The sequence below is a fragment of the Paramacrobiotus metropolitanus genome, unplaced genomic scaffold (genome assembly GCF_019649055.1).
Source record: "Paramacrobiotus metropolitanus isolate TYO unplaced genomic scaffold, Prichtersi_v1.0 Parri_scaffold0000056, whole genome shotgun sequence".
NCBI lineage: Eukaryota > Metazoa > Tardigrada > Eutardigrada > Parachela > Macrobiotidae > Paramacrobiotus > Paramacrobiotus metropolitanus.
Window position 1 is genome coordinate 205,186 of NW_026570276.1, and position 140,694 is coordinate 345,879.

Here is a 140,694-nt window from a genome sequence, read left to right on the forward strand (position 1 = left end):
ACCGAATACCGCTTGGGCAAGCGAAGCAGCGCAGATTTAAAGAAACATGCGAATTTTCAGTTTTGACCAGTCTCGGGCGACTGCAAGCTGTAATGACCACCTTAGTGATGTTGACCTTTGCGATAGCTTTATGTAGGTTACATCCGGCCGATAATGTGTTAGAAAAAGTGCGAATGACCACTAATATTTGGTTCGGCGCCAATCGCCTTTGCAGCTGGATTATACCCGCCGCTTTCCCCATTCCCACCACTGCGGCTATACCAGGAAACGTGCAAGTCCGAATGGTGCACGCAGTGTAAAGGCGGCTCGGCGTGTTTAAAAAATAAAATGCAGCAAGTGCAATGTTAAATTGCACAAAGGCTTCTTGAAGTGCCGTATGAGAGAGTGATGAAAGTTTGCAAAGGAATATTGTCAGCATCGCTTGTTTTCTATATTGTTTTGTATGTGTAGTAGTGGTCAAAATGCAAGGAAACGCTTTTAGCAGTTTTAAATTTTACTGACCAGTGGTCAAATTGTTGACCACTTCTATACTCCTGTTTTAAAGTACTTTTTTTGAGCTATTTAATGAAACCTTTGTTTTAACTCTATCCCTATTAGACTAATTATTACAAAATTAGGCGTTTTTATGCTGTAGACCGTCCATGGGCATTGGCGTTGGCAAACGACATAGTCACCACCGCTGACCTATGGTCAGCACAAGCTCGCAAAAAATTCCCATTCTTAATTGAATTTTTTCATTGGGAAATCCCGATTTTCAATAGAAAACGCGCACTCCTTCGGGTACCGCCCGCTGGAGGGTTAAGACGTAAATATTCTGAAAGACTAGCTGTATTATACTCTTACGTAGCATCTTCCTGTCTATCGCAGATCATTAATATTAACATACACCGCAGCCTTAGCGTCTGCGATTTCACGAAAGACAAAACCGAAATTTGCATAGAAGCACGTTCCACACTTGATAAGAACCCAGCCGTAAGCAAGTCACCTGGTAATACCGCTGACGCGAAAGGAGGCCAATCTGATCTGCGTCAGTCTTCAACCGGTCGAGAATTTCTTTAATTTTATTTCTATGGTAATATTCACCTGTTGCGCCGTCAACGATCGGGGTGCAGCGGACGTTTACACGATGCCGAAAACGTCCAGGATCATCACCCTTGTGATCTTGTTATCAGTGCTCGCAGAGTCCGTCCGGTGTATTCCCTGTTCGTCTCGGGACGAACATGCCGCGAATATTCTTTCAGCTGTCGAAGGTATTTTATTAAACAGTTTTCACCTTTAATAGCAGCGAAGTTGTCCATTTATTTAAAAATTAGGAAATTTCAGAAAAACAAATGTACGAATCAGCTGATAATTATTACAGCTCTCATATCTTTAATACACCTATATATTTATATTTATACACGACGTTTGCGATGGAATGCCTTTCAGTGAATAAGAAATTCAAAACATAAAGTGAGCAAATTAATCAGAAATTTGGAAGGTTTATTCGGAGAATTCGAAACTGATTTAAAAAAATTGTTTGAAAACGAAACAGTATTACTGTATTTTTATAAATTTTCGTTAATTGGTTTTTTTAATTATAATGGTCTTATCTTGTCTAATGGCCTTATCTGACAGATTCTCCAGATGCGGCACATTCCCGATTCAAACGCCAAGCCGACATTATGTCGCTGCTCATGCTGTCCCTGCTGATGCCGCATCTGACCGGTGCCGCCGGTGGCGCCGCCTCTCCGCCGCCGTCCCCGGATGATGGTCCCACACCGCCGACCACACCGGCCACTGTTCCACCGCCTCCTGACGACGGCGGGTTTGATTTACAGCAAATGATGCAGATGATGCTCATTGCCCGCTTCATCAGCGGACTGGGTTGAAGCCGATCGAAGCCTTGTTTAACATGGAAATTTCCCAACAATCGTCAAGTACCGGAAGTATACGACTGGAACTACCCTTTTCGTGTTTCACTATTGTGATGAAAAATTGGAATGATTGTGTCATCTATATATGTGCATGAGACTGCGGGAAAGAATTTAGAGAAGTTATGCATTGTGAATTTGTGATCGGAAGTCGAATATTATTGCACAATGCGCTTACCGTATCTGCATTAATTTCAGTGCACATTGCACAGCGCAGCAATGCATTTTGTCAGATATCGAGCACAATTGCTAAAATTCTGTGAAAATTCAGCAAAGAAAAATAAATCATACTGGATGTACGATGTACGATTGTTAATTTATCTAATGTTATTTAATGTTAGCTACATTAGCCTACATACTGTATATTGATATATATAAGGCATCGCAATCAATGATCGGTGCGTAGATAATTCCACAGAAAAAAAATAGTAACCCGCTCCTTCCCGTACTTATTATTACAAGTTAGATTAAAATTCAGACCTTTTATCATAGATTCTTGATGTTAAAGTTATTGCTAGTTATGTTCAAATTACGGAGCCATAAAATTGTACACTGCGTCCGTACACGTGTTGAAACATTCACAAGATACGAGTACAGTACTTAAGTATCCATGCATAAAGAAGCTTGCGATTAATACAGGCATTTTAATGTTGAAGAATGCGGGTTTTGTTTCCGGTCATGTTTTACTTCTCAGGACCTGACAAGTTACAATGACCCATCGTCATATGGACTCATACCGTACACTTATGTACAATATGTCACTTCCGTACCGGTACATATTCCGACTGCACGAGTGTTGCGGATGCTGAAAATAATGTTAGTTAATTCGGTAATGCATAAAATAGGTTAAACTGCAGACAAATATTTGGTTGAAAAATCTCGTTTTAACATTTTAGGTTTGGAAAACCTGATCGTAGCCATGCACCACAAATACTTATAAAAATAAGTGATACATTTATTTATTGTATAGTTTAGTACAAAATTGTTCGTGTATACGAGATTTACAAGGCAGTATACGTTGAAACATACGTTTATCACTGGTAAAAAAATTGAATTCGCATTCGTAAAATACGTAATCAAACTCATAATTCTGAAGCATAGGTTCGAAGTTTTATGCCATTGATGCATTACGCATTGCAGCAATTATTTTGCATTTACGAATTTCAAGTTTCGATCACGGGTTTAAGATATTGCTTGAAGCCTTACAGTGCATTTATTCCTTTTGTTGATATAATTTTAAAGAATTCCTGATCCAACGAAGTCCGTATATCTATACATATACGTATATCTGTATATGTAGTCAACTGATATAACATCATGATCATTGCTTCTTTTTACTCACCTATGCTTTAAACTTTGTTAAAGTACATGTTGTACGTAGCTCGGATAAACGGTACGTGACTTCATGCGTATAATAGATCAAATTTTGAAAGTAGTTTCGTACAATTAGGTTAACAATGATTACATAATAATATTATAATAGACTATCTATTATTATTAATATTATTCCTTTTTAATATCGCATTTATGAGCTTAAGAATAAAATCATTACAATATCGACGATATTATACAGTAATATTGTATACCATCAGACATCAGCTATTAACATAATCAATTTTACAGTATTGCAGAAGTGATGGGCAAACAGTACAAATGCGTATCGTAGTACAAGTTTACAGCCAAAAATGTTGATATGTGCATCCCAGTATGTATCCATAATTTTTCTCTTCCATAATCCTTATTAAGATCGATCCAGTGTACCGGCATTATGATCATAATGCCGGTACACTGGGATCGATCGATCGACACCTGCAGTCTCGCAGTCTCGAGACTGCAGGTGTATAATGGTCTCGCAGATATGGTTATGAGATATCTATATACCATGGTATACCACATAACTGTATCTGCGAGACCATGCTACGTATCTTTAAATGGACCGGTTCCTGCATTTATCGCCAAACAAACTGCGGTTAGAAAAATTATCGAAACCCCGGCCGTGAGAAAGAAAAATAAAATTTTAAATTTAGCCACCATGACTAACCATAATATGAAGATAGCAGTACATATGACTGTACGTATATGAATCGGTACTTGAGATTTTCGCTCCGACCAGGGCATTTTCCGAGTGCGCTTGCCAAATCAGCTGTACTTGTTTATAGTTTTAAACTTGGCGGTCCGGACAACAGTTCAAGGTTAACGATACCGCGGTCGTTAAATTGAAATTCCGCATTCGGCGCAGAAAATTTTACCGTCCTCGACAAAACATCGCGCCTGAGCATTCCTGTACAATCTTAACTTCCTTAATTCTTAAAAATCGCCGGCTGTACACGTGCACTATCGCGAATGTCGTGTGACCTTGGCGCATTTGACAAGGATAAGAAACAGTTGCTTTTAGATTTCAGGTCACATGGATGCTGCTGCTGGCGTCAAAGCGCACCCTATGCCAATTAATGTTGTTCACTGTGAAAGATGTGATAATTGTCGTTCGTGGCCGGCACGAATATGCGGCTGTAATAACACCGCACTAAATTTAGCGGTTTTCCTCTGTATATGTATGTGGGCGCGCATCACGTGCGGCGTTGAACTCGCACGCAACTTGCCACTTGATTTATCGTTCAACAGAACAAATGTTGATGTGCGATTACCAATGCAACGGAGTCGGAAAGACTACGGCGTTTATTTACGGCAAAAAGAAAGCCCAGAGCTTAGAAATTATAATCAACACGAAAATAAAATCATAACAGTGCGGATGTCATGGCGATCCTGTTCGCCATCGTGTACGTGCGTTCCGTACTTCCGCATGGCAGGATTGATACGCTGGATTAATACGTCTTGAATCTCTACACGTCATTCCGCCCTCCAACCAATCAGCGCGCGCGGTCTTTGTTCTCCGCGCCGCCTGTTGTCAGTAGCTAGACAGGATGCGTCATGCCGCCTGTATAGCACGAGCGGGCGAATCATGTGCGCTCCACATGAGAGAGACAGAGAGAAACGAGAGAGAGCGAGGCCAACAAATCATAATAAACGCTGGCGTTCATCGGATATAGAAATCAGCTGTTTTCTTTCTTTGCTGCGATATAACCCGTATAAACCACGTACAGAAGTTTGTGCTGCGTGTATTAAACTGCCTTTCAATACGCTTTGGATCAGTATTCAAATTCTGCATGTGTGTATATTTTTGCTGCTACTGCTATATTTTGTACGTATAACCCAAGCCAAAGAAAATTTTCTGCCCTGGTCGAGGCTGTACAGTTTTTCCTCGGTGCCCTGCTCTACTCTTCTCCCACACTGGCATTATATTTATATTGATATATCTTTCTGGATGCTTGGACAGAATTTTTTTGCTTCGCCCCACACCGTTTAATTTCGCCCATTTATTTGCTTTTACATTTTAACGGGTAAGTGCAGCCATTACTTTCCATACAAGGCACGGCTCATACAACGCTGGTGTATTTTCCATGACGCTGTTATTAATTTTGTATGACGCATTATTTTATAAATTTTTGATAATGGAATATTGCTGGTTAATAGCAAAGTTCTTCATTTATTTTTTTAAATTTTCCAGCATCACGGTAACCGAAAAATGATTATTTTCTTGCTGGAATGCGAATATTGATGTTTAAAATAAACTGAATTAAATGATTGCTGTGTGGATTATTTATTTATGATGTTGATTTATTGCTTAATATTTTTGCAATCTTTGCAACGTAGATGTTATTACTGAGAAGACATTTGTAGGTAGCAAAAACTCGTGCGTTGTAAGTTGTGGTTTTTGTTCCTTGTAATTTTTGCAGCTGCAAGTTGCAGCTTTGCAAAGAAAGGCGAACGCTTTGATCATTGAACTAAGGCCGGGGGCGGAGCTTGCGTTTCAATGGCAAATGGCCGAATGGGCGATGCAACACAAAGCAGAATGGTGCTGTATGAATGCGCGCAGGTCTGCATATTGCGCAGTGCGCATTTTCCGCGGTTTAGCAGAAATTACCCAATATTTCAATGGAACCGTACTACCTACAACGGCTGATTATTTTCGACGAGTTAAGGTCATGTTGTTGTTTTGGTTGTAAACCGGGCCAGCGTCAACACTTCGCGTAGTGGCTGCGGTTTTGGTCATGTGCAGCACAGGATGTTTGTTGATAATAATATGGGGAAAATCACACTCTGCATGTCATTATTCTGATAAGACGCAGGTTACGTGAACGTCAGCTTAAAAACTGTACAGTGTACTGTACGATAAAGAGGAAACAAAGACGCGTGTGGTCGGCTGAGCGATGAGTCATTCATAGTGCTTTGAATTAAAATTCGGTTAACGCGCGCAATGACATTGTCATTGTGTGCGCTGTTCATGGAATGTTATCAGGCTGGTGATCTTCGCGGAAAACCCGTACAACGGGGGAAACACTGCGTTCGCGGTTGAATTCGCTCGTGACCAGGAATAGTGTTGACAGTGCATTCCTAATAGAATGATGTAATTGTCGTTTGAATAAAGAGTTTATTTTGTTGATAACCAAAACATGGCGTTATGTAAGCAGATGCGGTTCAGTTCGATTCACATCTATATTCAGTGGTCAACACAGTGTTAAGTTTATCAGGTCACGTGATCAGAAGTTAAATTTATTCTTAAATTGCGGTCCAACGAAAACATGCTTTTAAATAAGTTACAAGAATTTATTAAAGTTTTCGTTAGAATAAAACTAAATAAAACCCAAATTAAATAAAATCGATCTTTAATGAGACAAAAAACTGCTTCTAGAAAAAACAGGAAAAAAACGTCTAGTTCATGCCATGGTGATCGAGCAAAATGGATGAGCGCGTGCAGGTTCATCGAATGAGTCCAACTTCCATGTTTTGGTACAAAGTCCATTTTGATAAAGGGCAATTTATCGCAGATCGTGATGCATAACGGACATCGGGTTTATACCGCGTTGCCATAGCATACAGTACGTACACGCTTTCGAAACTTCAACGTTTGCAAACTCCATTTCGTAATTATTTATCAAATATATCTATACAAGAAAGAATAATGCTTCATTTTTTAACCGAAATAAATTATCAAGGGCTGGCGATAGAAAAATATAAAACTGAAAAATTATTGACGTATTTTTATAGCCTTTAATTCAGTCTAACTTTAATAAAGCTAAGAAAAATGGAAATGATTTAGTAAACAATTAATAACACGATCAATAAATAAATAAAATTCAGTATTTTGATAACTGCATAAAGATTACAATTAATTACGCTATTGATAATTCAGAATAAATTGTTTGGAAGGAATCTGGAGTGAAATTTGTTATTTATTACCCCACCGGAAGCGGATTTGCCGGTATACATGCAGTAATTAAAATTTATTTTCGCTCATCCTATGATTCAGCGAACCGGTTATTATCAGCTTGGTGCAATAATAATAATGGCACACGTGAATCATCTGTAATTTTCGCTGACAATTAATGGCCACTCTGGATGTGCTTTGTTCACGATGCGTCGATGAGCTCATCGATCGAGATGCTGCTAATGCTGGCACAGCTACAATACATTCAATACGCTGCAGCCTGTGCCAGCCTAATAACAAGGCACGCCATCGATCGGCCCGTATTGTTCGGTTTGGCCTGAGCTGCGGTGCCGATGTTGCGCTGGTTATCTGAACGCAGAGCAATAGCCGCAGCATTTTGAGCTGTATACACAGGATTCGTGCCGTATTATCCTGTTTTCCCGTCATTTACGCCGTGGCCTACATTACTGTGGGGTGTGGGAAGAGTTTTTCCCGTTTCAAAATAGGCCGTTTTTTCCGCTTGTTTTTATGCAGTTTTACTTGCTGGCGTTGACATTTCTTCCGTATATTTCATCATTTGATCAATAAACCAGGTAACTACGGTGACAACCCTGTTTGGCTGCGACAGTATATCAGACTGACTTACAGGAAATTCCGCGCGTGCTAGTAGGTTTCCAAGTCACAGTTCGATTTGTGCTCATCATGTTATTCATTTTAGAAGCTACATTTTGCTTGGAGACAAAAACGATGAGCCATCCGTGATTAGCAAAAAATTAATCTGATGAAATCGTGACAATAATTGCGTAGAGTAAAAAAGCGTTGAGCACACAATGAGCGCAGCACTCATCGGTTCCGCTGCATAAGCGCATTTCCCTGTACGGTGATGATCGAGTTGACTGACCGATTGCTTTTCTTGCAGAGCTTTGTTATTCAGCTGCATTCGCCCCATCTGCCGCCTTTCTTTGTTACACTGACCTTGCCTTGAGAATTGATATTATTGTCAACATCACACCGCCTCTTTTTCCCCCTGATTGCAAACACAATTTTAAATCGCATGATGGCCTCCATGTTGGGAAACGTGCTGGATTATCTGCGCACCAAGACGGCCGCGGATGGTGACGAGAAACGGCCGTTGAGCCCGCGCCCGCAGGAGGTGCCCATGACGACAGCTGACGCTGCGGCTGCGGATGAAGAAGACACCGAATGGGTGTACGATATTGAGGATCAGGATGACTGGCAGATTGTCCGGAAGATGGACGAGGAGATCCCCGAGCGGGAGGTGGATGAGGATGAGCTGGAGCTGCAGGATGAAGGTGAGGATTGTGCAGTAGCGAGGTGGAGGTTGGGGCGAACGGGGACACGCATGTGAAATGTGAATGCTGTGTGGGCAGGCACGTGGGCACGCGGTGGCTGTTCCGGTGACATCCGGTTTCTGTACTCGTGCCACGGGATTTTTACCATAGAAATAAATAGCTAACAAACCAGTTCAAATATTTATATTATGGATTTTTTGCCAATAATTTTGTTTAATGTTATTGCGCGTTAAATTGTCTACGAAAAAATTTGATCAAGGATTTTTTGTCAATAATTTTATTTTCCCAGGGATATTTATAATTTTATTGTGCGTTAAGTAGATAAATTGTGTGTTAAATTGCTAACGACAAGAACATTTGTTTTTGTAAATGAATTTAGTGTGTAATTTTTGCAAGGAGATTTATTGTTCATCAAATGACCAAGCATTGTATGAACTTACTCACAAGTCACAACCATGTTGCGGCTTACATATACTAGAAAATTGGTAACGCAGAATGTAAAATTAAGACACAGGCACAGAGAAAAAATAAATTGTATATTTTCTTACAAATATTTAAGTGTGTATCGTTTTTGATAAATTTTCAAAATTCTGTTGACTTTGCTTGAATTAATTAACCCTATCTAATTAATTTTTCTGTGGATTTCTGTTTATCTACTGAAAGTTTTAATATTAGAATAATTTACAAAAAGCAATATTTGAATAAATTATTTTTGTGGATTTTATTTTCCTCAGCTTAATTGCAATTTTGTACGGTGTTTTTCTTGCCGGAAACCAGATAGGTGCGGCCCGGTAATGGGTCTTTTTAAAGTTAAATCCATTATACCGTTGAACTTCAAGCGTTCTATTTTAATAATATTATCAGGATTTTTGATGGATGGCGCTGCTTGAATGGCACGATCACTTTGGGCCTGAGTGGCACATTGCCGCGGCAATATTTCCTGTTTGGCAAGCGCTTAATCACTCTTTTGACAATATCAAACATGTTTTTGGCTGCCGGTTCTAATTTTGAAAATTAATGCCCCTTCGGATTTACCTGTTAAGCCAGTTGATCAGAATAATACTTTTCATATTACGTAACCGACGCTGCATTGTATTTTGCATTTGTTGATTTCTATCTTCTTTTCATGTGGTAAATTCCCGCGCGTCAGCGGAAAAGACAGGAAAACTGGATAAATTAAAACTTTCATGTTTGTGCACCAGGAAATAATATTATGGTACAATTGCTGCATTCCGAAATAATTTAGAGAATAAAATATTTTAGAGCTTTCCAGCATTCCAGAAAATATCGTACAAATTTTCGAATTTACTAATTTTTTATTATGAATTCAAGATCAGCGCAAACGAATTAAAATCAGAGCAGCAGACTGTAATAAACAAAATTTTCCGGCAGTAAGTCCTGTTAATTAAAGAATTATTACGTTTGTCCAAACGAAGTGACTAACCGTACAACGCTTTATTTTCTAATAAAAATGATGTTATCAAAAAATTATAATTTTATAGTAATTGATACTAGAAACAGAGATTCACATTCACATGTACTTCCGGTCACTTATTCCGCGTTTTAATGACATAGTCAGCCGCAGGTCAATAATATGCAGTGAAAATACACAAAATGTGATTCCATATAGTGTGTACTCGTATTTCGTAATGATGTACTGGTTTTGCAATTTAATTGAAAAAATCTAGTTACATACTTAAAATTTAGAAAAATAATTTGAAATAAGTGGTACTAAATACAATATTTTAATCCCAATCATTTAAATTCTATTGCAACTTTGAAATGGTTGAGAAAACCGTAATTATTGTAGCCGGGTAAATGGGCAACTAACCGCGTGGTTGTGACCGGTGTGCTTTTCTTTGCCGTACAGTGGCCGGGATGGACAATCTGGAGAACTGGCCGGGTTGCCGGGTGTTGGCGGGCGGTAACGGGCGTGTGCCCAGCTGCCTGAAGAGCTGGTACCTGGCGCCCCGCCCTGCTTCACCCGCTCCGCCCCCTCCCCCCACACTAACCCCCTGGAGAACTTACTCATTGAGCATCCCTCCATGTCAGTGTATCTCTCTCCGATTGCAGCCACCCACACCCGCCACCAGACCCTCTACCGCTCCGCCCCGCCATTAATCATGGAGGAGACCCTGCAGCCGCCCGCCCCGGCGGCCGGCGGGGTAACCCGCACCCCCAGCCCCCCGCGGGCGACGGTGGACGAGGACGGGCTGGCGCCGGTGTACCAGCGCCCCCTGTCGCACAAGCGCAAACGCCGTCTGCGGGCGGCGGCGCGGGCCCAGGCCCTGCCGGCGGGGTCCGCCGCTCCGGAGCGCCGCGAACTGGCCGTGTTGAACCGGATGAATGAGGAGATGCTGAAACAGGGGCAGAATGAGGAGAAGGAGCGCCGGACGGTCAAGCTGCATCTGGGGAAGAACGCCCTGCAGCGCAGTAATCTGGTGGAGAACAGTCAGCCGCCTAAGAAGGTCGGTGGTGTACGTGAAGGAAATTACCGTTGTTTACATTAATGTCCCCCCTGCAATCAAGCGGATCAATTTACCTTCTCTGAAATTTATTGCGCTTTATAGCCATGACGTTGACGTCGATATTGGCATCATATTGCGTGGAATTGTGTACGTAACCGCCGCACCTGTGCTTCTTGGGGAAAAAATGACAGAAAAATGTGGAATGAATTTTCTTCATATTTTATCTCGTTTATCTCCTGATGCGCCCGCTTATCGCGTGACCTTTCTCCTCCTCATTGTGACCGGTTCTTTGGGTTTATTTTCTTCTGTGTGGACGTCGTTCTCGGGGAAAAAATGCTACAAAAATACCGCTGATCTCGCGTGTCGTCGAAAAAATGGAAATATGAAATCCGCGGACATATCGCTGTACTGGGATAATCACCGGATGCGCTGCGTCTTCATGATCTGATCGATCCTCGGCAAGGAAGAAAAATCTGGAAAAATTATAGCTTTATTTTCCGTTTTCCCTGTTTTTCCCTTGTTTTTCGCCTCTGATACTGATCGTTTTCATTTCCATTTAGAAAAAGATTAGAAATTTTGACAAATTTTATTTTTTAAAATATTATATACGAGTCGGTAGTGTTTGCGGGAATTTCGTCGGTATTTGTTTTCCTCTGTTTTTTTTTTAAACAAAAAATTTATTTAAATAACTGCCAGTTTTTATAATTGCGTCGTTTGCGTTGGTTACTGTGGGGATTTTATTTTTGGTGCTTTTATTTTCTTTCGGTGTACATGTATTGTGGTGACAAGTTTCCTACACTGGGTCTGTGGTTTTGTTGTGTAATATAGCGCGAAAATTGGTTAGCTCATTGATTTCAATTTTCAACCGTTATATAAGTTCCAAAGTGCCATTATACGTTGCTGTGTGCATGTGTGTATAATACGGTAAAAGTGTATAAAGAATCGTGTGGTTACACTCGACTGCAGCTTGTTTGATTTCTTGCTTCCATTCAGCGCGTTGGGACATTTTCTATATATTATTCTGTTAGCTTTGCTGTGGTGTGTGTACATTTGCGAAGCATTGCATCTGTCGGGTGTTTGATAATAATTCGCTGAGGAAAAACACTGCTGCAATAATTGCTACTTTGACAGACAGCCAACCGTCGAAAGAGCGCGATCGGAGTTGGCGTAACGCAACCTGTTGGCGAGAATAAGGAAAAAAAACCAGCTGGTTTTATTTTGAATTTCTATACGCGGGAATCTGAATGTGGGCATTGTGTTCCGCTTGCAAAATGAGAATAACTGGAAATTCTGGAATTAAATACGTCAACAAGAATGTCGTGTTTACCACGTGCAAATTGTCAGAAAAAAGTAGATTTATTAAAATCGAAAAGAGAAATTAAGTTTTCAATTATATTTTCAGTTGATAATTTTAAGACCGTTTGATCAGCACTGAAAACAAATTTTATTTAATTAAGAAAAGAAAGTTACCCGGTTTTAACAAATCACCGGTTAGAAAAATTCTTACTAATCAATCATTCACACCGTGCAAGAATTTTCACTACAAAATATCAAAATAATTAAATACATATTAAAGCAAGCAAAGTTAACCTATTAAAATAAGAAAACGAAATAAAAATCATTAAACAATTAATGCAATTAAATTTAATACTCTGAAGACTGAAGGTACTTAATAAAGTTTAATCGGTTCATCATTCATCACATACATACGCATATTGCGAAATCACCCTCTGTACATCAGCGAAACACAACGAATCGAATTAATAAATCAAATTAATTATTGAATTAAATCTGCTACATTTTTCAAAATTTCCGTAATTTCTTCGAGGCATTCGTATGATCGTATTAAAATGCATTTTATTTTATGCATTAAAATGCATTTTATTTAGGAACAACAACCATTATTTTACCATCCAAACAGATGCAACAGTACAAGTAAAATCGAATAAAACATCACACTTCATTAGTAACAACCTGGTAAAAAGAAAGGCGAAATTATTAGGATAAACAACCGAATTTCCGGCTGTCTTTCTAACCGAATCTCGCTGAGCTCAACAACATCCAACACCAGCCAATTTTCCGCCAATTCTCACACATAATCGGTCAAGGCCGGTTTCCGGTGCGAGTGCTTTTCCGCCTTAACCAGCGTCTCCCGCAGCTCGCGGATGTTGTCCATGAATTTCTTAACGCGGCCCTCATCCACGTCGTTGTACCACAGGCCGCCCTTCTTGAACTCCGATCCCACAATCATCCCGTGACAATTATTGGCGAAGGCGTGCAGGGTGTCGGCCGTGACACCCGAGCCCAGCAGCACCGGGATGTCCACTTTTTTCATCGTCACTGTCAATTTTGCAGATACAACATCAAATTACCGAATTTAATAGGACAAATTTCTTTGGCACAAAAATAACAATTGCATTTTATCTGCTGGAAAACTAAAACTAACCCATAAACAATTGTACGAATTATGAGATAAATAGCTCAAAATATTAAGCAACAGTTATTGCAGAATAAAAATTATAAAATCAATAATAAACAAATTAAATTTTTATTCATAGGCGTTTACTGCAAATTCATACCGTGTCATCACGTATTTAACTATTTCTTTATGCACTGCTGGACTGTAAAGCTTAAAAGCGTGTCAAGAAAGGAAAGAAACATGCAAACCCGTTATTTTCACGGAAATTCAAGTGTACTGTATAAAAAAATATTAAGCGGAAATATACGAGTGCGATAAAAGAAAAATCCGAAATCGGTAAGATTTTCGAAAATTAAGTACTATTTTAATTGCGTTTATTCCAAAGGATGCGCAAAGTGCAATATAAAATCCGCATTATAAATAAAATATTATTAACTATAAATTAAATAATTTTTACAATAGGTTTATTATGTAAACGATCCGCCAAGTGCACCATAAAATCCGTCGTTATTACGTAATGATGTCTTTCTAAGATTTACGTAAGTATCCAGAAAAACATCCCAAAAAGAAGCCGGAACGAAATTCTCGTTACGCGTTAGCGACAAAAGGATCGGAAATGAAAAACTGCTACAGCAACGCATGATGCAAGCCAAACTGGGAAGGGCGCATCAAGGGGCTCGCATCTTACCAGCTGCCTCCTAAAAATACAAACAGACCGTCAGCGCCGCGCCATTAACACTCTAACAGGCCGCGTCTGCGCCTTGCCAACATGCCAACGAATGTCAACAGCCAGCGCACCTGGGGATCTGCCGCTTTGCCCGTCCTTTCGCCGCTGATGATCACGCCGTCAGCGAGAAAAAACTCCGCCGCATGCGCCACATCCTGCACTTTCAGGTCGGCGGTGATGGCATGGGCGCTGCACAAGGGAAAAGATATTTGTTCAAAACGCATCTAGCTTTACATAAAGAAACCGCGCAGCACAACCATAGCTTAAAAAACAGCGGCAATACTTTACATAAATTTTAAAAATAGTTTTATTCCTTCTGTATTTTATCTATTTGTACAATTAAGATGAACAACGCGAAATTAGTTTTTTTATTTAACAGATTTTTTCAGATATTACGTACTAATAATTAAGAATTTTGGGCGAATAGAAAACCTTCACTAAGATTGAAAAATCGGAGAAAAAATTGGCAAAGTCAACAGCCGTATTACACCCAGTCATACGGTACTAAGTACGTTCCACTGTGACTACGCTGCACATTAATTTCGAACAACTGTTCTGTACACAATGTACTGCGCCATTTAAAGTGTGGTTTTCATAGTTTACTGATTAGCCAGTGTACTACGATAGCTCACACTTCCATAGCCTGCCAGAAACTGAAACGAAGTAATTTAGTTTTTACAATGAGAATTTCAGTGAAAATATGTAGCGCCCTTTCTTAAAATTTAATGTCATCACTCTGTCTGAGTAAAAAGAGAATTTCTTTAAAAAAACCTGTCCGTAAATTATCTCATATGTACAGTACTCGAGTAATCACTAAAATAGCACAAATTAAATTCGAAAAATACGACAAATAAAATGGAAACATGATAGGATGACAGGATAGTTAGAAGGAAAAATATTTTCAAAAAAAGATATATTCATGAAAAGTTGCCTCCGTAAATTATTTAAAAATCACTAAAATAACACAAATTCAATTCGAACGTTAATACGACAAATAACAGTACAATGACTTCTCTTAAAAAAATAAGTGAAAAATTCAAGTCTAAAAGTTTGGGGAATAATAATCATTTGAAATAAAATAACTAAAAATTGTACAAATTTTGAAGACATGGTGAAAACGTTCGGTAACTAAAATGTACTGGCGTACTTGTGGTGCTTTCTAATATCGGCGAAAATCTTGACGCTCTCCGCTCCGATGGTCTTGCGGAAGCGCAGCAGTTCCCCCGCACAGGCATCCACAATGCCCTGATCCCCCACGGAGCTGAAGACGAATCCCTCCGCTCGGATAAAATTCAAATCACACGCCTGCGCCACGGCCATCGCTTCCAAATTGGCCTCCGCCAGAATCTGCACACCCATCGGCATCTGCGGGAACTTGCGCCGCACCTCCGCACACACCCGCGTCATGCAGGCGGTCGTCTCCGGTGACAGCCGTTCCTGTTTCAGATAGGGGATATCGTTGGTGTTCTCGAAAATCAACCCATCCTGCAACGAAAGACAAAATTCTCAGAATAAAGACGAAAATGGCCAAATCATTCCGGCGCGATGCAAGATATCCATGTAGCCGATAACGGGTAAACTACACCAGATACCAGGATTTATAGTAGTGCAGCCGGGTTTTATTTGGTGCCTTCGCCAGACCTACCAAGCCGTGTTTCACATACTTCTCTGCGTCGCTGCACGCGTGCGCGATGATGTCGTCGAGGGATTTCGAGTGCAAAGGGGATCCGGGAAGAGCGTCAACATGGACAGCACCGATAATCACCGTATCATCGCGTCCAAACAGCTTCTCGAAGGCCTTCAAGGGGTCTTCGCTTCTGGGATTCGCAGACATTCTGGCTGCAGCAGCAACGAATCAGCAACAAGATTACAAGAAAACCGAAAGACGAAAAATAGGACCTACAAACTCGCAAGATGAACGAATATACAGTATACTCCCTGGTAATTTAAGTTTACTACTAATACACTTTTGTACTACGTAGATAAGTAACCATAAATGATAAGTAACAAAATTGTAAATTTTCTAGAAACTGACAAACTGTTGCAAACTCGGATAGACAAAGAGGAAAAGCCCGAAGTGCAGTTTTCCGTTCTGCGGAAAACGCAGTGGCAGTTTGTAACGCAGTGGCAGTTTCCGGTGAGCACATGGAAACAGCGAGATGCGCCATATATCGAAGCGGACACCTTTTCCAGTTTTTCTGATTTTTGAATTTATTTAAAGAGTAAGCTATGTTATTAATTTATGAACGCACGTATACTTATTTAATTTTATTTCATACGTAAAATTCAGTTCATAGGTCATATCACGGAAAAATGTGAAAAAAACCGGTTCTGAAGCGAGTATTGCGCAATTTGGTCGAGATTTCCCTAATAAAATGAGGACATTTTAAACATACTGTACCTAATCAGGCTAATCTAGAGCGGTTTAAAAAGTGATATTCCAATGAATACTCAAAACACGTTCAAAAATTCGTATCGTCTCTTTTTGCATTTTATTCAACAAGAAATATTTTGGACCAACCAGCGTAAAAGTGTAACACATGTTTTGTGAAAAAAAAATCATATCGTTAAACAAAGTAATTCCACAAAACCGTCAAAATATAAAAACACAAAAGGGCACCATTGTTCAAGAACACAGGATAAAATCCACATCGGCATAAATGATGCAGGAGGAATAAATGCCGTCCATTTAAGCAATGAGTCGCTCAAATAAAATCCGAGGTGGAAGGCTTTCGGTGCGATGGCGTCTCCTGTTTCGCCATGCTTTCCCTGAGCTTTTTCAGGGTTTCCATGAAGCTGCGGATGCGCTGCTCGTCCACGGAATTGTACCACTTCCCGCCCTCTTTAAAGTCCGATCCCACGATCATCCCGTGGCAGTGATTGGCGAAGGCGTGCAGATTGTCGCGCGTCACTCCGGATCCCAATAATACCGGCAAATGGCTCGTTTTCATGGCGTCTGCAAAATGCATTACACTGTCGGACAGAAAATAAATCCGTCTCGATCCGTTGTCAATTTCTCAGACGCCTTTTTTAAATTATTTCGCATTAGTTTTTTTTTGGAGAATATTCATTAATACTTCGAAAATTAACTTAATAATATTTGCCAATAATTTGTTCTGAAAATGAGAAAAAATGGACAACGGATCTGCATGTTACAAAATCTTTTACGAAAAATTCAAATACCGACCTCAATTTTTAAGATACATTTTTAAATGATTTATCATAAGTACTTTTTGGGAGAACACGTATTAATTTTTTCCAGATTAATCATTTATCATTTAATCTGCTGTTTTTAAAATGTCCATGCCGGGCAGCGAGGCACAGCCAAGGCAAACGATGTTGCAAAATTTCTTACCGGCTGCTTCCTATAAAAAGAAAACATGAATAAACTGACCGGAAATGAAGAACTGATATGACCTGCTATGACAGGGTCAGGATGCGAGTACCACACCTGTGGGTCGGCCGCCTGGCCGGTGCTTTTTCCCGTGATAATCACACCGTCAGCCGCGAAGAATTCCGCCGCGTGCGCCACATCGTGCACCGTCAAGTCAGCCGTGATGGCGTGCGAGCTGTGCAGAGAAATACCTTGACTTCATTTTCATGTTAGCAAAATCATATACGACGAGTAGATAGTACCAGGTACTCCTCAAAAACCACGAACAGATTGTGGAGGGGAAAAACAATAAACACTAAGGCAAAAACGCGAATTCATGCGATTGAAACACTTGCAGCACAAGTTTCAACAAGCCATTCGCCTGTTTCATAAACCACTGCACTACACACAACACATGGTAACTCGAAAATCCAGTAAATGGATCACATATACAAAATAAAACAGGTAACAGATTACGACTTCGGAATAACAAAAAAAAAAACTAAAATAGGATACTAATACACGTGTACATGCATATCTATCTATTTTCAAAAATTTATAAAGCAGATTAGGTTAACAGTACACTATTAGTCTATTACTACTTTCTTTAAAACCAAATTATAATCTACAAAAGTTTTCCACACTAAATTTAATTAAAAAACTGCAAGCGCGTCCTGCAAACATCAATGCAAAACAAAATGAAAATAATTATTTGGTTAATATCAGTAATCAGTGCAGCAAAACCGCGTGCTAAACTATCAAAGTACAAATAAATACTGCAGTACTTCAAAGGAAATTCGTCTACAATTTCTTCTTTCTGGGAGAAACAAAAATTATGATCGAATGAATATATTGAAACGAGTAACGGCGCTCCGTAAAGCTCGTAGAAATTAGTACAATCAGAATTACAAGTATCTGGACAAAACTGGTACCTGTGCTTTTCTTGATGTCAGCAAATATTTTGACTTTCTCCGCACCGATATTCTTCCGAAACCGCAGCAATTCACCCGCACACGCATCCATGAAGCCCTCATCCGCAATGGCACTGAAGACGAATCCTTCCGCGCGGATAAAATCCAGATCACAGGCGTGCGCCACAGCCATGGCTTCCAAATTTCCCCCCGCCAAGATCTGCACACCCAGCGGAATGCGGGGAAAACGCTGGCGTAACTCCGCACACACTCGCGTCATACTGGCTGTCGTCTCGGGCGTCAGTTTGTCTTTTTTCACGTAGGGAATATCGTGGGTGTTCTCGATAATCAGTCCGTCCTGGGGAAATAAACCAGCTACAAACGGAAAACCAGCAGACAACATCAGTACACTTTATGCAACGAAACACAACTAATTCCCTGTATGAACAAACAGGGTAGCGCATTGACGATACAGAGAACATAGCGGAAGGTGACCGTGTTTAGACCAGCATATCAACATTTGCAACACTTTCGTACCATTTCATGCTTTAGATATTTCTCTGCATCGTCGCAGGCATGATCGATGATTCTCGCCAAGGACTGAGAGTGCTTAGGAGTGCCGGGAAGAGCGGGAACATGAACGGCCCCAATTACTGCAGCGATGTCGCGGCCGAACAGTGTGCGAAAATCTCGCAGCGCTGCTGCGGAATAAGAGGACATTATCCAGCTCGTTAGTCGCATTTTCTATCAAGCAGAGCGCAAGTACAATTCATCCAGAGGTTTTATTAGCATGAGTGTAAATGTGTTATAGCAGAAAAATCAGACATAGGAATGACAGGACGATCAGAAACGCATAACAAAATGGCAGTACGAAGTTCGAACTCCGACGTTTCCGGTTTCGCTTTTGAGTTTTGCAAACACTTGCATTGTGGCGTACCGAGGCGAAGAATGGGATAAAGTAGACGCGTCCTGCAAACATCAATGCAAAACAAAATGAAAATAATTATTTGGTTAATATCAGTAATCAGTGCAGCAAAACCGCGTGCTAAACTATCAAAGTACAAATAAATACTGCAGTACTTCAAAGGAAATTCGTCTACAATTTCTTCTTTCTGGGAGAAACAAAAATTATGATCGAATGAATATATTGAAACGAGTAACGGCGCTCCGTAAAGCTCGTAGAAATTAGTACAATCAGAATTACAAGTATCTGGACAAAACTGGTACCTGTGCTTTTTCTTGATGTCAGCAAATATTTTGACTTTCTCCGCACCGATATTCTTCCGAAACCGCAGCAATTCACCCGCACACGCATCCATGAAGCCCTCATCCGCAATGGCACTGAAGACGAATCCTTCCGCGCGGATAAAATCCAGATCACAGGCGTGCGCCACAGCCATGGCTTCCAAATTTCCCCCCGCCAAGATCTGCACACCCAGCGGAATGCGGGGAAAACGCTGGCGTAACTCCGCACACACTCGCGTCATACTGGCTGTCGTCTCGGGCGTCAGTTTGTCTTTTCACGTAGGGAATATCGTGGGTGTTCTCGATAATCAGTCCGTCCTGGGGAAATAAACCAGCTACAAACGGAAAACCAGCAGACAACATCAGTACACTTTATGCAACGAAACACAACTAATTCCCTGTATGAACAAACAGGGTAGCGCATTGACGATACAGAGAACATAGCGGAAGGTGACCGTGTTTAGACCAGCATATCAACATTTGCAACACTTTCGTACCATTTCATGCTTTAGATATTTCTCTGCATCGTCGCAGGCATGATCGATGATTCTCGCCAAGGACTGAGAGTGCTTAGGAGTGCCGGGAAGAGCGGGAACATGAACGGCCCCAATTACTGCAGCGATGTCGCGGCCGAACAGTGTGCGAAAATCTCGCAGCGCTGCTGCGGAATAAGAGGACATTATCCAGCTCGTTAGTCGCATTTTCTATCAAGCAGAGCGCAAGTACAATTCATCCAGAGGTTTTATTAGCATGAGTGTAAATGTGTTATAGCAGAAAAATCAGACATAGGAATGACAGGACGATCAGAAACGCATAACAAAATGGCAGTACGAAGTTCGAACTCCGACGTTTCCGGTTTCGCTTTTGAGTTTTGCAAACACTTGCATTGTGGCGTACCGAGGCGAAGAATGGGATAAAGTAGACGTGACTGGCTGCCTTGTTACGTCACTGTACCGTACAGAAAGAACACCATACAGAAGTGAACGAGTAGGTAGTACTTACCAAAGAAACGTCAGTTCAAACTTCAAAGTTTAAACCTCATGTACATGTTGAATAATTTATTATGATTGCTCTATCTTTTTGAAGTTAGAATAAAAAAAGGATCACAAAATTTAGATATGAAAAAACTGGCAAAGTGCACTGATTTGCACCACGTCGATCACGATGATGAGGAATAAAATTACTGTACGTCTTAATCTTGCCGGAAAGCAGCGTCATAGTATGTACATTACTACATACACGAGTAAACTGTAAAAGTACGACATGTACGGTGCTAATAATTTTATAATAATAGTAAAATCAATTATACGATCAAGTAAGTGATAATTATTTCTACGTATCAGTTGGCTAGTACAATACCATGTACATCATTGCAAATCTGCATGTACTGATGTACATGTTATCACACTAGGGCTAGTGTGATACCATGTACAATACTAATATAGATACCACAATCGGCTAGTGACTAGCCGATTGTGGTATTAATTATTTTATTATTAATTATTCTGATTATATTAATTATTATATTAATTATTCTGATAAAGTATGCGAATTAAAGAAATTACTATTTATATAAACAGATTAAGTACGTTGTGCCTGTATTTTTTATTTGGCGGTACAGTATTAAGGTAGTTACAAAAACAATTGTAAGTACATTGTACATACGTACTGGTATACGGATTGCGGACTGTGCAGTCCGTATTAAATTTACTATTAATTTTATGTGGTTGACTACTTGACGTACAATTTCCATAACAGTACTGTGTATAGATATTATTTGCGTAGCCATTGACCAAGCCGGAAACGAACTTTGTATATAATAATGTAATTGTTGTACGAGTACTTTAACGTAAGTACTTTCCGAACAAAGCAAAGTAATTATATTCCGGTTCTTATAGTTACAAAATCAGAATTATTAGTATGTTTAATGGGCAGTAGCCACCACGATAACAATGAGTGCGAGCGCCGGTACACTACTTAATAGTTAAAATTTAAACATTAAAAAACACCAAAATCTCTATCTTCTCTTGGATTAAAAGGTAACGTGCTCAAGACAGCCGTGGCAGCCGTGGCATTATTAGTTAGTTACTAAATTATTGCTACACGAGTATTATGTTATTTTGCTTTTTAATTTCATGGTTTTTTGGCGGCAGTTATGCTTCCGGTCAAGTGCGCTCGTACAAAGGACGATACGTAGACACGTCTGTGTACGCACCGTCGAATCAGCGTACGGCACTGCCGCAGTGTTTTGGCTCGCAAGCAAATTATTCATTGAGCATTGGAAACTCTTGTTCGTCCGGGTTTTTGGCTGGGCTCGTTAGCCATTTATTATTTTAGCCATACCATATCGACGCGATGATGGCCCGCAGCGGCGAATAAATGCATCTCTTTTTTATTACTACCCCTGCCGCGCGTACTGCCTCACGTGTCGTCCTATAGTGTGCTTGAATATTGTGTGTTCAGTGTTGTAGTCAATGTAGTGTGTTTAGTATTCATCTATCTTTAGCTTGTCTCCAACACGGTGCGTCCTTTCTGTTTGCATTAATAATTCTCAAGGAACCTGTCTGAAATCACGCTGATCAAGTGATCGTTGATGTCCTTGGAATAAATCACAACGCTTAAACTATTTGGATAGAATAAGTCTGTGTCCCAGTTTTGGACGTCTTGTGCGTGTGCCTGGTGTATTGATGTGTCAGCATGGTCGGCTATTCAGTGAACGCGGCCACGGGAGTCCCGGCTGAGACGGCGCTGGGCTTCAGCAACGAGGCGTACCTGCAGGATGATGTGGTGGAGATGGTCGGTCTCCCGGTGGTCCCCCGCCGCAATTCAGCGCAGACCATCGTGCAGCCGCCACAGCTGCCCCCTGTCCCGCCGCGGCAGCGCTACTTCACCACGTCCACTTCGTCGTTCGGTGCGTGCGTTGCAGCATCAGCTGTATAATTTATTCTTGATGGTGTTTACGTAATTTAGGTCGTATTGGGCTTTTCCTTGGTTTGACTGATTTTGTCGCAGACTCGTGTTGCTTTAGGTCGCGCGAACAGTAATAATGTGACGCGGCAAAATTCTCGATAAAAATTATAAAAAAGTTTTTTTCTGAGCATTATGATGCCATTATCCGAATTTTTTAGTTATTGTATTTTTATTAAGTAAGTAATTTTTTATTAGCAGTTTTTATTCAGTTAATTTTACTGTTTGAACTGTTCGAATTTTTTTTTAGATTTAATAAATTTAATTCCTTTTAATTTTTTCAATGTTGAACTAACATTAAAATCAACGATATTTTGTAAAATCGCAGATCATGTTTGCTGTCAGGATATTCGGACTTCGCTTTCATTAAAAATCCTGTTAAATACATCCTGTTACATCTGCTCTTCCCAATTTTTAGTCTGCATTTAGCAAAGCATATTTCGCGTCTTCCTGAAATGTTTCTAAATATTTTTTGGTATAAATATTTTCATGTGAAATGCAAATACTGTATTTTCATGTGAATATTTTTCGGTAGAAATATTTTCATGTGAGCGTGTAACAAACGATCAACAGGTTGCTGGCTGAATTATCAAAGAAAGGGATTAGCATTAATCGGCAAAAATTTTTAATAAGAAAATGTGGTTCTTCCCTGAACGTTTGCTTTAACTTTCGACTGCTACTCCATACGCCGTTTGTTTATTGTAATAATGTTCATTTATTTAACACATTTTAAATTTTAGCGCCTTTGACATTTGGCGTTTTAATTTCAGACATTTTCTTGGATAATTTATGTTAAAATATTTTGTAGGGAGGTAAATGGCTGCAAAACACGGATGTAAGGCATCTACAGAAACCTTTCGTCAGCAATAATAATTAGCGGGGTTAATTGCATCACACCGGGAATGATTGTCCATTTTTCCAAGTGGTTTTCGGGGTGGTTAGCACTTGATGGTGTAGTAACAAAATCGTGCTTGTTAAATGCTTTAACGGGAAGTGGACGGCAAAACGTATACACCGCGTATCTGAATCAGCAGATTTCGTCAGCGCAAAGCATTACACGGCAGTTTGTTTGCGCCAAAACGCTGTTTTCTCCGCATATTGACAGAATATTGGTAATTTTTTATTGGATAATGATAATACAGTAAATTTGCAGGTAGTTTGTCCGTTTTTATCGGCTAACATCTTAATTGGTAATAAAAACTTGACTGGTTCGGCTGTCGTCGTGCGCTTGAACTGGTTTTGCGCCCGCGGCGACAAACCACCTTGTTTCTCCTTACGAGCCGCTGGTAATTAATAATTTCCAGTCCCTTTCCATGTGAAGGCCGATAGTTTCTCAGCAGGGAAAAGTTTTATACACTGTAGTCGATTAATTCTGGTTATTTTATTCTGAATTCAGGTGAATTATTTTTTGATTATTATTTATTCTAGTAATTATACTTGCAGAGTTGTGTGCGTGTTTTCGTGTTTTTTTATGGGGTTGACAGCGTTACTTCCGGCAACAGTTATTTTGTTTCACCTCTCTAATGAAAGAATTTTTGCTGATTAAAAATCCGCTGATCAGATAGTTTTGTGGCGCGTTACAACGGCGTATTGATTTGATCTCCAATCCTATTTTTCGAAATGCCGTATCGCCGAGGTATTGTAATCCATTCAGCAAACGAATTATTTCTTTCAAATAAAATGTTTGCATGTACTTATTTGGAAATTTATTTTGTGCAGTAATTCGAGAAACTGTGAAAATTAAAAATCTTAGTGATTGTCGGGTGTTAAGTTTATTAAAAGGATTTAAAAATTATTATATGATCATAAAATTATTATATGATTATTAAAAATTATTATCGATCTTACATAACGCATTGCCGGCATTTATGAGTGTGTAATATGCCGCCTTTTCTTTGTGATTTCAACCAGCTTCCTGTTTGAATGTTTTCCAGCTTTTTTAACTGATGCGATGCGAAGCTACGTAGCTAGCGGATGCATCATGCATGTAATTCCGATCTCCGCACATCACGTGGCGAAGCACGGGACTTGCTGTTTTTTACGTATGAGTCGGTATGACTAATTAATTTTTTATCATTTATTAAAATAAAATTCAGATTTTTATACAGAATTTATTTACGGATGGTTAGATGAATTTTTTGGTTTCTATTTTCGAAAAAGAGTACAATTTATAAATCATTTTTTTGACGATTAAAAATTGTAAAAGCAGACAGTACATGATGGGATGATTCGGTGAAACATTGTACTCGCAACGTTCTCCCTTCCGGCGTCGCTCACAAAAATTATCGAAATTTGCAGCGATATCCGCGTCATTATTTAAAATTAACGACCTGTCTCGCCTATAATTCCAATGTAGCAAAATTCCATTGTTATTATGACATTTTTTCTCCATCCCTTGACGCCTGACACCTGTTGATGCCTTGCAGAGAGTGACACACCCGGCGAGCCGGACTGGCCGGTCCCGGACGCCGGCCCGCCCCCGGGCCGCAGTCTCAGCCTATCCCTGGACAACGAGATGACCCTCGTCCACCGCGCCTCCCCCAAAATCTCCTCCGCCCTCGATCCCTTATTCATCCCCTTCTCCCCCACTCTGGAAGAGTCCCCGGGCGTCCAGAAACTCCCCCCGACCACCGGGACCACGTCCCGCAAGACCTCCACCATCTCCAACGCCCGCAAGAACAGCCTCATTAGCCAGATGTCGGGGACGCCGCTCCCCAGCAGCGGGCGGGATGCGGAGAGCGGCGGCGGGTATTCCAACGACGCCTTCCACAGTGATGATGATAAATCGATGAGTCTACGGGACGCCGGAAGTTACGACGCCTTTCACGTCCTCCCGGCGCACGTCGACCATGAACTGCCGCCGGTGGAGATTGTGGAGGATGTGTCGACGGCGGCGCGCATGCCCAATGATATTCCCATTATTGACGCGTTGGTGGTGGAGGTCCCGATTGGGAAGGAGAAGCTGAAGGGGTTGATCCTGCAGATATTTGTCCCGTTCATCCTGGCCGGGTTCGGGATGGTGGGCGCGGGGATCCTGCTGGATCAGGCCAATAGTTGGACGGTGTTCGTGGAGATTAGTGAGATTCTGATTATGGTGCCGGCGCTGCTGGGGTTGAAAGGGAATCTGGAGATGACGCTGGCGTCACGACTATCCACGCAGGTAATTACAAGGATAAATTACTGTAATAACGATTGAAAATGGGTTACAATGAAACTGGTTTGCATTGAATTTTAAAAATTATTGTCTCAATAAATTTTCTTATGTACCGTTTTTCTTATTTAGCGTTCTGCGTTCATATATTTTTCCAGTCATATCTGTTTTTCCTTTACGCCGCTTGAGTTGACTTTAATTTGAATTATATTACTTTAGAGCATCAATTTTACTGATAAGGAATTTTGGAAAATAATTATTTAATTGAATTTCCTTTCGGATTTTCGGCTTTTTGCTCGCTGCTGTCAGTCTGCGGTGAACAAATTCTCACAATTCTTTTTATTATATTTTCCCGCTGATTATGACGGTAGATTATATATGTCAATTGACACATCATTTTCTTGCGTTTCAAACCGTTTTAAATTTGAGATAAAGGATGGAATATGGATCGCATGAAATGTGATTGTTATTTGTGAATTGTAGGTGAATATTGGGGGCTTTGAGAGTCCTCGGCGGAAATGGCGGATTATCGGGTGCAATATGGCGCTCAACCAGGTCCTGTCGACCGGGGTGGGCTTTTTGGCGTCCATGTTGGCGGTGATTATGTACGCGATTAATCACGGCGGGGAGGTGAAGACGAGGAATGTTATCTTGATGGTGGGCACCGCGATGCTGTCCGCGTGCTCCACCAGTATCCTTCAAGGTGAGCCACAAGTTTTTCCTACAAGAAACCACAGAATTTCTGGCTATAAATATACTTCACCTTATAAAAATTTTATGTTGATATAAAATTTTTTTTCTGCATACGCAAATTTATTCCTTCGCACCGTGACATTTTTCTCTATATTAAAATTGTTATTTGCATAGGAAAATGTATTTTTACATGGAAAATTTAACATCTTGCATGCAACATTTTTTTGCCGCATGCATTTTTATGCTAACGAAAGTTCGGCAGGAATTATTAATAGCGCTTGGAAAAGAAATTTTTGGCTTGAGTTTAACGTGTACGCAGAATCGGGTAATCATAATTCATAACTAGTTTGGCGAGATTCCGAATTCCGATAACCGCGTTTATTGCAACGCCCATTATTCCTTGACCTGAAGAATGTTGGTTAATTTTCGGTGTGTGTTGTTTGTGTTTACAGATACGGTGATGATTAGTACTGTTTTATTTGCCAAGCGCTTTCGACTGAATCCCGACAACATCGCCACACCGGTGGCCGGCACCATTGGCGACGTGCTGACGCTGAGCATTTTGGCGGGATTTAGCTATCTCTTCTACAGTGCCTTTGGTACGTTTTTCTTTATACTTTTCTCGCTATTGGTGTAGAAATATCAGATTCAATTTAAACTAACTAATTCATTTTGTGTAATTTTATTGTTTCGTTAACTTTCAAACACGTTTAAATTGCTTTTGTTGATTTAGGTTAAATTTGGTGAACGAAAATATTTAAATAAATAACCTCGGATTAATGAATTTTTTAAATAATTTAAATGCTTTTTTAGTTTTCTTTAATTTTGGTTGATAAATATTAATCCGATTACGTTTCTCTTGTTGATCGAAGTTAAATTTCAAAATATAAGCAAATAACAAATAAATCAAACAAATAAATCATCAGTGGCAACTAGCAAGGTAAAATTAACGTTAGCTTTACTGGAATTTATTTACACGCAGAATGTAGCAGTAATGTTGTGAAATTAAGTAATAGCAATCGATTGCTTCAATCGCGTACGCCTCCCAAAAACTAAATGGCAACAATTCGGATATCTCCAATATCTGGAATGCATGGTATCAACAACGTATTTTTACTGCGTTTTGGAATATTGGTTATATAGGTTGAACCCACAGTTAGCGAGATGTAAGCGTCTAAAGTTAATAGCATACAAGTCTGGAGAAATCCGCCTGAAATTCGTGGAGGCCTTTGATTTCATAACATTGCAAGCAGTTTTGCCAGCCGCCCGGGGAGGCGTACGCGGTTGAGGCAATCGACTACCATTAATTGGCGGGGTTTTATTGTAGAAACGTCGTACTGGCTGGTGGGGCCGGTGGTGGCCATGTGCTGTCTGGTGTGCCTGGTGCCGTTGTGGGCGTGGCTGGCTGCTAAGGAGCCCACCACGCGGCACGTGCTGGTGCACGGGTGGGTGCCGGTGATTATGGCCATGATTATCAGCAGTTGTTCCGGTATTATTCTGGAGAAGGTGGTCAGCACCGGCACGTACTTCACCGGCTTGGCCGTCTTCCAGCCTCTTATCAACGGTAAATTAGTCGAGAAATTCAGAAAAAAGTCCTGAAAAACTAATCTAATTGTAAAAATATCAGAAAGTTGGATCATCTGTTCAGTGGTAATTTGTTTTTACATATAAACCATTTTTATTAAAATTATAAACTAGCGTTGGCAGATCGCCAAATTATTATATGTGAGTGATAATAAAAAAAATGTATGGTTTTCTTACGTAATTTTAGAGTTGGCTCCCTGTTACGATTTACCATACATATTACACATGAGGTTACGAATACAAATAAGCAGAAGTAAATAAAAATAAGTGAACAAAAATAAGCCCAGTAGTTTTAAAAATTGGTCAAATTTTTTAAGGATTCATATAGTAGAATAATTAATAACGCAAATTCTTATTAATCTATTAAAACGTTCAAAGCAGAATGTGTATTATTTTAGAATAAAAATTAAAATAGCGGTAATAATTAGTTGGTTAACTGCAGGCGTGGGAGGGAATTTAGTGTCGGTGCAGAGCAGCCGCATCGCCACGTACCTGCACCTGGCCTACAAGACACCGGGCCACGTCCCGCCCGGCTACCGCTACTGCGCCAGCCCCTGCAACACCTTCTGCTCGCGCTCCAACGTCAACGCCCGCACCGCCCGACTCCTGCTCATGTTTGTCGTTCCCGGGCATCTGGTCTTTCTCTTCGTCGTCACCTTCGCCAAGGACGCCTCCGCGGTCATCTCGCTGCGCTTCGCCGTCGTCTTCATCATTATGGCCCTCATCCAGGTGTCCATGCTGCTCTACCTCTCCGATGTCCTCACGCATTTCGCCTGGAAACGTGGATTAGGTACTTCGCTCAAATTTAATTGTGTGAAAATTATCAAAAAATTTGAATTTAAATTACTGCTACTTAAATTAAGATAATCAGTTATAAATAAACTAAAATAAATTGTAATTATTCATTGTTAAAATTTCATTTTGCTTAATTGTTCAAGAACTTCAGTTTCAGTGTGGATTTTAGATTTCAGTTCAGATTTTATTCATAATACTAATAACAGGTAAAATCATTAGTGTTTTTAATGCGTACTTGTTATTCATTTGGAAAATTCCTGGATTACACAATTTACACATAAACTTAATGGGAATCTTATTTTATTTTAATGCGGTTTCCCATGATTATTTTATATGGGGATTTTTCTTCGTCTAGTGAGCTCTCTTAAATGAGTTTATTTATTATTTTTAGCGACATTTTTTAAATCGGTAATTGATTTAGTGCATATACCTTCCATTTTGTTGCTTATTTATTACTTGAAGTGAGTTTAGATTATTAATTTTATTATTGATCTACTTGTCCGCCTTATGTATCACCATCCGCAGTATTATTGACGGTATGACTTGGTGCTTTTGCAGATCCGGATAACCAGACGATTCCGTATCTGACGGCGCTGGGCGATCTGACCGGCACCGGTCTGCTGGCCTTGGCCTACTTTTTACTGTACATTACGGGCAAGAGCGCCGAGGTTCATTGAGTTTGATGACTCTTTTTGTTTTCTTCCTTCCTTCCACCGTTTGATGGAACAAATTTTTTTCCCCATACTGTGCTTTCCGCCGGTGTGAGACCAGATGTTTTTTGGAAAGCATGCCAATTAATTTCACGGCGTGCGAAAGCGCGCAGCTGTGACAAGTACAGTCGATGTCGACTGATGTGTGTGTCGGTGTCCGTGTGTGTTTTAACAGTTTATTATTTTTTCATGTTTTTCCCCGGTGATGAGGATGTATTGCCAAGAAATAAAGCTCTTTTTTTGCGAGTCTGTATGCTTGAAATTGGCGTATTTATATTAACTGATATCTGGAAATATTTAAACAAATTTTTGAATTATTATGTATTCGGTGGCATCGTTCTAACTGGAACTTCAATCGCATTATATACATTGGCGAGCTTCGCTCAATCAAAACACTCAGACGAGGAATTTGCCCCCAATAACATGAGATGGGACTGTGTACAAAACACTCGTAATATTCCCACGCATTTTTTCCAGACTTGCAAATGGTAAACGGTGAAACACAAACAAGTTGAACGACTCTCGCCCGTACTTTGAAACATTTTCTTGCCGATCTGGGGCGATCTCCTCCTGCCGCTTTTCCTGGCATTGTTTAAACAGCGCGAGTTCGCACATTATTCTGCTTTTTTAATGCGGCAATCACATGAAAATTAATAGGACACTAAGCTCTACCAATTGGGCGACACATACCTGATAAAAAAGTGTGCCCTATAAATTGTGCGGCGATGCCAAGGGCCGTGGTATTATAGAACGCCTACGTGCGACCGTTTTCGCGTGTTAAGTACATGGCGCATGCGCATTTCCCCTTTTGGCGCACTGCGAAAATTCCTGTAGTTAGTGATATCAAAATGACACACTGCCAGTCTGCAGTCCCGGCGAGAATCACGAATTACTTATCTTATCATTCGACACGTGGTCTCATTTTCTTCCCGAGTGAATTTGTAGAAATTTTTAGCTGTTAATGTTTTATTTATTTTACTGTTTTATCATTTTAATCCCACCCAATCTGCGATAATGAGTAATTTTCTCGTCATTGCTGCCGTGGTTCTCCTGGCCTCCTGCGTGCAGGGGAATTTCGCCTGTTCGGCTCAGAAGAACGGGAAGCCTATCGTGGTTATGCTGGCTTTCTGCGTACAGAACAGCTTTGGCTGTTCGACTAAGACCAACGGACGCCCTGTGGACAGAAGTACGTTTGGTAGTTTCGCAGGTTTTGAAGAGCAACTATGTTCTCTAATCGTCCCGGCAAAAAATGTCGCGCATACAGCTTTCATTACACTCTGTACATGTGCATGACTGTGACGAACCACCGCAGAGCTAGGGTCGCCGGTTGCTAATCATCGATGGTGTGATAGGGTGCGGTGAAAACGCGTTGAAATTTTTCAGTAATTTTGAACTAGCTACAACGCTGATAAGTATTACTGTATTTTCAGAAGTTTAAGGTACATGGTGGGGGCGTGGCCAGCGTAGCCGGACCGCCGGTCGGCTTTGATCTCAAAGGGGCCGACAACTCGTGTGCGCGGCCCGGCCCCTGGGGCGTTCCTTAAACTTGTGAAAATACAGTAAAAGATTCACCGTCGATGCGGTGAGGATCTTGAAATTACACCGTGGTGTATTTCACCGCACTGTGCCCGAGCACCGCGGAGCGCACCAGTCGCGCTGTCTCTGTATACAGCTGGTATATTATGTCTGAAAAACTGTGAAGTGGAAGAAACAGAATTTTTGTAAAATAGTTGTGCAATCTGCAATCACGACGATCGTGTCTTCCCTTTTGATGCGTGTTCGAGCAAATATAGTGCAACAAAGCCCAAAATGCAGGCAATTTTACCGAAAAAATTTGATTTCCTGATTGATTGATTGATTTATTTTCGAGTAGCCAAGCCCGTAAACGGGCACTCTCACATATTCTTATCCGTTGAAGAACATCAAATATGCTAGGCTAGTCAAGTTCACCTAGGCTGCACATCTTCTACTAGAAAAACGCACGTTGGCATGCATTGGTAGACCTGAGCACGAGGTGGAGGTATAGATCCGCACAAGAAAAACCACATTGTGGGTTGACGGAAAAAGCACGTCTTATGAATTCTCACATGCTGCAAGGTTGTAGTGCTACTGCTCACGTCCCAGTTTCCTGGAAATTGCATTTAATTAATAAGTATCGTTTTGAAAGACGTTTTCAAAAAAGCGGAGAAGCTAAGTTTGCGGTGGGATATTCATTCAGGTATTAAGCATTTTCTAGTATTAAGCTTACGGACTTCTTAAATAAAACCCCGGTTTATCTCACTTACATAAGAAGGCTGCGGAAGAGCAGATGTTCAGGCTGTTAAGGGAAGTAAATGTACGCAGTACATGGTATCAAATTCGTGTAGATGCGCGAAAACTTTCACTTTCGCGCACTCCACAGTGGTCTGGGGTTGTTAACAGTGCGGTGCGGTGTATAGTGTACACTGGTGTAGCTTCGGTGCGGTTTTTTACAAGAAATCGCACCTAGCTTTTCGGACTAAAGCGAAAAACCCCACCAGACGGTGTGACGAAATCGAAAATCGCACCGCAATTTTTGACACCGCACCGATGTAGCGCACGACCGAAACGTAGCAGGAATACATTATAAATAGCTTACAATCCTTACATTAAAAGTTTCAGACCGTTTCCGGTACCGGTGCTTTATACGAAGTTTACGGTTATCGTATTTAGCTGTATTTTATTTCTTAGAGACAAGCAGCAAATTGGAGCAGTAGTAAATAGATGTTACGAAATGGATGGTACAAAAAACCAAGTTAGAGCAGTAGTAAAATGAATGTTACGAAATGGATGGTACAAAAAAAACCTTTAATCAGTAAAACCACGCAGGCAAATGGGCATTTGGCTGTTCTTACTTCTTAGAACCACCTAATTCTTGCCAGGCTAATATTTCAAGGCAAGTAAACCGGGACATAGCACAAAATTTGTTTGCATGCACCAAAATTTTTTGCTGTTTACGCTCAAAAACACTTTTTGGCACTGACTCCGGGAAACAATTTTTGAAAAACAATCTTACGGGTAACAGTCGCAAATTTCGAAAATCCTAGCAGGCAGTAATCGACCGAAGCGAAGCGAAGGTCCTCTATGTTCAAACAAACGGGACTTTTTGTCGGTCATGTCGGTCACGCATAATTCTATCCGTCGGTCACGCACGAACATATTAAAATTTAGCGCGAAGTATGGCCAAGTTCATAATAACGACAAATTACAGCAGCATCCGAGTTATTTTACACCCAAGCCTGTAGGGGCGCATGGTAACAATTCGTTTTTGGGGCCTCTTCTACCCTTTTGGTTCAAATAGTACCTAAACTACCGCAGTAAAATGTGCACTCCTTTTCACCTCGTTTTTATAGCCACCCCTTTTTCGCACCATGTTTTTTTATAGGCAACTTTTATTAGCATTTAATTAGATATATATTCAGTTGTTGGTTTTTATAGCCACCCGTTTTATTTTTTAGCTAAACGTATGTTAAGTTTTTCTGCATTTCGAGGCAATAATAGTGATATTCATGACCTTTTAGTAGGGGAATTATCATTTTAATAAAACCGTTCGGATTTTCGACACAGATTTCACTTCACTCGTCATCTGCATTTTTTTAGCTTTGCTCCCTCGGTCACTTACTTCCGCTTTGATGCGAATGTTGGCGATGTCGTTAACTGTGACAGTTTCTTCCATTTTTCCTCAGCGAGCGGGTGGTAGTAGGTTGTGACCACTGCATATTTGTCGCTTATCCGTAGGGCTTTTACTCTCACATCCACTGGTGGACGCTGTCAGTGGGACAGTGGGACACCTTTCGATTACATTTTGTTCAGTGCGGAAGAAGTGCTTTCTGCACCTGAGCGATCACGAGCGTCTACGGTCACTTTCGGCTCCGTATGTAACGCACACATTATACTCGTACTGATTATACTGTAGGTACAACACTGTATCTGATACAGTGTATCACATTACGAGTGTTATCGTGTTGATCAGAAACGCACTTAGCTGCAAAAGGGTGACTGTAAAAAAATAAGGTGCTTATAAAAAATTAAATAATTGTAAAAAGAATGCTCATAATGAACGGGGTGCGGAAAAGGGTGGCTATAGTGTCACCCTTTCTTAGTTTCTGGCATTTGAAGATGTGCATGCGGGAAAACTTTGACGAGTTTTGCGGTTTCAATAAACTCCTTATTTTAAGATGCTTTTAATTGTAAATTGTTCAGAACCGGTATAATTTGCGGATGGATGGCTGTGTCGGATGCCGACGGATGGCTGTGCCGGTTTAGGCTTGCTGGACGACAGTTTCAAAATTGTATGTTTTAGGAAACTTCAGCGCGTATAATTTAGTTGCTTTTATTTGCCGCACGCGTCACATGGCACAGCGAGCAGCGTGATCTTTACGTACGAGTTACCACACACATTCTAATGGAGCGGGCAAAGAAGTCAAAAAATTTTTAGAAGAACATCTGCATGGCGGCATGCTTACATTTAGTAATTCGAGCACTGGTAGAAAGGGCATCAGTACTAAAAAAGCACACAACAGCTGCCTTAAGCAGTCAGTACTAAAGGCTTCTGTGCCCCTCCCTTTTTATATACGAATGTGGCGGTGGGTGTGACCGACGGACGGATACCAAAGGTTACCGAAGATGTGAGTATGTACCGCCACCGCGCAAGCGTGCATTTGATAGCAAAGTCAACTGCGCATATGCGCGTTTAGTGGCGGTGACCGACGGACGGACACCACGTTTTCCATACTGTACTAGTCGCTAAACACAGAAGACCTTCGCTACGCTTCGGTCGATTACGAATTTATGATATCTTCGATTGCCGGGTGGTGAACCGGAGTATCTGTACGTCAACGCGGTTACCCATACGCATCGGTGTGGCTGTTCTTAGAAACCACACCGCCTGTACCTTTTTTTTCATTTTGCACCGCAATGTTTTCAAATTGCATGCCAGTGCAATGACTGATGATTTCTAATTTCTATTTCTATCCGTTACGAAAGCCCGTTACGGAAGTTCGGTACGGATGTTTGTTACCGAAATGCGTTAGTTTGGGAAGCTGGTAACGGAAGTAAGATCTATGACGTCATGCACCTAACCGCGGAGATGTCATTGTTGGGTGTCGCGATGTAGCGACACAGCGGTTACCACAACTTCGGTTTTTGTCCGTTGCGGAAGTTTGCTACGGAAGTAACGCTAGAAACTTACGCTATGTCACCGTATTCAACCGCTATGATAGCATTGCTGGATGCCGTGTGGTTGCGGGTCTATTCAAAATGCTGTTTTACTGTATGTCCGTTGACTAAGCGATGTCTTCGATCGAACGACCTCAACTCCGATGTCCATATACAGTCAATACATCTGCATAGTGTACAGGAGTGACCAAATGATCAACAAGTGACCAAATGATTAACAATCATTTGCTACAGAATGTCATAAAACAAAACCAAAAAGTGTGTGGAGTAGGGTTGTTAACGGTGCCGTTTTTTACCAGTGCACTCGTTGAATATAGAGTACTTTCGCTACGCTTAAGGCCTATTAATTTTTTTAATGTTCTTCTGACAAGGCCTATTAATTTAAGGCCACCGGTGGAGCTCGGTGCAGTTTTTCTTAAGGTTGCACCGACACCATTTTCAAAAAATTTCACCGGGATTTTTCGGATTTCACCGGCGAACCGGTAAAAAATTTCACCGTTAACAACCTTGCATATACAGTGCAAATGCCCTTGGACACTCATCGACTACCGGTAATCGTCCTTCCCTAGGTTGTTCGGTCGCTGTCAGATCAAAGTTCAAACCGGTCATTCGTTACTGTAGAATTATATATTAAGAACAGCGTCTAAGAATAGATAATTTCGGCAAGTTTAAAAGTAGCAGTATCCCCGTGACAATAATGTCTGCTAGGCAAGGCAAGCAAAGCGCTGTACGAGATACAAGCACTTTACATACAGAGTACACCGCACCGGTGTTCTCGGTGCGGTGTATGTAAAGTGCTTGTATGAGCTCTACCATCATATTATTACTTAAGTAACCAATAATATTATGGGTGTTAGTTAGTAATCTCTATATAATAATCGCGTAAGCCTTAATCTTTGTTGAGTTCGCCAGCTCGACGCACTGATCCAAACCACCCTGACTATATATCATTCGATAGCCCTTAATGTGTAGATTAGCCATCACAAATCAGTTTTGGAATAAAATTTAGAGTTGAAAGAAAACTGTCAAAAAGTTTAACATACAAAGCTTATGAAAAAAGCTAAGAACCCACCACTGCTAAGCCGAGCACCCCACCACTGCCTCAACAGCCAACACGCATTTTTTACCGCTGCATTTGAATGGAACTCCATGTTGCATAGTGCATACAGCTTATATTCCATCGCTCTAAGTTTGTAGTCTGTAATGTTCCCATCAAGATTTAGTTTTGAAAAATAAAATTGAACAAAAATGGCCGAGAAGATTCTACGAATGTTGGACGGTTCCATAGTGTGTTTTCAGTAGCTGCTCTCCGCAGTGGTTCACTTTGTTTTCGCGCAGTTCTACTGTAAAGCGCCTTCCCGGGCGGGCGCGATTGCCTTTCTTGCTGATCTGTCTGTGATTTCAGAAAGCCGAATTTTCCGAATTTTTCGTTTTCCGTAAAAATACTGTCCCAGAAAGGCCAGATTGGCATCTTAAGGTTTTCTTCAAAACAACAGCAGTGTGTGATCCCGACGGTGCAGCTGTACAACCTAAATCGTATTCGATTTATAGGTTAAACGGGTGTGGACTGTGGAGGAGCTGGATTGTGGCGTGAAATGTGAATTGCAAAAAATAAGGTGGAATACACACAATGAAATTTTTCTGTCATATTTATTTAAGGTGGTTTACGAGCTGTGTTCTGTAGTTAAAAGAATAGAAAAAGTTGACTATTATTGTATGAGTATCTTTTACGGATACAACGGAGTTGAACGGACAATCGTGGTGTGTTAGTGGTCAAATAGGGATTTAGAATCAGCTACGTATAAACTGCTATTGGATAGTCTGCAGCTTAAAGTAAAAACGGAAAGGGAGAACAAGTTCTGATAATTATCAATTAGCGAGTCCCTGTGCTGGCTGTTCAGCAACTCACGAATATCAACTGATTGGTGACCGATCTGGAAACAAAGAAATAGATCGGAAAATTGATAATAATTAAAAATAATTGATAATAATTAGTCATCGCTGCAGTTAAAGGGATAGGTAAACTTTCCAATATCCTGTAACAACCCGTCCATGGGGTGGGACGGTATTTACTGTTGTAAATACTGACTGCTACACGGGAAAACAGCTGTGTTGTGTGATGTTTACCAAATGCGCATTATTAGCTTTTGTAAATTTCTTTAACTTTATTTATTTACAGTTTTAACAGCAGATAAAAATTCAAATAGTACTGTTAAGTATTTTTTATATTGTAAACCGAAGGCGGAGCCGCAGGCTACGCCGAGCTGCGGCGCAAGCCGAGCTCGCGGAGCAGCAAGCGAGGCATCCCGTTTCTACGAATAAGACAACTTCCAGTGTCCGTGGTTCTAAAATTACCGTAATGACTAATGAGTAACAATTTTGTAGGATTGAGTATCATTTTTGTAGCTGCAAAATGAAATTTAAAAATACGAACTGAAAAAAATGAAAATATGAATTGGGTACTACTTACTTAAATTAGTGTTTACTGCCGAATATTTTTTAGTATCTAACTAAATTTTTTTGGAAATAATAACAAATTAGTACACCAATAATTATTAACCATACGTTTTTTGGCATTTGTCCATTTGCTGTGAGTTTGTGCTTGCATAACTGCGATCGATTGTCTGGCAAAATTATCGAAAATATGCAATTTCATTAAATAATTTTTATTTAAACATACAGTCCTGGGCAGTATGTACAGCATTTAATCCGACTTGAATGTCGGATTCATTATAAGAATTAGGTGTACCCTATATTTCGCTCGAAAATAACCTAGAAATGATACTCCCTTAAATCACATAAGCCAGGTACTTAATCTGTAGTTCATTTCTTCCGCGCAATTTGCGCGGGGTCTACTAGTAACATTATAATGATTAGTTTAGTATTATTATGGTTGTACGCATCTGTAGTACTACGTCGTATTCGTACGGTCGTACCCTAAATAGTCATACAAAATGTCACCGCAGCGTCACCGTCAATGCCCGCCTCCAAGGAGAGCAAGAAACATGCAGCTGTCACCTGTTGCGTTTACTTTCATTATTTTAACCATACATTTCTGTTTAGTGAACCAGCTTTTGAACGAAGCCAAACAACTCAACGACAAAGGCATCATGCACCTGCACGGCTATGGGAGCGGTCCGTCGACGCGGAATTATCCAATATCGGAATGGCCGCCACACACGGAGATCATTCGAGCGCCAGAAGGCGGCACACTTTTCGTTCCTTGTAGCAACGCGAACAAGAAGCAAGTATGTACACGTACAAGACATTATCATCAGTCAGTGCATTCTTGTTCGCTTTCAGAACATACCGGTAGCTACTAGAAAGCGTCGTTCTAGAACGGGTGCACTTAAAAGTAGACTTGGACGACTTCGTACCGTGCCATAGATTATGTAAATCTTAAAACGAGATAGGAGTCGCAATATGTAATTGAAAGAGCCGTCTTTCTAATGCGTCAAGGAACATCAAACAAATTTTCGCCCTAAAACGTTTATACAATGTGCCAGACAGTAATATTACAAGTTACAAACCGGTTCGGGTTTGCGAAGTTATTTTCACATTGTCGGTTTCCATCAGACTTGTTCAAGTAAACGACTGCCGGCTTTACACACAGGTGTCCCATATCGCGATTCCGCCGGCCTTCACATACAACGGAGAGCATTTCACTATCAAAAATGCGGAAATTACAAGAGAATCGTCCGAGGAAATGAAGTTTTGTTGCAACTGTACCAAAGAAATTTGTACCGGTGAACACCTTGGGTCGAGGCTGCGGGTGTCCGGGTATGATCCGGCGACGGGTGCGTTTTCCATCGCGTTGGAGCGCTTCACGTACGCCCACACCGGCCTGTACGAGTGCCTGCACTCTAACGGGAGCCAGCTGGTGGTGACACGGCGCTACTGGGTCACTCCGCGACACATTCGCTACCACGTCTTCGATCCGCCGATGCAGAACGTCACCGTCCGCTACGGCGACCCAGCTAAGATAGTCTGCCCGGTTCGCTTCAATTACCTGCCCGGCGACCTGACGGCCCGCTTTTTGTGGCGCAAGGGAAGATACTTGCTTTTGGTTAAGTCCATCCCGCAAGTTAAAGATAGCGCCAGGTCGCCGTATGGTTTCAGTGGACACTTTGAGTTCGACAGAGGCGAACGGTGCGGATGCAATTCCATAATGAAGATAAATAATGTCACAAGGGAACACGCCGGTGTGTACGAATGCTGGTTCCGCATCAACGATCGTCTGGATGAATGGATTATGCAAGAAGCTCATCTGCTTGTCATTTAACCGAAACCACCATTTAGCTAGCGGTTTGGTAGCTGCGCGTACACACATCTTGCACGCAGCTGTTTCTGGCAGGTAACTTCTTATGTGTGGAATAGTTAGGCATTCTGTTTTTATTCTCCAGATTTCAGGAACGAAGGAAGTCGGAATAATTAGATCTTTTGTTCGCAAAATGTGTTAGATACCTCGTTAGAAAGTGGTTTTGCGATAAATTTCGATGGCTCTGTTCTCTCTCGATTTTTTTGAAATGGATGAATGGATTTGGTGCTGGTTCAATCCAAGCCGAACTTATGCACGTTGCAGTATTTATTGTACAATGTACATGGTAATGTTAATAAGGACCTTAACGCGAGGGTTAGGCAAACAGCAGCCTGTAAACAAAACGTGTATCGTTGAACTGCAATCGAACGCTTCGAAGTTTTGTTACCCCCTAAGCGGATCGATTGCGTAAAAAGGCTTTTCCCAAAAAGTGCCCATTACAGCTTCTCGAAAAAATTTTTATAGATTTTAAAATTGATTTTAAAAATTTTGAAACGCTATATCTTTTTCCCGCGTTAAGCTGCACTTCTCAAACTTCGGCACTTTCGTGTTAGTACCCAACCTGTTATCCTGGATAGCACTTCGTTGAATTATGTACAATAGTATTAATGCAGTAGCGAAACAAACATAAAATATGAAAATTATAAACAATATGTGACTGACGCTACCAAGGAAGCCGACCTGACCGGCTCACACTAGGCTGCGCACGCCAGTGAGAGACAGAGCGTAGGGAAGACACAGCGCTGTAGCTTCAATCGGTCAGAACAGTGCAGCTGCGTAACTCAGATCCGTCTCAGGGGATAATACTTGCCAGTCGTGCTAGAGGTCTGAAAATGTTTTGTTTACGTTTGAAGTCAAGAATCCATTGTTTTGGAGCCGGATTTTTTTTGAAGTGTGGGTTACACATTGTTTAGCTGGATACATGCTCCAAAACATTTGATGACTTTTTGTAATTATTTGCCTAACCTTCACCTTAAGAAAAAGCATTTTTATTTTTTGTGGAGTGTGGTACTTGCATTGCGAGTTTTTTTGGATCAAACCAAGCTTGCATGTCGGGTTGTCTGTACCTATACTGTGCTAGGACGAGCTACCTTGGAGGCTTGGCCCGATCAAAGGCATAATATGCGCGACCATAAAGTGCCCGTGTACGCATACCCTGGGCAGTGGGCACGTGGGTGTTTAACACGTCTTGCCACCCAGGGATGACAGCGCATCGAACTCAGCACGTGAAGCAGCACGCACATCTGTTTATGAGACGGGAACCTGGCAAGGTTCACGTCGTAAAATCGGAGTTGACGTAACTCCGTCTACCAAACAAATCTGTCGATGCTATAAGCGCCTACGCTATGGAAAGCGAAAATATGGCGTGATTGCTAGAGATTTATGACAAGACTAAATTCGAAAGAATTTCAGAATGTGCAACTCCGCATTGCTGACTACAGCAAGCGCACGTAATCGTCACACTGTGCGGTGGCACGGAGAACACCAAGGCACTGCCACGCGTAAGGCGGGCGTGCAGCAAAACACAACAGACTGCCAAGCGAGGGTGTACGTTAAGTACGCCTGCGCTCATATGCCTCTGGGAGGGATGCTGAGCTCCGTTCCCTCCCTTCCAGCACTTCCAGTTCCTTGGGAATCCTTGACGGCTCGTCTGTATGGTTAAAAAAAACATCGAGATTCATTCTCCTTTTATCATCACAAAATTCCATCTTACATGTGAATAAAGAGATCTCGTAAACAAAAGTAAACAATAAAAAATATCAACAAAATTCGTAATCAAGAAGACTAGGATCCTCTGACTCGTAAAGGTCACTGGGTCCTGTCAACCGTAATCCGCTTTGGCCCATTCCGCTCTGTGAGCAATCTTTTCATCACAAATGAGGTCCGATTTTAGGAATAAGTGCGTATCGATGTACGACTTTAGGAATACTGCTTCTTCATCTTTGGATTCTTTGCGTATCAACGTACATCTTTCGTAATACTGAGATGCTTCAAAGGTCATGGAGGGACGTCCGAAGACAAGCTTGATTGCTTCCTCCTGGTAAGGTCATTCTCCTTTCATTTGATGACTCGTTTGGGCAGTGGCGATCCCAAGGTCATCCTTTCTCTTCTGATGTGCGACGCATTTGGCAGCGACGATCCCAAAAGGTCATCCTTTTTCCATAATGAAATCAGTGTTAAAGGTCCTGGAGGAACTTAGCCGATGTTTTTGGCTTTCAAACAATTCTGCTTGCCTCCCTTGTAAAGGTCATCCTTCTGCTTTTCATTTCTTCAGTCGCACATCCTTTCTCTTTTCTAAGTGCAGAAGAGGGCTGGTGTGACGCCGTAACCTTCTTCCATTGACTCGCACTTCTTCTTCCTCCCTTACCAGTTTAGAGCGCCGGTTAACTGCCGTAACTTCTCTCTTGAGGCCGACATATTTTGTCGCCGTAACCTCGTTATCTGACAAGTTCTTCCCATTCTTACTCTTTCTCTTTTTCACCCTTGTGGCTTCTGACATTCCGCTGGAGTGTGCCGACTAAGCAGGCCGCAACTACACCCCGAAAGTGACGTTAAGTTAAAATGAGGAAGGCCGGTTGTCGCCGTAACTTTTCCTTTTTTAAGGGCCGGTAAACCACCGTAACTGCCCAACCGTGATCGCATTGATCTCCTGAAACAAAACTCTGCAAACAACAATACACGAACGATATGACAGTTCGCTACGTTACGTCCTTCCGCCCTGATACTGTACCCTCACTACCGTTTTCTGTTCTGCCGACTGATGGCCGTAAATAGCACATCAGCGGTGCCCTAAAGGTCATAACTCATCACTTGAACCATTGTCGCGGTTCCAATCGAAACGTCGTCGTTCTTTTTCGTTACGATTGGACGCCGATCTCGAGGTTCCCTTTCCCTCTCTTGCAGCACGTCTCCTTCGCCCCGGCTGCTAGCGCTACTGTTTCGATTTCGATTGCGCCGACGCTGAATGCGTATCAAGTGTTCCCGGGCGTCAATCGTTCGCGCTTTCAATATTTCGTCGTGCGGATTGTCGCATAACCTTTGACACAGGTCGACATAATCCATATGCAGCTGTCCGCGTTTGCCCGTATCATTGTTCTGAGGACGTTGCTCAAGTTCTGGACGATGACTGCTCTTGTTAGCGCTGGTCTCTTGGATGAAATCGTAAACGAAGTCAGACGGTTGGATGAACTTCGTCCCCATCGTGCGTCTTATCCGTTCCGCGCATTGATGAGCGTACATTTGTGCCTGACGTCGAAGGTTCATCGTTCATTCCCCGCTGGCAATCTTTCAGCTGCTTCCACACCGCTTCAGAGGAGTTAAAGTTTGCAATGGGCTTTCCCAGCTTTATAACCTGCGCGGTTAATGCCGGCGGAATCTCCGTTCCTCTTTGAGCGCTCTTTCGTAGCTGATGATGCGTCTCATAATGCCACAATCTTGCTGCCAGAATCTTTTGAATGGTGACCATATGGTTTGGCGGGGAATCCGGTTGAACTGACAATCCTAAAACAGATCTTCCTGCGAGGAGTCGTAACGCCGGGTTCACATGTCGAAACACGAACTCATGTACGCCTATCACTTGCGTATCCACCGTGTTTCTTGTAAGGGTTAAAGTCCCGTGACCTTTCTCGTGACCTTTCTCGCGAGCGGTCTGATGACCTTTCATATCCGCGATATCTGTCATCCCTTGGAGGCGATTGTGGACGTGTGAACTCATCCTTCTTAAAATTTCTGAGAGCTTGGATGACGTCCATTCCTGCTTTCGGAAGGCGCGCATCTTATCAATCCGTTCTTCGATCGCGATTTTGATGACCTGCGATGGTCTGCCTCCTTTAGACAAGTTGACCTTTTCCGCTAGGAATATTTTGTGCTCGTCCTTCGTTACTGAGAGTGGATCTTGTAGGATGACGTCAGTCTGCTGTATCAGTGCTTGTCTGATCACAGCCGCTTCTTCTTCATCAGGTCTCTTCAGTATTGCAAGCGGAACTGGTACTCCCAAGTCCACCGTGACCTTTTGCTGCATCGGCTAAATCCTTCTCTGCCGCAGCTTTCTGTCGCTCTTCCAAGCGCTTTCTTGTTCGCCCTTCTCTTGCACCATTCTCATTGTATCTTCTACGAATTTCTTTCTGAACGCATCCGCTTCCGCATCTTTCGGAGGTTCAGGGGTGATATCCCACCCCGGTCTGCGTCCGACCCACATTTGGTATTTATCTTCGAGGATCATCCGATCTTCCGGTGACAATTTCTTCCATGTTTCTCCCAGGACTAAATGTCGAAAGACATCAAGGTTGCCGCGTGTCGCTTCCTTAGGAATTACCAAGATCTGATTCGGCATCGGCACGGCGATCACGCAACCCCAGTATGCATAACGCTCATTTGACAAAGCGTTATTACGCTTGTAGTCAGGACAATTCTCGTTGTAGTTCATCAACGGATCCCCGGTAACCTTTTTCGCCGGCTGCCACTTCTTTACCGTTTTGCTTGGTTGGCTCGGTTCAGCCATTTTCGCCGTTCAACCTGCAATCTCAAACACTGTAAGTCCTATGATCTTTCTTACATGACCGTTCTCAACGCCTATTTTACGACTATAGTAATTAGGCTATTTTGGGTGCTGAGCTGAGACCTTTCCACTGCTTTTCTGATGTCCTTTGCCATCCTTTCTGACTGAGCCATTCTCAACAGTATGGATGACCTTTCCCATCTTAGCCCATTCGCTAAGTATTATAACCACTTCGCTAATTCAACTCTTCTTGCAGCGTGTGTTTCGAAAGTAATTCAGGCTATGCGGTGCGCTCGTTTGGTTCTCTTCTGACTTCTTTCTCTCGTGTGGTGGACCTTCCCCTCACACTTTGCACTTTCTCTTTACGCTTTTGCGATCCAATCGAAACGGTCAATTCCGTTTCTCTTTCCAATTCTGATCGTATTATCTTTCACGAGACTGTCCAGTGCATTCTGGATCCTGATCCGATCTCCTCTCATATTTTCCAGGCCCGAATCGTATTGACGGCCACGTAGTTAGCGATATCTTCAATCGTAACCCCGTTTGTTCCTCCGATATTCTGTAAGGGGTCGCCGGTTAAGACATTCTTCCATGCCTGGCCATTTGGCTTCACTCTCTGCTTCCGTTGCTCTTCCGGCAGAGGCATGTAATGGATTGGTATGTTGGTGTTGGTATAACGTACTCCATTTTTTCCTTATTTGTATGCCCTTTTCATGATTTGGTTAACCTGCGTTCTGCTGATTCCATCATCGCTGACGGCCCTTGTGATATCCGCTTTATTCATTTCTCTCGTTGGAGCTGCACCGATTGCGGCGTAGATCGTCATCAACGGGACGTTATTTTCATCCAACTATTCGACCGTCATATAGGCCGGTTTGCCTCCAATCATCTTTTCCTCCAAGAGTTCAAAAGGCGGTATCGTTCTCTTCTTTCCGAGGAGTGGCATTAGCTTCGCCGAATCCGTTGCGGTTGAACTTGACGCAACTGGCGCCTTATGTGACTAAGGCATTTTCTCCTGGCTCGAGCTCGGGTGACCTTCCGCCCCGGCTGAACTTCCCGCTAAAGTCGGATGACCTTTAGCTGTTTCCGCAGTGCCATGACCTTTCAGACTTTACACTGATTTTTCGTGTGCAGTTTTCAACGGCGTTAAAGATGATGTCGTTCTGTGGATCTGTCGAACGTCCGTTGCTGTTGGCAATATCTTTTCAACGCTAGCTCCTTCGGTGACCTTTTTGCTTCGCACTAGGGCAATTGCCTCTTGGACTGATGACGTCTTCGGTCCCACCTTGGCAATGGCTTCCGTTGCCGATCTTAGGGCATTTACTTAGGTTCCTCTTCTTTGCCCACTTCGACGACTACTTCTCCGATTGCGGGCTGCTCTTTCAGCACCATTCGCGGTGTGTTTTGCCTATTTCCCGGGTACCGGTGACCTCGGGGTTGTAAAGTTCCCCCTGAATCTCCTCTTCCTCGTCTCGGCTGCTGCGGTGTCATTCCCCCCGCATTCGGCGTCCGAAACTATCCTTGACCTTGCTGTGGTGCAAATCCTTGCATCTGGTTCGGAAATGACGCCATTTTGCTTCCGAACTGACCTGGTATCGGTTGACCTTGATTCATCATTAGTATGTTCTGCCCGTACGTCTGTTAAGGGAATTGTTGGTATCTGAAATTTCGCTGACCCATCATCCCCTGATTCGGCATCATCTGGTTTTGCATCATCTGATTCGGCATCATTTGCCCCTGGGGCCCGACTTGTGCGCCGTAAGTCCCCCACATATTTGAACTCATTCCCACATCAGATGGTTGATACGTGTAATTGGGGTCGTACCCCCGTCATAGCCATATCCGCTTTCTGTGTTCATGGAGTCATCGTGCATGTCCGGGTCCTGTATCTTTCCGCTCGTCAATGACGGCGTTCCCGGATTCCAGTATGACGTGTTGGGATCCTGTCGTTCCATCTTTTCGGTGTATCGTTATTGAAACCTACTACGAGAACGAAAATAACTTCGATTAGCAGGTTTATTCCTGATGACCTTTATGCCGTCCCAATCTCCGGTCTTAATATCATAAACTCCTATGAGTCTGATTTTGGGATTTATTTGTTTCCGTCCTTTAGTTATCCGATCAAGTAATCCTTTATCTTCGTCGTCTTCTGTTGCGACCTCGCCCCTCAAAATCTGTTCCGGGGTCGGCTTAGGATTCTTCTTCGGTTTCTTGACCTTTCTTTCTTCGATCGCTTTGGCAATATCCCGACCAAGCTGGTCTGCTCTGTCTTTCTCCTCTTTAATTTGCTCTGCTCTTGAAAGGTCATCTTTTTAGTAGCAGATCGTCGTTCAAAAGTAATTTTAGAACCACAGTCTGCGTGGTCTGATTCCTTGAAAACAGCGCGTGGTTCGAAAGTATCTTGAAAACTAAGATCTGCTTGGACTTCGGCAGGCTGTGACCTTTAATTTCCTTCCAGGGCGGCAAGATTTCCAGCTTCTTGGTTCAGTCTCATAGTGACCGGCTTTTCAAAATCTTTGATTTCTTGTTTCGGTCTTCCTTTCTTTTTCTTTTTCGGGTCTTCTGCCTCTGTTGGCTCTTCCGCCTCTTTCGGCACTTCTGCCTCCTGACCTTTCTCAACCTCTTCTGGTACGGAGCGTGGTTCGAAAGTAACTTGAGAATCAGGCACTTCTGCCCTTCCAGCATAACCTTTCTCATGTTCTTGGTCCAGCAATGGTGGATGCCAGTGTTTCAGTCGGTCGACTGAGACGACTCTTAAGTCTGGTTCTTTCTTCGCATCTTGTTCGATGACTTCGACCTCGTTTGGTCTCGGGAAGCTAAGGATTTTCCAGACTTTGTCGTATTTGTTCTTGAAATCCGCTTGATTCTCTTTCTTCCCTTGCTTCGTATCTTTCGGAAGTTTGATTAAGACGCGATCACCGACTTTAAATTCTGGGTCCGAATTCTTTTTATTGTAGATTTCAGTTTCATATCAGATCAGTAACCCTTAAGCCCAAGCGTACGCAGTTTTTCCTAGCCAACGTCACTGCCACTTTTAGGACGAAAAACGGACGTACTGCTCTGATTACTTAGTCGAATGGATTAATATTTTAATGGAATAATAATAATTACTTTGAATTAGTGATGCAATGCAGTTGATCCCTGTTGTGCCCTTGGCGAAAACTGCGAACGCCGCGAATGTGGGGAAAAGTGAATATACTTGTAATTAGTGCCAATATTATATATCTGTTTTGCAGTCGGCTTGACACGTTATGGTAATATGTAATGAGCGAACCCAGCACTGTTGGTTACGTACGAACTTGAGTGTTTGGTGGTTGCTCATGATTAAATTTAATGATTACCTTATACCGTCCATTTTCTTTTTGGTCGTACAAATTAGCTCTTTATTACTAATTGTTATTTACCAATAATTCATTTGTACGACCACCGCGCGCTATTGTGCGTCTACTAATCGTAGTACACAGTCATACAATGGGTTTGGGTTACGCTTATTAGAATCCAGGTATTTTTTTTAGTTTTATGTTTTTCTGGTTTTCCTGGTTACAATATTCAACATATTAATTTAGTGTAGTGTAATGTAGTACAAAAGCTATCAGCAATAAATTTTTAAATTTTAAAAATTTATTGCTCATAGCTTTTGTACTACATTTCGGTATTACGTTCTTACAGTATTATTTGTTGCAGTACTTGGTAGTTGTAGTACGTACGTTATTATCACTTCGAAAAGTGTCCACACTACAGTTCCAGCATTTGCGCGTATTCGCAGGATTCGCCAAGTTCATTGTTAAGGTTACAAGGTATCCAGGATACGATACCATAACATTACATGATTACAGTACTGTATACGTACAGTACTGTATACATACCCAAAGCAAATACATAGTAGCCAGTGAGGCTGATCCGGTATGTATCGGAGCAGATACTAAAAGTGAAGAAAAAGTCGCCGCCTACTCGATGAACCAATCAGATTGGATAAATAGTTATGTACAGTACTTACGTACTGTACATAGACAAAACCAATGGTAAACAGTACACTGCTACTTCAAATGCCGAGAATACGCCGAACCAAAATTTGGTTCGGCGTATTCTCTCGGCATTTGCTGCAGTAACAATGTAATCCTGATTTAATCAGGATATTTACACTGACCGCAATCGCACCCTTGGCAGAATGTTCGAATGCTTCGAGAATGCGAAAATCAGACCTGGCCTGCCTACGGTTAGGCTACATAGACTGACCTTAACATCACCCTTTGCGAACGCTGAAAATGCTGCGAATATGGGAACACCAGACCCGGCAAGTCCTTGGTTAAGCTTATTTCGGTTGAGCTTTAAGGCATCCATGGTGAACGCTGCGAATGTGGGAAAATAAAAATCGGCAAGTCCTTGGTAAAGCTTATTTGGTTAAGCTTTAAGGCACCATGGCGAACGCTGCGAATGCTGCGAATCTGGAAAAATCACACGCGGCAAGTCCTGGTTAGGCTTACTCTGGTTGACCTTTAAAGCACCCTTGGCGAACATTGCGAATGCTGCGAATATGGGAAAATAAGAACTGGTATGTCTTTGGCTAGGCTTACATAAGTTACCCTTTAAAGAACCTTTGGCGAACGCTGCGAATGCTGCGAATATGGAAAAATCAGAACCGGCAAGACTTTAATTAAGCTTGCTTTGGTTGACCTTAAAAGCACCCTTGGCGAATGCTGCGAATATGAGAAAATCAGACCTTGCTTGTCTTTGGATAGGTTTACTTTGGTTGACCTTTAAAGCACTCTTTGGCGAACGCGGCAAATGCTGCGAATATGGGAAAATCAGTACTGGTAGGTCTTTGGCTAGGCTTACATTAGCTGCCCTTTAAAGTACCCTTGGCGAACGCTGCAAATGCTGCGAATATGGGAAATCAGAACCGGCACGCCGTTCGGTATTCTTACTAAGACTGACCTTCAAAGCACCCTTGACGAACGCTGCGAATGCTGCGCGTATGGGAAAATTAGGCTTTCAATGTCTTCAGATCTGAGTACTTTGGTTGGCTTTCAAAGCACCCTTGGCGAACGCTACCAATGCTGCAAATATGGGAAAATCAAAACCCGCAAATCCACATTTTACAGTGACCTCAGCAGCCACCATGGAGAACTGTGCGTATGCTGAGAATATAGAAAAATCATACCTGTGATACCTGAAGAGACTTCGACAGCAGCCCTGGCGGAATGTGCAAATGCTGAAGAGTTTTGATTAATTTAAAGTGTGGCTGCCCAACCCATCTCAACAGTTCAACAAATCTAAAAAAACTCATCCCGTGCAACTGGCAAGCGCCAAAACTGCCGTCAGGCATTGATATTGTTGTTAATGGCTGAATATAAACGGAAAGACTCGTTCACGCTACTGCCTGTTTACAGATAAACCCAGATTAGCTCTCAAGATATGCACTGCAGCTAATGCAAATTTGTTTTAAATTGCGTACGTAAATTACGTACGCTACCTATATGGGGCTACTGATCTCATTCTTTACCTAGAGTTCTGTGTGCCTCTCGTAGGCGTCTTTAATATTGCACTTCGCAACTTCCTCTGAAAAGATCAAGTTCTTTTTCAAGGTCTCCACCCTTTCGTCTAGAGTACAGTAATCATCAGGAACATTCGTCTTTGTGACGACATCTTCTGGCATCGTCATTTCTCTTCCGTGCAGCATGAAATACGCTGAGTATCCCGTCGTCGCAAGTACTACGCGGTTCGTTCCTGATACGACGTATGGAAGATATTTGTTAAACTTCCTTTCATTCCCGGCTTTCATATACTGAGACAGTCCATCACTGATGGTTTGCATCTGTCTTTCGATTTGACTTTGGCCTGCGGGATGGTACGCCTATCCAAACGTGTGTTTGATTTTAAACACGTTGGTGACCTTTTTCAAAACTTCAGCTGTAAAGAGTCTTCCACGATCCGTGTGGAGGATATGCGGCACTCCGGCACCAGAATCACGTGCTCCACGAAGACTTTCGCAAATTCCTTCACAGTAGCTGTCTTCATTGGCACCGCTATGCGTACTTCGTAAGCTGGTCAATGAAGACCGCAGTGTACTTATATCCCTTCTTCTTTGTCGGGAGTAAAGGTCCTTTCAGATCCGCATAAACTCTGAAGAATGGATGTCCAACGTTAATTTCTTGGAGCTTTCCTGGTGGACATTTTCTCGGCGTCTTTCTGAATTGGCATCTTTTGACACGCAAGAATGTACTTCTTTACATCCGTGCTCATTCGGTCCCAGTAATATCTGAGCCTGATTGCGGCCAAAGTCTTTTCGAAGCCGAGATGACCTGCTGCCTTTTCATCATACAGTGCATGAATGATAGCCCTTCTCATCGGCAGCGGTACGACGTATATCCTTTCAAGTCTTGCTTCCTTGTCTTTGACGCGATACAATATGCTATGCCATAACTGGTAATGCGTCTCAAACTTTGACCTTTTGTCTGCGTCTTGCAGATGCTCCAATTCGTCAATACTCATCGCTAGATGCGGATCTTTCAGCTGCTTATTCCGAAGTTGCAGATTTGAGCCATCCTCCTCTTCTTCGTCTCCTTGGATGTTAACGCTGCGAACTGTCGCGGTGCTGAGTTCATTCCAAACTTTGATGACCTTGCATCTTGGAAGAGGCTTATGACCTTTCTTGACTGCCTTCGGAAATCTCAATAATCTGATTGGGCACCCCTCCGGTATGTATTCGGAGGGAAGTTCTGCTTCAGAAAGGTCATTACGGTCTGTCATTCTCTGACTAACTGCCGTAACATTTTCATCTTTCTGCTTTGACGTCTCTTTCCTCACTCGATTGACATTTATCTTGGTAAAAGAGCGGGGTTCAAAAGTAGCTTTTGAGTTACGCTCTGCTATTTCTTTAGCGAGCTGAGGACTCTTTTCCTCCGACATTGACCTTCTCATGTCGGTTTTTAATCTCTCTTCTCTTTCCTCTGCTATTTGCATGAAGAGTTGCCATACTTCAATTGGAGTTTCTTCTGTGTTCAGTTCGTTCTTGTAATCTCGAAGTTAGGAATTTCATCGTATTCTTCTTCGTTGCAAGGGGGACCTTCGATTGGCGTTCCTGACAGTGCACCTGCGTTGTCGCAGTATTCGCCTGGCTTGTACTCGATCTTAAATCGGAGACCTTGCAACGCAATGCCCATCTGGTCAATCTTGGGTTCATTCCCGACTTGTTCGTCTCTGACCTCAGAAGATTCGTCAGCGCTTGATGATCCGTGCGTACGCTGAACTCGGAGTAGTCGATGTACGACTTGAATTTTTTGACAGCAAAGACTACCGCCAAGCATTCCCATTCCGTCACTCCGTAATTCTTTTCTGCTCCATGCAAAACGCGGCTTCCGTATGCGATGGGATGTCTATCTTGGGACAAGACAGCACCAAGCCCTTCCTTTGATGCGTCACATTCGATCACTCTTGGTTTTGATGGATCAAATTACCTCAGTACTGGATCTTTGCATAGCGCTTCTTTAAGGTCATTGAATTTTCGGACGTGAACTTTTGACCAATTTCTCTCGATATTTTTATGGTGTCTCAGCAGTTCGTAGAGATGAGCCGTTTTTTGCGCATATCCAAGGATAAACTTTCGATAGTAATTCGCCAATCCTGGGAATGACCTCAACTGCCGTTCAGTTGTTGGTTTCTTCTGGTCGTAAACTGCCATGACCTTTCGGGATCTATTCTGATACCATTCTCACTGAGGATATGCCCCAAGAATACCATTTCGCGCATGCCGGATTCGCATTTCGTCGGCTTGATCGTAAAGCCTGCATCGACTAAACTTTGAGGGACGTTCCTCATATTCTGCATAAAGATCTTCTAGGTCTTTTTTGCGAAGATGAAGTCGTCGATGTAGCCGAAAACGCAACCCATCCGCTTTGCGTTCGACAAAACTTTATCCATGCAAAGTTGAAAAGTTGCCGGTCCATTAAAAGACGCCAAAGGGCATTCTTTTAAATCTGAACATTCCATCTTGCGTGACAAAGGTCGTCTTATCTTTCGAGGCTGGACCCATTGGGATCTGCCAGAAGCCACTTTGCAGGTCCATCTTGCCGTAGTATTTGTTGCCTGCACATGTGTCGAGCAGTTCGTCTAGATTCGGCAGTGGATAGTTGTTCTTTTTCGTCAGATTGTTCAGCTGAATGTAGTTAACGCAGAACCTTGTTCTCATAGTGCCATCACCTTTCTTCATTGCAGCCAGTACGACCGTGAAACTCCAATCCGCGTCGGATGATTCAATGACGTCTTGTTGCAACATTTCTTCGATGTGCTTCGGTTCTTCTGCCAGTTGCGCCGCTTTATGTATCCTTCACGGTGGATCGATCTACGAATGTTTTTTGGACGGTCTGAGAGCGGTTAATGTCGCATATTTATGTGGGTGCTCAGTCTTATCGACAACACGTTTAGATGGCTTTTGGAAGAGTGGAACCAGACCTGGCTTACTGAAGAAGATTTTACGTAATCGCCGCGAAGGGTGGTGTGTTACGCGGATTTTTGACTTTATCGATGGAACTGCACGGCCGATCAGCCGCCCAAAGTTTTACCAGCATCAGTGTTTCAGCGGTCATAAGCGTCACCACTGCTCGAAGTGGCAAGCGATTTTCCAGCCTAACGGGATGATATGCAGTCTGTATGGAGGACACCGTGGATCTATGCACAACAGCACTCTTCTAATTTCAAGCAAAGTATTGGACGCGTTACAGCAGAATTTACAACATTTGTTGGCAAAGACAGATGCTGCCTTTATGGAGATTCGGGCTACGGGAGAGGCAAACTGGTAAAAAAACCATTTTCAAAAGTCGAAGAAATGAATGACCGCCGCAAAAAAGCGCTGAATAAACCTATGTGTCGTGTAAGAGAGCCTGTTGAATGGGGTTTTAAAGACGTCGTTTCGAAGTTTACGTTTCTTGATTACAAAAAACAAATGCGAATGTATGTAAATCCAATCAATAAGCTGTATCGCGTAGCTGTTATACTTCTCGATTGTCATAACTGCTTACATCATTATCAGGCCAGCCAGTATTTTGGTTTAGAGCCACCTGATCTTAACGAATATCTGGTAACATCTAATGAGTAATAAAGCTGTATGCCGCTTTGTTTTTATTGTATTTACTGTAACAAATTTCATCTCAAACAAAATTAATAATGCACTACCAAATTTTTCTTTTAACGCCAATTCACGTTCTCGTAAAGCGATCTCACGCTCTTGCAGATCTTATTCTCGCATGCGGATGTTATACTTTCGCTGATCTTTTGCAGTTCGAAGTTCATTCTCTTCATTTAGCTGTTTTCTCTCGCTCAGCTGTTTGTCCTTTTCTAATGCTTTCTCTTTAAATTCTCGTGTTTGTTGTAATTCTTTTTCTTTGATTTTACATTTTAACTTGTCACCATCTGCAATTGCTTTCACTGCTTCCATCTCTGCAGACATTTTCACTGGCTTTGTTTCGACCGGACGGTGGCGTTTTCGTCGAAGTCGTCGTGCAGCCTTCTCGCGTTCAAACGTTTCTGGGTCGTAGTCCGGTTTCTGCATGGCGGCTTTCTCTTCGGCTTCTGAGTCAACCCACAGGTCATCGTCAGGTTCGTCGGTAACGCCTGAGGCACTGGAAGATGGAAGATGATAGTCAGCAAGGTCGTCCACACGTTTGTTTTTAGTAAACATTGACTATCCGGCGCTCTGGATGATGGCTGTCTCCACATTTCGTTTCTGAGCCTCTGCTGCTTTATGCTGCATTTTTTGTGCGCCTAAAGCCTGGGAGTCGCGTTTGCTGGTGGATAGAGATGTGAGCCCTGCTTCGATGCGTCCGTACAGCCCCTCCGTGCCAGTTCTTACAAGATTTTTTAAATCTTGTTTAACAAATGCCTCCTCCAGTTTTTCCACACGAACCTGACATGAGCGATCAATTAACGCTGCCTTTCTGCGATTCTTCGCGTTAAGTGGGGCAGTATCATCGAAGTTCGCCATTTTAAATGAGTTAAAAAATGTGGAGATTTTCAGTGCAATTAAAATTTTTAATGCAGTTTAAATCTCTGGAAAAACACTTGTTGCTGGTGTAATTGTCAACCGCCACAGAGGTGGCAGTGAAAACAGGTCTGCAGCGACAGCCCGTTTATGACTTTTAGATGCCTTCTGTTTGATTTTTTTCTCTCGTGCAACATGTTGCGACAACGTTCGAAAAAATTAAATATTTATTCAAAATAGTTTTCTGTATCATAAAAATGCAGATCTGGTGCAATTTGAATGTGCAGATATTAAGGGGAGCCGTTGAAAGTCGACCACCATACGACGCGTTTGTATGGTATTCGCACTTACCATACGCTCGCACTTAACCATACAGTATGGTTTCAGTGTATGGCTATGGTTAAGTGGAGCAGTTGCTCAAAGCATCTAGTGAATGCACATGGGCGTACCGGAATCTATTTGTTCAGCAGTTCTTTGTACGAGTACTAGTAGATTCTTTGTACTGTTAGTACTTCGACCACTGCCTTAAATGGGCTCCCCTTAGCTTACTCTCCCTTATCTGGGATCCCCGGCGCCAAGAGAAACCGTCCGTATGCGCGGTTACGTTATTGCTAACAAGTTCGCAGCTGTTATGTTAACATAATAAAACATGCAGATAATAAGAAAACGATAGGAAAACGGCAAGAAAATGGATATCCGAAAATTGATTATTGTGCTCTGGAAGGGCCTGACCATTTTCCGTGCCTGACTTCACAAGTTTTCGCCAATTTTCTTTCCAATATTCAGCCACCAAGTCCAACAAATCCAAACGTTCTTGCATGGGCGAAATCCAGTGGGCTGGCCAATCCAAACGCAAAATAATCGTGTTCAGTCAATAATATTTAAAAAATTTTAACAGTCCTATAGCTGACAGCGATAACACAGTTTATTGATAATGCCTTCCAGACCTGGGCAGATATAGAAAATTGGCTCGCAGTTAGAGTTAAGAGTTACGTACAGGAAGCGTGCGAGTTATGCTACGAGTTAAGTTAATTATACAGGAAAACCGAGTTTCGAGTTACACCGCGAGTTACGCTACCAGAGACAATATATCGTGTCCGACCATTTCGGCATAGGGACATTTCGGCATAGGACACTTCGGCATAAGACGAAATGTCTTAAGGACATGCCGAAATGTCCTTAAGACATTTCGGACATTTCGGCATGAGAACATTTCGGCATTGGACATTTCGGCATGAGGACATTTCGGCATACGGACATTTCTATAGGTTACTGTTTATGTTTCGCATAATATCAGGTTTTTTGTGTACATTTCATCCAATAATTATATTGGAATATCTTTAAACAATCTTTTTAATATGGTGTCCCTATGCCGAAATGGTCTTATGCCGAAATGTCTTATGCCGAAATGTCCAATGCCGAAATGTCCCTATGCCGAAATGTCAGTACGCCCAATTCAGAGTTAAGTTTTCTTCTGAGCGAGTTACGCTAAAGAGTTGAGTTATAACCCAATAACTCGAAAATAACTCGCGTTAAGTTAAATAGATAAAATTAACTGCCCAGGTCAGATGCCTTTTAAGCGTCTTTGAATAAAAGTCTTGTCCAAAGTGATCACTGCTCTAGGGAACCACTTCCTTCGGATGGTGCTCTTTAACATAGTAGTCTATGGGCGATACATCGTTTTTCAAACTTACCACGAGGTAGAATTGCGAGAATAGAGAACACTTGTGCCGCGCTAACTGCTCAGTTAGCGGATATAGCGATGATATATGCGATGCTTATTCATCTTGTGCGCTGTAAGCTGACAGCGGCACACGGTCCGGAGTTAAGTAAATTTTGTCGTCCATTTCAAAAATTCTATGAGTACTTTGCTACCACAGTCATACCGCTACCAGTACTGCTCAAGTATTACCGATATCGCTGCAGCTTCCTACTGCTACCAGGACTATTAATAGTACTGTAGAGTAACCCTGCACTTGACAGTTTTTTTTGCAGCTCAGAGAGACGTACGCTGTACGAGCACATTCACCATTCACATGTGCTGCCTGAGACTAGGCAGGCAGCACATGTGAGTGCAGTGCAGTCGGCTCTCAGCCAGCTGAACGTTTGTCAGCTACAGTGCCGCATAGCTCATATCGTACGAAAAAGCTGTCAAGTGCAGCATCTAAGTTAAAACGCTGTATGTGTGCTACTGCAAGCCGCGATCATACGAGATTTTGTTGCAACGCCATGGCATAATATGAAATACGAGAAAAAACGCGGTGTCTGTAACATCAACCGTTCCTCGTTCCGATGGTTTCAGTTCCGCATTATTTGGTTTGTAATGTTTTCGTATGTTATGCTTAAACTGGTTGCTGAAAATAGAACAATAAAAACCCATTCAAAAAACACTGTTTAAAGAAAGTCGCCTGTTTCGTATACTGGTGCTCGGAAATGGAAAGGGGTTTTTTCACTGTGTTTAATAAGCAACATTGGTGGATGCCTGATGATTCGGTACATATGTCAAAATGCGGTCAAGTAACACACAACTTATTTGAGCCTAGATTGAATAAGAGTTAATAAAATGGCATTCGCATTTCATTCACATAATTTATGGTGTATAAGTTCAGGGGCTTCGATGTCTTAGAGCGTTGTGATTTACAGTACTTTACCATGCAATTGGTGCGCCATGGATTCGAGTGCAGCAAGATCGGAAAGGCACGATGCTGCTCCGATTACTCACGTCAAAGGCAAAATTCATGTATGACAAAATTTAAAACGGTAACTAGGCTACGGCTTTAAAAATCAAATAGCTGCAAGTGCATCTCGTTTCACAGCATACAGCTTACTGAGCTTAGAGCTGACCACGGGTAATGCAATTTAAATTCGGTAATGGGGCCAAAACAGGGCTTAACATGCTTCTTTGGTTTTCGGGGACTGCTTCGAGCCAGTATGTATTAACCACGCCTTTGCCCTGTAAAATCAATCCGTATATAAGACGCACAAAGGAAAAATTAACGGACGGGATACATTAAAGGAGACGCATCAACATACGTATTCGCCACATGCTTACGGTTGCACGTGGAAAAGTTAAGGCTGACCTTCACAAGTATTTCGCCTCGATCCACAAATTTTAGTGTATGATTTCGGGAAGCCATTTTGTATGTTGTCGGGCTGATATGAATTTTACCTGCTGAAAGAGTGAAAATAACGCTAAATATGCACGCACCACATTCTTGCAGTTACAGCAACTTCTTGCACGCATCATAATTTACATAAAAATGTCAACATCGATCTCGATTCAGTGTTAATGTGAGGGTTACGAACGGGCTTTAGTCGACATACCGGTCCCGGTCGATTCCATCCTGCTGGCCGTATTTATCGTATCCCCGAATCTGGCAAACGAGCGATGCAGTAAATCTGATTTTGTTTTAAAAACGAACATTATAGGGCGGTAGCAAATCAATCACCTATGTGGGTAATAAAAAAAAGGAAGATGCGTTGCCATTAAAGAAATTCGTGATGTTTATAATCATTGCTACTTCTACCCTAGATTTCTATCCAAGGCCTGTGTAAAAAGTGGAAGCATGGCACCAATTTTATGGTTCGGCAGGGTCAAGTGCCAAGGGTGAAGCAAATAAAGCTTTTCTCGCCGTTTTAAGCGTTAATTTTTATAGAGAGTGCCAAATTTAGCAGCGTAATTTGTTAGTCGTAAAACTTACAGACAGTATCGAGGAGACTTTGTACCGATGACCCCGGCAACAATAGGACCTGAAAATTACATAAAAATTAGGAAAACTCTCATTTAATTTTTGTTATCATTGTAGTCTTTATATTCGGCATCGCATGTAGTAAAGTTACTTGACATTTCTGTGGGTGGGAACTGCAGTACAGTAGTATGCAGCTTAACTAATGTGGCGAACGTATACAGTAATACGGATACGGCGTGAAGTACTGTTTTAGCTGTACTATATGCGTAAACGAAAAGAAAACCGCACGCTTGTTCTGTACTGCCTTTATTCACGTGTTTGAAAAAATCTAAAAAAAAACAGAGCAAGAATCCTAAAATGTCTTATTTTATTGTAGCGTTAAAAACATTGTCTAAATACAAAAAAAAGAACTGCCATCAGAGAAAAACTAGTCCAACGTGATAACCTCAGGCACCCTGGCGTCCGTGTGTGAATCATCATCGTCTCCGTTGTAGCCGTCCTCATCGGAATCTCATATGGATTCACCTTTGAACCACCAATACATTACTTTCGTGCAGATTTAAGAATAATAATCAGTCGGCTCACCGCTGAGAAACCAAGAAATGTCGTCGCCACTCTCCTCATCCTCGCTGTCCACATCGTAAGCCGTGATTAAAAAACGTGTAACGTTCGGAAACTTATCAGCCAGCCAGCGGTCGTGTCCGCGAATTTCACACAACTCGTTGCCTTCAACGTCCAATGCCCGCAGCTTTGGTAAGAGTGTCAGTGGCTCTAATTCGTCACGGAGACCGATTTTGTTACCGACAATGGAAAGCTTCTCCAAATTGGGGCAGCTCTGAGGCAGGATGCTCAGGTCATCAATATGGTTGTCTCCCAACATGAGGATGCGCAGACATGGCAAACGCGGTAGCCCTCCAACGACCACAGGTCGCAATCAATCAAGCTTAGCTTTTCTAAGCCTTGAAGTTTCACAAACAGAGGAAGAATTGCTGGAGGCACGCGTTTTCCATCGAAAACCATTTCCGGCGTACTGGCACTAAGCTTTCCAAACAAATTACGGAAAGCGGCTTCCATGACCGAGCGAGAAACTGCAGACATTTCAGATTCAGAAAATATGTGATTATTTTTGTAACAAAATAAAACACAACTGAAGGCTACTTGTTGAATGCTGCACATTTATGTAGCAGCAGTTGTCACTGTACTCGGTTACAATAATTCTTGCAAGTGATCATACTTGTAACCGAGTTCAGTTATCATACTGTTTGTTTGTTTTATAACTGTGGTCACCGTGTACAGTGATCATTACTTATAATCGCCTTCGATTACAACAGTTACGTGTATAAAAGAACGATTGGTGGAGGTACAGGTGTCAGTAGCGTTTAACGGATGTTTCAGCAGTGTGTTTACTCGTATTGGATGGTCTTACCTCTCCTCAGAAAAGGTATGTCAGGATGTCGAGTTACGTAAGGTATTATTCCAGTGGTCACTCTGTACAATTTTTCCAATTCCTTCGGCGATAACGAAAATAGCAAAAACAACAAAAAATACCACGTAGAGAACAATCAGAAGCACCTTCTCGCATTTTCGCTCCAAGTTACGTGCATAGCACAGCATATGCTGTAAATTAGCCATGGTGCCAGCTTTTGTAAATTTATACGATGCTGCATCGCTTAAATAGACTTTTATTGTAGATGAATGTTGAAGATCGCTTGCGAACTTTTGGCAACTGGCCTTTGGCATATATTTCTCCGTTGTCCTTGGCCGAAGCTGGTTATATCTACACGGGAGAAGGTGATGAAGTTAAATGTGTCACGTGCAGTTGTGTGCATTTTGACTGGGCGATGGGAGACAAGCCTATCTTCGAACACCGCTGTGATAATCCGGAGTGCCCATATGCAGCAATGGTAGCGGACGGTGACGTCTATATACCGGCAATGGTAAATTACCGTGATCGGTTCGGCACTTTTGCGGAGTGGCCTGTGTACGCCCAACAACGGCCAAGAGACGTGGCAATGGCAGGTTTCTATTTCATGGAGGTTGCTGATCGAGTGCAGTGTTTCTGCTGTGGTCGAAAACTGGAAAAATGGACCCCGGACGACGACCCATGGATTGAACATGCTATTCATGAGCCTCGATGTGAATTTCTGATTGAAAAACAAGGACTGGAGTTTGTATATTATGTTCAGAGGTTTCACGATATGGACCACAGAAAGTGGGTGACTGGTCCACGAACCGATCGACGGGACTTCTTAACAGCCCATGCAGTAGAACTTGGATGCCATTACACGTATTTGATCAAGGCTCTGCTCCGTAATAAGACCGCGTGGCTCTATTTTGACTTGAAAGACTTGGTGGAGGCGGCAAACCGGATTAAGGACCGCATCACAGTAGCGAGACTGGATGGTAACTCTCAAGTAGATAAGGAATGCAGTGTATGTTTGGATAAAAAGGTTTACATGTGTTTTTTTCCGTGTGGTCATGCCGTTTGTTGTACTGGTTGTTCGGAAAGACTGCGAGAATGTCCTGTTTGTCGCCAACTAGTTTTCGAAAAGGTTAAGCTGTTCTTTGCATAAATGTTTATTAAAGCTGTTCCGATGTTCTGTATACTTTATGACATAAAAAAGAATGTTTAGCGTAATAAATGAGTATCCACGCTTTTGCGTTCCTTTTGGTATGTGTGTTTGCGGGCCAACAATGTCGGGCAAAACACAATTTGTATTCACTCTCCTGAAAAACAATGCTTTAGTTTTTGATCGGCGACCCACACGAATACTGTACTGCTACGGTCAGTGGCAGAAAGGTTTCGATGACTTACAAAAAGAGGTTTCGCAGGTTGAGTTCTTGCACGGTCTGGATGACCTGTTTTCAGAGCTGCACTCTGCCGATAGCGTTGACCATACACTGGTTATTATTGATGATTTGGCCACGGATTTGTGCAAGGATGTTCGATGTTCTGACTTGTTCACCCGCGGCATTCATCACAAGAATGTTTCAGTCATCATGATGCTGCAGAATCTCTATAAACAAGGAAAGTCTATGCGGGACATCACGTTGAATTCACAGTACTTGATACTATTTAAGAACGTCCGCGATGTTAATCAGATCGCACTACTGGCACGACAAACTGGACTGAAACATTTAGTGGATGCGTATAATAAAGTCACAGCGGAACCGTATCAACCTCTTGTATTAGATCTACGACCTACTTGCCCGGACTATTTAAGGATACGTTCTCATGTCCTACCGAATGATCAAATGCGGTGATCATCTTTTTCACATCGGAAAACGAAGACATCAAATGCGCCATGGCTGAACGCGTCATTCGCACCATCAAAACAAGAATGTTTCGCTTGTTTCGTGCGCGAGTTTCGACCCGTTACATTGACAAACTGCAAGATCTGGTGTACTCGTATAACCACTCTAAACATCGAGCACATGGATTGCGACCGATAGATGTCACTCAGAACAATTCTTTGGCGGTATTCAACAAATTGTATCCAACCAGAGAAGTTCGACCACCTCGATTTAAGGTCGGTGATGCCGTCCGGATAGCCGTGCATAAAACCAAGGTCGAAAAAGGCTATACGTATCGATTTAAGGAGGAAGTGTTCTACATCAATAAAGTCATTTCACATATCGTACCGGTATATCGACTAAAGGACTATCAAGACGAACCTATTCAAGGAACTTTTTATGAGCACGGGCTCTCCAAAATATCACGCCCCGAGCAGAAAGAGCATACAATCGACCATATCATTAGACGCCGTGGTGATAGAGTACTAGTTCGGTGGTTAGGTTACGGACCTGAGCACGATTCCTGGATAAAGGCATCATCATGTACGAAGGCGTACCATTCTACGTGACGCTCCCGAGCGATGTGGCGACGGACCCCAGCAACACACCATCCAACTGGACGACCAAACTGAAACATCCCATTACCCTGAAAGGAAAATGGGAAATGGCCTTGGTTGAACTGCAGTACCTCAATTCCTTTTTCACTCTTCCCGTCGAGCAAAAGATTGAAGTGCACATCGTTAAAGAATTCAGACTAAAGAAAGACGAAGCAAACTTTTTGGAGTCTGCGGGCCAAGTTGTCCATACCGACGAGATTACCATCCCTCCGGGAAATTACAAGGATGCCGATTTGCTTCTAAAAACAATCAATTCACTGGTACCCAAAGTTGGATCGTACATGGTGGACGATACAGTACACGCTGACAAGAGCGCTTTAACAGCCGACAGAGCCTTTACCGTGCAACTGCTGACCGCCACCAATCATCGGGTCCGACTGAATATTAGCAACGATCGGGTTTCTGTCGTCTTTCCCCCGTCGTCGATAGTCCTGCAAAAAACGCTGGGATTTGAACACAGTGTGCTAAAACCCGATGTGCCGATGGAAAGTAACAGCAATGCATACATTGGTCCATTTCCTATGGAAACAAAGAATGTCAGTATCCAGTACCTGTCATTTCTGGCTAAGCCTCCTAATCCAAAATTAACCAGCTTTATTTCGGAGCGACCGGTCAATACTCTACTGGGAATCAAAGCTTGTTTGTCTACAGTGATGTGGCCGACTTTACAACATGAACACACAAGAAATTACCTCGGCCCTCCACGGGAATCCCCAGACCACAGCGGTATTTCGTGGGGTCTACGCGAGTGATCAAGTTCCAACCACTCTGGCACCTTTCCCGGGAGCGTGTGTGGTAAATACAGACCCCGCCGACCAGGAAGGTGAGCACTGGATCGCGCTGTACCAGGAACAAGCTGGAAAAATGGAAATGTTTGATTCATACGGGAGAACTTTGGAACGCTACTCTCAGCATTTCGCGTCACTGGCGGCTGTCAATGAAATAACTCTACAAAATGAACAGTTTCAGTCTGAATTCAGTACTGTATGTGGACAGTACTGTTTGTTTTTTATTTTACGACGCTGTGGTGGTGAATCTTACACAAATATTGTGCATTTGTTTACGGATAGCCGACTAAGCAACGATAAAATGGTGTGTCAGTTTATGAATTCTTTTTTCGACATAAATACAAACATGATTGATGGGGCTCTGCTTTGGCAAATATGCAAGCGTTTATTGAAATAAAAATATGAAAACAAATAGTGCCGGTTTATCTTGCTAACCAATTTAACACGTCAACAATTATCCGCTGCAATAGTGCGCCCAACGTTTCCACGAATACGATTCTCATGCAACATTAAATAAGACTCCACATCCATTTCCAGAGCTTGCTCAATTCCCAGCTTTTCTAACCCAAACAAGATACCATGCACAATGCGCAGTTCCTGTAGACGTTCCACAGCTCCGTTCCGTTCCGCATCCGATGGGCGGTAATTTTCGGTGTAATTCTTCGGTCCAGTCCCGTCGTCCATCAGTTTTACCAGTGGAACCAAGGCATCAGCTATGTTTTCATCCAGTTCAGTGTACGCTAAACCTTCCAAAATCGGATCCTCAGTGCCACTTTCCTTCTGAATCTTGGCAATGTCCTTAATCAACTGCAGATCCTTCAGCAGTTCCTTCAGTCCGTCATAACAGCGCTCACCGAACGAAATACCGCAACGGGTCGGGACCATGTCGCCAGCTTTCACATTGAATCGACGAATCGTAGCCACGTTTGCGTTGCTAAAACGACTCCAACCAAAATACATACTTCCATCTAGTAAGTACAATGGTGTCAACCTCCCTGTTTCTGCTGAACTGGCTCGGGCAGTCTTGTCCATGTCGGATTTTCCAGCCAGCATAAGAGCCGCCAAACGGAGAAATCCTTTTTTGGAGAGCACAATGTTTTTCCCCCAAGTCGCTTTCCAGGAGTTATCAGGCTGTTCTTTCCATTCCCCGAAAACAACACGAATCGTACTTTTCTTTGCGTCCGTATTCGTACCAACATAAACGAACTTGTCGTTGCAAAATCGATAAACCGGCTTGCCGTTCTGTGTAAAAGCAAAGCGTGGATGCGTTGGCGTACCTTCGGTTACAGCGCCACCTTTCACTTTCTTTGCTTCCGGTTTGGTATCGTCTTCGGCTCCTGGGCGTTTTCGCTTTGTAAATCCTCTTTGCGGTCGTTTTTGTGCCAACAAGTCAAGAAACTCCATGGTTTATACAATATCTAGATGAAACAAAATTCAACAAAACTAAACTCTGCACGGTCTTAGTGTGAGCGGTACCGTTTATATACAATTCATTCACGACCGCAAATTATGATCACACCGTTTACTTCCACGGTTACAGTAATCCAACTCGATTACAACGATCTAAACGTGCAGTACCCCACAGCTTAGTCCACAATTGTGAGCGTACACGATTACAGTAACTTTTGCTAGGTTACAACGTTATAATCCTGTTCGGTGATAATCACCGTATTCGGTTACAGCACTATAATGGTGTACGATTACAGTAATTCTGGTCGTTTACACAATCGTTACTCTCCACGATTACAATCATCTTGCACGGTTACAACCAGTTCAGTTCGATTCTATATAAATTACAATATTCGAAAGGTCACCCGTTCTGAAATTGTATTTTTTTGCAACATTTTCTCTATATCTGAGGAAAAAATGGCAGTGCCCTGCATTCTTGACGCAGATTGGTTTGTCATCAACGGTAAAAAGTATATTAAACAACTGGCATTTTACTGTCCGGAGAAATTTGAACAAAATTTATATACCTTCACGTTACCGCGTTGTGCCAGCCAATACAAATTCGACCTCACACGACAAGCTCGCCATTCACACGGTCTGTTGTGCCATACCGAAGGAGATTACCGTTGCAACCAAGTGAGTTGCGCCGTTGAAGACATATTTAAAAGAATTGGACGTCCTAGCAGAATACGATTCTTGGCAAAAGGGCAAGAGAAGTGCCGGTTGCTGGAACAATTTTTACCGGAAGTAAAAAACCTGGAAACCTTTGGCTGCCCACCGTTTCATAAGTTGACATCACTACCCGTTTCTACACTCCGTAAAGCCGTACGTTTCGCATTGTGGTACCATTGCGATGCCCATAATCACCAATGTAGTTGCCGTTGCGGATTTAAACACTACCCTGGACCTTCGGAAAATTGAGAAGCTTTTACCAATGGCTCAATATATTTCTGAGACATTCTCGGGTTTGCAGGTGCGCCGCCTATTACCATTCAAAGCACACTGCCAGTTATATCGAAACGGTAAAATAACTGTTAATGGAGCGCGGACCGAAACGGAAGCCCAAGAATTGGTAACTTACTTTGCAAATCTTCTTTCGGATATAGGAATTTCTTATACCGTAACCGATTACCGAATTGTGAATGTCATTGGGAACCATGCTTTCTCACAGCGTGTGCACATTGAAAAATTTAGTGCTTTTTTCAGTTTAGAATATACGCCTGAATTGTTTAGTGGTTTAGCGATTAAATTAAGCACTGGTCGAGCGGTGTTATTTTCCTCTGGTAAATGCAATTTTCTCGGTTTAAAAACAACGGAGCAGTTGTGCGCAGCCGTTCAACAGATTCGGATAATGCTTGATGAATTTAATAAATCACTGGTTTAAACCAACTTGTAACCAAATGGTACTGTATTAAACTGTTCATCAATAACACGACGTTTATCATAAGTTACTTGAAATCGTTTCACTGCACTTGCGTTACGAATGCTCAAACTGGATTTGACCCTTTGAAGAATATCAGGATACTGTACATCGACTACGTTACGGTTTTCCAGCATGTCCAGCATCGTTGTATAGTTGATCTGCTCGCTAGTGCGTCCGTTTATGGTGAAACCTTTAACTTTGACAACGCTGGCCCTATCATTTGTAACGTAGGCATAGGTTTTGGCTCCCAGACTGACAAACTGTGTTATGTATATTCCTGGCTTCAATTCGTTTGTTAAATCACCGAGAAAAATTCCGGTAGGAGGATCAACAGCTCCCGGACGAGTTACAAAAAATATTGAGTCTGCAAAAAAAACAACCGTTAAAAAAAGCAAACTAGCATGAAAAACCTTTGTAACCAACCGGTATCAAAATACAGCAGTCGACCTTCAACCATCTCCATAAACTTTAGCAAATGCAGTCGCGCCCAGCAGGTAGTTAACCTGAAATATTTATCTGAGTCACGATATATGGTTATTATTAATCAACGTATAGCACTTACGCTGCAAGAATGACGTTCGTATTAGGATTACGGTCGACAAATCCGGGTTCGGTTGTGTACGTAATTTGAACAATTTCTTCCGTGAATAAATCCCAAGAATTCACGTGATGCTTTCCCGACAGTAGCATACCGTAAAACTTTTCAGGTTCACTGATATACATGGTGTTCAATTTGTTGTCCTGCATTCCCAGGCGGCCCCAAAAACTGAAAAAAAATAGAATCTACAATTGTTAAAAAAAAATATCAATAAAGGTTTTTTACCTGTTCAAACACAGCTTGGCTAGTGCCTTTAAACCTGGATTCGAATTTATTTTTTCATAGTCCAAATCAACGTTTTCGTGTTCTTTAAAATCCGCAATGTACTTTTGTTTCTGCGCTTCCGTCTGAATTTCTGCGGGCCATCCACTGGACTCCGTTTTGATTTTAAGGAACTGATTAATATAACCTTCAAACAGTCGGTCTTCATGCTTGTCAAAGTGCCAAACTTCAAAGATTTTGACTACGCCATATCCACAGTCAAGCGCTTTCAAAATTTCCGATGTGCACCAGGTACCAGTAATGGCACGTTCACAATCCGCATGTTCGCATTTGGTGTTAAGGTGTTTCTCCATACACGTTCGGCACAAAGGGAATGTCAGTTTGCCGCCACAGCGGTAAGGTAAAACCGGATAGGCCAGATCCCCAGGTGGTAGCATTCACACACCACCACTCCAAAGTAGTTTCGAATATCGAGGAAATTCTTAGTTATAATAATGGGATGACCAACAGGATACCGCTTGATTTTGTTGACGAACGGGTACTCGCTGTTGACATCATAATAACGGATTTGTTCGTCACCGTCTACTTTGTGGAGAAGTTTAACCGCATTCGTTCGACCACCATAGAAAGCGTTACGCGGGTCCAATCGGTCCATGAACTGCAGGCGGGAGACAAAAGCTTTCATTTCAGGATTTGATTTCAGTTCTTCATCAAACTCATGCTCTCTAATGCAAGTCAGATTGTATCCTTGTCCTCGAATGTACTTTTCGCGATCGAGCGTCTCTTTATAAATTTCGGACATTGGTATGTCACGGAAAGGGTGCAGGGTTGTTGGGGCGACGCATTTTGGGCAGCCATGAAACCTGCAGCCGTAAAATTCATAAACCATGTGAATATCGTCTCTGTAACCGTCGACATGGTATGGTCCAATGTTGTGCTCGGAACCGTTGATGACCGATTGGATCTCACAATTTCCGTCCTCTTCCATCCAGGACAGCCATTTTTTGGCCTTTACTGACTGGTGGCGATTTCTTGCGTTTAAACCGTGTGGTAGCAGTCCAATCTGTTCCGGTTTCAGCATGAATGTGCGCCAGTACTTGTTGCACAAACCGGCAATTGTTAAGGACGAGACGAAAGGGCACAGCCCTTTGCTTATTCCTTGAAACAGTTTTCTAAACTGCTGGCAACATAACCGTAAAACAGTAACGTCCATCTTACAGTACTTTACGAATTCTTGACGGAAATCAAAAAGGTTGTTCTTCTCCATTTTTTCTTTTTCGTACCATTCTCGGAATGAGTCTTTGGACTTGGTATTCATTCCTTGATAACCGTACTCATCCATCGACGGAAAGGGGACAACTTGATCCCAGTTTTCTTTGCGGTTGAAGCGATGTGGGAAAGTCCCTTTGCTGATGTCTGGTAACCCAAAAGTTGCCGGCCGTTTTGCGAGGCTCTGAGGATTGTAATTAATGCTGTCCCGGAAACGTATATTCAGCAAAGGTACATCCAGCTGTAGAATTTTGCCACCATTGAGAATGACTTTTGGAACCGCTCCATTTTTTAGTAGCCAGTTGAGTATGAAATAGCCATCGAACGACTGAAAGAAAAATGTGACAATTAAAACGCGAAATTTGAGTACATCCTATTTTACTAACTTTAAAATTATGGGCAATGATGAAGTGATCTCTGTGCTCTTCGTTGAACAAGAAGGTACATAATGCATCAGTCACATCACCGCCCAAAGGTGCGTCTTCCGCCGGAAACACCCATTCGTTACCGTCATCATCCTGTAACACCTGTAACAATACCGGATGATATCAAGCTAATAGTAATTTCAAAAAAAAAATAATTTACCGCCAGGTTGGGAACCAAAACGTTGTTCTCTCCGACATAAGTCTCGAAGTCGAAGTATAAAAAGCTGGCGTTTTCGTTTAGCTCCAGTTCTTCTGCATTGACTTGATGTGGTCTCATAAAGCAGTGATGTGAGTCGGGTAGAGCATGCACTTTACAAGTCTTGCAGAAAATCTCACCACACTGATGATTGTTACCGTTTCTCCTTCGCTTCATTGAGACAATCCGTAAACAATCTTTACAGATTTGGACCAAACTGCAAATGCTCCTTCTTTTTGGCCGTCCTTTCAATGGTCCAATCTTATGGTGAGCGTAGCAATCTGGTCCGAAAAAAGCACGGTTGCAGTCGTTGCAGTGCACCATAGAACTTGGATCTGACGGACAAGATGACCTCAAACAGCACTTGCAGATATTTGAACAGCGATGGTCAGCGCGTTCCGAATAACTTTTATTACACGCGTAGCACCAATACTTTTTCCTAAAAAAGGCTGCTAAAGATTTTAAAAGGTCAAAATGATGATCGTGATGCAGCAGGATGATTTGCTTGGGTTGAAGTTTTCCACTGAACACTATGAGGTTTGCATGATCCACACTGACCACAATGATCTGATAGTGAGGAAGAATTTCTTGGAATTTATGAAGGTGCCGAAGGTTAAATTCCTGTTCTTTAAATCCCGCTCGGGTAACAAGAAACTGGGCCTCCTTGGTCTGCAACCTTTTACCACGTATAAGCTTCCGGTACAAGTTTTTGTTTCCGTCGGCATGCGCTTTTCCAACAACAAGGGCACGGGCCAAACAGATTTTATCCGTATTTTTAATAATAACCACTGATTTCATTTTTTCCAATCTTCGGCGGAGAAGCTGCGGTACGTCTCGGTTGCAGCTGCCCTTAGGAATTTCGGTGTATTGCAGTGAAATTTCGAAGGAGTCGTCGATAACAAATTCTTCATACGAATTCAGCACGCGCGCAACCTCAGCCATCCATCGTGCTACCGTTAGCTGCGACCGTGCAATAGGCGGCGTTCATATTGGCCGATTCAGAGATCCAGAATCAAGTCGCATTCTTACCATTTCATCTGGTCCCACGTCTTCCAAAAGAGTATCTAATATGCGCTCCAAAATAAGCGTGATTACAACTGGTACTTCCGAAAACGGCACTTTTTCTAAATCAGAAACTTTCACAGAAAAACATTTGAAATGCAGTCGGTATTTATGGGAGTACTTTTCGCCGGTACAATCGATACGAGTAAAATCTTCAATGTTATATAATAGACTGTTATCTGCCATGATGGTGTAATTTAATTCGTTTAAATTTTTTTTCGTTAATTCGTGTTGCAATAATTATATAGCCTGAGTTGTAACCGACTTCGATGAGAGTTGTAACCGAGCTCGGTAATGTTTTGTTAACTTTTAAATAATTGTAACTGACGTCGGTGATAATTGTTGTCACTGAGGTCAGTGATATCACTTTAATTGTAATCCACTCGGTGATAACTGCGATTTTTCGGCGATATTGTTTATTATAAGTACGGGTCGTACTACCATAAATATATTTTGACATAATTCTTGTTCTCAAAACGGTGCGATAAGCGGCTGTTTTAATGTATTAATTTAATGTTTTACCTGAACCTGTGTGCTTGAAGGAGCAATATAAGTTGGCCAAAAATCGTTTTTTTTATTGAGACTTTGATATAGTTAAGCAGACACAGATGTTAAAAAAATAAGGTTACGTTGCTATCAATGGTGGATATTCAACACCATCGGGCACAAGAATCTGCAACAGGTCTCGTTGTTCAGCTAGCGATTTAACAGCAGCTTCGTTAATATTCATGCAATTAACATAAGTATTTGTTGTAGTAATTCGAGTTAATGTAACATACACTGTGTGACCTTTAATGCTGCGCACCGAACCATTGGCAAATTTTCGGTACCAAATCAACAAAGTGCGACTAATTCGACGGTATGGCACTGTCGGTACTGCAAGCCTTTTGCATTCATTAGCAGCGTTACCGCTGTCCTGATCCCACCCTCCGTCCAAGATGTACTTCAAAATCGTCTGAAACTCATCGCGCGTCACTTCCAAGCTGCCCGGTTTTGTCAAGAACACGAGCACAACATGCGTAAACCACCCATTCCACCCTTTGTCGCTGCTAAAGTACATCAGTAGATTCTCGGCCCTAATATCCCATGGAATAGACCGAAGAGCGGCAGGCAAATTCTTGTGGGTCGTGGTTTTTCGATTTGTTCGCACCCACACCGCCGGCAACGGATGCAACAGCGATAGGGCAACCGCCTCTGACACCCAGTCGCTGTTTCCGGAAGCTAGTGGGGCCGCAGCCCGCCCTTCATCCACAAGGGTTACGGTGGCCGGTTCGTTGAAGTTATAGCATACAGCGGTTTGGTCTGGAAACATTTTATCACTAGGCACTATTTAAAGACGAATTAACTGAAATACGTACTGTCGGTACATGGAACCTGTGCATTCGTCCAATTCATACCCTGCGGAGCAGGTGGCACACCTTGTAGCCCTTATTAAAATAATTCAAAATTAAAAACTGCTCTTTTATTTTTTTATTAGGCAGTATCATACCCGTGTCAACGGTGTTGCATGCTTGCATTTCAGGAAAACCGAACGCAGTCCCTGTAATATCGTTTGGTGAACATTAAACAGATTTCAGGTTTATAGCTTCTAACCTTGACCGTATTGCATCAGATCTTCTTGGGAATCAGCGTGCATGATTACGGGATACTCCAAGTAAATTGGGTACCGATCTGTAAGCAGAATGTCACAAATGAAATATGCTAAAAGCGTAAATATTATTTAAATGTTTATTTAAATTTTTTTTTTGCTTACCTTCCAAAGAAGCGTAATTTGCAGCTAGTTGATAGGAATCTAAAACCATGTAAATTCCAATAATTTGTACTTTTGTTTGTCCGTGTGATTGAAGCTACCTTGTGAGACTTGAGCTGTTGGGACGGTTTGCTCAGATGTATTTCCCAAAGCGCGAGCAGAGCCTACTGCAGGAGCTTGAGGGACATTGAGCTCGGCCATCACCTCATCCAACCAGCCGTAGTCGATCGTGTAGGACGATGTTCCAGGCTGAGACGTAGACTGTCCATTTGCAGCATTATTGGAAACCGTCTGTTGACTGTTTATCTCACGAAGCCATTCATCAATCCATGCAAATTCATCCGTCGCTGCAGCAGGAGGAAGCGGACCATTACCACTGGCGGACTGCAGCTGCGGACTAATCACGTCATAGAAAGGCGTCAGCATTTCGTCGTACGTGTAATCCATAGTCATACAGGGTTAAAAACTTATGAAAGTCAGAAGTTATCCCGGGTGCCTTTTTATAGGAGAATCCACTGCTTGGTTTTTACTTGGTGTAATCGTTTTGGATTACACACAGCGCAAAAGGTCACGAGAATTTCCGAGCTACTGTCATAGCAACAGTTGTACTATCACCGAGCTCGGTGACGATGACCGAGGTCAGTGATAAGGGCCTACCGATACTTAAAGCGATTACACGTTTTTCTTAGTACAACATTTTGTTTGTTAGCATTTAAGCAATTACTGTTTAAGATGTTTCTCCTTATTTTCTTTCCGATTTTGGTTTTGCACAGTGCAGGTGTTCTGGCTATGGACCGCCGACCAAGCCAGTTCTGCAGTCGTGGTAGCACGAGCAATCGTAGGACGGCGACCACTACCGTCAGTCTTCAATCCCCTTATTACGTGCGCTCTCCCTCGGTAGCACCGCATCGCCCCACTATGAATCTATTCCCTCCACTCTTTCCTGGCACTCATTATCATGCTCAGTCTGCCGTACCTGCATTACGCTTGCGTTTACCGGACTTTGCTTCATCTATACCACGGGTATCTACCCCTATTGTAGCTACTACTCCTATGTCGCAACCGCTCCCTGGGCTGGCTGCGTTATTTGCCACTGCGATGAAAGAATATTCCCCTGTTTCTTCCCCTAATCCAGTTTCCCTAACCTCCTACGTCTCACATTGTCATCCTCCCTCTCCAGACACCCCAGACTCTGATGAAAACAACAGTGGAGCCCTGCATTACCACCCTACATTACCGCAGAACTGTTACAGTACCGTAGCAGTGGGCGCTCGCCATGGGGATATGGAAAGCCAGTTGCTCGTGATTCTGCAACAAAGGGACCTTGTTCTTAACGTTCCCATCGAGCTCGCATCAGCTGGCTTCAGTGGGTTACGTGGTACGTACTACGTAGCCAAACAAACCAAGGTTTTGATTTTTTATAAAGGTCACGCTGGTAATGTTTTTCTTTTGCATGCTTTTTGTGAAAAGAATTTTGGAATTTTTTTATTCTGCAGATTTAATCAATGAATATTCCTATTATCATCACCGGATGGCGGCGTTTCATCGAAGTACACCTTTCAAAAACCGTGGGTCGTATTTGCATTTTATAAATAATTTTCTACATTAAACCGTTCTTTTGTAAGAGTTCGGTAGATAACTCAACGCTACATTTTCAGTCGCTTAAAGAAAAAGGTCCTCCAGTTAAAATAAACCATGTATCTGCTGCACAAAATACATCATTTGTTGCTTTCGGTGACTTTTAATAACATTACTGTTATCTATACAGCGTTCGTACTTCAGTTTAATAAAGGTCTCCTAAAATACGTGGTTGTTCCATGTTGCCAAGTAACGGGAAGTTCATGATTTGTAACAGTAAACATTCACTGATCCAGAACGCTAACAAACTTTGTTTAGTTTAATACAAATCCTTCCAAAATATTTTAGAAATTGCGAGACCTTTAAACTGATTAGACGTTTTTGCATTTGCATTTAAAATGTATACCTGTTTCACTAACTTATTTTTATCAAATAATAACTGTGTACAGCCGTTCTTGTCACGAGCAGAATGCTTTCACCATCTTTTTTATGCGGACCAGGTGTGTGAGAACGTAAAGTTTGCAGCAAACTCTTGTCTTGAGAATCTTTCAGAAGAGCATGACCTGGAGGCCAATCGCGACTACTGCGCTGTGCTCACAAATTGTTACAAGCCAGTGCTGCCAGATTTTTTTGTGGGGCATAACGATACGATAATTCGAAGCATTATTTTTGGCACTGGTTATTCAGACGAAGTTGTTTACTTTGGTTTCGAACTCATTCAAAGACTTGAAATCATGGGCGAAAATGAAAGGTCGACTAGGGGAATTTATCGGTATCCCTTCATTGACCGACCCTGAAGCGTGCAGACGCATTCTGCGAGCGAAATTGGTTTTGGTGCCTTTTTACCGATCAGCTGGAAGAATGGTGCACCTCACATTGGCGGTCATGCACGGGAAAGGTAACCTTTATTACTACGACAAATATTGCAGCTACCTAACTGTCTGTGTGCTATTTAGTTGTACAGAAATTTTTTTATTATTTTGTATTCTAGTTGCATATCATTTCGACAGTCAGGGGAACTGTTTTGAGGGTCCATGGAAGACATTTCTTCGTCGTATGAAACTTCTTGACCAGGGAGTTAACCATTCGCATTATGGTCGCCTGGATTCCTGGCAGAAACCTGTCCAGCTTAACAAGGACAACTTACAACAGAAGGTAAACCTTTGTTCTTTTTTACTTCAATAAATATTTTTTTAAGAAATTGTTTAAATTTACCGTCCGGATTTTTTATGATTCATATATAATTATATTTTGTAATTATTAATTCTTTTATAAACCCTTGCGTTGGTTAATGCAGGCCGTTACGACGGAACAAGCCTGCGGAATAATCTGTATGAACATTGTGGCGCGCGTTGTTTTCCACTATTGTACTGAAGGCGTCCACACAGATGCCAGCGTCACGTTGGCGCTTCAAGGTTTCCTCAGATTTCAGCAGGAAATGGTGGAAGTGGAGAATTTTGGAGATATAGAAGAAACAAAGCAAATGTGTGCTCGTTTTGTTAGTTTAGCGGGTCTGAAGTGCTTCAAGACCAAGTGGGAGACCGAACGCTATACAAGTAAATTGCCATACAATGACTCTAAACATAATAAAATAATAATAATAAACGCTATACAAGTAAATTGCCATACAATGACTCTAAACATAATAAAATAATAATAATAATAATAATAATAATAATAATAATAATAATAATAATAATAATAATAATAATAATAATAATAATAATAATAATAATAATAATAATAATAATAATAATAATAATAATAATAATAATAATAATAATAATAATAATAATAAATTTTTTTTTTCAAAAACTGATGACCTTTTCAAAAATTTAAGTGTAACGATAGGATTTATACAGTTCCATTTTATTGGCTGCCGTGTTAATCGAGATGTTCGTTTACAGAATATGCCGAGATACTCGGCTGGCCATCCGCGCTACCGTTCAAGGTCTTGGAGGAGAAGATCTTGGCAGGGCAGAAGCTTCTGAAAATTACACATTTGGGTGTGAGACAATGTCTGTATTCTTATGTGCCTGAACGATATTTTCTTTTCCGCATTGGCGCGATTGATGATTCTTAATTATTATTTCATAAACAAAATTATTAAATGACTGCGTATTTGATTATTGTTTTTTTTTGTATCTTTATACATAATTATTTGGAATATTTCAGTGCAGTACTGGCCATCCGCGCTACCGTTCAAGTGACATTAATTTAAGCGGTTTTTTCGTTTACGCATATACAGTAAAAAAATCTTCACGCCATCTATTAATAGTACAGTACTTATTGTCAAACATGGCTCAAACACTACCGCTTCCATTCGGGAGCCCTTTCCCTTCGTACGTCGTACGGCTTCCCTTCAGGAGACGTATCTTCCAGCACTGTATACTGTTTCCGTTCGCCAGCATTATTTGCCAATAACCCTTGCTACACACTACTCAGTACGTAGGCACTGCTTGGTCATATTAAGACGCACCTGAATTGATCCCAGTTCGTGCGGTTAAAACAACATCATGGGCTGCTTGAAACGTCAGCGGGGCTTCCAGCAATGCCAAACTCAGCTGGCAAAGCTCTCCAGCGTGGTCTTCATTTGGCAATGGCACACCACTGGAGATCTGTGCAAAAATTAAGCACCAATCACAAAAAATGTTATGGTTTACTGAGAATTCATGAAGTTTTGACAACGTACCATATAACAGTCGCCAATGGTTTCCACTTTATATGCGTTGAAATCGTGGACGACGCCGTCGAATTCTGAATGGGTATCATTCAGGATACTGATCAACTCAATGGGAGTGCAGCGTTGCAGAAGTATGGCAAAAGCCGGAATATCACTGAACAGAATGGACACACTGCTGAAGGATTCCGCGGTGATTGGTTCTTTGTTTCGTAAACGCTGAATAATCGATCTGCAACGGTTTTACAATGAAGAAATCGTATGGCGTTGCGTAAAATAATTCTTACTGCGGGAGTATTTCTGCAAGAAGCGAATCGGATTTGCGCATCTCATCCAACAAATCGGCTGTCTTGATTTTGACCTTTTCCTCCAGATCGTGCGCTTGTCGGTCCAACAGTGACAGCATGTGTGACACGACGTTTTTTGGTAGTTTTAGCAGTTTCCGAAAGACAATAAGGACAGTCTGGCACGTTGGGCGTTGGGATGGCTCGGTGGAAACGCAATTGGCGATGACATTATTTAGCGGTGTTAAATTAGGGTAGTCCCGGTAGTGGTCTTTTACTTTGACATCGACTGTAACATAAAGAAAAATCTATGTAATTAGTGAACTATTCTTATTAAGCACCGAAGCGTTATCATCTCCCGAAAAACTCATGCGGTACTTGTTTGCCTAATCACATCGCTGCATATGGTCCCGAACCGGAAAACATCATCGCTCCTTGATCCCCTTGCTGTTTTGTTGTCCTTCATCGACAAAGTAAAAATTCGTTGGTATCCTGCTTGAGCAATTTTCAGTGTAAAACGGCTGTTAATAAAACAGGCTTGCATCGACAGATCACCGTGATAATGCAGTGGTGAGGAGTGTATATAACTGAGGCCCTGCAATAAGTCAAACAAAATATTACGCGCTGACGTCATTATAGCCGGCATGATCCTGTTGTGATGGTACAACTTTGGATGATGTGGCTTTTACCTTTATCAAATCACGTAAAAACGAGAGTCGGATGGACAGATCGCTCAGGATGTTTCGATGCGCCATTATTTCCCATAAACTCCCACGGTGTGAATACTCGCACATCAGATGATGTGGAATTCCGGCATCATTCAATATCACTCCATAAAAATTGCCGACGTTTTCATTAGTTAATCGGTGCATCTGAAATGGATTTTAACAATTTATACACCATCAACATAGCGCTTTAATGCTTAGCGGATATGCAAAAATCGATAGAAAGGATATGTAATATACAGGGGTGCTACGCCAAGTTCGGGCAGTTGCAAAAACTCCTCTGCTTCTACCAATTAAGTCTAATATTTTTAATTTATTCTTGCAAGATAGTTCTTATCCTGGACCACCTTAGATAATTTTGCTTCTATGCAAAAAGCTGATGTACGAGGAATGCGAGCCGAATTTTTAATTTCAGTTTTTGTGTGAAAATCGCACTGCTTAATACGAAATAATCATGTTCCTTCAACAAAAATTTAAAAATGGGTGGACGTTGACAATTGTAAGGTGTGTGCTGTGTTTCTTAAGGGTCCTTCCGCACCTTCAGTTGAAGCACTAAAATCTTCCTTTATGGGATCGGTGCTCTAGGCAACCGCATTCCCCTGCAGGTACTATTTAACATACAAGTCTATGGGAAACGCACCTTTTTCCGAGGTCACCTCGAGTACTGATGGCGCAATTCATCTATGCCGACCCTTGAACGACACCTTCTGGGTCACTCAACAGTTTCCGAAATTGTTCGCGCAAGAATGTTGGTTGGGACAGTTTGAATCGGTCCAGTTATAAGCACCAAAAAAATTACCTCCACTCCCACCCCTTATATTCCGCCCCGCCCCTTACTATCAAGCAAAACGATAAAAAATTTGACACTGTTGGATTCGAAAGAAAACGTTATACTAAAAAAGTGAAGAAGCAAAAATAAAATGACGTACGGGAATATTTTAATTTATTTTACGCAACTGCCCGAACTTGGCGTAGCACCCCAGTAATAAATTTCCAGTTCAAATAACTGCCATACAACGACAACCAACATTGAGCAGTTGACTGGTAAGCAAGCGATTGCGAAACCACGCTCTTCTGGAAATATCACTTGGAAGCTGGATACAATAAACTGGCTGGTGTTCCAGGCGAAGGCTTCCGTCGTTGTATGATACAGTTTGCTTTCCCTCAACCGAATTGTTTGTTGATTCGTAGGTTAGCGATGCGGCGTTGAGAAACATATGCAAAACAGTCATCCGATTTGCTTTTCGTCTACGATACCATATAAATCATTAATTATCACTAAAAATTGCAAGGCATGAGTAATTAAGTATGTTTTATCAAAACATTATGGAATTATAAATTTGGTTTACAGACCTACGGATTGATTTTAATCAGTTTCAATCTAAGGTATATGCAAACACAATCTAAGATTACTCTTTATACTGGACATACAAGTACAGTACGTATGTACACAAAAAATGACTGTGTATGCAATTTATACTGTACATACAAGTACAGTACGTATGTACACAAAAAATGACTGTGTATGCAATTCACTAAGTCCTATTTACCGATACAACCACCCAGCGCACAGCGCAACTATAATTATAACGATCAGTGCAACACCGGCCAAAATCGGTCCCCAGTTTACTGCAAATCAAAACCCCTTGTTACCCTGATGACTGGGACACAGGAAATAATATGTGCTGAACAAAAGATCGAAACCTGAATTTTCCGGACAATGTTCACCGTCAAAACCACATATCGGATCATTAGACGGAAATTTCGTCTGATTGTGCCACAACCAAAGGTCAACAGCGACAATAACAATGGTTTGGTTCTCGGTATCAAAAATTGCGGCTGTCTGTAAAAGATCTCGCCTTTTAAGTGTTGCACAAATTCAGATGGACATAATTTGCATACGGCATCTAATATCGTATCCATACTGTCTGCTATCTGTGGGTTACCTCCATTCGTCCATTGGCTGTATTCAGCCGCAAAATTGGAACTCGGAACGCTGCGCTACCATCTCGCGCCAATGTTGTCCCACTCGATGGACGAGTGTACATTTGCTCTTTGAGGCGTTGAGCAAACACTCGAGGCCGGAAGTGCTCCGCATTGCCCCACGAGCTGTTCACCGCCTGGTCGAAAGCTCTTTACCGCGATGCGTTAATACTCATAATAGGAAGTAAAAATATTTGCTCACCTCAGCGAAATTCATTAGGAGCTCATACATGAGAGCAGAGACTTCGTTACGCTGAAAACAATTCAACACGGAAATTTAGCCGACAAACATCCAACACATCCTTGATTGCAAGTACATACAAACCTCTTATCTAGTTGTGCTCTTTGCGAGCGTACTTACGATTCTGTCGGGTTTAACGGTGATGTTATAAACGTCCATCGATATTTTTGCGGTATCGTCAAGAAAATCCTGTAAGTCGTCCCATTTGATCGGAACTTCGGATACAGCGATGAGCGACTGAAAGGCTTGAAATGCTTTCTGCAATACACCACTGCAAAGCTGCGAAACTTATGTAAATTAATACATAGGTGCAATGAAATTAGTAGTCAGTAGGCACTGGGCACCACTATGGATAGCATGTTAAATCATGGCAAACAGGAAATATGATCTTGATCCCCAAGGATTTCAAAGAAAATCTTTTTTCTAACTTTGAAAATTACCTGATCGTCTTCTTTATTTTCTTTCCACGTAATTCGATAGGCGATCCCCGGCTTAAGATCGGATGCCAGCGTTAAGAATACCTATCCGAAGAAACACGATGTGATGCGAATTTCAGCTTAATAAACAGCGAAAACTGCTCACGTATTTTCCATTGGTCATGTTCATTTCATTGGCGGTGATCTGCAACACACACGAACTAGAAGTATACGAGTAACAGGCGGATAATACTCGTATTCTGCAAACGTTGCACGGGAGTAATAGGTAAAAACATTACCATGAACTGGCGCAAAAGCTGCGGAAACATGATAACTATTATCACTGCAAAAGCAATAATATACTGTATGATAATATACATAAGAAGGAAGAATTCACGGGATGGCAGAAGTACCTCGAGATCGCGGGCGCATAAAGGTCAAGACTTCGCGGTAGTGCGCCGAGGAAAACTCGGTTATATCCGGACGGAAAACATGAAACTGGTTAGCAGGGACTTTACTGTACAGTTCGCTTCGGATAAAGGCATCACAGAAGACGGCCGGGTTAAAAATACCATGCGTCGGACACCACAAACCAATATTACGGGTCCAACCGAAGTGTAATAGGAGAGCGGCAACACCGGCTTCCAGGGTCGCTCCGGGCACCGGTCCTAGTTCGGCTAAGGTGGGGTAATCTTGAAACCGGGCCAAGGCTCCGTTCGCGGGGTCCAAGCTCAGAAGAAACACATCCGCTGCTGCAGTACGGTATGTGAACATAAAGCCTTAATGCTATCTTAATTATGGCAATACATAATATATAACATGCGCTATAATTAAACAGGACATTAGAGTTCTACCACTGGATCGCAAGTGACCTGCTAACGTTAATGCAACCGGTTATAGCCGACTTTTGGGATGCACAATCAGAAGGTTTTTTAGGTTTTTTTGGCCGAAAATGTCACCATTTTCTTTCGAAAATGTCATAATTTCGTCTCCACTGATTCAAGCATGAGCACGGTTTTTATGAAAACCAGATTGACTTGCGATAATATGTGATGAGAGATGGAAAAATATTCTTCTAAATTGCGCATGCATATTGGTATTTTGTTGTCTTAATAAAAACAGACATTAACATTACTTTACGCGCTTACCGCTTGTAAACTTGGCCAGTTCTAAAGTTGCCTGATCGCACCAGTCTGCAAAGAAATTACAAGAGGAATTATCGTTTTGATTACCCGAATAATCCGAATTCATTCTGACAATGTAATGTTTTTGTCGCCGAGAAGCTTGGCTTAACACTTAATTATTTTTAATATTTTGATCGTTATCCATTTTTATGTCAATTATAATTTCTTTATTTACCCAAAGCAAGGAAGAGTGGAAATGTTTCGGTATTTGAAAAACTCGGGAATTCCGTTGATAATAGGCTCCAACGTACGGCATAATAACCTCGTACGCATAATCACAAGGATAGGAATACCCCTGCTTCGGCATGCTTAGGGCCAAGTTCAACGTCGGCATGACCGTCAGATGGGAATAAACCAACGGATATTTCTTGGTGATGGAAGACAGTGTGGCATCATATGCCGGCAACATAACCTCGTACCCATAAACTTCGCTGTTTGTCATCGTCACAGCGGCAATGCTGATATTTAGACCGCATGCACAATTCAGGGGGCTCATGCACAACAGCAATACGGTAATTTTATGAGATAATGAAAGCATAACGAGAAACAGCTTTGCTTCAATGCAAAAACATGATAACTGAATTCGAAGGAGAGTTATCGTATACAGTCTTTATTTACCGAGAAAGACTGCCGCATCAAACCTTTTACCAGCCCGGTTGTTCACAAGAATAATTAAATTTCAGACGTTGTGCAATACTAACTTTACATGTATTTTAAACGATAACTATGAAAACCACCCCGCTATAAAAAATACTGCTGAACAGAGCTGATTTTTCTCTATAAAACGATATGCGCCTGGTATTTGGGCGAATAACTCAAAGGAAATATTTAGCTCGTGAGGTTGCTGCAGCATGTTTTGATTTCGGGCTTTTTTGTAATGTGTATTGTATGTATTGTACTGCACACTTCATACATTTCGATTTTATGCGTGGGTTGCAAAACTTCATGTCTAGGTTTATCTTTATGTGGGAAAGCCTTATGTTAGTGTTAGCGTTTACCGTAATTATCGAATTTGTGAACCTAACCTGTAACTTTCGGGGGGGGGGGGTTTCAAAGAGGATTGGGGGGACGCTAATTACGGGGGTGCTCTTATTGCGGGGGTGAGCCACAGAATCGATAACTACGGTATGTGAAAAATTTCTAAAAAACAGGGCCTGAAAACTTATGCTCACATAAAGTTGCATGTGCTCACCTACAGATAGATCGGAACTTGTGCTTAAAAGTTGTCAATACTCCCCTCTTCTGTGTAACTAAGCGGTTTCTGGTTGTTTCATTATTTTTTAGAAAAGCAAAAACTTTCACAAACGCACCGAAAAACGCTATACGCTGATGCGTACCATATTATCTTCTACCAAAAGATTTGCCAGTGGCACCCGAGTGGCATCTGCGGGCTGAAATGATCTTTCGTCGGAAATGGGCGACGGTGTCCGTACAGCACCAAGCGATCTGATAACTGATTAAGAAATGAAAAAATTTACATGGGAGCTTTATCATTTGGAGATCATCTAATTGTCGACTAAGTGCAATAAAATATAGATCGACTGCTAGAAAGATGCGTCACAGTAAAACGAGTCTGTGGCAACACAATACGGTTCGCGAGTCTTGTGTGCTGTGAAGTCAGAATAAGCCGGTATTAACACTTTAATACACATAACTCGACTTCGAACCAGTCAGTCACTTTCTCTACTGACTGGTACAACATCTGGTACAGTAAAACCTCTCTAAAAAATACAGACACGGTTCCATCAGTTTCGTATGTTATACCGGGGTGTATTTTATAAAGGGAAACTGCCACCCGGTGCACTGTTATAATTTGGGGTGGGGGGCGTCGGAGTACGGGTTTCTTTTAAATGCAACATTAAGGCAGTAGCAAGAATCTGTAGTACTTTACAAATTTGTATTACATACGAGTACATAAATTACAATAAAAAATACAGACTTCGTTTTGAGTTCATCATAAAGCATGGTTAGTACTGGAAGACTGGTAAAATAAAAATATTCTGTGAGATATACTTCTGCATATAGTAATTACCATTTACACAAACAACGTTAATGTTGCTCCATATTAGCTCAGGATTGTCAAGTGGCGCTGGCTAGGCGCGCACCGACCATCGACGGCGGAACAAAGCAAACCCGGATGAAGGCTTTAATGCCGAAATCTAACACACACCGCGCTTTGCGCGCGAGCCAAAAAACCAACTGCCAAGATAACGGATCCTGCAGCCAGCACAGCTGTGCTGCAGGCCGTGAGAAAGCATGCAAATGCCCAGACAGGAAAAAACCCAAAACCAACCAATGACAGAAGGGCTGAATCATAAGCCCGCCCTGACATCCCTGTACGGTCTAACACTGAGCTCCTGCGAAGTGCAGGTAAATGGCGTGATGCGCCGTAAAAGAACAGTGGATACAGGGACCGGTACGGTCCCTGTACTATGTCTAATAGACTGTACTACCGGGTGGCTCGGTTCCAGTTCGGTCGGCTCACGTGGTCCGGTATGGGATCCAGTTCGGTCAGGTTTGGTCCGGCTCGGTCCCGGTTTGGTCGGCTCGGATCTGGTTCGGTTTAGGAATGGTTCTGGGTCGGTTTGGCTCGGGTTCGGCCACGGGCGGTCCAGTGCTTGGGTCAACGCACTGTCGCGCCAGAATCCAGGGTCGGATGCGGAAATCGGTAGATTCCGCATTTTATCCGTCTGGAAAAAGGTCACGGTCTGGGGAAAATCGCGCAGGGGTTTGGGGCACAGGTACGGCCATGACCCTGCAAACACAAAAATACGCTGCTCCGGGTAGGGAAAATCAGCTGCTCCGCCGCGGGAAAGGTTGTCCCAGGTAGGACGGGCAGGGTTTTGTTGGGGGGAAATTTCTCGGCGTGGTGATGGTGGTCGATCCGGCCGTGGGGATCGGGGTTGGCATGGCTGTTGGTGGTGGTGAAGGGTCCGCAGGTCTCCTGCTGGTCCGGGTTGCGTCCACCGTCGGCATCCGTCATCGGTACGGTGTGGCTGTGGGTTTGTCCGTCCATCGCTGCACTTCTGGCTTGGCGACATCTCCATCCCCTTCTGGGAGAGGCAGTTTCCTCCGCGTTCTGCGGGAGTGACGGCACAGCTCCGGCGACTGACGGGAAATCCGGAGGAGCGGGTGAGCTCCGTACCCGGGGTTGGCACAGGACGCGATCTGGTCCACAGCTCAGAGGTGGCCCGTGAGCGGGGCAAGCCCGCTGTGTAACACACGATCGTCACCGTGATCTGCTACCATGTCAAGTGGCGCTGGCTAGGCGCGCACCGACCATCGACGGCGGAACAAAGCAAACCCGGATGAAGGCTTTAATGCCGAAATCTAACACACACCGCGCTTTGCGCGCGAGCCAAAAAACCAACTGCCAAGATAACGGATCCTGCAGCCAGCACAGCTGTGCTGCAGGCCGTGAGAAAGCATGCAAATGCCCAGACAGGAAAAAACCCAAAACCAACCAATGACAGAAGGGCTGAATCATAAGCCCGCCCTGACAGGATGTTAAGGTAACATCAGATTGCATCCAGGTACCTGTATGCAACTGTATTTAACCGGGGCTGAATGTTGTTCAGAGGTTGTCCACACTAGTTAAACTGCATTTGGTTCCCCGGAAAGTGTATGTCAGGCTTATAAAGAGGTGAATGTTATAAAGAGAATCCCCCCTATGTTATAACATGCGAGCCGATTCGGTTCCTTAATTAAAACAGTGAGAGAAGAAGAATCATAGAAGTATCTGCGCTCTCTTGGTTGACCTTAAGCTTCCTCAGCAGATTCGAAAATCTGCTCATTTATACAGATAGACAAGCCGCGGTTTCGTCCGTTGTGATTGTTTGATTTGATGAACAGTGTCTCCGAGCTCAGTCTCAATTTTTTATCGAAAATTTCGATCAAATATATTGTGTTTTTCAACTTTCCCGGGGAGGATCTCGTGGTCATTTGAAAAAACCCCCTCTTCCGCTACAAATACCGTACTCCAGTGATTATTCTAACAATGATTGTTCATACAGTGTACAAGAGGGAATCCCTTCTGCCTAATGAGCTGAGATTGAGATTGCTGTCCGAAGACTAAAATAGACATCTGGTTACCGCCAATGCTATTTTTTCCAGTTCACTAGTCTGTGTGTTTTAGTTTTTTCTACTGGATTTATATTCTGAAACCTACAGGTTGTATGTTACAGAGAAGTGTATTTAATAAAGAAGTGTATGTAACGAGAGGTTTTACTGTAGTATGACAACAGAAAATTTTTAGTCAGGGAATAATTAGTGGCCTTCGTCAATACACGAGAAAGCAAGGACACTACATACACCCAGAATATGCATTTAGAAAGGCCTCTTTACCATGTCGCAAAGGCAAGATGTAATAACGTAACTGATGATGTGATGTACGTAATACTGGGAATGTCACGATTTAATTTAAATTTAACAAACCCGAAATATTTCAACTTTCAGGTCGAAAAGCAACGTCAGCTTCGCGCTTTGCGCGAGACCTCAACTCGGACTACAAGGTTTCGCGAAAAAATGTACACTATCGTACTGATGGCCTTCTTGCGATAAAAGTATTAAAAACTTTTACAAGCTCATATTTCGAGGTTTTCAAAAGTTTTTGTAGATGTGCCAATTTACGCTCGTACCTGCTATACTCCCGAGTTTTGCCAGTTAACTAATACTCCGTTTTTTAATACTGGTTTTAATAAATAACCAGTGCTCCCCCTCTTTGCAAAAATTAAGTGTGCTCACACAGATTTTGAAGATTTTAGGCTCTGAATTTACTGTGAGTAAAAAGCACTAGGATTCTGATCTTTATCACTAAACAACCAATAAAGCGCGGAGAAGGGCGACTAAGTTTCTAATGCAAAAATTCTGAAAATGTTAAAAGGAACAAAACGTAGTAAAAAGTAATAAAACCACGTGAAAGTTTGGGAAAAGTTCATAAAGAACGGTGAAGTTTGAATTCTTTTGGGAAGTTCTCTACTGAATTATTTAAGCAGACTTGCGCGAAAAGTATACAACTTGATGTCCGTCAACTTTGAAAAAATAGAACCAGTTCTATTTCATAATTTTGACGGACGAAGCCAAATTTTGACGGCCATCAACTTGACGGACCTCCTAACTTTTCGGACGATGTCCGGGTACGTAGTTATACTTCTCAAGTCAGTCACGTGCAATGTGACGGAGTTGGGGAAGTGTTTATACTCTGTAGTTGCGAAATTTCATCAGTTCCGTGAGATGTGACGGTCTTAAAACCGAGTATAAATAGGCTTTAACACTCCTACTGGCAGCAAAATCTACAGTAGTTTCTTTCGCTGTACACTGTAGATATCTTATCAAGTTAGAACACCGGCTGGCCCGGCAGCTATCTTTCGCCCAGCTGGGCATCGCACACGCTGCTTTGAGCATCGAGCAATGTGTGTTCATGAAGCAAGTTATAAACGAACAGTGTCGTTTTAATCACCCGAAAGATGCACACATTACAAATATATGTTTCATGTTTGCAAGCACTAATTGTTATCTTATCATGTTGTTTACGCAAGTGGAAAGAATCGACTCGCATTTGGAAAAAGCGATAAATCGATTGTTCCTTCCGAAACTGCAGTGCTACAAATTAATGCGCCATACATCGTTGTAAAGTTTGCAACGGTAACGTTTAGCCTCGTGACCCTTCTCATATTCTCTAACGTATTCTTGAGGTATTTTTTATCCACCGTTTACACGTGACACCACTCGCCAGCAACCTTCGTATTTAGCGCAACAACTGCTCCAGATTTCTCAGATATGAAGGAAAATAATACAAATGCGAATTACACGCAAGCCGTTCTGCAGTTATGGTAAGCTACTCGACAGCATAAAAGAGCGATTGCCTTTTCTTTTCTGTACGTTGCGTTACCATTTCATGACTGTTTACCATCGTACAGATAGATCTTGTTTTCCCGTTACAGCTAGTTGCAGATGCCGTATTGTCTCAATTTCAATGTACCGGTAGGCGGTAACCATGAGCCATGACTCATGAGGCAAACGCACATCTCAAACCGGATGCGCGAAAATGTGCATATTGCAACTTACAAAAGCCGAGCCACAGTTGCTGCATTTTCAAGCGCATTAGTGATTAGACCTTGGAAACTGCATAAACACGGAACAACAGCGTTTACTGGTTTGAAATTTGATGCTTCTGCCAAGATAATTAGTTCGAAAAATAGAAGCCCTCCTTCGCAATATAAGACCCATGCCCGTAATTGCACTGCGCTCTATGCTGCAGTAAAATGCATTAGAGTGACCGACGGGCGGACAACACATTTTCCACAAGCGATGACCACAGAGGACCTTAGAATAAGTACACACCGTAATTATAGAATTATAAGCCCTGGGTTACAAAAGTGGGAACGCCCTGCGGAGGGGCTTCAATTACGGGCATGGTCTTATATCTCGGATCTCGGAGGGGGGGGGCTATTGCCGGTATATTTCAAGTGTGGCATGGTGGTGGTGGTATTGTGTGCTAGGTACCGGTACATGCCGGTAATTCATTTTACCGTGCATTTTATTAAAGCCCAGGGTTTGTATTTCGAGGGGGGGAGGGCCTGTAAGTTGATAATCACGGTACAATCAATGACACAAGTGTGACTTGTGAAATGTATGACCTATTTCTATAACCCGTGCATGGATTTTAAATTCATTCAGTAAGGTACCTTAATTATCGCGCGAGCTTAATCGGCTAAAATAGCAATAATTCTATAAGTACAATATTTTGTTATGCTAACAGTACAGATAAGTAAGATGAACTTCTTTATTTTAGGAATATAACTCTGGGCCTTTTAACTTGGGACAACAAAACATTCAACGATATACCAAAGCCCGAAAACTATTTAGAAACGGATTCCAATAAAGAACCACCACCGCCTCGTGGCTACTCTTATTGGACACCAATAGTGTTGATCGTAACTGTTTTTTTGATTCCTGTTAGTATTTGTAAGTAGGTGTCGTTGCATCCAAGTATTGGTAAGTATTGCTGCAAAATAAGCGCAGAAATATTGTTTTATTCTTCAGGGGTATACTGTTGCATTAAAGAAAGAAACAAAGGAAACAGGCGGGATGACTTGGTATTGGCTGCAGAACAAGCTGAAACTGGCATCGCACCTTTGCTTTCTGACTGTAAAGATGAAAGGACTGTCGCTGTTTCAGAAGGTATGGTAGGTATGGTACATTTGCAGCAGAGTTTAATGTGAGTATTTAAACGGGACTTAACGGATTTTTTTAGGTCAGTGCTATGCGCCCCAACGATCCTCGTAATAATAATAGTAATTGTAATGCGCCTAGTACAAAGTCAGTGCTGAAGTAGGTGGCTGGCTTCCGGAACGGGCGTAAAGGAACACGCAGTGCGCTTAGTGTGCACTGCCTGTTCCTCGACGCCTTCAGTTCCTTGGCAAGCTTGTATCTGTGTAGCTGGTATAGCCCATTTCCTAATTTTTGACTCAGTGAGAAAAGGGGTGGGCTTATACACGGCCTTACAGAGAGTGAGAATGCTTCCGCTCTGTTCATTCACTTGCATCCACTGAGATTTAAAATCAGTGTGGGTGGGCGAAGGGGTGAGTTTGTTTTTAAACGGAATAGTCTCCGAAGGCGCAGCAAGTGAAAGATTTGCATGTAGTACAGTACAACGTTTCAATAAGCAACGTCATCCGCTCTCCACCTTTTGTATTCATAACGTTTATACGGCGGCCCGTTTCATAAATCTGCTTTCGATCAACAAGTTGTTTAATTAACCGCACAAACGTACAGTACAATCATAAAAAAAAATTCAGATTTCAAATTTTTCACCAAAAATTGGTCAGGAAAGAAGTAGCAACTACATAATCTGCTTCAACAATTTGTTGCACTTTGTCATGTTTAGACGGCATGTTAACCAAACGATTAATCGGGAAAGGCTTTCAAACTTATAAGCAGAAAGGTTGTAACCCTTTGTGAAAATCCAAAATTAAAAACTGGGATGGCGAATATAAGAAATTTATTAGGTGATTCACGTATATCTGTATGTAGAGTTACTATGACTGTTAATTACGTATTTTGCGAGGCCGCTACGTGACTGAAGGAGCGTAAGTATCCAAGTTTTACTGCACGACGTTTACGTAGAAATTAAATAAACACATGATTACACATCATACCCGCACTCACGACAGCAAGTTTCAACGAAAAATTAAGAAATGGACTATGTCAGGCAATCGATCTGTGGCTGGGCCGATGGCAAATGGCTATGTCGATTTTAGCTATTACGGCGTTAAGACTAAAGGTGTGAGTATAGTACTGCTTTAACTTCAAAGTTGGGTCGGCCAACTTCGCTTCTGCCGTCCATTTACCTTTGCCATTTCAGTTTGCCTTTTTCAGCTCTACCTTTGTCGCCGGAATAACCGCTAGCACAATGCTTTACCGTTTCAGTACACCGTCTTTAAAAGCCTTTGTCGTTTGAAAAACGAATCCCCGTTAACACATTGCCATTTCTGAACATTTTTAGTGCCATGTCTTTATTTGATGTTTGAATACTAGCTGTACTCGAAAGGCACTTTAAATGCGTTCTGTACGATACAGAGCCGGAAGTTCTGTATCGTTTCGATCACACCCCCTTACTGCTGATTGGACGGCCGAGTTAAAGTGTTCTGTATCTAAAAGGAACTCTCCTGGCTCCGTTACGATACAGAACTCGCATTTCTTGCTAGGTCAAATTTATTTTTTGATGTAGATGCACAGTCCGCTGTACGTCTAAAGTCCTATTTTTAATTTTCAAGTTTTGAGGGTGTAATTAACGGGAGTTTAATTGTTTCTATCGAATCAACATTCCAGTTCTGCTTTGTTCACTGATTTTAGCTGCCTCCGATAGTGCATGTTTGAATTTGTATCGATGGCAACACGCAACTTCGCCATAGCCGTCAGCGCGAGGAATACTTCGGCGTACTTTACGTGCAACAGCCTTTCGCTTTTTCACCAGTCGTTTGATTTCGTAACTTAACAAAACTTAAAATCGTCAGAAAAACAGAAAGGAAATGGCCACAAAATTGTTGTGAAAAATAAATAAATCGTTGACCAATTCAACTACAGTAACTGGGCGCTTTTAGAAACCGTGGTCTCGTTGCTCTGTAACCATCTATAAGATTCAGCGCTGTACCATTGGTAGATTCACTTTTAGAGAACTCCCGGCTCTGTATCTTACAGAACGCATTTAAAGTGCGTTTCGAGTAGTACTACTGTAGTCTGTACGTATATGACTGTACATAATATAATAATATTTATTACGATATCTTCGTATGCAGAACATGCATGTAGGAAAATTTTTAAACTTTAGCTCTGATTCCTAACATATTTACGGAAACAAAAGTTTTGCCAACGCAAGGTCAAACACAACAGAGAGTTATGAAACACTTTCTTTAATATTATTATTAATTTTGTTGTTCGCAAAAGTAGCAACGTGCCCGCAATGTGCTGGGGCCTAATAAAATGAACCACTAAACTAATGGCTTAAGGTGATTTAAGGCTTAAGGTGATTTTTTCTGCGTCCGTCAAAATTGTGTTTTATTTACATCTACCAGAATGTACAAGAGAAAATATGACCGTGACAAAAAGCTGTACTCTGATCCAGCATGGATCACGCTCGTGCACAAAGCTGCTTTCTGTTTTCACTAGGATAACATCCGTTAAAAGCTAATTTTGAGAAAAAAAGTTGTTCTTAAAATCTTTCCTGAATCTCAAGTGGAACCAGTGCATGCATCTGGTACCAGTTGTAATAACTTGATTTTAGCTTTTTTGAAACTGTTAGAGTGTTGCGGAAACAGCGGAACTATGCTGAATTTGTTTCCAGAAAGTTTGAGCCGTATTATATACAAATATTATATGCAACGCTTTAAAGAAAAACAACAATAAAATAGTCAAGAAATGGAAATGTGTAAACGGTAAATCGTATTTCACACGGCGAAGGCTTTTAAAGACGGTGTTCTGGAACGGCAATGGAGTGTAACGGCTTTTCCGGCGGCAAGGGCAAAGGTGAAGGTAAAGTTGAAAAGGCAAACTGAAACGGCAAAGGCGAAGTTGGCCGACCCTCAAAGTCACTTGCGACTTGCGAATATCAACGTTTTCATTGAATAAGTTGAGATGGGTTTTGCGTGCCTCCACAGAAATACAGTATACTTACTACAGTGGACACCGCAAATGTGGTTACACCGATAGCTGTATGCATGCATAGCGCTATCGGCTATCGGTGTAACCACATTTATGGTGTCCATTGTAAATTATATAAATATGCTCTCATTGTAAAGACCAGTCACGGTTTAGTAAGAGATCTACGGGGCGCATGACCAAAATTCTGTGCGCCCAGATACCGGCCAAACAGCCAGTTCACTTCACGCCCGGTTTCCGGGCGCATGTCCAGTTTGCTTAGCGCCACAATGTCCGAGGAGCAGCTAATTTGGTAATTTTATTTAACCTGTTTCCTGCAGCCCACTCTTTCAACCGCCAAACTGACTACTCTAAAAAGTCCGAAAGCAAAAGCAGCGACATCTCATCCAACAAATCTGAAAACCAATCCGACTTTGAGACCGACGACGAAGTCATTCTAAACCCAATGGGCAGCACTTGTCAGTATAATTACAATGATTCGGATTATTTTGCAAGAGGAGCATTCGGGATTTTATATAAGGCTATCGTCACTGATAGCGGAGATTTTGCCGGGAAAGAGGTCGTTGTGAAGGTAACGCATCTGGACACCAGTTCAGAGATGTTTGCTAAAGGAAAAATCTGGCGGGCTTGGTATCGACGGATGGCGCTTGTCCTTCAGATACGACATGAACATCTGTTGACGTATCATCAAATCAGCATTGTCGAGTCGCAGAATAAAAAAGTTATTTTGCGGCTTTTGATGGATTTCTGTTCAGGTACGCCGGAGGTACGATACCTCAAAGAACTAAACTTTGCCCGATGGCAGTATTATGTACTCGTATTTGTGTTGGCAAAATTATTAAAAAAACGGCATGCGATTTGTGAAAGAGTTTCTTAGTTTTCGATTTTCGCGAGAATTGGCTGAAACAGCTCGCTTAACTGATCTTCTGAAATGGCCCAACCGGATATGATATGCGCAAACGGTTTGCACGGCAATCGTTGGCACTTATCGTCATTGCAAAATTATGGGATAATTTTGCAGACCCATCGGCGCAGATTCGTCAACAGCGCCTTCACGGCTCAGGTTGGCACCCGTGGCGTCGGTTCGGGAAACGGTAATAAATCCAAACGTCATTTAATTTCCACGAGATTATTGAGTTACGGTTACAAGGTGGGATTGGGGTAATCGGGCGCCCCTTCCTGAAAATAGTTTGCATCGAACGTCGAACGCAGGTTTGCATCGAACGCAGGTTTGCATCGAACTACATACATTAAAAATTTAGGCTGATACCGATGGGCGAAATGTTTTCGATGGGTAAGGCACAAATTATGTATGTAATGTAACACTTGTCTGGTGCCACAAATCCAGTACGATTTTCAACGGGTATGCAAATTATGCGGTTAACAACCACCAGTTACAGTGGACGCCATAAGTATGGAACTTACACTTGCGTAACCACAAAAAGCGCGCAACCAGGCACTTGTCTGTACTCAGTCATATTCCGGGCTGGCAATCGGCCTGCCGATACATATTACCATTCGCACCTTCCCCTTTTCCCAACGGAAGCCATCCACCAATATCTCAAACCAATGAGAAATAAATTACAAAAGTTTTGATACCAAACTAGGAGCTCTTTATGAGATCCAAGAGACAATCGAGGCACCTAAAGTTTCTTGTAGACAAAGCATAGGATTTATTACATTTTTCATTAGTTCCAGGTTACTCTTTGATACACTTGTGTTAGTTTTGCTCGCAGGCGGTGATCTGGCTATGCTATTGCAACGGATGCATGAGAAAAACCTGAAAATGGAGCACCAAACAGCTATCCGTTACACCATCGAACTGGCCGACGGCATCCAGTTTCTCCACCATAAAAAGATTATCCATTCCGATTTAAAACCAAAAAATATTTTGATCAAACAACTTAGTGATAATCAGGAGCGGCTGTTGATTGGAGACCTAGACGACTGCATTAAACTGCAGGGAGTTTCAACAGGCAATAAGGATGTTAGCCGGCTGCGCGGAACCCAGCGGTATATGTCGCCAGAGATGTTGAGCGAATTCGCAGCGATAAACGGACAATTTCCTGGACGGAAGACGGACATTTGGAGTTTGGGATGCATCATTCTGGAGCTGGCCAACTCCGTTATTGGCAATCAGAGGCAATGGCTGTATAACGCATCCACTGGTGAGAAAGTGCCAGCGGGAAGCAAAATAGGTGATGAAAAGTTTATCGTGCTCGTAATAAACGGCTTCACACCATTCATTGCCAAAGAAATTCCAGACGATTTGCAACTGTGTACTAAGCCATGCTTAAGTCGAAATCCGAAACTCAGGATATCGGCGAGCAGTTTAATAGAAACGCTGTGCAGCATTGAAAGCAAAGATCCAGCTTACCGGGTTCGTGCTGCACAGAATGGTTTTATCCAACTCCTGCAGAACTGCCAACTTTCGACCCAACTCAGTTCGGCCAAAGACCAGCAAGGCATGATTGCCTGCCTTGCTAACTATGTATTTGATGAAAATTTTATGGATAAGGAGCGGGCATCTAAAGATATATATGGACGCGGTCATCTTGTTTCTGTTCGGATAGATAAAACTGGGGAACTGATCGAGCCCAAACCATTTTATATGGATAATCAAGTTACTTTAGCAGCTTTCTGTAAGTAGTCTTCGAGGAATATCTTTTTGCATACACAGTCTAGTAACGCAAGTAGCTGTGCGAGTACAGTACCAAAAGTTCCACTATGAAGCGGTATTTTTGAAATGTAAGCTCAAGATGCGATACTGCCCTTATACCGAACAACGGCTTTAAAATTGCTTTAAAATTTTATAACAACCTTAAAAAGTTGTCTTTTTTTGCTCCAAAATACTTTTTCTAAATGTGTATTAAAATCACAGCTTTTAATTACGGAGCATTGGTATTCGTTTATTTGTTCTTCGACCGGAGCGTAGCGAAGGTACTCTGTATTCAAGACTAACGCGTTAGCGGGTTTCTGTCCGATACGAAAGCGCATTACGGAAGCAGGAATATTGCATCACGCAGTTGATCGCTTCAGCGTCACAGCAGCCAGTGTTTTTGACGTTAGTGATGATTGCCGTGACGTAGCCTGCATATTACGGCCATACTGCAACTCTTGATTTCTGTCAGTTACGAGAAATTGCGACAGATCATTACAGAAGCAACACTGTGACCTCACCACAATTAACTGCTTTACAGTAGAATCTGTGAGATTTAACATCCACCAGCATTGGAAACCCGTAAATTGAACATCCGGCAAGGAACCGACGCGTCTTGCAGATTGTAGACTCTGAATTTTACACATGGGGGTCGCCACGACTGTTAAACATTTGTGAAGCGACCATTTAACGCTTTACAGAGAACTCTGAACAATGATAATACTAGGAAAGTGGACTCGCTTTTTGCGGGCACTGCATGACCCAAGCGTAGCAGGATTATGTACAGAGTGTCTGACGCCCCTTTGTACTGCAGACAATCCTCTTCGATTATTCAATGCTCTCATTCCTGTTGGTAGAATTTTTAGTGCTTAATGACAAGTGAAATCTCGGCCTCTGGCCCTGCTATGCATTTACGAAAGATTTCGCAAATGCCTAAGTAAAGTCTCGATAAATGTTTCGAAACTGTTCGAAAATCCTAATTTTTTGAATTTTCTTCAGCTCTTGAGGAATAATTTATGCCGGTTCATGCACTGCTGTGGGAGGTCACCGCCACAATATGCACATATGATAAAAAACGATCACGAATGATAATAATGACTTCGGCTGTTTTTTTAACGTTTAAAATTTAATCGCTGTAATTAGTCTTAGTCTGCGCAAGCGTAATGCTATGTGTACTGGCTGCTGTCGAAAAAAAGGATTTTACATGCACCTATGGAAAGTAGTCAATGGCAGCGTTATCTACTGAATACGGCATGAAGTGTAGGATCTGGTAACGCTGGTGACGGGTTAATAAAAGGTCAAAGATTGGTCTAAAAAGCAGCATTCCCGTATAGGTCCATCATGTCAAAAAACTGGTGACACCAACAGCATTGCTGATCATTACGATTCTGATTAAGCAGTTTAGTAGAAGAAATTTCTTAATAATCGGACTGTTAAATAGTCTAAATTTTTTAGCGCAGGGGTTTGTTTGTGTTTGCTATTTTGGGGCATTGCAAAATGTCTGTGGGACATATTTGCCGGGAAATGCACGAATGCCGGCCTTTCCAGTTTTCTTCGGTTTCATAGTTTTTGTTAGGTTGCACAATGTCAGAAGATCGAAGTGGGTGTCATGGGAAACAGAGAAAAAGAGATCTCTGAGTTTTCGCGCTAACAGATGAGTGTCAGGTAGCCGTATTCTGGCACTGGACAGTGTTTGCAATACCCAGCTAGGATGTTGATTCAGAAATGTTTAGCGGAAACCGGTATATTGATACTGTCACTATCGACTGATCATTCCAGGAACAAAACCCATCGCCTGTGACAGGCAAAAACGCACCCCCTTACGTTTCTGCAGCGCTATTTTGCCGTTTTTACCAAAAGCGGTAATCCTTTTATCATATCGGTGAGATGACCACCGGCCAGTGAATACGGTCACCGTTCATGTGTGCATCCGGTAACAGACACCTCCTTGCATATGTGTATTTCGTGGCGGTGACCGACGCACAGACACCACATTTTTCATTACCTTCGAACATAAAAGACCTTCGCTACGCTTCGGTTGACAAATACAGACGTGCCATGCATACTTCTAAGATAGTAATAATAACTATCTAATTTTCACGTTGTCATAGTTGACGAAGCCGACACCCAAATCCACTCAAAAAATGCAGCCTGGCATGCTCGCATTCTGTTACAAAGAATTCCCTTAAAATCCCTTGTGGAGTCGGTGCAATTAGCATTCACCGATCCAAAGGACTTTCACACCATCGGCATTCCGCCGGACTGTGGCGACAGTGTAGACCAGATCAACACCAAGCTTTTCGAGGTGTCCGGTCGGACGTGCTATAGCGGTTGCTCCAACCTGAAACTCGCTCGGAAAGCGTACTGTTATGTTAAAATGTGGGTCCCTAAAAAATTGTTAATAAGAAAACAATTAAACCAGATGCGTGGGATTTGTAATCATCGTCTTGCAATGGGTGAAAAAACTACACGAGAAGACAACTATCCGCAGGAGGAGGACCTTGTGGAACACATGGTATTTCGGAAATCCTCCGAACAGCAAATTGTCTTGCGCTGTCCGCAGAGGGATGTCTTAGTTAATCGACAATTCTTGGTTCGTATTTCTACAAAATGCGATTTCATCTTTCATGCATGCTCCGACGTTTATGAAATGAAATTTAGTAGCGATGCGGTGTTATTTGTGCTCGATGCTGTGCAAGGTGATCACCTATGTTTGCACGATGTGGAGCAAGTGCCGTCATTTTTCTTATACGAAGTAATGGCCTTATCGACTATTTGGGATTGTAAAGAGTTAAAACTGGTGTCGCAGTTGGCATTTTTGGAAATGTTGTGCAGTCCCAAATGCGATCCTGACAGCATTCCCTTGGAAGATGCTTTGGAATGCATCTGGGATAACTTTGACATCAATGAACCGTACCTCGGCGGTAAAATTGTTATCGCCGGATTGCTTGTCATATTATCGAATATAAAGACCCACCTGCAGCTTGAACTAGTGATCGACAAATTATCGCAGCACCTAATTATTCAAGAAATTATCGACATAACGCCAACCAAGCGCTGTATAGAGGTTGTCGTTAAGGGACTGGATGGGAAATTATTCGTCGTTAAGACGCATCCATCTCACCGGGTGGCTTTTGTCAAAGCTCTGGTGGAAGATATGGCAAAGACGCCGCTTGATCAACAGCGACTGAAATTTGCCAGTAAGGTTCTAGAGGATTATAACACTCTGGCGGACTACAGGATTTCCCATATGAGCACTTTGAATCTGATTGCTGATCCCGTTGTTAACACTTCGTTGACTAGCAGTTTTGAGCAACGCGGCTGACTTTCTTGGTGGAAGTCACCAGAAGCATCCTATTGGTCATTAAGATCTTCTAACCAGTCAATCTTTCTGTTTTACTTTTGATGAGATGTTCTGCTTATCTGCTAATTGATCGCATGGCTCCGCAGCTATTGTCTTTGCTTAGTCTACGCTGACCCGGATTCAACCTTTTATTGCCCTAGCGGTATGCGCGCGCATCTGATTGTTAGCTGCTCTGGTCGTTTTCCATGTATGCCTATCAGTCGAACAGCGGCATCATTGGGCAGTCTTCCCAAACTTCCCAATGCGCCCGATTTTTTTGTAAGCCATCGGCAACACATACATCGCTCAAAATTTTACAGTAGCGTGCTAACAGTGTTCAGTACACGGCCTGAATTTTTCGACATCTTTCATTTGCGCAATCGAGCGCTGTAACAGCTTGAATGTGAGTGTCCCAAAAAGATGGTGACTTCCACCATTCCAGTTCTGGACTTCCGGCTGCCCTGGGTGTGTTGTAAAGAGTACCATTGGAAACTAGACGTTTTTTCACTCACACAGCCCAAAATTTGCTGTAAAATTATTTTTTTGAAATTAGTTAGTGAATAGTGATTTAATAAGGCCGATTGTGGTGTGAGTAACCATGCTAGTCAACGAAGTGCTTACACTAGTGAGCAGGACAGTGACTGATTCTGCCTGCCAGTTTCTTTGAGTTCGCACACTCGCTTTATAAAGCATATTTAGAAACACTGTCTTTGCTGATTTTCCAAATTGTGGTCACATTCCACAAGATTTGCAAAAGGAAACGGAGCGCCATCTGGCGCGATTTCTTGACGTGCCCGTACGCGGATATTCAAAGCTGCATACCTCCACTCGTGCTGTCGCCACCGGTTGGAAATGGGAGCTAAATTCGGACGGAAGCTTAAATTAGTGCTGGTTTATTTAGTAAAAGTACTTTGTAGTTAAACCATAAAGTTAAAGTTAAACCATACTTTGTAGGTTGTTTTGTCTCTTAGTAATCCAGCAAACAGTAAGTAAACCGCAAGCCAGAAAATAAATACACAGTAAATAAACGTAAGTAAGCATCTGCATAATGAGAACTGAACAGAAAGTATGATTTGCGATAAGTAAATAATTTTTTCACTAAAGTAATCATTTTACTATTGTCTGCAGCAAGTATATAGCGACAGGTTCAGCAAAATTCTGCTAAACATGATTTTTTCGTAATGAACCTGCTTTGCATTACAAGTTATCATCTAAATCGCTAAATTTTCACGATAACGCGGACTTTCAAACGTCTAATGCGCGAATTACAGTACACGATCACTAAACGTACGCAGAGTTTAATTAGTAAAACCGCTTCCGCGAAAATTGTTTGTATTGCGGCGAAAATATTCCACGTGCCTGAATTCGTCAAACAGGTTGACTTCTCTTGAAATAAAATTGGTTTAACAAAGTACAGATAAAAACTAAAAACTATAATTTGGAAAATTCACTCGCTTTTTTCGGGCACCGCATGACCGAAGCGTCGGCAGATTATATGAAATAAAATTTCGCTTATTGGCAATGCTGAAGCTAATATTTTATAAGGGTGATACCTTTTCATCCCCGTTTATTTTAAACACCCTTTTCACACCCCGTTTTGCTATAGGTACTCTTTCCTTTTCGGTTTTTTACTGCTCGCACCATTTTTCGGCGGACTGTAGACGCCCTTACATGACGCAAGTTCATTCGACGTAATATTTTTGTAAAAACTTGTTCGGCTAATTTGTTTACATACTGACAATAAAGGTCAGGAACAATATACTGCATAACAAACCTGTGCAGGTATGAAAACTTCACCCAGAGCTAGACCACACAGAGCGTGCGAGTTACGCTTCTGATGCACAAAACCGAGTTGAGTTATACCGCGAGTTACGCTACCATAAACAATACATTGAATTTTTACGAGAGTTACGTTTTTGGGGAAATAAGTTACGTTTAACTCGATAAATCGAAAAAACTCGCGATACGTTAAATAGTTGAAAACAACTGCACAGTGCTGCACAGTGCACAATTTATTCAGCTGTCAAAAGGATTGCAAGATCGTGTATCGCTAAATGTCGCGAATGATCAATAGCTGTCCTCAAGATCTTTCTTGGGTATATCCGGAATTATTCCATTGTATGACCTTCGGATTGACTTAGTTGAAAATAAGTTTTATAATATTGATTTTGATGGTGTAATTGGGTGCAGCTGTGGAAAGTACAGTTGATGACGACTAATCTGTCTGCATCAGTGCGATTTTTAGCAGCTAATTATTTTTTCCTGTTTTTTTCCTGGTGATGCGGTGGTACTGCCAAAAAATAAAGCTCATTTTCTTGCGATTCCTTACACATAAAAATGCTGTGTTCGTACTCAAAAGCAGGAAATTGTTAGCAAAATGTTTTACATTATTATTTTCTGAATTATTTCAACGAACCAAAGAAAGGATATATTATGATTGTTTTTTGATTGGATATATTATTGATTGGATTATGACTAGATATATTATGATGAATAGGATATATTATGATTGTTTTTAATGATAATTAATTTTTTCATTTAATTATCAGATGAAGTTTAATTAATTGGAATTAATTCTTTGTCTATTGTTATTACTCTCGCTTATGTTTTAAATCCGGAAACTTTCAACATCCCTAGTAGCACAAATTCTGTATAATTATATTATTAAACTTCTAGAAAACCAAAAACAGTTCATCAAGATTGCGACTGCACTCAACTGTACCACGAACACAGGCAGCATTGCCCCGTTGTATTTCTAAACTGCAACGCTGCATCAAAAACAGTTTCGCACGGCTTTCTCCAGTCTGCTCCCGAATACGTTTGGCCAGATCCGAGATAAACCCACTGGTGCTTGGTCCACAGCATCCCATAGTTTCGAAAGCAAAGGGCTGGACAATGTATCGATCCGTCAACTTCTCATATTTCCCTAGTTTTCGAATCTCAGCGGCTTCCGCGGCAGCGCCAGGGTGGTCAGAAGTTTGGCCGATATATGTTGCCGCTAGCGTGTCAGCTACAGTGACATCCCACACTAAAGATTTTCCATATTGCCAGGGATACAGAGTCATGCCATCTGGTCGCTTTCCAGTTTCCCTATCAAGTCCGGGAGGTTCCAAGATGGCGGATATTTTAGCAGATCCGCAAGCCCGTTGTATTATGTTGTTAAGCGCGCTGTGGCGCCGCATCCGTCCTGCACTTTTCTTACAGCAAAGGCCATGATGACCGTACCTGTCAACCATTTCGCCACAACGGCACTTGTGCTCATTACAAATAAAAGCACCTAAACGCAAAGCCACAGCTACTCGTAAACTGACATCATCTAGAAGGTTTCCCAAACTGGACACAGGCAGCGCCGACAACCATGCAGATGACTCTTTTGTAGACAGGGCCAACAAGCGAGCTTTAGCGATAACGTCGGCATTGTCCACTAAGAGACGGCGCATTTTGTCGTACATCAAACCGGTCCACGCTGACTGGAATCGACGGCTCTGCATGGGCGGTGGGTCTTCTCCAAGTTTCTCTTGATAAACCTTGACCACGTTTTCTCTAAGGCTTTGACCAGAGTCCGGAATAATCTCACTGACCAGAGAATCGGTAGCGTAACACGAAGACAGATATGCGGGCAACGCTACGTCCTCAGCCTTACAAAGACCGATTCCTCCAAGGCGATCAGATAAAACCGCTTGTCGCCACACAGTTTCGGACATTTCTACATTCGTGACTTCTTCCGCCTTTTTCCTCACGGTATCGTCAAACTGGCGCAGCTTATCCGGACACTTCCGACACGGGGCGCACCTAAGAGTAAACAACAATCTCGGCAGCGAAAGACTGTTCTTCAAAAGGAACAATGACTGATGCGCTGGCAACACACCGAGCAGATCAGTCAGACGTCGTATCTGACCGATCTTTCCATCTAACACTCGCCCGATTGCCAAATCAGTAAGTGGTGCACCAAGGAGATCCAACTGCTCCGACGAAACCAGCTGAATCTCAGGTGAAATAGAGTGGAAACTTTCAATGACTTCTTTCCGCTGTGATTCAGTGCCACCAAAAACGCGCAGCTCACATTTGGACAAGTTAAGCTGCAAGCCAAGTGTGCGTGCTTTATCCATTACAGTCATGAAATCTTCCAATACTGTATCCGGAACCCCGCCGCACGTGCCGTCATCCAAAAACCAGATTTTTAATGCTGACTGTAATTCTCTGGACAAATTAGCTGAGACCAAACAAAACAGTAACGGACCAAGAGGATCCCCTTGCTGGATACCATGAGCAGAGGCAATAATTTGGTCTCCACAAAACAATGACGAAGGAGCGCTGTATGCCGCGGAAATAAACGCATAATATTGAGGAAGAACTTCCGCCACTTTCTTCAACATCACATCTCTGCGGACCGTATTAAAAGCATTAGCAAAATCAAGTTTTAACATGACCTGTACTTCAGTACAGTCATCCTGTACAAATTTACGAGCATTGTCTATTGTTGTTATCTACATACTGTTTATTCATTTCATTGGTGGAGCTCAATTACATTTGGGTAACCGTTGCGCGACGGGTAACGGGAAAACGCGTAAAAAAGTATCCATGACTCAGCAAAAAAATTATCGCCCAATCGTAAGTCGAGTACGCTTCCGTGCCAAGAGAGAAATTGAACACCGAAGTGGAACTGAAAAACTCATTTTTAATGCTGTAATGTGCTAAGTGTGGTATTACGTCAAAAAAGTTAATTATGAGTTTTAGAGTGCAACCCTGGGTCGCCGGATTTAGTTTTGGTCCAAACACAAACAAATTTTGTTAATCTGTGCAGGAGAGTTAGGAATTACTCGTAGTTTGGGTAATGGTTGCGCTTCGACGTCGAAGCGCAACGCTTACGCGGACAAGTAAGCTGAAACCCATCCCAGATTTTGTGATTACGAATCAGAATGTTTGCTTGCTTACGCGCTGTTACGTCACATTTTTTACGCGTTTCCCCGTTACCCGTCGCGCAACGGTTACCCAGATGTAATTGACCTCCACCATTATAAATCAATTGTGAACCCGTTTAATTAATCGATTTTTAGGTACAACTGGTTAACATGTTTTGGTATTGAATAAATTAGAAATGTGGCTAAATATGTACATAAAAAATCGATTTAATGATAAGCTACTTATTTTGATTTGGATTTCAGTTAATCAAGATTTATTCCATATTATTAAACGATTAAATTAATCTTGAAAATGATATTGTGAACTAAACCAGCAGTTGAAATAGTTTTGACATTTTCCTTTGCGAATTCATGCGCTGCGTGGAAATTATCGATCAAACCACACTTCATTTAATCTAGTCCCAGAAAGATTCATTTTGAAGTCCATTGTTTTTGTGTATACAATATATCATAAATTTTGCATGGCATATACGCACATCGAAATTCGCATTTACTTGTTGTCTACGGTTAGTCGATATTTGATTTCCGCATATCCGGCACGCATCATCCGCCCAGCGCTGGGTAAACACCAATTACAGTAAAATCTGTGTACATTGAACACCTGCGGTTTCTTCAAAAGCGTTCAAAGTAGACGAGTGTTCAATATTCGCAGTAGCTGCCCCTGGGGGCACCAACTTGGGGGGCTCCCCAGGGGCAGCAAGATGGACCCCCCGAAGCAACTATCGGGGTCCGTCCTATTGTGCCTAGTCTTTGCAAGGGTTAGGCTTACTGCAAATTAATCTCAAAGCAATCGCGCCCAACTATTGACACTTTTAACGCCATCTTAGTACGAAAACACTGTAGATCAACGAAACAAAATCAGCTGTATTACAGCCTGAATGTATAGATAACACACTGCATGTTGTGTGAAAACAAGTGGACAATGTGCATCTAAAACGGTATTGTTCAAAATCATTCTCTCTCTGCCGTCTTTCTCACATCCCGGAGCCGGATTTTATGCCTTTGTTCACAATGCACAGAGTAATTTCATTAGTACGGTTCCGAGTGAAGCGTTCAATGTTCACTTTACACAGATGTTCAATATTCGCGGTGGCCCCCCTATGTTATATTCTACGAGACGCGCCGGTTCTTAGGCGGGCGTTCAATGTAAAGCCGTGTTCAATGTTCGCAGATGTTCAATCTCACAGACTTTACTGTACCTTAATAAATCTCGGATACCCCGGAAAATACTGCAAAAGGTGACGTTGCTAAAGCATTGCCGGTGCTGCATTTTCCGCCCCTTTTCCTTAATCCATATTTCATTGACCGTCTCATTACATATGCGGATGTGCGCATCTCCGAGTATGATTCTTGAGTGGCGATACAGTACCATCGCGATGCTTTCGGCTCCCAGAAAGAAACCGATGTGATAACTCAGCGAATAAACGACGTTGTGCTGCATGCCTTACCGTGTAGCGGCGTACGTGTAATGATACACGCCGTAATAATTATACTTTACGGTGGTTTCTTTTTTGGATACGTACATACAGTCGTAATACAGATATATATTTTTCTAAATAATTATTTAATAATATAATTATGGAAATTAGATTAAAAAACTATCTGAAATTTTTTAACGGAAATTTTTGCCTGTTTTCGAAATATGGCATCACGCGACGGCGCATATTTATAAAAACATTGTAAAACTACAAAAATGGTTTAATTAAACGCATATGGCGCAAACAAGTGCTTCTTTGCTCGAATCCCGTGCTATCATTTATGCGCATTTGATGTGTTTCTGTTGCAAATTGTTGTCACTATCAGATTTTTTAACCCCAGACTATTGGCCAGTTTTAATTGTACGCTCTACATGCAACACTCGTTACAATGATGATTATGGAAAGTTCTGGAAAAACGGGACATTCTCCAACACCTCCCTGTTCCATAACATCACCAGCCGCTCATCCCGGGCGGAATGGCGAACCCTATGTATCATGTACGTTGTGCGGCCGCTTTCCCGGTATGGTACCGCAAGTATCACAATGCCCGCCGGGCGGTGGGGTTCTCTGTGGGGGCGTGGCTGGCCGGGCACGTGCTGCTGGTCCCCGGGGAGGCGCTGGATGCGCTGTGGTACCGCCTGCCATTGGACGAGTCCGGTGGCGATATCAATGTGACCACGGTGATGTCACAGAAGGTGTGGATCAACGCTGTGCAGTATGTGGAGTTAGGGGTGTTGGTGGTGGTGGCCGGGGTGTATCCGTATATTGTTGATAAGCACCAGGCGCACCGGCGGATCTTCGCGCAGATGCACTCGTCCGTGAGAGGGCACGGGATGCGGAGAACGGCCAATACGGTGACGGTGGTGGCGGATGAACGGTTTGATTCCAATTTTCGACACGGTAAACCAGCATCCGCGTATACAAGCGACTATGTTTCAAGAGTAAAAATGCCGGGTGCACCGTATTTACTGGTAGTTTCGCATTTATTTACCGAAGCTTTCATTTTCGCCCATTCCGAAGCATTTTTTCCGCACCGTTTTAAGTCCTTCCACAGTCAGATAATTTTGTAAGACGATAAGAAATTAAATTTGAGAAGGCAGAGAAATACAGTAAATCAGGTTTTGGTTCAAATTCGTTTTCACAGCGCTCCGTCTTTTACAGCGGATCTTCACAAAGATCGGATAATAACTTGACCTTTTGCCCGGCTTACGCGTTTTGCCCATCCTAATTCGCCATCGTTCAGCAACTGAACGTTGCGTAAAAAAACGGTTTTTAGGTCGGCATACTCTATACAGAACATTAGACTGTAGAATGGGTATCATCCCATTTCGGCAACGGGACATTTCGGCAACCGGGCACGTCGCTCCGGTTTAGTCAAATACAGTACTTTTTTGATATAAGGATTCGTAGAGGAATGCCTCTCAAAACTAATATGTGAATATAGGGGGACAAACATGTCTACTCGGCCCAGTTCCCTGTACTGCTGCCGTCACCCGCCTGGAGTGTGACGTTACGGCAATACATACGGTTAAATCAGGCGCGGTACATAAGCGCCATGTATAGCCACAACGTAATACACCAGCCGGCTGACATCAGATGTACAAGGGACTGGTTCGGCTTGACTCATTTTTCCCCATATATTACGCACATTGTACTGCGTTCTGCGTAATTAAGTACATACATGTACTGATGTACGAGTCTTAGTTACTGGTAATTTGTAAAATATAATCACACAAGATGCAACACACAGCTGTATTTACTCATATACTATTATATGCACACGGCTCAACGCTAAAATGACGTATAGACTGTACATCGTATAATGTGATTCGAAACTGAGCGGCACGTAAACAATCACTGATGTAAATGAGTTCGATTCGAAATCATTACTGCAGTGATATTACGAGCAAGGCTGCTTAGTGCTTTCCAGCGTTTAAGGCCAAGGCTAGTTCGGCTTAATTCAGATCAAGAAGGCCGGTTTTATAAGTTTTTAAAATCGTATCTCTTTCTCGATACATCTGTCTGTCCAGTTTAAATCGACAAAAATTCACAACTTTAGACTGATAAGATCGGTTTACAACACACAGTTTAAAGTTTCAATCGAAAAAATCACGCTTAAAAATTAACTAGTCTGCAGGGAACCATACAAAATTTTAGATAAACCACCCAGAAAATCGTAAACGCAGTTCTCCTGCACCTTGAGAGGGCTTTTTTTGATAAAAAAATTTTAAACTTCGAAAACTGGAAGAAACACTTTTAGTGTTTCGATTTTCGTATATAACTTGAGTAAAAACGATTTTTTTCAAAATCGCTCTCGCAAGTATACTTTCATGGGTTTTCTTAATCCAATGCATCAAGTTTGAAAATTTTGTTATATGCCCTGAATTAGGAGTTAGTTTTCAAACCTCATTTGGCGCATTTCGAACGGTAGCTTTCGAAAGTTCAGGCAAGTTTACATCAGTCAAAGGCACGTTGACTGTTTCAGTCCACCACACAAACCAAACCATAGTCACTGTCCAGACAGCCGATTGTTCCCTTCCTACCACACGTCGGTGTGATCAAAATCTATTGTCTTCGGTGTTTGCTTTCATTCCACTGACCAGTGCTCGGTTTTATGGCGGTCACTAAAACAAAAGATGTGGATCACAATTCTGCGTTCTCCATTGATTTCATCGCAGGTGCGCTAACTTGCATAAGCGTTTGTAATGGTGAGCCGGGCCAGTCACTACTTGCACCATCATTTAGTTTAGGCAGCTAACTTGAAAAATTCATATTTCATAACCCTGCAGTTTTATAACTTTGATAATGTTGCCATCTAATAGAGCAGTCTTCATTCTATATAGCCGCTTCTTTTTGCAAAACGGCACCTTATGATTAAAGCCGAACTAGCCATGGCCTTAAGTAAATCGAACTCTCAGTGCCGCTTCTTATATGCGGAAATAAAAAACCGTTGGAACGGTTGAATAATATGATTAATGTCGTATTATTAACCACAATTTTCCAACTTTCCTTCAACGTATCTGAATAGCAGGGCACAGATAATTAACTGCCTAGTTAATTATGGCGGAAATATCGTTTTCTTTCACTAATCGCAAAGGCAAGGTGTTAAATTACAACGGTTTACATTATAGTATACAGTATATCGAATTCTGGAAGCGCGCAGAAGACAGAACGGAAAACTGTCAGAATTGGCGTTGTCGAGAAAGGGAACTCTTCAAGGCTCGTTTATATTATGCTGATGGCAAAGCTGTTGAGCGGGGCCAACATTCTCATGCCCCGGATGTCATTAAGGTTATGGCGAAATCAGCCAGGCAGGCATTAAAGGTTCGTGCAGCCAATACAGTGGAACGACCACGTCAGATCATAGATGAAGTTCGCGCGGAGATGCCAGTGTATGCTGCAGTAAAGATGTCCTCTTACAATGCTCTTGCCAAAACCATTGGACGCCAAAGAAAAGCGGAAGGTATCCCTACAGGTCGTGTAATTTGCTTGGCTGATATCGATGGCAGTTATTTTCTGAAGAGAACATCGCGCAATGAATCTGTGCTAATTGCCGATACTGGTGCAGAAGACATTCATCGGATTATTGTGTTCGGAGATCCAAAATGCTTTGTTTATCTGGACAGAACCAATATTTGGCTCGGTGATGGCACCTTTAGCGTCAGCCCGCCTGTTTTTACGCAGTTGTACACGGTGCATGGGGATGTTTGTGGTGCAACGGCTCCGCTTATTTATGCGCTACTGCCAAATAAATGTGAACTCATTTATCGACGCTTTTTCACAATACTCCGAGAAGCGCTGGTGCAGAAAAGTGGATCTGAAGAAGTCGGACCCGAATACATGTTGATGGACTTCGAGCAGTCAGCAATCATCGCGTTCCGAAATGCTTTTACGACGTCAAAATTAAGAGGTGAATTTTAATCAGTATTTTTATTAATCCAATAAACTGTGTCATTTTTACGAGGTAAAATTAAATATTAAAATATATGGATTTTATTGTTTACTACAGCTATTATTAATACTGCTGATTATTATTTCTGCTTCTATGATTAGTAATTATTTATCAGCAACTGACATTAATTAGTGCTATTTGAGTCAAGTATTTATTTCACGATTTTCAAAGGTTAAACGACGGTATTACTGCTGTTTTGGAAAGCAGAAATGTTGTTAATAATTATTGATCATTAATAATTATTAATACTTTTTATTGGTTATTACGAGTATTATTAGCGTAATTATACGTATTCATTATTAATATTTATTATGCTATAGAAATTCTTTGTTGTGTTTAAAATATAATTTCTGGGTTTCTATAATAAAATCAAAAAATATTTCTAAAAACAATATTAAAATATAATTAAATTCAGAAAATCTGTAAACTTTCTTAAAATGTTTGCAGTAATTTATTCATAGGTTGCAACTTTCACTTCGGACAAAGCCTATATCGCAAACGTCTTGCCCTGGGACACGGACCCATTTATGCGACCAATGCTGAGTTCAACATTTCCTGTCGCATGCTTTTTGCACTCGCGTTCGTGCCGGTACAGGATTTAGAACGAGCCCTTGTTGAACTGCTGGACGCGCCGTTTTTTCCCTTCAAACACAACGATCTGTTCATCGGGTACTTGAAAACAACATACGTTGGTGAAACAACAACTATGTTTCGAGTAACCGGATGTCGCATTAAACGGCCCCTATATCCTGTTGAATTTGGAGCTGTGTGGATAGACTTGAACAGGATATTCACCGTACGACCAATCGCTTAGAAGCGTGGCATCGCACGTTTTCGGATGTCATTAACAAAGACCATCCCGGTATCTATCAGTTTTTTAACCTACTGTGTCGGGAAATTGTTCACCAGCAAACACAGGCCGCTGCACGCATGGCAGGTGAAATACCTAAACAGAGGAAGCAATACCTCGAGGTCACCAAGCGGCTTAAAAACGTCGCGTCCAGCTACGGGCAAATGGATACTATCAGCTATCAGAGATCGGTTGCCATTAATCTGGAAATCATGTTGTAAAGTTCTCATGGACAGACCGCAGCGCAGCAGCTTGTCGTATAATTCGGACTTTACAAGTTAGCTTCACTCTCACAATCGCTTATTTACTAATATTAATATTATTAATTATAAGTCGTATTTGTACGATATTTATTAGAAGTAATCGCCTTTCAATACGTTTCTGCTGATTATTTAACCGGGCATGGCAGGTTGTCAGTAAAGGCATGAATGGGATGTTATTTGTTAGTTTGTCTGTTCTTCTTGTAATATCACACAGAATGCGATGCTGTACGTAATTATTTACTGATCAATAAAATAAAAATGCGTGTAAAATGTACTGCTATGGCCAGCGAAGTGTGAATCCTGATTTAACCTGCAGGCTAAAATAAATTTGATGTCCTGTACATCAGTACATATCATGTAAGGTCAGCCAGGCAACTGTAAAAACGAAATGTCTGGTTGGCGAATTGTCTGGTTTCCGAAATGTCCCGTTGGCGAAATGGGTGGTTGGCGAATTGTCTGGTTGCCGAAATGTCCCGTTGGCGAAATGGGTGGTAGCCAAAATTTGAGCAAAACAAACTTTTCAAGCACTACCTTTGGAAGCTGTTGTAAGAACTTTAGATATACTGTAGCGGCAATCTCCCACTTCACAAAAAAATCATGTCACATTATTTTCCCAACATGTTTGAGATTGGATGCATTATGGAACGTACTTACTTACAAACAACATGCAGTTCATTGTGTAATTAAGCACGCGAGCCAAGCGAGCTTTTCTTTTATCAAGGGGACGAGCGAAGCCCGCGTTTCCTCTTATAGGCTTATACCAGCAATAGGAAAAGAATCTGATAAATTATTACACCATCAGTTTTGATTATGATTTTGAAACTAAAACAATGCTCGAGAATTGTGCCGTGAATTCAAAAATTAATTTTTAGTGCAAAAATTAGAAAAGAAATAAGCAAGTAGACACAGGGTTTAAGAATGAAAAAATGATATTGAAATCAGATTTAGATTCAAAAACTAGTTGGAAATTATTTAAAAGTAATTTTCAAGTATTTTAAAAGACTTTTAAAATAACTTAAAAATTCATTATGCAAAATGATTAAAAATAAAAATCTGGGAAAAATTTAACAATGAGAGAAATAATTTGATATTCATTTCACAACTTAGCAGGTATCTTTTAAGTGAACTAAATGAAAAGAAAAACAAATAAGTTGAAATAACTCGAAATTTTCAAATTTTATGCGCTTAAGCTCTATTAAATTTTGCATTCCTAATTTTTTACCCACTAAGGAGGTTGTATTTCTAGGAAATAAGTATTTCCACACTGGGCTTCGGATAGAAGTAGAAGTCATAGAACTATATAAAATATGTTAACTTAAGTATACGAAATATAAAAAAAACTTCTAATTTGTCATTTGGGTTTCGCTTATAGAGCAAGCTGTTAAGAGATTTATTTTGTTAGGATGCACTCGGTAGTAATTAGATTGTTAATTTGTTATTAATTTGATACCAAGCCTACCAGTTGCTTCGAAAATAGGCCATTCGAGACAATTATATCTGCAGATTCACATATTTGGCCATTTAAATTTAATATCGGATATTTGCCTCTCTACGTAGGTATTTCGTTTTTTGCAGATTTAGTTATTTGGCTGTTTAATTTTTTTTCCTTAGGTTTATAACTGATTTAACCGGTTTATTTAATTAAAATTTCGCCTGTTACTTGTTTGGTTTTTAAGAATTTGGGTCTTTGGATAGTAGGGAGTTACAATCCTAACTTATTGGCAGATTCTTAAAACTTGAGAACCGGAAGCTCTTAAGTTATGAGCCAACCCCTCTGTACCCATTGGCGTACAAATTTAAGAGCGAGCGATTTAAGAGCCGGATGTTCTGAAATTATAAGCTACTCGATCATGTCCTTTTTAAGTTTAAGAACGAGGAAAATGCGGAGCAAATCGGTAGACTTTCCTTTTTATTATCATTAATTATATATTATAAGCTAACCGAAGCAATACTTCTGGCCGCACAAACCATTTAATATTTACCTTTTGAGTTGAATGCACCGTGTTGTCATAAAATGGAAACAAAAAAACGGTTTGGAAGATGTCCCAAAGCCATCAAAGAAAAAGAAACTTAAAGCAGTTTCAAAAAGCTTATAAAGGCAGCTTTTAAACGACACTGAATCTTTGTGTAGCTAAATATGCAATTTCAGGAGTAGCGTTCAGGTGGCCTCAAACATATGGACGCCCTCATTTATTCAGAGCTATCTGATTGGCCAGATGAATAATAAGAAGAACTGGCGCTTAAATTTTGAGAATCGCCAATAAGTTAAGATTGTAGCTCCTTAGTGAAGTGCACAGATGTGTGAGCGGAGAAGTGGCTCACGTAAAGCGACAAAATCTTTCAAAGGATTCCAGCGTATTGCGCCGTGGTGCAGTGGTACTGCCTACGCGGATCTAACGACGTAGCCGACGTTCGATTCCCCCATCGGCGCCTTTTTCAGCCGTTTCTCGGTTTCCCTCGGATTGCGCCCTGCTTAGATGGTAGCAGATCGTGGTTCGGTACGTCCACTTCACCTATGAGACTGGTGTGCTAACCTCAAACGGGAGGAACAGAGCAAAAAAGAATAAACCGATAAAATGAATAGAGGATGCGGTGAGCCGGAGCCGCCGCTTAAAGGATCGCTTAGTCTCGCTACGAGGACGTAGCGAAAGCTGCAAAGGGGGTGTGAGCGGAGAAGCGGCTCACGTACAGCGACAAAATCTTTCAAATGATTTCAACGTATTGCGCCGTGGTGCAGTGATACTGCCTACGCGGATCTAACGACGTAGCCGGGGTTCGATTCCCCCATCGGCGCCTTTTTCAGCCGTTTCTCGGTTTCCCTCGGACTGCGCCCTGCTTAGATGGTAGCAGAGCGTGGTTCGGTACGTCCACTTCGCCTATGAGATTAGTGTGCTAACCTCGAACGGGAGGAACAGAGCAAAAACGAATAAAAAAGATAAAATGAATAGAGGATGCGGTGAGCCGGAGCCGCCGCTAAAAGGCTCGCTTAGTCTCGCTACGAGGACGTAGCGAAAGCTGCAAAGGAGGTGTGAGCGGAAAAGCGGCTCACGTAAAGCGACAAAATCTTTCAAAGGATTTCAACGTATTGCGCCGTGGTGCAGTGGTACTGCCTACGCGGATCTAACGACGTAGCCGGGGTTCGTTTCCCCCATCGGCGCCTTTTTCAGCCGTTTCTCGGTTTCCCTCGGATTGCGCCCTGCTTAGAGATGCTTACGCTTACATATTGTGTGCATTAAATGTGCTCAAATTTGGTAACTAGAATGCTGCATACTCAGCTAATTTAAGGTTCTTAAGTTTATTTAATAAGAAGTCTGCAGAGGCATCTAAAATGTTTATATATTTAGAAATAATAAAGAATATTTAGAAATATTTAGAAATGCTTAGAAAAATAATTTTAGAAATATTTAGAAATTCGACTTGGGGTTCAGATTCTGGTTGGCGCTTACGGTTGGACTCGGGTTTCCAAATATTTTAAAGTTCATAAGCGTAAGCGCAAACACAGATGTGAGGTTGAGATACCCGAGTTTGCGACCTCGATACCCAATTTCGAGGTTCCCGAGTGCCCTGGTTCGACTCAGTTCACTAAACTGTGCATATACGGTACTTTTCGTGGTGACGACCTTGGGGACCAGGGTCTGAGGTCCCCAAGGACCTCAGTTAAACTCAGCGCGTCAAACAGTGCATTAACAGTATGTATCGTGGTATCGACCTCGGGAACCCGGGTTCAAGGTCCCAGAGTCCTTTAGTTCGACTGAGCATGTTGAGTTGTATATAACGAAAATCATTGGCGGCCCGCAGGTCACTCGGCGACCGTAGGGTCACGGGTACTCCCCGAGCATCGAACCCTCAACATGTCTTGAATTAGAAACGCGGGCACGCTTCGCTCGTCCGCTTAATAAAAAAAAAGCTCTCTTCGCTCGCGTGCTTGATTACAAAATAAACTAAATGGAGTTGCAGGTATTAGTAAGTAAGTACTTATGTTTTAGTTCCAAAATCATTTTCAAAACTGATGGTGTAATAATTTATCAGATTCTTTTCCTATTGCTGGTATAAGCCTATAAGAGGAAACGCGGGCTTCGCTCGTCCCCTTGATAAAAAAAAGCTCGCTTGGCTCGTGTGCTTAATTACACAATGAACTGCATGGGGTTTGTAAGTAAGTACGTTCCATAATGCATCCAATCTCAAACATGCTGGGAAAATAATGTGACATGATTTTTTTGTGAAGTGGGAGATTGCCGCTACAGTATATCTAAAGTTCTTACAACAGCTTCCAAAGGTAGTGCTTGAAAAGTTTGTTTTGCTCAAATTTTGCTCGCTCTGAACTTCTTCAAATTTTATGATCGCCCAAATTCCCTTCCTTTCCTGACCATAGAAATTCCCTCCCTCTTTTTGACCAGTCAAAATCCCTTCCTTTAGTTTTCCCTTCCTATTTTCGACCAGTCAAAATCCCTCCCTTTGGTTTTCCCTCCCTCTTTTTGACCAAAGAAAATCCCTCCCTTTAATTTTCCTTCCCTCTTTTTGACCCTGGCCGTGTTTAAAACACATTTATACGGCTTTTATTTCTTCGTGGCTGGTTCATCATTTTAAGGTTTTCTTTCCAGAAAATGAGCACGCTAGGCAACAGCAGCAGCCGCATCACTTGAGCGTACCGTTTCCAGTACAAAAAGGTCGCTGCGACACTAGTGAGAAACCACGGCGGCACGGTACCAGCCTTGTGCTACTGACTATTCTCACCAGCAGCATCCTGGTATTCTGGACGCCAATGACAGTATACTATGCTCTAGTTCCCTTTACCAACATTTACAATCAGACAACGGCGGAAGCAGTGACGTTTCTCTTCGGGGTCCAAACCGTCACCGATCCTATACTGTTCGCTCTGGCGCTAAAAGATATCCGACAGTCTCTCAAGAAATTTCTGTGTCGATAAATGATCAATCCGGTATTATGTACAGAATTTTTAATGAAACCGAAAATTTTTAAATAAAATTTTTAATGAAACCTCTGTATTTGATTGAAACCGAACGCGAATAACGACTTGCTGCACGTACTGTACAGATACACGTACTCGGTACATGCATTATTACATTAGCGAATTTTAGATTTCACAAAACAAGTTCCGTCCAGTTCGACTTGCGGGTAGAAGTTGGCGTTACGGGTCGATTTACGTCCGTTCGCGACGTAAGGCGCCGTAACCTAACGTCGTTAGCTGACGCGTAAAAACTATCTGCCTTGCGTGGATCTGTGCAACGGCTCAGCCGTATGTCCGTGCAACGGCTCATTTTAAACGCTGTTCAATCTGGTAACGTACTGTTTATGTGACGCAGTAGTTTCTAGTGGACGGAGCCTGAACCATGTGAAATCTAAAATTCCCTATTATGGGGAGCCACTGAGCCACTCCATCGTAGACATGTACGGTAGCGGAATGCATGGGTACGGTACACATTTCTCAGATCAGCGGAAGTTTCCTTTTCTTTCTATCTGGACTGTAATTTGTAGATACAATTCTTTCTACTTATCACACTCACCGTATTTTATCGACGTGTCCCGTGGTTACGAAATCTTCGAATTTGGTTTTTAAGTCGGCAAAAAATGCAGGTGAATGAACCAGTAAATACACAGACAGCCATTATCAGAGCATCATCAATCAGTTTAAATTTCACCAAGTGCTATGTCTTTTGCTGAATAAATTTTTATTAGATTGTATTTGTTTTACTGTTTTATCATTTCAGAATGATTTCTTATACAATTTTCGATAATGAGTCATCGTCTCGTGGTTGCTGCCGTGGTTGTGCTGGCCTTCAGCGTGCAAAGCAGCTTTGGTTGTTCGACGCAGACCAAGGCCCTTCATGTGGACCGAAGTAAGTTTAGTAGTTAGAAGTTTTGGAAGGGCAATTTCGTTATCTCCTTGTCTCGCGGAAAATGCCGCACCAACTGTCTTTAGTATTGGAATGTACACCAAGTCGGCGTGGGGCTTACATCAGTCATATGTGAAGAATTCGAAAAAGAAATGTGAATGGGACAGTTCTGACCCCATCGTTCGTTTCTTAGGTTTGTGAGCGCAGGCGTACTCAGCGTACACCCTCGCTTGGCTGTTTGTTGTGTTTTGGTTGTGCGCCCGCCTACGCGAGGCAGCACCGTAGTGTTCTCAGCGCCACCGCATGGTGTGGCAGCTACGTGCGCTTGCTGTAATCAGCAATGCGGAGTTGCACATTTGGAATTTCTGTCGAAATTAGTCTGGATTAAAAATCTCTAGCAGTCAGGCCATTTTTCGCTTTTCCATAGCGTGTGTGCTGTAGCACTGCCAGATTTCTTTGGTAGACGAAGTTACGTCAACTCCGGTTCTACGACGTGAACCTTCCCAGGTTCCCGTCTTATATGGTAGCAGACGACGTGTTCTCCAGGATAATCCCTGAAGTTTCCCCGTCCATTTGACGGAGTGTGTGAAGTGTGCGAGGAAGGGCTCGCTGACGAAGCAGTCGGAGAAGGAGCTTGGATCTCGACAGCAGATCTGACGAGGTGCATCTCTACGGCAGTAGAGTGCGCTGAGGCTGATCTGACACGAGTGGGGCTACGGCAGTAGTTCTGCTCGGAGGGGCACAAGCGCCGAAAAAGATTGCCAGAAGAGGCAGAAGCCCGAAGGGGGGCACGAGTGGGCAAGCCACTTTTTGGTCTGTCGGCTGTGGAGCTCAGGTGCTACCCTACGGCAGTAGGGCGCACACATCATACGCGCACACATCATACGATCATACGCTATTAATTTCGCCTTTGGCGCAGACGTAAAATTCTCAAATTTCATTGGTCGGTGATGAGCTGAGCGAGAAAGTAGGCGGTACATTTGCGCACGGCGCGCTAGCGAAAATTTTCACATTTCCTTGTGACGTCACTCTGCCTTAGAATTTAAAAACAACGTCTCTGATTGGTCGGTTATTAACGCTGTGATTGGCGCAGCATTAAAGCTGAAGCAAGCTTAAGATTCAGCCAATTAGAAGCTGAGAATTTGAGACGAGGCGGAGAATTTGCGCACGGCGCACAAGAACGTGACGTAGCCAGCTGAAAAGTTTTTCTGAGTCGACCGATGAGATTGTGACCTTTACCAAATTTTGACAAGAATGATGACCTTTAACGAAGATGGAAAGTTGATGATTTGACGCAAGTTTTAAGTTGAGTTCTGTTAATTCCTAAATAAAATCCAAAAATATCTCGAAGTTCGCAGTTTTGACAAAAAGTTTTGGTGACCTTTACCAGAAAAAGATCCTAAAATCAAAAAGTGACCTTTACTTATTCGGAGTAAGCGTTAAGCTGAAACAGCTGATGACCTTTACGAGTTAAGTTTTGCTGAAGGAAGTGACCTTTACGAGAACTCAGTCAAATTTCTGAAGTAAAAAGTGACCTTTAGAAAGGACTTAGAACTTTTAAAGGCAGAGTGACCTTTAGCAACTGAGCTCGTATAAAACGAAGTGACCTTTTGGACAGCGCTAGTTTCTGTTCACGTGTAAAAAGTCACATAAACATAATCTAACACACGTGTGAGAAACCTTGACAGCATCGTCCAAGTTATCCGATCACCCAAATTAAGTAAAGACATGGACCAAGATAGAGACGGTAATGAACCGATCTCCTCCGGTAGTTCCCAAGGAAAACGGTCCAGGGACACTGATAATCCTTATAAAGTGAAATTGAAGCCGTTCACACGGCCAGTGGAACACGATCGATCGACTCGAGCTCCGAAGGCCTTTGAGAGGAAGGACTCTAAAGGTTCAGAAGCCACCTATCAAAAGGCTCTGAAAGAAACGCAGAATATGGAGAGCTCGAGCGATGAGAATGGACACTCCGGACGTCAAGGCGGAGATAACACGGTAGACCAGTCAAAGGTTACCGACGGGAGAACGGCACCTGATGGACAGATTCAAGCAGACCTGATGGTCGAGACCGGAGGAATGTCACGGTCGGCCGAAAAGGTCAAGGAGGAAAACGCGGATCAGTTAAAGAAGGGCGAGAACGAAGTCAGTCAAAAGGTCACAGAAGGGGGCGACGAGGTCAACAGCAATCAGCTGTTAGACGCAGGAAAGGTCAAGCTGGATGACCTTTCGGATGAATTGATGACCTTTAAGGGGTTAGAAGAGAAGGGTACCAGCCCAGCATCAAGTGACGAAAGATACTTTACGGATGACGAAGACGAGACAATGCAGATGTCATTTCACACCGCAATGAAAGAAGCTGACCTAACGGATGCAATTCTGCAGATGACCTTTAAGGAGAAATCGGAAGAAACCTTCGTGGGAAGGGCGTCAGGAAGGGCTGACAACGAAAGGTCATCGACTCCCAAACCTCCGGTATCGAGCGACTCAAAACGGAAGGTCAGAGAGCTGGAACAACAACTCGAGTCCAAGGGAGAGCAGGCATTTGCAGCATTACAAGAGCAACGAAATAGAACATTTGAGCTGGAAGCACGAGTATATGTGCTAGAGCAAGAAAGGTCAGCGCTCGAAGACGAATCACAACAATGGAAGGTCAGATATGAAGTGCAGAAGCAAATGGCAGAAGAACAGAAGAAAATGGTTGACGATAAAGATTTGGAAGGCATACTCGCCGTGGAAGACCTCAACAACAGTCTCTCCGAAGAGTCAGCTGAAAGGTCACGGGAGATAGCGGAATTGAAGGAACAGTGTGACCTTTTGAAAGCAAAGGTCATGGAAGCTGAATTTCAGCGCGACGAATGTCTGTCGAATGCAACAAAGGTCACCGGAAAGGTTGCCAGCCTGACAGCAGACATCACGGAGCTAATGAAAGATCTCAAAACATATGAAGAAAATAACCAAAAGCTGCAGACGGAACTGTCAGAAAGGACGAAAAAACAGGGAGAGACAGAAAAACAGCGAGACCAAGCAGCTCAAAGGCTCCAGGAACTTACGGAAAAGACGAAAACCGAAGTGAAAAGATTGAGCGACGAAGTGGAAGGTCACAAGAAAGATGCTCATAAATGGCAGAAACAGGCACAATTGATTGACGAAAGAGTCACAGTGCTTGAAATCGAGAACAGAGAAGGGCAAGTTCTCAATAACAAGCAGAAGCAAGATATCGCCAAGCTTGGAAGTGACCTTTTGGGAATGACGACTTTAGTGATGGCGAGAGACGATGAATTGGCTACGGTGAAAGAGCAGCTAATCTCAGCTGGAAGGCAGTATGAGAAGCTTGAAAAAGCGATGCAGAAGTTGAAGGAAGATAAAGAAGCCTACGAGGAGGGCGAGAATGACCGAACCCTCTCAATCCATGGCGAGATGAAAAAGGTGGAGCACATTAAGGCAGAGAATGTCAGCCTCAAGAAGGAAAGAGATGACCTTTCCGGAAAGGTCAAGAAGCTAGAAGATCAGAATAACGCTCTTCTAATATCATTGAAACATAAAGACGAGCAACTCAGCAAATACGAACCGCAAAAGCAGGGAAGGTCACCAACTCCTCCACCGAAGTACGGCGATGCAACCGAAATTCATACTCACGACTTCAGCGCAACCTTCCAGATGCCCGAAAAGACAGGAATGGGAAATGGAAGAGGCTCTGAACTTCCCAAAAAGGAATCTGAGAAAAGGTCAACCGAACGTACGAAGGGGTACTCGGGACCATTCTTTGGCGGATCATCACATCAGACAGGGCCAAGTTACAGCGATGATCCACGACAATTTGAAGAAACCACCGTCCACCGAGAACCGGAAAACACGGAAGGTCACCGTGATCAACAACCCGAGCAGGACGGTTTTGCACAACACGGAGAACGACGAGAAAGGGATGAACGTGCGCAACTCCGAGCCGAACAAGAACGTCTAAGACGAGAACAATATGAGTTCCGTGGAATAGTGAAGCAAATGGGTAGAAAGTCAAACCTGGTGGACTACAACGGCAACCGAGACAGTCTTCTCGGTTGGATCCGCCAAGTTAAGGAAACGAAAAGGGCATTCCGTATGAGTGACGAAGAGATCATACTCGAAGTCGCCAACGTGGTCAAGGGAGATGCAAAAGTTTGGTTCGACGGCGAACGAGAAATTCTCGGAGAAGAAAATGATGAGATGACGGTCGATGAATGGATGACCAAATTCAAGGAAGAGTTCGGCGATCGAGACGAAGGGGTCCTCGCCTTACGCGAAGCCATGGCTAGAAAGGTCAAAGTTGGTGAAGAGTCGCTGGATCAGTTCTATCAAGCGATGATGCGCTTCAAATCGAAGAAAACTATTACGGAAAAGCAGGCGATCGCTTTCTTGATCGACGGATGCAAGAGCGATAGTGACCTTTACAAAGCAATGAGAGCTCGAACATTCGAGACTCCAGCAGACATCAAAGAATTCTTCCACACATGGTCGGCGGGAGAGGACAAATATAAGGTGACGAGAGGGAATCGGAACCGAGACGACTACGTCGTTATTCGGTCAGGTCATGTGGCAGAAGTCGCGAATGGACGACAAAACCAACCTCCGCCGCCACAAGCACCGAGATATGATGTCGAATTCCCGGCAATGAACAACCAAGAGGTGACCTTTAGTAATGAACGGAACGAACGGAATGAAGGTCAGATATCGTACGCGACGATCGCGGCGATACAGACAGCAGTACAAGAGGTCACTCGACCAACAATCGCAGCAGCGGTTCAAGCGGTCCAAGAAGTGACCAGGCCAACTATCGCGGCCATCCAAGCGGCAGCCCAGCAAGCGGCTAGACCAGCACAGAATGTGCAAGGAAATGCGCAAGGAAATGCCCTGAATGGAGGGTTCGGAGGTCAAGGAATGGCACAAGCGAATCCTGGCTTCGCCGGCCAAGGATTCAATGGTGGCGGCAGAGGTCAAGGAAATCGCGGACAACAAGGGAACCAAGTCACCCGATACGCGTCGCGAACGGAAAGACTCTTCACGATGATTGACGGATGGGTGGCAAACAACGCGCTGACATGCCAAAACTGCATGTACGGCAATCACCACACGCAAGGGTGCTCGTTCGCGGGACCACCGTGGAATCAGAATCCGAACAGGATCGTTTATGAAGAGTGGCTGCAGCTGCGCAACCAAGGCGGTTGGCGACAAGCTATGGCGAATGGTTACGTCCCTCAAGCACGGCAAGGCGGACGGTACGCTGGTCAAGGTGGCCAAGGAAATTTCGGAGGTCAAGGTGGCCAATGGAATAACGGAGGTCAAGGTGGCCAAGGGAACTTTGCCGGTCAAGGTGGCCAGGGCAATTATGGAAATCAAGGCGGTGGCCAAGGTAACTTCGCCGGTCAAGGTGGCCAGGGCAATTATAAAAATCAAGGCGGTGGCCAAGGTAATTTCGCCGGTCAAGGTGGCCAGGGCGGAGGATACGGCCCGGCTCGCGGAGGCTTCAGAGGAAGGGGCAGAGGCTTCGGCCGCGGAGGCAACCGGGGTTACGGCTATGCCGGCCCGGGCTAAGGAGGCGGTAACGGTAATTACGGAGGTCAAGGTGGCCAGGGTAATTACGGCGATCAAGGTGGCCAGAATTACGGTGGCGGTCAAGGTGGCCAGTGGAACGGCGGTGGTCAAGGTGGATACCAGCAAGGAGGCTACGGCGGGCAGCAAGGCGGCTTTGCCGGTGGAGGCCGAAACGGCTTTGGTCAGCAAGGCGGAGGATTTAACTTCGCCCCGGCGAATGGTGCCGGCCAGGCGCAAGGTGCGCCGCAGCAAGGGATGAACCAGGGAAACGTTCAAGGTCAGTAGGCGCCGGTGAGCCTACTGATCGCCCGGAACCGAAACCACCGGACATAGGAGAGCAAGGTGCTCCGCCGCAGGGAAGAACCGCGGCGCAGAAAGAGAATGGTGAAAGGTCACCCAAGATACGGAAAAGAAATCCGAAGCTTCGAGAAAGTAACTCGAAAGCGAGCGAAGGGGCTCAGAAAGGTGATGGCAAGGCTATCAAAAGATTACCGCAAGGACGGAAGAATTTGACCGAAAGGTCACCGCAGAAAGTAAATGCGGAACGTCAAGAAAGTAACTTGGCGCAGCCGGGGCTGACTCAAAGGTCACCGCAGAAAGTAACTGCGGGCAACAGGGTTGATGAAAGGGCATCAACTCTGCATCCGGATCAGCAGAAAGAAACTGCAAGGAGAGGTCACGAAAGTAACGTGACGCTGCAACAAGCGCAGCCGGGGCTGACCCAAAGGTCACCGCAGCAAGTAACTGCGGGCAACAGGGTTAATGAAAGGGCATCAACTCTGCATCCGGATCAGCAGAAAGAAACTGCAACGATAGGTCACGGAAGTAACTTGACGCTGCAACAAGTGCAGCCAGGGCTGACCCAAAGGTCACCGCAGAAAGTAACTGCGGGTAACAGGGTTGATGAAAGGGCATCAACTCTGCATCCGGATCAGCAGAAAAAAGCTGCAACGAAAGGTCACGGAAGTAACGTGACGCTGCAACAAGTGCAGCCGGGGCTGACCCAAAGGTCACCGCAGAAAGTAACTGCGGGTAACAGGGTTGATGAAAGGGCATCAACTCTGCATCCGGGACAGCAGAAAGTAACTGCAAATAAAGGTCACGAAAGTAACGTGGCGCCGTTGCAAATCCAGCAGACCCAAAGGTCACAGCAGAAAGTAACTGCGACGAAAGGTCACGAAAGTAACGTGACGCTGCATGGACAGCAGACCGAAAGGTCACCGCCTCAAACTGAGGGCGAGACGACGAGGAAGTTCGTCGAAAAGAAGTTTGAAGAAGACGGAATAACCGTGATAGTGCGACGCACGCACGAAGACGGCCCAGATAGACCGAAATTCTTCGACCATATGAAAGAAACACTCCAGAAGAGAAAAGCTGCTGAGAAAGGTCACGAAAAGGTTGTGACAGCGCAAGGAGCGCAAAAGACCGAAAAGTCACTTCATGAAAGAGTTGAAGAAGTGAAAGGTCACGAGAGACAGCCAGTGCAAGAGACGCAACAGTCACTGAAAGAGAAAGGTCACGGTGAAGTCGCCGTAGGACCGAAAGGTCAAGAAAGTAACTTGACTCTGCGAATGGCGCAGCAAACAGTGAAAGTTGGCGAAGGGGCACAGCAAGTTTCAGACGACTCTCTTGAATCAGCAAATAAGTTGCAGCAAAAGATGGAGTGGCAAAAGGTCACATATAGACGGCACGGTATGTGGAAACAAGTTTCTATACCGCAAAGGTCACCGCAAGATGCGAGAATTTCCAGAGAAGCTTACTGGGAAGAAAGAGAAAAACAAGATTGCCGAGCGAGAAAACATCTCGAGGAACTCGGTGAAAGCTTCCCAACCAAAGGTCAAGGAATACCGAGAAGCGAAAGAGAAAATGGACGAAGAAAACCGTCAGTTTTATGAGAGGACAGAGAAGGGAGAATTACAGCCGCAATACGGCGAGAAAGTGCCTTTACAAAGGTCACCAAATGGCGGATTTTTCATGTCACGACCAGAAAGGTCACCGGACTGAGCGAAAACTACACAAAAGGAAAGGTCATACGACTTTGCGGAAGCACTCCGGAATGACAAAGAAAGGTCACCGCCCAAAACTGACGGATTGTCATCACAAGTTGATCCTACAGGGACAAATGAAGAAATTAATAAGAAATTCAGAGAGTGGATGAAAGAAAACGATCACAAGATGATCGTCTACGAAAGGTCACCAGAGGAACTGGAAGACAAAGACGATGAGATGACCCTCGCGGATCGCATTACGCAAGAGATAATCGAGAAGTTGCGAGAAAAACCGTCCAAAGACGAAAGGTCACGATACGAAGTCATAAAAGAAGTGACGAAAGGTCACGAAAACGCACAAGCGAAGGAGAAAATGTGCGAAGCATCAAAGGTCACAAATAACGCTGCGAAGGGGCAGGCGTGTGACTGGCAACCTGAAAGACAAATTCGGGAATTTTATGATGCTAGGACTAACGTTCCGAAGAGGTTTGATCGGTTGAGTTCAAGAGACATCAACCAAAACGTGCAGGTGAAGGGGCAAACGCGCGAAGTTCCAAAGGTCACGGAAGATAATAACGCTGCGAAGGGGCAAGCGCGTGACGTTCCATCCGGAAAGAGAATCCGAGAATTTTACGACGTAAGACCGGATGTCCCAAAGAGGATTGACAAGTTGTCTCCGATAAAGAATATGAACCCCCGATCAAATGATCCGATTCAAGTCCATTGCAGAATTAGAGTGTTGAAACTTCAAGATGGAAACACGCCCAAGCGAATCGAAGCGCTGACTCATAAAGTTAAAGCCGGAAATGTAAAGGTCATGGCAATGCTTGATACAGGCGCAGAGACGTCTCTGATCTGTCAACAGTTCTGCGAGAGGAACGGCCTCCAGACTGTACCGCTACCGCCAAAGAGGACGGTGATGATCAAAGGAATCAGCGGAACTTCAGGTTTTCAAGTGACACACTATTGCGTAGCGCCAGTGACCTTACGAAAGAAAACAACTCAACACTCCTTCTACGTCAGACCAGCATCAGACGATGTTCAGGTTCTGCTTGGATTTGATTTCCTTGCAAAGAAGTTCGTCTTAATAGACGGAGATGAAACGGATGACGAAGACGCCGACGAAGATGAAGATAAGGAAAAAGATGATGAGCCGAAATCTACTGCGAAACTTAACGCGGGAAAGGTCACCGAACTTCAGCCAAGAAATGAAGCGGGGCAAACGGCTATCCCAGTACCAGAGGCACAGGGCAAAGAAAAGTTCAAAAAGGCTGAAAGGTCACCAAAGTTGAAAGGCAATAAAAGGTCACCAACCATGGAACAGATCAAGATTATGCAAGCTGAAGCACTGATTGCGAAGAGAGACGCATTAGTCCCTGGACTGGAGTGGTCGAAGCTAATCTCAGTACCAGATGCACCGGGCACGGAAAAGGTTGAGCCCAGAAAAGAAACGGGACTGATGAACAGTGATGAAAGAGCGTTATTCAACGAATTACGGGAGAAAGCTATAGAGCAGTTGCAAAATACACGCTCCCGAAAAGATAAACCAGAGCGTAGTTCACAAGCTACTTTCGAACCACGCTCTGCGGATAAAGAAATAGAAGTCAACGAATTGTCTTCAGACCACAGCGTGATTCCAATGGAATGTGATCGCGACTGGACGGATACAGAAGATGAAGATGACCTTTGCGTCAACCGAAACCAATCGAATGGACAGCTGAACAAAGAGCAACAGCATGCAACCACGATTGGCACGATGACCTTTCGAAAGTACAGCCGCAGGAGAAGTGCATCCGGTGCTTACAAGAAGCAAGGCCAGATGACCTTTCGGAATGGCCGAAATGCAACGCCGCAATTGCAAGTCTCAAGAAAGGCGACTGGATCGAAACAAAATCAATCATGAGGACGCTTCCAATGGAGCAGTTGCCAAAAGCAACTTACCTCTGGCAAAGATATCGAGAATGGTTGTCCCTAGTGACTACATCATCTCCAGAGGAAAATGGCTCCATCATTGGCAGCAGGAAATTGACAATCACATCCCAGGTCAAGTGGATGAAAGTGACCCTCATTACACAGACCCAGTACCCAAGCTCGATCAGGAACGCCGACGAGCTATGGAAGAAAATGAATTATGGGAAGCGGAAAGAATTGAGCTATTCTGGCAATTCCGAACGAATTACCTATGGAAAGGTCAAGGACGAGTGGTGATCTTCCCAATTGGACTCGGCACACCAGTGTACGAGCTGTCCGGCCTTTACCAGGAATGCCTGAAGAAAGGAAGTTTGAAACCATTCAATAAACAATGGACGAAGATCATACAAGAAGTTCCGACGATCGTTGGCGACGTGCCCGAACTAAAGGTCATGAGAAAGAGACGCCCACCAGGACCATTCGGTTATCCTGGAAAGAAGAAGGTGACCTTTGCACCAGACTCAGATGGAGTCGAGTACCCCGAACAAGAAGGTGATACATGGTGCATGTATGAAACAAAACCAAGCGACGACTGGGTCACCGAAGAGTTGATGGCAAATTGCGTCTTCGTCGGCGGTAAAAGACCTAAAGGTCACGGCACAAGCGCCGTCCAAGAAAACGGCACAAGCGTCGTAGAAGTCAAAGATAAAGAAATCGGCACAAGTGCCGAAGAAGAAGCGAAAGAGCAAGAAAACGGCACAAGTGCCGAAGAAGAAGCGAAAGAGCAAGAAAACGGCGCAGGTGCCGAAAAGAACAAGACAAAGAAGATGTCGGCATAAACGCCGTTCAAGAAGACGCCCAAGAAGATGACGACGGAGAAGGGTCACCGTCGGCATACAAATTGTCCCAGATGATTAAGGAACTGAACCAAGCGTTTCGGGATCAAGAGGCACGAATCCCAGTAACAGAAGCAAAAAAGGCTCAAATGTCGCCAAACGAAAAGAATGCAGCAGCGCTAGTGGCTTCACTAAAAAGGTCACTCGATGATGGTGAGGAATGTCCACCAATCGAGAATGAAAGGTCACTCAACGAGTTGCTGGAAGAAAAAGAGCCAGAAAGTTCAGTTCCTAAAATCGACGAAAGGTCACGAGCAAGAATCCGTGCAACGCGAGCTCATCCAAGGATAGCAGCAAGAAACGGACGAAAGTCCAAAGAAACGGGCAAACCTCTGCGAAATCGAACAAAAGTTAGCTCGGGATGAAAGCGATGACCTTTCAACGTCAGTGAAGATGAAGGTGTGATGGAACATCGGAAGATGATCAAAGCAAAGGTCAAATGCTGCAAGAGAATGAGCGAGACTCGACGAACGAGTGGAGATTCAACTACTTCGGAAGATTCAGGGAGTAGATGACCTTTCGAACAAGAAGACGATGGATCGACGAAGACATGATAAGGACGAGACGAAGCATCACTCATGCGATCAAGAACATGAGAAAACGAAAGCAGCGATCGAGAATGAAATCAGCAAAGATCAAGCACTTTCGAAACGTCAGAGAGAACGGAAAGGTCTGAAGAAAGCCAAAGACAGAAAGCAAGAAGAAGAGAGGACGATGAAGGTGTGATGGAAGATGAAAGCAAAAAGGTCAAATGCTGCAAGAGAATGGTAGCAGCGACTCCGACTCGGACTGGTCGAGTACGAGTGGAGATTCAACTACTTCGGAAGATTCAGGAGTAGATGACCTTTCTGAACAAGAAGACTTGATGGATCTCGACGAAGATGATGATAAGGATGACGAAAAAGAAAAAGAAATCGTAGTCAGAAGAATAAAAGTGCAGAGAGCAAGAATCCCTCAAGGGGCAATCAAGGTCTATAGCGACCAAAGAATCAAGATCAGACCTAATGTCTGCACACGTGTCAAAACTAAGATGGCGGAATACGCCCCAAGGACTCAAAAGCTGATGTTCACGGCGACACTACAGAAGGATGTAGACGTCCAGCCGTATACGGGAGTGACGGATCATAAAGGAAATCGATTTGAAATCGTTGTCGCTAACCGAAGTAAAAAGAGAATGGGAATTAGGAAGGGCCAATTCCTCGGTTACGTTGAACCGTATGAACACATAGAGAATGTAAAGGTCAACGCGGCAGTAATCGCCGATGCACTTAATGATCCGAATGTCGACGCGAAAACGAAAGAAGAACTGAAAGACATCATCGAAAGACTTAAGTTAGGACCAGACCTAACCGAAGAACAAAAGAACGACGTGCGAAGTGCATTTTGGGAATTCTGGAAAGTCTTGCCGACGTCAAAGAAACCGTACGGCGATGTCAAGGGAGTAACGCACACCATTGACACAGCCGATGCAAGGCCAGTGAAATGCAACTCAGCACGAACTAGCTGGAAAGGTCGTGAATTTATCACGAAGCACATCGAAGAGATGCTGCAGCAAGATGTCATTGAACCGTCTGATGCAGATTGGAGTTTTCCGGTCGTATTGGCCGCAAAGAAGAATGGTGATGGCACCATGGGAACAAGGTTCTGCGTCAATTACATTCAGCTGAACAAGCTTACGAAGAAGAACAACTATCCACTGCCGAATCCAGATGAACTGCTCGACGCATGCGCAGGAAACAAGTATTACGGCAAGATGGATTTGCAAAGTGGCTTCTGGCAGATCCCAATGGATCCAGCCTCGAAAGACAAGACGACCTTTGTCACCCAAGATGGGATGTTCAGATTTAAAAGAATGCCCTTTGGAGTTTGTAACGGGCCAGCTGTGCATGGACAAAGTTCTGTCGAACGCAAAGCGAATGGGTTGCGTTTTCGGCTACATCGACGATGTCATCTTCGCAGGAAAGACCTGGGAGATCTTCATGCAGAATATGAAGAACGTCCTTCAAAGCTTAGTCGATGCAGGCTTTACAATCAAGCCAACAAAGTGCGAATTCGGCATGCGCGAAATGGGATTCTTGGGGCATATCCTCAGTGAGAATGGTATTAGAATGGATCCTGAAAAGGTCATGGCAGTTTACGATCAGAAGAAACCGACAACTGAACGGCAGTTGAGGTCATTCCTCGGATTAGCGAACTACTACAGGAAGTTCATCCTTGGATACGCGCAAAAGACTGCACATCTCTACGAACTGCTGAGACATGATAAGAATATCAAAAGAGATTGGTCAGAAGTCCACGACCAAGAATTCAATGACCTTAAAGAAGCATTGTGCAAGGATCCAGTGCTGAGGAAATTCGATCCATCAAAGCCGACAGTGATCGAATGTGACGCATCTAAGGAAAGGATTGGTGCAGTCTTGTCCCAAGACGGACACCCAATTGCATACGCAAGTCGCGTTTTGCACGGAGCAGAAAAGAATTACGGAGTTACAGAATCGGAATGCCTGGCAGTAGTCTTCGCTGTCAGAAAGTTTAAGTCGTGCATCGACTACTCCGAATTCACCGTAAGGACGGATCATCAAGCGTTGACGAATCTCCTAAGGTCGGAGACGAACAAGTCGGGAATGATCCCAAGATTAACAAGATGGGCATTGGCGTTGCAAGGTCACCGCTTCAAGATCGAGTATAAGCCAGGCAAATACTGCGACAACGCAGATGCTCTGTCAAGAACGCCAATTGAAGGTCCCACTTGTAACGAAGAAGAATACGATGAAATTCCAAATTTCGAAGATTACAAGAATGAACTGAACAGAGAAGAGCCTCCGATTGAAGTTTGGCAACTCTTCGTGCAATTGGCAAAAGATAGAGAAGAGAGGCTTAAAGCCGACATCAGAAGGGCAATGTCGGAGGAAAAGAATCCTCAGCTCCTTAAAGAAGTCGCAGAGTGTAATTCAAAAGCTACTTTCGAACCCCGCTCTGCTACCAAGATAAAGGTCAATCGAGTGAGGAAAGAGACGTTGAAGCAAAAAGATACAAAGGTCACGAGAGTTGGTCAGAGAACGGCAGACCAGAATGACCTTTCTGAAGCAGAATTTCTTTCCGAGTACATACCGGAGGAGTGTCCAATTAGACTGCTAAGATTTCCGAAAACGATCGAGAAAGGTCACAAGCCTCTTCCAAGATGCAAGGTCATCACAGATTGGAATCAACTCAGTACTGCGACAGTTCGCATCGTCAACCTTCAAGGAGACGAAGAAGAAGAGGATGACTCAAACTTGCAACTTCGGAACAAGCAGTTGAAAGATCCTCATCTCGCGATGATTATCGACGAATTGGAGCATCTGCAAGACGCAGACAAAAGGTCAAAGTTCGAGACGCATTATCAGTTATGGAATGGCATACTGTATCGCGTGAAAGATAAGAACGGAAGACTTGAACGGACGTATGTCGTACCGCTGCCAATGTGAAGGGCAATCATCCATGCACTGCATGATGAAAAGTGCAGCAGGTCATCTCGGCTTTGAAAAAACGTTGGCCGCAATCAGGCTCAGATACTACTGGGACCGAATGAGCACGGATGTAAAGAACTACATTCTGGCCTGCCAAGGATGTCAATTCCGAAAGACGCCGAGAAAATGTCCGCCTGGAAAGCTCCAAGAAATCAAAGTCGGACATCCGTTCTTCAGAGTTTATGCGGATCTGAAAGGACCTTTACTTCCAACGAAGAAGAAGGGGTACAAGTATATCGCGGTCTTCATTGACCAGCTGACGAAGTACGTGATAGCGGAGCCAATGAAAACGGCTACGGCAAAAGAATTCGCAAAGGTCTTCGTGAAGAACGTGATTCTGGTGCACGGAGCGCCGCATATCCTCCATACCGATGGTGGAAGACACTTCACAGCTGAAGTCTTGAAAAAGGTCACCAACGTGTTCAAAATCAAACACACGTTTGGAACGGCGTATCATCCCGAAGGTCAAGGACAAGTCGAAAGACAGATGCAGACGATCAGCGATGGACTGTCTCAATACATGAAAGCCGGGAATGAAAGGAAGTTCAACAAATATCTTCCATACGTCGTATCGGGAATGAACCGCGTTGTACATGCGACGACGGGATATTCAGCATATTTCATGCTGCACGGCAGAGAAATGACCATGCCGGAAGACGTCGTTACAAAGACGAACGTTCCCGACGATTACGGTACTCCAGACGAATGGGTGGAGACCATGAAGAAGAACTTGACCTTTTCAGAGGAAGTTGCGAAGTGCAATATCAAAGACGCCTATGAAAGGCATGCTGAAATTTACAATAAAAAGAAGTCGGAACCGGAATTCAAAGTCGGCGACCGCGTCTTGATCAGACTTCCAAAAGATACGAAGCAAGGGAAGAAAGAGAATCAAGCGGACTTTAAGAATAAATACGATAAAGTCTGGAAAATCCTCAGCTTCCCGAGACCAAACGAAGTCGAAGTTATCGAGATGGACGCAAAGAAAGAACCAGACGTGAGAGTTGTCTCAGTCGATCGACTGAAGCATTGGCATCCTCCATTGCCCGATCAAGAACATGAGAAAGGTCACGCTGAAAGGGCAGCGATCGAGAATGAAAGGTCAGCAAAGCACGACTCTCAAGCTACTTTCGAACCACGCTCAGCACCAGAGAACGAGAAAGGTCACGAGGCAGAAGTGCCGAAAGAGGCAGAAGAGCCGAAAAAGAAGAAGAGAGGACGACCGAAGAAAGAAATCAAAGATTTTGAAACGCCGGTCACAATAAAACTGAATCAAGAAGCAGGAAATCTTGCTACCGCAGATGAAAATGAAAGATCACAATCTGCCAAAGAAGTAGCAGAACGCAATTCGCAAGATACTGCTACCCAGGCAGCAGAGCATGGCTCTTCAGTTACTTTCGAACCACGCCCTGCTACTAAGGCTTTACTTCACGCAGACCGTGGATCTCAAAATACTTCCGAACCACGATCAGCTACTGAAAAATATGACCTTTCAAAAACGGAGCAAATTAAAGCGGTCAAGGAAAGGGCAGACCGACTTGGCCAAGATATCGCCAAAGCGATCGAAGAACGAAAGGTCAAGAAACCTAAAAAGAATCCGAAGCCCACTCCGGAACAAATTCTGAGGGGTGAAGTCGATACAGAAGAGGAACCTGACAAAGAATTACTTGATCGGATAACGAAAGGACGGAAAAACATAAATCCAAAAATCAGATTAATAGGAGTTTATGATATTATGACGGGAGATTGGGATGGCATAAAGGTCATCAGGAATAAACCTGCTAATCGGAGTTATTTTCGTTCTCGTAGTAGGTTTCAGTAACGATAGATCGGAAGATGGAAGGACAGGATCCCAACGCGTCATATTGGAATCCGGGCACGCCGTCATCGACGAGCGGAACGATACAAGACCCGGAAATGTACGATGACTCCATGAACACTGAAGGCGGATATGGCTACGACGGGGGATACGACCCGAATTACGCGTATCAACAATCAGATACCGGATTGGGATCGAATAAATGGGGGACTTACGGCTCACAAGTCGGGCCCCAAGGACAAATGATGCCGAACCAGATGATGCCGAACCAAGGGATGATGGGTCAAAACTTCTCGTTTCAACAATTTCCCCAGAATATGTACGGTCAAAATATGCCGATGATGAACCAAGGCCAACCGATGCAAGGTCAGTTCGGTTATGGAGGAATGGCCCCATTTCCGAACCAGATGCAAGGTCAAGGGCAGTTTAGGACGCCAAATGCGGGGGGAATGACACCGCAGGCTCCGAGAAGGGGACGAGGAAATTCAGTGGAAGTTTTTACATCTCGAGGCCAAAGAAACCCGTGGAACAGGCAAAACACACCGCGAATGGGCGGTCCGCCGTCCATCCCTCAGGCATCGACAAGTGGTCACAGACCAAGAATGGAAATTCCGTCATTAACGCCGGTTAGAATCCAATCGCCACATTCTACTGGAAGTATCCCATGGGCAGTAATCAATGCGCCGAGGTTTCAAGATCCAGTGACGGAAACGGCCCCGCAATACAACATTATCGTTGACCCAAAGGTCACTCTGACGGAAGAAGAAAAAAGGTCCATCGCGGAATTCAACGCGAAATGCCGCGAATTCGTTGAGACCCATAATGAAATCAACGAAAACCAGTTCCAGTACAGGACCGCAAGAAAGAGTCACAAGCTTGACAGAGGAGTGCACCTGGAACGGAAGCTCACTAAACATAAAGCAGAAGAACTAAGGAAAGAGTTGGGCGTGGAAATCAGAACACTTAAGTCTGTCACGCCAATATTGAAAGACAAAGAGTGGCCAAGCGCGGTCGAAACGATACTGGTTTTCCTAAATCTAATTCAAGGAAAACAGGAAGAAGAAGAAGAAAGAGGAGTTAAGACTCCGGCAGAGGAAAGTCCCACCGGTGAAGAGCGAAAGGTCAAGAAAACGAAGAACGAGCCTTTCGAACCTCCTAGTGACCCATTGACAGCAAGAGAAAGGGAGCTGTTGAGAGAACGAGCTAAACTCGACAGAGAGCTAATGAATATAAGGTCACGAGCGACGTCGGCGGTTCAATCTGGATCGTCTCGCGCAAGCCCGGCGAGAGAAAGTCAGCCAAAGCAGAAAGGTCATGCGACGGTGGGGGAAGGTCACACCGGTCAGCAAGTTCAGACGAAAGGTCATCCTGGTGGAAGCACGCGAAGGGGCGTAGCTCGGGTCGCAAAATGCCGATCGTACACCAGAGTCTTCCGCGTAAAGAACAAATTCGAAGGAGTGGTCAGCGCCTTTTTGGTCCAAATGGACACGAATGAACCGATTCCATCGTCGGCAGAAGGAACTCAGCAAAAAGGATTCGTCGAGATGTGCATGATGGCGAATGAACAAGTCGAAGAGAAAATTGCGGAGATATTTCCTTCAGAACGAAACAACCCACATACGATCGGACGAATCCTCATGGAATTATTGATGGACACCGCATTCCACGAAAGGGCATACATTATGGTGACGATCGACTTCGACGGAAAAGTTGAGAAGAAACTTTATGACCCTCACGGAACAAAGATTGATATGCGATCACATAGCGCATATCCTGCATCAGGTGCGAAGGGGCACGAAGCAGGCGAAGAAGAAAACGCTTCAGAAGATAAAGGTCAAGAAGAGAGCCAAGCCCAACCTTTCAGAGAAACAATCTGCAGGACTTTGAAAGTGAGGTATTACTTGGCAAATGGGGACGAAGGATACGTCTATGGATATATTGTCGATTCAGTCACGATGATGCCGATTCCGACGGCAGGGACGAATGCTTCGCCTGAAGAAATCGAATGGCAGACGCAGAAAGCGTACACGGATCTGCAAAAGATGCTCAGTCTCATACCAGAAGAACAAAGGAACGATGTGGCTGAGAACGTCAGATGCGTATTAAGCATCCTGCAACAAAGAGCTGAGGAAGACAAGGCCAATATTCTGGTATTGATGAAAGATAATCAAGGGAAGTTCAAATCGTTGTTCAACTCGAAAGGTCAAGGACTTAACTTCCGGCCGCAGTATCAAGTTCATCCGGCGGAGGAAGGTCACGCCGAGCGGTATAATCAGCCCCCAGCAGAGGCTAGGAAAGAAGAAGAAGCACAAGAGCGAGAATCGCCTTGTAGAAGGCTGGATTACAAATTCCTAACAGAAGATGGAAGAGAAGGGATACTTAAGATCGAAGTGGTAGATCCGGCCACTGGAAAGACGATGCCGAATGAAGATCTGACGCAAGAACAGGAGGATCATGAAACGGTATTACTTCTTCAGGAAATCGAGGAGGTATTACAAACTTTCCCGGACGAAGAAGAAAGAGATGAATTTGAAACATTGACGGAAATCTTGGTCAACGTAATGATGCCCAGAGCAAGGCGGGATCAAGCATATATGCGCTTAACTCATGTTGATCCAATTCACGGAGAGGTGTATAAACAGCTTTACACCGCGAATGGCGAAGCGCTCAGTAACCTGGCGTCGGCGAAAAAGAATAAGAAAACCGCAGAGAAGGGTGAGCGGGAAACGGCAAAAGTAGAACCGAAAGGCCATGCCATCAAGAAACAGGTGACAGAAGAAGTCAAAGGTCACCAGGTGAAAACCGAAGAAGTACCGAAAGGTCATCAAGTCAAAACTGAAACGCAGGACGACGTGAAAGGTCACGAATCGAAAGAGTTGACCCCGAGACGTAGCGCTGAAAGAGTGAGGCAGATCCTTGAAGGTGAAGTGACACCGCAATCATGTAACGAACCGGGATGCGAACTTGAAGTCTTTGAAAAAGAAGAAGAAGAATCAGAGAAGAAAAAGAAACCAGTGAAAACTCCTAAGACTCCGGCACGAAAAGGTGGAGCCGTTGGTAAACAATCGAAGCTTTCGGGAGTTATGGCATCGAAAAGGCCAAAACCTGATTCGGACTCAGAATCTGAGAAGATGGTCATTGACGCACAGCCGGGTTCATCACAGCAAGATAGCGGCGACGAAAAAGATAAAGGTCAATCGCGTAACGTGATGGAAGAAGCGATGAGGATGCAGCCGATTTATGCATCAACGATGAAAGAACGAAAAGAAAAGAGCGAGAAAGAGAAGAAGAAAAGGGATACTTCCGTCGAGTCAGCCAAATCCGAGGCAAGTGCAGTGTCAGCACCATCCCCGAAGCCGAAGAAAGAAACGCTAAAGAAAGGTCAACAGAAGGTCATGCCAAAAGCAGATCCCAGCTTGGCCGAGTATATGGATGCACAAAAGAAACCAAAGGTCACGAAGAGGAACAGTCTAATCGGAAGAGTCGATCCGGCTGACATTGTCGATTGGCAACCGCCGGGAGGAGAAAGCGATCTGGATTACTCAGACGACGAAAGCTTCTTCCTCGAGGACGACCACGAGAAATTGACGATCGAAGAAGTTGACGAGATAGTGCTGGGCGCTACTGCCGAATGGGGCAAAACGAAACAATCCGTCACGTCAATGTTCAGGAGTGACCTCAGATCATATTGCAATGAGAATGAGATACGACTCACAAGGGAGAAGTATGACGTCCTACTGGAATACGCCAGAAGCACGGGGAAGATCCTGCAAAAATATCCAGGATATGGAGTTAAAGCGAAGTTGTTCGTCATGGGTAACAACAACGAACGAAAGCTGGCCACTGCAAACGCAGACGTAAGAGAACGGATTGATCGTGCCATTACCGGAATGTGCAGCCCAACTGGCACTACAAAGCACAGAATGGCTCAGTTCATCAACAGCGTCTGGAGCAAAGAGAAGGGAAATGCTTCAGAAATTGAAAGGTCACTTGAAGCGCCACTAACGCAGATGGTCAAAGAAGGGATACTCCACACTACGAATCCCCACAAAGGAGTGCCCATCAGATACAGCTCAGTAAACGCTGTCATGGAAGAATTACGAAAGTACTCGAAAGAAGAGACCAGCGAAGACACGACCGTCATCGTGGATCCAAGGATCGATGCGGCAAGCCCCATCTTAAGTCAAATTCAGCTCATGAGCGGGCAAAAGCCAACCTCGTCGAAGAAAGAGGAAGTGGCGATTGAAGAGGCTGTGGTGGAGGTAGTTGACGAAGATGATTCGAAGTCAAATGCCCCGAAGTCAGCAGCAGAAGCCATTGCAATGGTGGGACCGAAAACGTCTTCAGTCCAAGAGGCTCTGGCGCTGGTGCGAAGCAAAAAGGTCACGGAGGCAGGTAGCGCCGAAAAGATGTTGCCAACAGCAAAGGATGTCCAGATTATCCATAAGACGACATCAGCGTTGGTGCCGCTCAAAACTGCACACGAAAGATTAGTGCAAAGCCTGAAAGATCAACGTACGGCAGAAGCGACTAAAGGTCATCCGACTGTAGAAAGTCCAGCCGGGGCGGAAGGTCACCCGAGCTTGAGCCTAGAAAAGGCGCCAGCTGATTCAAGTTCAAGCGCAGCGGACCCGGCAAAGTTAATGCCACCCCCTCAGAAGGAAGAAAAAGAGCCACCTTTTGAACTCTTAGAGGAAGAGATGGTTGAAGGCAAGCCGGCGTATATGACAATTGATGAACTGAACGAAAGCAATGAGGCATGGATGACAATCTACGCCGCAATCGGTGCTGCTCCGTCAAGGGAAATGAATAAAGCTGAGATCACGAAGGCCGTCAGCGATGCTGGGATCAGCAGAGGCCAGGTCAACAAAATTTTGAAAAGGGCGTACAAAGAAGGACGAATTGGAGTACGTTACACCAATATGAACGTACCAGTTCATTACATCCCTCTTGCGGAGGAACAGCGGAAGCAAAGAGCGAAGCCGAATGGCCAGGCATGGAAAGACGTCCTAGTTAACGACGCTTTACAGAATATCGGAGGAACGAATGGTGTGACAATTGAAGATATCGCAAACTACATGGCTGTCCAATATGATTCGGGCCTGGAAAATATGAGAGGCGACCGGATAAGGATCCAGAATGCACTGGATAGCCTGGTCAAAGAAAAGACGATCAGAATCGAAAAGAGAAACGGAGTTGATCGTTATGACTGGATCGCAAAAGCTTAAAGAGAAAGAGCAGTGTGGGAGGAATGTCCACCACATGAGAAAAAGCATTCAGAAGAAAAAGAAAACGAGCAGAGCACAGTTCTCAATTTACTTTCGAACCACACTCTGCAAGAAGAGTAGATTTAGCGAATGGGCTAAAATGGGAAAGGTCACCCACAGTATTGAGAAAGGTCATCCAAAGGGCAACGAAAAAGTCTCAGCTCAGCACCAGAATAGCCTAATTACTATAGGCGTAAAATAGGCGTTGAGAATGGTTACTCAGTAAAGGTCATAGGACTTACAGTGTTTGAGATTACAGATTGAAACTACAGAAATGGCTGAACGGAGTCAACCCAGCCAAACGGCAAAGAAAGGTCAAAGACCACCGTTGAAAAAGGTGACGGGGGATCCGGCCACGAATTTCAATGAAACCTGCCCAGATTGCAAACGCAATAACATCCTGGCTAATGAACGATATCCTTGCTGGGAATGTGTGTGCGCCGTGCCGAACCAGGCATTTGTCGTACCCGAGGAAGCAAAGCGGGGGAATATCGATGTGTTTCGACATTTGGTCACGGGACATACTTGGAAGAAACTTTCACCGGAAGATCGAATGATTCTTGAAGACAAATACCGCATGTGGGTAGGACGCAGAAACGGCGAGTAACGCACCGCCGGAGTCAGAAGCAGAGAAAGGTCATTTGAAAGGTCAAGTCCAGACTCGGATCTCGCAGAGACAGCCTCTTCGTACAATTGAGCTGGTGTTTGAAATGAACGACATTGCGGAACAGACCAGAGAGATCTGTCGTTCAGTGGGCATCGAGCCGGAAGATAAAGAAGAGACCGATAAAGTCTATTGGCTCCTTATGAATTTACGCCAAGTCATGGTGGATTGCGAATACGCGAAGGAGTACGAATACGGTCAATGGGAAGACCTCATCATCACACAGGAGTCAGCAAGCCTGAACTACTTCCCAACGAGAGAAAGCGGACTTGTCAGTCTGATTGACCTTAGTCTCTTGGAAACTGCACTGGACACGCCAGACCCGACAGGCATGACGCAGTTCAATTATAGAGACATCAAAGAAAGAAGACTCCACGTAGCGCAGTTCGGGTTACGCCATGTGAATCCGGCATTGCGACTCCTCGCAGGAAGGGCTGCGTTAGGATTGTCAGTTCAACCGGATTCCCCGCCGGACTATAAGGTCACGATCCAAAAGATCTTCGCAACAAGGTTGTGCCATTACGAGACGCATCACCAATTGAGAAAGAGCGCTCAGAGAGGAAATGAGATTCCGCCGGCATTAACCGCGCAGGTCATCAAGTTGGGGATGCCCATCGCAAACTTCAACTCCTCTGAGACGGTGAAAAGGCAGCTTAAGGACTACCAAAAAGCGATGGCTAATGACGAACAGCTGAAACGTCAGGCACAGCTTCATGCTCATCGGTGCGCAGAACGGATAAGACGCACAATGGGGACAAAGTTCATCCAGCCATCTGACTTCGTCTATGAGTTCATTCAAGAGATTAGCGTCAACAAGAGTAGTCACCGTCCAGAACTTGGAAAGCGACCCCAGAACAACGATATGGGAAAACGCGGACGGCGAAACCAACAGCTGCATATGGATTATGTTGACCTTTGTCAAAGGTTGGCAAACAATTCACATGATGAGAGATTGAAAGCGCAAACGATTGACGCCCGGGAACATTTGATACGCATTCAGCGTCGGCGCAATCGAAACAGAAACAGTAGCGCTAGCAGCCGGAGCGAAGGAGACCAGCTGCAGGAGAGGCAAAGGGAACCTCGAGATCGGACGTCGGATCAGAACGAAAAACAACGACGTTTCGATCGGAACCGCGATAATGGTTCAAGTGATCAGTGATGACTTTTAGGGCATCATTGATGTGCTAGTTACGGCCATCAGTCGGCAGCACAGAGAATGGTACTTAAGGTAACGTATCAGGGCGGAAGGAAGTAACTTATTAAACTGTCATATCGTTCGTGTCTTGTTGTTTGCAGAGTTTTGTTTCAGAGGATCAATGAGATCTTACACTTGGGGAGTCACGGTGGTCAACCGGCCCTCAAAAGAGGAAGAGTAACGGCGATAACCGGCCTTTCTCATTTCAACTTAACGTCACTTAAGAGTGTAGTTGCGGCCAGCTGAGTCGGCACACTCTGGCGGAATGACAGAAGCCACAAGGGTGAAAAAGAGAAAGAGTTCAAGAAAAAGTGAAGAAATTGTCAGATAACGAGGTTACGGCGACAAAATATGTCTGCCTCAAGAGAGGAGTTACGGCAATCAACCGGCCTTCTAACCTGGTAAGGAAAGAAGAAGAAAAAGTGCGCGTCATTGGAAGGAGGTTACGGCGTCACACCGGCCATCTTCTGCACTTATAAAAAGAATGGATGTGCGACCGAGATATAAAGAAAAGAAAATGATGACCTTTACAAGGGAGGCAAGCAGAACTGCTTGAAAGCCAGAAACATCGGCTAAGTCCCTCCATGACCTTTAACGCTGATTTCATAATGGAAAAGGGATGACCTTTTGGGATCGTCACTGCCCAAATGAGTCGCACATCGGAAACGAAATTGATGACCTTTGAGAATTTCACTGCTCAAAGAGTCTTATGAAATAAGAGAATGACCTTACCAGGGAGGAAGCAAACAAGCTTGTCTTCAAGACGTCCCTCCATGACCTTTGATGAATCTCAGTATTATGAAAGACGTACGTTTGATACGCACTCAATCCAAAGATGAAGAAGCAGTATTCGAAAGTCGTACAGTGATACGCACCTAATTCCTTAAAGCGGATCTCATTTGTGATGAAAAGATTGCTCATAGAGCGGAATGGGCCAAAGCGGATTACGGTTGACAGGACCCAGTGACCTTTACGAGTCGGAGGATCCTAGTCTTCTTGATTAAGAATTCTGTTGATATTTTTGTACTGTTTACTTTTGTTTGCGAGATCTCTTTATTCACATGTGAGATGGAAATTGTGATGTTAAAAGGAGAATGAATCTCGATGTTTTTTTTAAACCACACAAACAAGCCGTCGAAGGATCCCAAGGAATTGGAAGTGGAGCCTCGAACGGAGCTCGGCATCCCTCCCAGAGGCATGTGAGCGCAGGCGTACTCAGCGTACACCCTCGCTTGGCTGTTTGTTGTGTTTTGGTTGTGCGCCCGCCTCCGCGAGGCAGCACCGTAGTGTTCTCAGCGCCACCGCATGGTGTGGCAGCTACGTGCGCTTGCTGTAATCAGCAATGCGGAGTTGCACATTTGGAATTTCTGTCGAAATTAGTCTGGATTAAAAATCTCTAGCAGTCAGGCCATTTTTCGCTTTTCCATAGCGTGTGTGCTGTAGCACTGCCAGATTTCTTTGGTAGACGAAGTTACGTCAACTTCGGTTCTACGACGTGAACCTTCCCAGGTTCCCGTCTTATAGGTTGTTCGGTTGCCATCAGATCACAGTTCAAACCAGTCACTTCTTCTGTAGAATTATAAATCAAGGAGAGCGTCTAAGAATAGATAATTTCGGCAGCTTCGAAAGCCGGCGACTCGGCACTAACGTCTGCTAGGCAACGCAAGCACGCCGCTGACGTTTCAGCAGTCCCACTTTTCAGAGCCCTTCCTTCGCACTCTCAAATTGATTTGATCTTATTAAGTTACACTAAAAATGATCAGATTTCTTCGTAAAAAATTGTTGTGCTAGCTTGAAGGCGACGAAGTTTATTTGTAGCGAGAAAACTGCCGGAGACCCCACTCCCGTGGTGGCTGGAAATGGACCGCTGCCGACCACATGGTTATTGCTCATTATGACAGTACTAACCGCTAAGCGTAAAAGAATGGACCAATGGTGTGTATCCGTATACACACGAAATCTCTGCACCGCTGCGCATAGGCCCGCGCTGAAGCTCGGACTTGGATTCGGAGTCGGATTACTCAAACTTGGACTTGGATTACTCAAACTTGGACTTGGATTCGGAGTCGGATTACTCAAACTTGGATTCAGATTACTCAAACTTGGACTTGGATCCCTTAACTTGGATTTCATAAGTTGGATTATTTGACTTGGATTACTTAACTTGGACCTCCTAAACTGGACTACATATTTTTGGGCTTGGATTACGTTTTCTTATCCTATTCTCTCGTCTTTAATATTTTCCTTTTCTCAGGGTATTCTTAGGCTCCACAGTTTTCTTAGGTTTCTTAGGTCTCTAAGGTTATTCTAAGGTTGTTCTTAGGTCACTAAGGTTATTCTTAGGTTTCTAAGGTTGTTCTTAGGTTTCTTAGGCTATTCTTAGGTTTCTTTGGTCTCTTATGTTTCTAATGTTTCTTAAAATTACCTAAGAACCTAAGAATAGCCTAAGAATAACCTAAGACACCTAAGAACCTGAGAAACCTAAGAAACCTAAGAACCTGAGAAACCTAAGAATAACCTAAGAAACCTAATAACCTGAGAAACCTAAGGATAACCTAAGAAACCTTAGAATAATTTAAGAATTACCTTAGAAAAACAATTATTAGTCCAGTTTAGGAAAGCCAAGTTAAGTAATCCAGTTAATTAATCCAATTTATATAATTCAAGGTTAGTATTCCAAGTTAAGTAATCTAAGTTAAGTAATCCAACTTCTGTAATCCAAGTTGAGGGATCCAAGTCCAAGTTTGAGTAATCCGACTCCGAATCCAAGTCCGAGCTTCAGCGCGGGCCCTGCGCATAGCAGGTCATCGAATCATACATCTCACCGCTGAAGCGGCCGCGGTACCAGCCAACCAGGCGCGGGTCATGGCCGATGAACATTGGAGTATCCCCCATCATATAAGTTTATTCTCCTTGCAATGAGATGTTTGTCAGTGATATTTGCAAGAATTAATTTCCTACGCGAACCTTGTATTTCATTCGCGTTTTTGATACGAGATGATCGGTGTGTTATATGTGTAGTGTATGTGTAGTACCCTGCAATGGCCTACATAGTACATACAAAATATCACTGCACCCTCCATGAAGCACAAGGAACACTGAGCTGGGCCCTGTTGCTTTACTTTCATTGAATCATATTTGTCTGCTTAGTGAATCAGCTTTTAAACGAAGCCAAAAAACTCAACGGCAACGGCATCATGCATTTGCACGGCTTTGGGAGCGGCCCGTCGATTCCAAATTATCCAATAGCGAAATGGCCGCCGCAGACGGAGATCATTCGAGCGCCAGAAGGCGGCACAATCTTCGTTCCTTGCAGCAACGCGAACAATAAGCAGGTATGCACTCGTACAAGTCTTTTTCATCAATCTGTGAATATCTACTCAAGTACATGTATCTTAGTATTCATATTGTTGTCGGTTTCAATCAGACTATCCAATTGAACAACTGCCGGCTTCACACACAGGTGTCCCACATCGCGATTCCGCCGGCATTTAGACACAACGGAGAGCATTTCACTATCGAAAATGCGGCAATAATAAAAGAATCGTCCGAGGAAATGAAGTTTTGTTGCAACTGTACAAACGAAATTTGTACCGGTGAACACTGTGGGTCGAGGTTGCGGGTGTCCGGGTATGATCCGGAGACGGGTGCGTTTTCCATCGCGTTGGAGCACTTCACATACGCCCACACCGGTCTGTACGAGTGCCTGCACTCCAACGGGAGCCAGCTGGTGGTCACACGGCGCTACTGGGTGACTCCGAGACACATTCGCCACGACGTATTCGATTCGCCCATGCAGAACGTCACCGTCCGCTACGGCGAATCAGCGGAAATGATCTGCCCGGTTCGCTTCAACTTCCTGCCCGGATACCTGATGACCCGCTTTTTGTGGCGCAAGGGAAGCTACTTTTTGGTGGTTAGGTCCATCCCGGAATTAGAAGAGAGCGCCAGGTCGCCGTATGGTTTCAGGGGGCACTTTGATTTCCGCAAAGGCGAACAGTGTCGATGCAGTTCCACAATGAAGATAGACAATGTCACTAGGGAACACGCCGGTCTGTACGAGTGTTGGTTTCGCATTAACGATCGTCTCGATGAATGGATTATGCAGGAAGCGTATCTGCACGTCATCTGATCCGAGCCACCATTTAGCTAATCGTTCCGAAGTTACGCGCAATCAGAGCAAGATAGCCCATATCCGGCTAGGAACCTGGCTGAACACCGAGAATCAAAATCAGGAGATCAGAATCGATTATCCAAGAATTTATTAAAAATTAGCAGAGAACCTAAAAAATTAGTGCAGAGATCTCGCATGCTCTGGATCTATAGCACTTTACTGATCACTCCAATGTAGAAAGCATTTTTGTTCGGGTAGTATTAGTTTAAACTAAGAATCTTTCTCTGTATCCAAACCGTCACCGATCCTATATTGTTCACTCTGGCCTGAAGAACATCCGGCAGTCGCGCAGGAAAGATTTAAGTCGATGACTCCTTAGTTATGTTACGAGTATAAATGTGGCTCCGGGATGGCAGGCAGTAGTGGAAGATGGCAGTAATACTAGCCAACCATACTCGCAACAAAACAGCAGCTAGCGGCAACTCTTTACTGATGGAAAGTCCAAATGAACAGAGCGCATTTTCTGGCAGCATCGCAGTGCTGCTTATATACTCTTAGCATCAGGAACAGAATATCAAATCAGCATTAGAACAACGAAGAAAGATCTAGAGCGTCATCTAACAATGGGGTGTGGCTCGGGTGTGACAATAGAAGATAAGCATACAATGATGAATCATATGCAACTAGCGCATTGATCCTTATTGTCTGATGGTAACAATTAAAGGGCGGCTATTAATAAGTCTAGTTGCTCTGCTTTAAACGTTTCGATGATCATATAATTATGCACCAATATTTTACCTATAACAATTATCTCGTTTGGGCATAACGTGGCCATTTTGAAGGATATACTGTATTTTAACGAATGAGCCATCCCCGAGCCTTGATGT

General features: G+C 43.1%; 14 protein-coding genes and 1 pseudogene across 19 annotated transcripts; 6 read left to right on the forward strand and 9 right to left on the reverse strand.

The window, feature by feature from the left end:
* Positions 1–975: 975 nt before the first annotated feature.
* Positions 976–2,204, forward strand: LOC129592841 (uncharacterized). Its single transcript, XM_055488969.1, has 2 exons — positions 976–1,250; positions 1,618–2,204. Exons 1-2 carry the CDS (start codon positions 1,070–1,072, stop codon positions 1,869–1,871), a joined length of 435 nt encoding a protein of 144 aa, XP_055344944.1. The 5' UTR covers positions 976–1,069; the 3' UTR covers positions 1,872–2,204.
* Positions 2,205–4,917: 2,713 nt separating this feature from the next.
* On the forward strand, positions 4,918–12,274 carry LOC129592814 (uncharacterized). 3 transcript variants are annotated; one of them, XM_055488938.1, is made up of 4 exons: positions 4,918–5,311; positions 8,099–8,492; positions 10,566–10,960; positions 11,063–12,274. In XM_055488938.1, the coding sequence occupies exons 2-4, from the start codon at positions 8,234–8,236 to the stop codon at positions 11,066–11,068; spliced, it is 660 nt and encodes a 219-aa protein (XP_055344913.1). In that variant the 5' UTR covers positions 4,918–5,311; positions 8,099–8,233; the 3' UTR covers positions 11,069–12,274. The 3 variants fall into 3 exon arrangements, with proteins under 3 accessions (XP_055344913.1, XP_055344911.1, XP_055344912.1); XM_055488936.1 differs by having other exon boundaries at positions 10,566–12,274; XM_055488937.1 differs by lacking the exon at positions 4,918–5,311 and adding an exon at positions 7,505–7,772 and having other exon boundaries at positions 10,566–12,274.
* Positions 12,275–12,652: 378 nt separating this feature from the next.
* On the reverse strand, positions 12,653–16,190 carry LOC129592810 (uncharacterized protein F13E9.13, mitochondrial-like). Its single transcript, XM_055488931.1, has 5 exons — positions 15,752–16,190; positions 15,254–15,591; positions 14,178–14,295; positions 14,068–14,077; positions 12,653–13,300 (listed from the first exon to the last, which is right to left on the reverse strand). The coding sequence occupies exons 1-5, from the start codon at positions 15,938–15,940 to the stop codon at positions 13,050–13,052; spliced, it is 906 nt and encodes a 301-aa protein (XP_055344906.1). The 5' UTR covers positions 15,941–16,190; the 3' UTR covers positions 12,653–13,049.
* A 386-nt stretch (positions 16,191–16,576) lies between these two features.
* Positions 16,577–20,548, reverse strand: LOC129592782 (uncharacterized protein F13E9.13, mitochondrial-like). The gene is given in 6 exon segments (XM_055488903.1): positions 16,577–17,062; positions 17,462–17,471; positions 17,558–17,675; positions 19,618–19,908; positions 19,910–19,953; positions 20,133–20,548. Coding segments are annotated over 6 exon segments (918 nt in total). The 5' UTR covers positions 20,337–20,548; the 3' UTR covers positions 16,577–16,811.
* Positions 20,549–21,970: 1,422 nt separating this feature from the next.
* Positions 21,971–29,764, forward strand: LOC129592778 (solute carrier family 41 member 1-like). Of its 2 annotated transcripts, none has more exons than XM_055488900.1 (7): positions 21,971–22,546; positions 25,029–25,762; positions 26,237–26,456; positions 26,899–27,045; positions 27,774–28,010; positions 28,473–28,820; positions 29,384–29,764. In XM_055488900.1, exons 1-7 carry the CDS (start codon positions 22,333–22,335, stop codon positions 29,500–29,502), a joined length of 2,019 nt encoding a protein of 672 aa, XP_055344875.1. In that variant the 5' UTR covers positions 21,971–22,332; the 3' UTR covers positions 29,503–29,764. The 2 variants fall into 2 exon arrangements, with proteins under 2 accessions (XP_055344875.1, XP_055344876.1); XM_055488901.1 differs by lacking the exon at positions 21,971–22,546 and adding an exon at positions 23,759–24,238.
* Positions 29,765–30,461: 697 nt separating this feature from the next.
* Positions 30,462–39,013, forward strand: LOC129592822 (uncharacterized). The gene is made up of 3 exons (XM_055488948.1): positions 30,462–30,721; positions 37,795–37,979; positions 38,345–39,013. Exons 1-3 carry the CDS (start codon positions 30,550–30,552, stop codon positions 39,011–39,013), a joined length of 1,026 nt encoding a protein of 341 aa, XP_055344923.1. The 5' UTR covers positions 30,462–30,549.
* An 18,489-nt stretch (positions 39,014–57,502) lies between these two features.
* Positions 57,503–58,841, reverse strand: LOC129592842 (acidic leucine-rich nuclear phosphoprotein 32-related protein 1-like; annotated as a pseudogene).
* A 3,060-nt stretch (positions 58,842–61,901) lies between these two features.
* On the reverse strand, positions 61,902–63,377 carry LOC129592843 (uncharacterized). Of its 2 annotated transcripts, none has more exons than XM_055488970.1 (2): positions 62,347–63,377; positions 61,902–62,071 (listed from the first exon to the last, which is right to left on the reverse strand). In XM_055488970.1, the coding sequence occupies exon 1, from the start codon at positions 63,313–63,315 to the stop codon at positions 62,359–62,361; it is 957 nt and encodes a 318-aa protein (XP_055344945.1). In that variant the 5' UTR covers positions 63,316–63,377; the 3' UTR covers positions 61,902–62,071; positions 62,347–62,358. The 2 variants fall into 2 exon arrangements, with proteins under 2 accessions (XP_055344945.1, XP_055344946.1); XM_055488971.1 differs by lacking the exon at positions 61,902–62,071 and having other exon boundaries at positions 62,221–63,047; positions 63,189–63,377.
* Positions 63,378–64,740: 1,363 nt separating this feature from the next.
* Positions 64,741–66,341, reverse strand: LOC129592823 (uncharacterized). The gene is made up of 4 exons (XM_055488949.1): positions 65,607–66,341; positions 65,346–65,549; positions 65,207–65,286; positions 64,741–65,147 (listed from the first exon to the last, which is right to left on the reverse strand). The coding sequence occupies exons 1-4, from the start codon at positions 66,038–66,040 to the stop codon at positions 64,741–64,743; spliced, it is 1,125 nt and encodes a 374-aa protein (XP_055344924.1). The 5' UTR covers positions 66,041–66,341.
* Positions 66,342–66,412: 71 nt separating this feature from the next.
* On the reverse strand, positions 66,413–68,620 carry LOC129592824 (uncharacterized). Its single transcript, XM_055488951.1, has 4 exons — positions 67,458–68,620; positions 67,259–67,399; positions 66,832–67,200; positions 66,413–66,466 (listed from the first exon to the last, which is right to left on the reverse strand). The coding sequence occupies exons 1-4, from the start codon at positions 68,433–68,435 to the stop codon at positions 66,413–66,415; spliced, it is 1,542 nt and encodes a 513-aa protein (XP_055344926.1). The 5' UTR covers positions 68,436–68,620.
* A 560-nt stretch (positions 68,621–69,180) lies between these two features.
* Positions 69,181–73,337, reverse strand: LOC129592825 (uncharacterized). The gene is made up of 6 exons (XM_055488952.1): positions 70,407–73,337; positions 70,309–70,347; positions 70,149–70,226; positions 70,045–70,095; positions 69,914–69,982; positions 69,181–69,857 (listed from the first exon to the last, which is right to left on the reverse strand). Exons 1-6 carry the CDS (start codon positions 70,756–70,758, stop codon positions 69,181–69,183), a joined length of 1,266 nt encoding a protein of 421 aa, XP_055344927.1. The 5' UTR covers positions 70,759–73,337.
* Positions 73,338–73,766: 429 nt separating this feature from the next.
* LOC129592875 (atrial natriuretic peptide receptor 1-like) lies at positions 73,767–75,038 on the reverse strand. The gene is made up of 4 exons (XM_055489016.1): positions 74,851–75,038; positions 74,576–74,795; positions 74,363–74,501; positions 73,767–73,870 (listed from the first exon to the last, which is right to left on the reverse strand). Exons 1-4 carry the CDS (start codon positions 74,967–74,969, stop codon positions 73,830–73,832), a joined length of 519 nt encoding a protein of 172 aa, XP_055344991.1. The 5' UTR covers positions 74,970–75,038; the 3' UTR covers positions 73,767–73,829.
* A 9,941-nt stretch (positions 75,039–84,979) lies between these two features.
* Positions 84,980–96,553, forward strand: LOC129592876 (uncharacterized). 2 transcript variants are annotated; one of them, XM_055489017.1, is made up of 6 exons: positions 84,980–85,227; positions 86,190–86,362; positions 86,441–86,578; positions 89,875–90,309; positions 91,291–92,196; positions 94,325–96,553. In XM_055489017.1, the coding sequence occupies exons 1-6, from the start codon at positions 85,175–85,177 to the stop codon at positions 95,536–95,538; spliced, it is 2,919 nt and encodes a 972-aa protein (XP_055344992.1). In that variant the 5' UTR covers positions 84,980–85,174; the 3' UTR covers positions 95,539–96,553. The 2 variants fall into 2 exon arrangements, with proteins under 2 accessions (XP_055344992.1, XP_055344993.1); XM_055489018.1 differs by lacking the exon at positions 89,875–90,309.
* Positions 96,554–98,228: 1,675 nt separating this feature from the next.
* On the reverse strand, positions 98,229–100,020 carry LOC129592826 (uncharacterized). Its single transcript, XM_055488953.1, has one exon. The coding sequence runs from the start codon at positions 99,981–99,983 to the stop codon at positions 98,229–98,231; it is 1,755 nt and encodes a 584-aa protein (XP_055344928.1). The 5' UTR covers positions 99,984–100,020.
* A 5,284-nt stretch (positions 100,021–105,304) lies between these two features.
* On the forward strand, positions 105,305–107,235 carry LOC129592877 (uncharacterized). Its single transcript, XM_055489019.1, has 2 exons — positions 105,305–105,866; positions 106,370–107,235. Exons 1-2 carry the CDS (start codon positions 105,341–105,343, stop codon positions 106,720–106,722), a joined length of 879 nt encoding a protein of 292 aa, XP_055344994.1. The 5' UTR covers positions 105,305–105,340; the 3' UTR covers positions 106,723–107,235.
* The last annotated feature ends 33,459 nt before the right edge of the window (positions 107,236–140,694 follow it).

Coding starts and splice junctions, on each gene's coding strand:
- LOC129592841 (XM_055488969.1), top strand. CDS start 1,070: ATGGTAATATTCACCTGTTGCGCCGTCAACGATCGGGGTGCAGCGGAC. Junction 1,251..1,617: donor TATTCTTTCAGCTGTCGAAG/GTATTTTATTAA, acceptor CTTATCTGACAG/ATTCTCCAGATGCGGCACAT.
- LOC129592814 (XM_055488936.1), top strand. CDS start 8,234: ATGATGGCCTCCATGTTGGGAAACGTGCTGGATTATCTGCGCACCAAG. Junction 8,493..10,565: donor GCTGGAGCTGCAGGATGAAG/GTGAGGATTGTG, acceptor CTCCGATTGCAG/CCACCCACACCCGCCACCAG.
- LOC129592810 (XM_055488931.1), bottom strand. CDS start 15,940: ATGTCTGCGAATCCCAGAAGCGAAGACCCCTTGAAGGCCTTCGAGAAG. Junction 15,592..15,751: donor AGTATGTGAAACACGGCTTG/GTAGGTCTGGCG, acceptor CTTTCGTTGCAG/GATGGGTTGATTTTCGAGAA. Junction 14,296..15,253: donor GATATTAGAAAGCACCACAA/GTACGCCAGTAC, acceptor TCCCTTGTGCAG/CGCCCATGCCATCACCGCCG.
- LOC129592778 (XM_055488900.1), top strand. CDS start 22,333: ATGGTCGGCTATTCAGTGAACGCGGCCACGGGAGTCCCGGCTGAGACG. Junction 25,763..26,236: donor CGTCACGACTATCCACGCAG/GTAATTACAAGG, acceptor TGTGAATTGTAG/GTGAATATTGGGGGCTTTGA. Junction 27,046..27,773: donor TCTCTTCTACAGTGCCTTTG/GTACGTTTTTCT, acceptor GTTTTATTGTAG/AAACGTCGTACTGGCTGGTG.
- LOC129592822 (XM_055488948.1), top strand. CDS start 30,550: ATGAGTAATTTTCTCGTCATTGCTGCCGTGGTTCTCCTGGCCTCCTGC. Junction 30,722..37,794: donor CGGACGCCCTGTGGACAGAA/GTACGTTTGGTA, acceptor ATTTCTGTTTAG/TGAACCAGCTTTTGAACGAA. Junction 37,980..38,344: donor GCAACGCGAACAAGAAGCAA/GTATGTACACGT, acceptor CTTTACACACAG/GTGTCCCATATCGCGATTCC.
- LOC129592843 (XM_055488970.1), bottom strand. CDS start 63,315: ATGGAGTTTCTTGACTTGTTGGCACAAAAACGACCGCAAAGAGGATTT.
- LOC129592823 (XM_055488949.1), bottom strand. CDS start 66,040: ATGCTACCACCTGGGGATCTGGCCTATCCGGTTTTACCTTACCGCTGT. Junction 65,550..65,606: donor GCCAAGCTGTGTTTGAACAG/GTAAAAAACCTT, acceptor ATTTTTTTTCAG/TTTTTGGGGCCGCCTGGGAA. Junction 65,287..65,345: donor ACGAACGTCATTCTTGCAGC/GTAAGTGCTATA, acceptor TAAATATTTCAG/GTTAACTACCTGCTGGGCGC.
- LOC129592824 (XM_055488951.1), bottom strand. CDS start 68,435: ATGGCTGAGGTTGCGCGCGTGCTGAATTCGTATGAAGAATTTGTTATC. Junction 67,201..67,258: donor TCATTGCCCATAATTTTAAA/GTTAGTAAAATA, acceptor TTTTTCTTTCAG/TCGTTCGATGGCTATTTCAT. Junction 66,467..66,831: donor TTGATTTCCGTCAAGAATTC/GTAAAGTACTGT, acceptor TTACGGCTGCAG/GTTTCATGGCTGCCCAAAAT.
- LOC129592825 (XM_055488952.1), bottom strand. CDS start 70,758: ATGACTATGGATTACACGTACGACGAAATGCTGACGCCTTTCTATGAC. Junction 70,227..70,308: donor AAATTACGCTTCTTTGGAAG/GTAAGCAAAAAA, acceptor TTCTGCTTACAG/ATCGGTACCCAATTTACTTG. Junction 70,096..70,148: donor TCTGATGCAATACGGTCAAG/GTTAGAAGCTAT, acceptor ACGATATTACAG/GGACTGCGTTCGGTTTTCCT.
- LOC129592875 (XM_055489016.1), bottom strand. CDS start 74,969: ATGCTGTCACTGTTGGACCGACAAGCGCACGATCTGGAGGAAAAGGTC. Junction 74,796..74,850: donor CTTGCAGAAATACTCCCGCA/GTAAGAATTATT, acceptor AAACCGTTGCAG/ATCGATTATTCAGCGTTTAC. Junction 74,502..74,575: donor CCATTGGCGACTGTTATATG/GTACGTTGTCAA, acceptor ATTTTTGCACAG/ATCTCCAGTGGTGTGCCATT.
- LOC129592876 (XM_055489017.1), top strand. CDS start 85,175: ATGAAGGAAAATAATACAAATGCGAATTACACGCAAGCCGTTCTGCAG. Junction 85,228..86,189: donor CAAGCCGTTCTGCAGTTATG/GTAAGCTACTCG, acceptor TCTTTATTTTAG/GAATATAACTCTGGGCCTTT. Junction 86,579..89,874: donor GACTGTCGCTGTTTCAGAAG/GTATGGTAGGTA, acceptor TGTTTCCTGCAG/CCCACTCTTTCAACCGCCAA.
- LOC129592826 (XM_055488953.1), bottom strand. CDS start 99,983: ATGTTAAAACTTGATTTTGCTAATGCTTTTAATACGGTCCGCAGAGAT.
- LOC129592877 (XM_055489019.1), top strand. CDS start 105,341: ATGCCAGTGTATGCTGCAGTAAAGATGTCCTCTTACAATGCTCTTGCC. Junction 105,867..106,369: donor TACGACGTCAAAATTAAGAG/GTGAATTTTAAT, acceptor ATTTATTCATAG/GTTGCAACTTTCACTTCGGA.